Source organism: Bos taurus, chromosome X (assembly GCF_002263795.3).
Source record: "Bos taurus isolate L1 Dominette 01449 registration number 42190680 breed Hereford chromosome X, ARS-UCD2.0, whole genome shotgun sequence".
Taxonomy (NCBI): domain Eukaryota; kingdom Metazoa; phylum Chordata; class Mammalia; order Artiodactyla; family Bovidae; genus Bos; species Bos taurus.
Genome location: NC_037357.1, coordinates 10123021 through 10267199, shown reverse-complemented (window position 1 = coordinate 10267199; position 144179 = coordinate 10123021). Strand labels below are relative to the sequence as shown.

At 37.0% G+C, this 144179-nt stretch overlaps 1 non-coding gene across 1 annotated transcript; it reads left to right on the top strand.

Moving 5' to 3' along the window:
- Window positions 1-143800: 143800 nt before the first annotated feature.
- TRNAE-UUC (transfer RNA glutamic acid (anticodon UUC)) lies at window positions 143801-143873 on the top strand. Its single transcript has one exon. It is a non-coding gene; the product is annotated as a tRNA-Glu (tRNA).
- Window positions 143874-144179: the final 306 nt, after the last annotated feature.

The following is a 144179-nucleotide window of genomic DNA, read 5'->3' as shown; positions in this document are numbered from 1 at the left end:
GAAGTCTTGATAGAAGGTTCATCTCATGGATTTTCTTGGATAAAGAGCAGTTTCGAAATAACTGTCTTGCTGTCAGTAAAAGTTACTTGATATATTTACAATGATGCAATCGATGGGAAGGTTTAAGACTGATAAAAGTGACAACTGAAAGTTTTAAAAAGCGATTATCAGGTGTTAGGCCATGAAAATATTTTTTTAATTTATAAATCAATTCCCAAATAGATTTTTAAAACAGAGCCCTTATAGAGCATTTGGGTAAAAGCAATGAATGGGTAGTTCAGATCTTCAGTAGATAGGAGAAAATATTTCCTTGCTGCAGTACTGTAAACTATTACCTGAGAACCTGACAACAGTTTGAAAATCACTTTTTAAAGGTTTATATCTACCTAGAATTATATGTTTAGATTGTAAAGTTTAATTCTTATAATGAGGTAAAGTTATAATCAGTAGTTTGGCTATATATACAAGAAAAGAATTTTTTTAGCTCACTTGCTTAACACTATTATTTCTCATTTTTAAAATATTTTCTATTCCTTAGAGTCAGGAATCATATGCAACTTCTTCCTGATTGCTGACATCACCTATCACTGGTAAATTAGGTACAATTACATGCTAATATAGTAGGCAATTTTGAAAGCACTTTTATTTCTGTCACTCTGGCTGCTACTGCTAAGTCGCTTCAGTCATGTCCGACTCTGTGCGACCCCATAGACGGCAGCCCACGAGGCTCCCCCGTCCCTGGGATTCTCCAGGCGAGAACACTGGAGTGGGTTGCCATTGCCTTCTCCAATGCAGGAAAGTGAAAAGTGAAAGTGAAGTCGCTGAGTCTTGTCCGACTCTTAGCGACCCCATGGACTGCGGCCCACCAGGCTCCTCCATCCATGGGATTTTCCAGGCAAGAGTACTGGAGTGGGGTGCCATTGCCTTCTCCTCTGTCACTCCAGGTATATGCAAATGTAAATGATTAGATTTTTATTGTGATATTAGCAAAGCTACAGTTTTTCCAGTAGTCATGTATGAATGTGAGAGCTGGACTATAAAGAAAGCTGAGCACCGAATAATTGACACTTTTAAACTGTGGTGTTGCAGAAGAATTTTGAGAGTCCCTTGGACTGCAAGGAGATCCAACCAGTCAATCCTAAAGGAGATCAGTCCTGAATATTCATTGGAAGGATTGATGCTAAAGCTGAAGCTCCAATACTTCGGCCACCTGATGTGAAGAACTGACTCACTGGAAAAGACCTTGATGCTGAGAAAGATTGAGGGTAGGAGGAGAAAGAGACAATAGAGGATGAGATAGTTGGATGGCATCACTGACTCTATGGACATGAGTTTGAGTAAACTCCGAGAGTTGGTGATGGACAGGGAAGCCTGGTGTGCTACAGTCCATGGGGTCACAAAAGTCGGACATGACTGAGTGACTGAACTGAATCGATTTGCTTTAAAGATATTATAATAGGGCTGCTCATTTAACACATATAATCTTTATCAAGCTGTTTTCTAAGCACTTGTTAACATTCAAAATCCTATGACTTTGGTATTAGTGCTATCTCCATTTTACTGATAAGGAGGTAAGGGATAGAGATCTTCAGTAACTTGCTCTGGGTCAGAGAGCTAATAAGTGATGGAGCTGATTCCAGACCCTCTGGCTTCACAGACAGTGTGCTTGTCCATTAGACAGCATTCCCTCGGGAGCAGTTAGTCCACAGTTCCCAGTCAGCCACAGCACACTCCAGAGCTTAGACTTACAATGCAGTTTAAGTATTTTCCTTCCACTCAGAAGTCTTCCTTTGCCTCCCTCAAACCACCTTCTGTTCTACTCCCATAAAATGAGTGTATCTCTGCCATTGCATATATCTTTCTGTATCTGAATTGCTTGTTTATGAGTTATTATAGACAGTGAGACCTTTGAAGACAAAAATCATGTCTTATTTATCTTTACGTTACCAGAGTTTTGTTTAGCATAGGGTCTGACACTCTGTAGGTATGTAATGTTTGGTGAACAAAGCTGACCTGAATAGTACTGTATATGTCATGAAAAATTACTATTACCACACCCAACATGTAAAACAGTGATCTATTAAATGCATATGATATGCAAGACACTACGCTATACATCTTACACATGTATTACTCCATTTTATTCTTACAACAGTACGTGTAAGGCAAATATAGCTATCGTCATTTTACTTATAAAGGGACTGAGGCTCAAAAAGATTAAGTGATTTGTTTGCCTAAGGTCATGGCTATTAAGTGGTAGACTCAGTTCCCCTAAACTCTAGTCAATAGGTCTCATAAAGCCTATACTCTTTACTTACCTAGTAAGCTGATTCCAAGAGGCAAATTTGATGGGAATTTTTCCCTGATTCCTGACTCTAAATTGCTGAAAATCCAAACTTATATCCAAACTTATGGATATTGTTTGGATACCTATGGATACTTATGGATACCTTAACAACTAAGAAATTGAGGCTAGGCAGAGAAATTGAGGCTACACTCAAATGGAGGAGTCAGTCCAGAGACACACATATTGAAGCCATTAGAGCATATTATGGACCTTCAGAGCTGTGAAATACACTTATGAGGAAATTGATAGCCCCCTTCTGCATCTAGTTTTTGTCCCTTTCTCTTCATTGCAATTATGGGTAAAGTGTACTCATTCCTGTTAAGGACAGGAAAACTTACATTTCATCTACAGTAAGTCAAGGGGAGATAAGTCATTTACCTAAGATACTGTTCGAATTGGAGAGATCAGGGAAACATATTTTGTGTTTGACATTCATCAGGAAACATGAGTATAATGACAGATTTGAACTAGCCATTTTCCATACTTAGAGCTAAGGAAAATGTTGTATTTAGAACCTTATAAAATATGATTATACATAAGTTTTCTGTGCATATATTTTACACAGAATAGACATGCATTAGTATCAAAATGGAAAAATAATACAAATCTCTTAAAAGTAAGCCTATGAAACTGAAGCTTACTTGATTAATCGTTGCCAAATACTTAACATAGCTTTAATTGAATTTTACATCACACAGAAGGAAATGAGTAAAGAAAAATCACATTCTTAGTAAAATTTCAAAAGTCAACAAACTTTCTCTAAACGCAACAGATTTGCAATGACAAATTTTATGAGGGGTCTTTTCAGCTCAAAGCTGAAGAACTGTTATGAAGTGTAGTTATTATAGCAAGATCTGAACATTTATTCACCCACTATAGGTTCACCAGGAGGATTGAACAAACACTTAGATATTTTACAATAACCTAGGAGAACTAGCAGTTGCAGGAAGAAAATGTTCAGTGAAATTTAATGACAAGAAATCCTTGATGGTTTGATATGGGTTCATCTACATCAGAAAAACCAACAACTGTATATTCCATTAGGGAATTCCTTACAAGCAATTATGATGAATAGAGAGAAAAAAAAAAAAAAAAAAGATAAGGCAATCTTTTTTGAAGACATTTCTGAGTCATTTTGACCTGCTTTCCTTTGGATAAAACCACATGCTAGTTTTCTTTATAAAACTTTTTAGACTTTGAACTTTTGATGAAGGAATGGTGACTTTATTCTATTCTTAGTTCTTCACTAAGTTCATGATTGATAGGAAGCTAAATTCAAACTGACAGAGGAAAAGCTCTATAATGCATGTTTCTCTTAAATTAAAAAACAAGATCCCAGAGTAATAGAAAATTATTTAGTTCTCTAATTTCATTATTCAGCCTACATGGATTGTCTGTGCATGTTAATACACTACAGCAGAAATTGTGTTCTTCTGGTATTTACCCCTATCATTGTACGGGAGGCAATGATCAAGACCATCCCCAAGAAAAGGAAATGCAAAAAGGCAAAATGGTTGTCTGCGGAGGCCTTACAAATAGATGAGAAAAGAGAAGCTAAAGGCAAAGGACAAAAGGATAGATATACTCATCTGAATGTGGCGTTCCAAGGAATAGCAAGGAGAGATAAGAAAGCCTTCCTCAGTAATCAGTGCAAAGAAATAGAGGAAAACAATAGAATGGGGAAGACTAGAGATCTCTTCAAGAAAATTAGAGATACCCAGGGAATATTTATGCAAAGATGAGCACCATAAAGGACAGAAATTGTATGGACCTAACAGAAGCAGAAGATATTAAGAAAAGGTGGCAAGAATACACAGAAGAACTATACAAAAAAGATCTTAATGACCCAGATAACTATGATGGTGTGATCACTCATCAAGAGTCAGACATACTGAAGTCCGAAGTCAAGTGGGCCTTAAAAGCATCACTATGAACAAAGTTAGTGGAGGTGATGGAATTCTAGCTGAGCTATTTCAAGTCCTAAAGATGATGCTGTGAAAGTGCTGCACTCAATATGACGGCAAATTTGGAAAACTCAGTAGTGGCCACAGGATTGGAAAAGGTCAGCTTTGATTCCAATCCCAAAGAAAGGCAATGCCAAAGAATGTTCAAATTACCGCACAGTTGCACTCATCTCACACACTAGCAAAGTACTGCTCAAAATTCTCCATGTGAGGCTTCAAAGTACATGACCCAAGAAATTCTAGATGTTCAAGTTGGATTTAGAAAAGGCAGAGGAACCAGAGATCAAATTGCCAATATCTGTTGGATCATAGAAAATGCAAAAGAGTTCCAGAAAAACATCTATTTCTGCTTTATTGAATATGCCAAAGCCTTTGACTGTGTGGATCACAACAAACTGTGGAAAATTCTTCAAGAGATGAGAATACCAGACCACCTGACCTGCCTCCTGAGAAATCTGTATGCAGGTCGAGAAGCAACAGTTAGAACTGGACATGGAACAATAGACTGGATCCAAATCGGGAAAGGAGTTTGTCAAAGCTGTATACTGTCACCCTGCTTATTTAACTTCTATGCAGAGAACATCATGCGAAATGCCAGATTGGATGGGGACAAGCTGACATGAAGATTTCCAGGAGAAATATCAATAACCTCAGATATGCAGATGACACCACCCTTATGGTAGAAAGTGAAGAGGAACTAAAGAGCCTCTTGATGAAAGTGAAAGAGGAGAGTGAAAAAGTTGGCTTAAAACTCAACGTTCCAAAAACTAAGACCATGGCATCCAGTCCCATCACTTCATGGCAAATAGGTGGGGAAACAATGTATACAGTGACAGACTTTATTTTTGGAGGCTCCAACTTCACTGTAGATGGTGACTGCAGACATGAAATTAAAAGACATTTACTCCTTGGAAGGAAAGTTATGACCAACCTAGACAGCATATTGAAAAGCAGAGACATTACTTTGCCAACAAAGATTCATCCAGTCAAATCTATGTTTTTTCTAGTAGTCATGTATGGATGTGAAAGTTGGAAAATAACTAAAGCTGAGCACCAAAGAATTGATGTTTTTGAACTGTGGTGTTGGAGAAGACTCTTGAGAATCCCTTGGACTGCAAGGAGATCCAACCAGTTCATCCTAAAGGAAATCAGTCCTGAATATTCATTAGAAAGACTGATGCTGAAGCTGAAGCTCCAATACTTTGACCACCTGATGCAAAGAACTGACTCACTGGAAAAGACCCTGATGCTGGGAAAGATTGATGGCAGGAGGAGATGGGGAAAGCAGAGGATGAGATGGTTCAATGGCATCACTGACACAATGGCCATGAGTTTGAGCAGGCTTTGGGAGTTGGTGATGGACAGGGAAGCCTGGCCTTTTGCAGCCCATGGGATGGCAAAGATTTGGACATGACTGAGTGAATGAACTTAATGAACAGATACATATGTATAAAATTGTTGTGGTTGTTTTTATATACATATGTATAAAATTGTTCTTTTAGTTGTGTCCAAATCTTTGCAACCCCATGGATTTTAGCTCACCAGGTTCCTCTGCCCATGGGATTTCCCAGGCAAGAATACTGGAGTGGTTTGTCATTTCCTTCTCCAAGGGATCCTCCCAACCTAGAAATTGGACCCACATCTCTTGCACGTGCAGGTGAATTCTTTAATTCTGAGCCATCCAGGAAGTACATGTATAAAATTATCATGTTGTAAACATTAAATATATATGATTTTTACTTTAAAGGTTTTATTTATTTATTTATTATTCTTTTTAATTTATTTTTTTACTTTACAATATTGGATTGGTTTTGCCATACATCAACATGCATCCACCATGGGTGTACACATGTTCCTATCCTGAACTCCCCCCCCTCCACCTCCCTCCCCATCCCATCCCTCTGGGTCATCCCAGTGCACCAGCCCCAAGCTTCCTGTATCATGCATTGAACCTGGACTGGCGATTTGTCTCTTATATAATATTATACATGTTTTAATGCCATTCTCCCAAATCATCCCTCCCCTCCCTCTCTGACAGAGTCCAAAATACTGTTCTACACACCTGTGTCTCTTTTGCTGTTTCGCATACAGGGTTGTCGTTACCATCTTTCTAAATTCCATATATATGCGTTAGTATACTGTATTGGTGTTTTTCTTTCTGGCTTACTTCACTCTGTATAATAGGCTCCAGTTTCATCCACCTCATTAGAACTGATTCAAATGTATTCTTTTTAATGGCTGAGTTATACTCCATTGTGTATATGTACCACAGCTTTCTTATCCATTCATCTGCTGATGGACATCTAGGTTAGTTCCATGTCCTGCCTATTATAAACAGTGCTGCAATGGACACTGGGGTACATGTGTCTCTTTCCCTTCTGGTTTCCTCAGTGTGTATGCCCAGCAGTGGGATTGCTGGGTCGTATGGCAGTTCTATTTCCAGTTTTTTAAGGAATCTGCACACCGTTCTCCATAGTGGCTGTACTAGTTTGCATTCCCACCAACAGTGTAAGAGGGATCCCTTTTCTCCACATCCTCTCCAGCATTTATTGCTTGTAGACTTTTGGATAGCAGCCATTCTGGCTGGTGTGAAATGGTACCTCATAGTGGTTTTGATTTGCATTTCTCTGATAATGAGTGATGTTGAGCATCTTTTCATGTGTTTGTTAGCCATCTGTATGTCTTCTTTGGAGAAATGTCTGTTTAGTTATTTGGCCCATTTTTTGACTGGGTCGTTTATTTTTCTGGAATTGAGCTGCAGGAGTTGCTTGTATATTTTTGAGATTAGTTGTTTGTCAGTTGCTTCATTTGCTATTATTTTCTCCCATTCTGAAGGCTGTCTTTTCACCTTGCTTATAGTTTCTTTTGTTGTGCAGAAACTTTCAATTTTAATTAGATCCCATTTGTTTATTTTTGCTTTTATTTCCAATATTCTGGGACATGGATCATAGAGTATCCTGCCATGATGCATGTCAGAGAGTGTTTTGCCTATGTTCTCCTCTAAGAGTTTTATAGTTTCTGGTCTTATGTTTAGATCTTTAGTCCATTTTGAGTTTATTTTTGTGTATGGTGTTAGAAAGTGCTCTAGTTTCATTCTTTTGCAAGTGGTTGACCAATTTCCCCAGAACCACTTGTTAAAGAGATTGTCTTTTCTCCATTGTATATTCTTGCCTCCTTTGTCAAAGATAAGGTGTCCATAGGTGTGTGGATTTATCTCTGGGCTTTCTATTTTGTTCCATTGATCTATATTTCTGTCTTTGTGCCAGTACCATACTGTCTTGATGACTGTGGCTTTGTAGTAGAGCCTGAAGTCAGGCAGGTTGATTCCTCCAGTTCCATTCTTCTTTCTCAAGATTGCTTTGGCTATTCGAGGTTTTTTGTATTTCCATACAAATTGTGAAATTATTTGTTCTAGCTAAAGGTTTTAAAATTAGAAAAGGTGTTTGAATTTTTTTTTAATTTTAAAACTATTTACAAAACAGAAATAGACTCAGAGATATAGAAAACAAACATGATTATCAAAGGGTAAGATGGGAGAGGGATAAATTGGAAGTTTGGGATTGACATATATACCCTACTATATATAAAATAGATAACCAACAAGGATCTATTTTATACCACAGGAGACTCTACTCAGTATTTGTAATAACCTATAATGAAAGAAAATGTTAAAAAGTGTGCACATATATAAATATAAATATATATATATATAACTGACTCATTTTACTCTATACCTGAAACTAACACAGCATGTAAATCAACTATATTTCAACAAAAAATTAAAACATAAATAAATATTAAATGATTTCTATAGTGTATTATAATTTATTACATCAAATGTATACACACAACAGTGCTAACATTTTAAAACATTAAGAACACTTTCAAGGGAATGTATTTGAATATATTATAGAGGTAGTCTGTGGGGGGAATGGGAATGGAGATCATGAATGAATAGGGGAAATAAAGAGAGTTGCCTTGTATAGATTGAAGATGATGGTGTGTTATGAATATCTCAGTTCTCTGTACTTGAAGTCCCAGGAAAAAGAACAAAAAAGAAAAAAAAACAAATGTGGAAGCTCTTTCTTGTTCCTTAACAATAGTTATAGACATATATTTTTCCTAATGCAAGTTTTGAAAACTGTTTTAGAGTCAAAAATTGACAAATATGTAGTCAAATATTAATGTTATAGCTCTAGCCATGTTGTGGCTACTTTTCATATTACTGTTAGATAATATTTCAATTTAACTTCATTCATGATTTTAAAATATTATGTAATATGACACTAACTGTAACTACAATGTCTAAGATATAGGAATAATTTATGTCTCTAATCTGCCAAAAGAAAAAGAAAGGGAGAAATATAAGAAGCATCCTAGACATGGATTAAAACAGAAACAATTTTTTTCTCTATTTTCAAGTCAAATGTGAAAATCTGGGCCAGGTTACTCAGTTTAGCAGTATCTTAAGCAAAACTTTATATAACAATAAAATGTTCTCTTCCTGGTCTTCTCACATATTTTGTGCAGAGCAATAGCTAAGGAATTTAGCATCTGATGGATACAATAAAAACAGGAGATTCCGTCCCGCCCTCCCCACACACAAAATAGAAGATTCCCCTTTGCTTATAAAAGCCTGCAACTGAAATGTCAGTTTCTCTGACCTTCAGTCTGTGATGAGGATAATATATAAATAAATGTCTTGAAGGATCTGAGTAGTCACAGCAGTAGGCGATCATCTCCTCTTGATGAAATTATGTAGGCTATGTGTTTCTGCGTGTATACATCTCTGTAGCTAAATCTAAAAATAATTTAATTTATAGTGTATTTTGTTAGAACTTATTTTGTTTCCTTTCTCATCATATTGCCTTACAACAGAGATGGGCCAATTCTCAATTGTACTGTGTTCTGTGGAAATTACAAAGGAGATAGAGGTCATAACCCAACCCTTATGGAGGTGCTTAATCTAATGGGGGGATTAGAAAAACACAAATAAACACAGGTAATGGAAACACAATCAGTGACAGTAATCCAAACATGTCCAAGAGAAACACTTCATAATTATATTTAGAGACAAGATCCTAGGTGTGTAATAGCTCTGCCCTTTGACTATTGCTATTGAAGACAAGGTCCTGGATTAAGAATCGGAAAATATAGACTTTATTTCCAACTCCAGTCAAGTGACTTTACGCAAATTACCATCTGAACCTGAGTTTCTTCAAAAATACAGTTTGGACATTGGCTCTTTCTCTGCTGGCTTCAAAAAATATTATGAGGATTAAGTGATAAAATATGTGTGAAAGTGCTTTGTAAACTGGAAAGCTATATTCATATCCAAGGAAATATTTTATTTGAGATTCTTACCGCTCATACAATCTCCCCATAGAGAGCCAACACCTTTCACTTTGTATCTTAAGTACTTTGTAACTTAAGTACCAACTCACCTCATGTTCTGTCTTCTCAGTGAAACCTAAATATGGTCTTTCCATCCTCTGAACTCCTAAGACTATTTCCTAGTCATTTCCTTTCCTGAAACTGCCTGGTATTATTATTTAGTTTTTTTGTGTACATTGTCTTTTCTACTTTACCAGACTATAAGCCACTGGAGATCATGGGTTTGTCTGATATATCTGAGTTTTTCCACAGTCAGTGCCTAGTATGGTTACTTTACATGAAGTGTTTCAATACGTATTTATTGATTGATTATAGGATGGTTCATTCATTCATTTGGCAAATATACTGAGTACATACTCTGTACCAGGTATTGTACTGTTCTAGGGATTGAGGACTATAATACCTACCCTCATGGAACTTATGTCTAACTGGGAAAGTCAGTGTATATAAATAACAGTATGTTTGTATTTTTCTCAGGTGGTTTTAGTACTTGAAGAAAATATTTACACTTGAGGAAAACTGAAACAAGGGAAGGGAATTTAGTATGACTGTTGATCACAGGGGTTGGGATGCTCTATTATACAAGATGATCAGAAATATCTTCCCTGAGAAGGAAACATTAGAGTAGAGACCTAAATGAAGGAGCAAGTAATGCAAAGACCTGAAAGAAATGTGTTTCAAGCAGAAATGTATACCCCATCAGGTTTCCTTACTGATGGTGAATCAAGTTGACATGGAGTGATATATTTTATGAGTGTACAACTTTATTTTTGTAGGAGCTATATATTCACTCTGTTAAAAATTATTATATCACTTTGCTAATTAAAGTTTTTTCTTTGTTTTTTGCTGTGCTAGGTCTTCATTGCTGTGTGGGTTTTTCTCTAGTTGCAGCAAGCTGGGGCTACTCTTTGTTGCCGTGTGTGGGCTTTTCACTGCGGTGGCTTCTCTTGTGTGTGCGAGCTTCAGTAGTTGCAGCATGTGGGTTCAACAGTTGCAGTGCAAGGGCTTAGTTGCTCCCCAGCAGGTGGGATTTTCCCTGACCAGGAAAATCCATGTCTCCATTCCCTAACCCATGTCTCCCACAGATGGATTGTTTACCACTGAGTTACCAGGGAAGCTCCATGCATTTTTTAAAATTCAACAAATATTTATGAGCTACTATTATGTATCAGAGAAGGCAATGGCACCCCACTCCGGTACTCTTGCCTGGAAAATCCCATGGATGGAGGAGCCTGGTAGGCTGCAGTCCATGGGGTCGCTAAGAGTCGGACATGACTGAGCGACTTCCCTTTCACTTTTTACTTTCATGCATTGGAGAAGGAAATGGCAACCCATTCTAGTATTCTTGCCTGGAGAATCCCAGGGACAGGGGAGCCTGGTGGGCTGCCGTCTATGGGGTCACACAGAGTCGGACAAGACTGAAGCGACTTAGCAGCAGCAGCAGCATTATGTATCAGGGCTTCCCTGGTGGCTCAACTGGTAAAGAACATACCTTCCAATGAAGGATAACAGGATACTCAGGTTCAATACCTGGGTCAGGAAGATCCCCTGGAGGAGGAAATGGCATCCCACTCCAGTATTCTTGCCTGGAGAATCCCACGGACAGAGGAGCCTGGCGGGCTACAGTCCATGGGGTCACGAAGAGTCAGACATGATTGAATGTGCATGCACATATGCATGCATTAAGTATCAGTCACTGGTCTATAATGGAGTGAAAAAAACAGATGCCATTCCTTCCCTTATAGAGCTTTTGTGATGTGATTTTCCCCTCTTTAGTTCTAAACATGCAAGTTGAGTATATTATTATTGATTGCAATGATATCTCACCACCTAGTCTTGTCTTAGTGATGGTGGTGTTGTTTAGTTGCTAAGTGGTGTCTGACTCTTTGGTGGCTCAGTGGTAAGGAATCCACCTGCAATGCAGGAGACACAGGTTCAATCCTTAGGTCAAGAATATCCTCTGGAGAAGATCTAGCCTAGAAGTGCCCCCTAAAGGAAGTGTAAACTGGTGCAACCATTATAGAGAAAAAGCTGGCAAATGGCATATTTTATGTATTCTTAGACAAATGAAATATTATATTCTATTTACCAGCAATCATTCTAATATGCCAAAAGTAGATAATATATGGCAGATGCACAATCATTGTGGAATATTATACAGTAGTTAAAATGAGATTAGATAAAATAGAACTTCCAGTAGTCATGTACAGGTATGAGAGTTGGACCATAAAGTAACCTGAGCACCGAGGAAGTGATGCTTTCAAACTGTGGTGCTGCAGAAGATTCTTGAAAGTCCCTCAGAGAGCAAGGAAGTCAAACTAGTCAATACAAAAGGAAATCAGCCCTGAATTTGAAGGCCTGATGCTGAAGCTGAAGCTCCAATACTTTGGCCACCTCATGCAAAGAGTCAACTCATTGGAAAAGACCCTGATGCTGGGAAAGATTGAGGACAAGAGCAGAAGAGGATGACAGAGGATGAGATGGTTGGATGGCATCAATGACTCAGTGGACATGAGTTTGAGCAAACTCCAGGAGATAGTGAAGGACAGGGAAGTCTGGTGTGCTGCAGTCCATGGGGTCACAAAGAGTCGGACATGATTGAGCGACTGAGAAACAACAAACTTACAAAACAGTCCTAGCATAAGTGTTCTAAGCCTGACATGGTACCTCCGTGTTTTTGTTTTTGTTTTGTTTTTTCAGAACATAGGATCATTCTATCATTTTGCTCTGCCATCCTGAAAATGTAACATAAGATGCCTACCCCACTCCTACCACTAGTCCAAATTCCAGTCACAGTTAAGAGCAAGAGATACAGAAAAAACATTTTCATTTCCTTTTAAAGGAATTGTACATGTCACTTTCACTTATATCTCATTGGCCAGAAAAAGGCTTCATGGAAACACTGAGCTGCAAAGGAAGCTAAGAAACATACTCTTGAGCAGAGCATTCAATGTCCAGCTAAGCTTTTATTACTGTAGAGAAAGTAGAGACTGGTAATTGAGTGAACAATTCTTACTACATGCCTAGCATGAAATGTTTTACTTTTTTTTTTTTTTTTTCGTATCTTAATTTGGACTAGCCACATTTCAAATGTCCTGTGCTCATATGTGTCTTGTGCTCATGCTCATTCAGTCATGTCTGATTCTCTGCCACTCTATGGAGTGTAGCCCACCAGGCTCCTCTAGTCCATGGGATTTTCCAGGCAAGAATACTGGAGTGGGTTGTCATTTCCTCCTTCAAGGGATCTTCCTGACTTAGGATCCAACTTGCAACTCCTGTGACTCCTGTATTGGTATGCAAATTCTTTACCGCTGAGCCATCTGTGCCCACATGTGTGTCTGCTAAGTCACTTCAGTCGTGTCCGACTCTGTGCGACCCCAGAGACGGCAGCCCACCAGGCTCCCCTGTCCCTGGGATTCTCCAGGCAAGAACACTGGAGTGGGTTGCCATTTCCTTCTCCAATGCATGAAAGTGAAAAGTGAAAGTGAAGTCGCTCAGTCGTGCCCGACTCTTAGTGACCCCATGGACTGCAGCCCACCAGGCTCCTCCGTCCATGGGATTTTCCAGGCAAGAGTACTGGAGTGGGGTGCCATTGCCTTCTCCAACAAGTGTGTCTAGTCCTTATCATAAAGGACAGCACACTGTTTTTTTTTTTTTAATTTTTGGCCACACTGCCCAGAATCCGGGATCTTAGTTCCCTGACCAGGGATCAAACCTGTGCCCCTGCACAGAGTCCTAACCACTGGACTGCCAGGGAAGTCCCAGGACAGCATACTTCTATGTAGCATCTGTCCATTTACTTCAAGGATCTTAATCCACTTCCCACAACTATTACTTCTCTGGTAGTTTCAGCTTCTTACTAAGCTGTCTAAAATATTCCTTTTTATGGTTAGTTATCAGACATTCATCTAGCCACAATAATTATGCAAGCACTTTCCTGCACCAAAAGCAAACTTCTAACTAATAACTTTTGTCTTCTGCAAAATGAAAACCAAAGACAAAACCAAAACAAATAGAAAACCATACTACTACTGCTAAAGAAAAACAAAGCAAGGAAAAAATCTTAGTGAGCATTTATCATTTTACACATAAAGTGTGACTTATAATTTGATTTTTTTCAGCAATATCTCATAAACAGCTTTTATAGATTTATTACTTCACATATGCTCACTTATCCAAGAAAATGTGTTTTACAAAAAATACTAAGGGCATGGAGTTTCTGCAATTTACACTTTTATGTTTGTTGTTGTTTTTGATCAATTAATCATAGGGAGAGGATCTGACAATATGGAGAGTATGTGGAATAGTTATGAGCTGAGGAGTCAAGAAAGTTGTAAGCCAACTGAGACTTGTTTGATAAAATCAATCATTTTGAAGAACATTATTTTTTAATTATTTCAGGTTCCTTGATAGGATAAAGATAAAATCTATGAAGACTGTGGGGATCACTCATGCTGTGATTCTTGCTGAAAATGCCAAATTTAGCTGTAAAGAATTATCAGTTAGAGTGAAATTGACACAAATCAAAGCAGCCACACATTTCTGAGAGTTTTTATGAGTGGAAGAATACTATTTTACTTCAAGGAAAGAATGTCTTGCCAATTCGAGCAGTGTTTTCACCCTCAAAAGCTGCATATTGCTGCTGATGCTAAGACTCATAATCAGTGCTCACATGGGCTGTAGTGACCTATCCAAAAACTTTTGTGTTTTCTATTATATTTCCTTCATGACTACTTTAAAAATAACTGACTCAGAGGACATAGATAGTGTGTGATCAAGAACCAATACAATATTGTAAAGTTTAAAAATAAAATAAAATTAAAAAAAAAGAGAAACAAAGAAATATTTTTACATAGTTAACTGGTCTGTTTGGTTATTTTCTTTTTTTAAATTTTATTTTATTTTTAAACTTTACAATATTGTATTAGTTTTGCCAAATGTCGAAATGAATCCGGTCTGTTTGGTTATTAAACCCTTCCAAAAACTTGTTTTCATTAGCATCTTGTCCTACTACTCGATCATCCAAGTTGTACACTATACAGGCACAGGGTTTTACTCCTGCGGTTAATAAGACTTTACAAACTCCAGCTTGTGTCCTTGATTATATATTGTTCATCCCACACATCTGTGGCCCTGAATTTAGTACTTCTACCATTTATGTACCATGGAAAGTATGTCATGAATCATGGCGGATGATAGTACAAAAATTGAGTGATATTTTCCATTAAAATATAATTATTAAATGCCATTTAGATCACTTATATTTTATTAATATAATCGATTTTTAATCAATGAAACATTACATTTTGATATTTCAGTCTTAAACTTTAAGTATGATTTCAATGCTTGCTAAAATAAATATTTTACCTAATAAAACAATATGTAAATGTCAATTTTAATGAAATTATTATCATTCTTGGAATAAAAAATTACTTCATTTCTAGTATATTTCAATTTTCTTTGCACTGGAATTAAGAATTTGTGGATTTCCTTGAAAACTGATATTTATTTTTCATAAGTGGCAAATTACAACAACATGATTTTTAGGACTGTTAATAAGATGTTTATGAAGCATTCATTGAGTCACTGTTTTATGCAGGCACATCAGACCGGACATTCCATGCTCACAGAACTCTTATAATCCTATCTGTGAAAATGCACACACAATTAAGAGGATCTCTAAGTTATGAACAAATAGTACAAAGTACACATAAGTCCCAAGAAAAATGAAGCAAAGGAAATCCTTATGCATTGGTTTTCATCAGAGAACGTTTTCTGGAAAGAAGGTTTAGGGATATACTGCACATGAATTGGTTTATATGAAAGATGCTACCATTTTGGCCTGGAGCTAAATAAAGTCAAGTGGAAGTTATATATGTCTATGCTCATCATATGAATGAATTTGTGTTTTGGGCATTTTTTTCCCTCTATTTATAGATGTTTCCCAAATTAAATATATATATAGTAAAAATTATTTGGTTTAGAAAGTGTAATAGGTAAGATTATTTAATTTATCCACCTATGTATCCATGCCATCATATATATATTTCAATCTGAAACTAAGACTACAGCATTCTTTCTGAAAATTATTATTGCTTCCAAATTTTTGAAAAATATTTTATCAATTTTGTTCAGTTTTAGGAAGAAAATAAGCAGTTTGGTCAGCTTTTATGGTAACAATTTGAATGTGACATGTATTTTCATGCTTTTAAATAATGCTTTTCTTTACAATGTAGATTTTTATTTTTGGTCAAAACTGACATTGCTGACGTTGCTTTTGGTGCTATCCATCAACTCCCAAGAAATAATGTTTGCAATTGTACACAGGTTTCATTTAAAGTAATGTAATAATTAACATACATTAAAAATATTACTGTTACTATATGCAGTATTTCTTCACCTAAATTATATTGGAGCACTATCATAGTATGCCTCCCTACTTTTATGCTATAGTTATGTCAAAGGCCATCTCTAAAGTGGTCATAATTTATCTTCATTAATTCTCCTGTTACACAGTTGCATAATTATTATGAATAGAAATGGAATTATTCATATCTGGAAAAAAAATACAGTAGTTTATTTATCAACCTAACTGGAGCACTGAAATTCTGTACTGGGATGTGAACAAACATAAATGATTATTTGAAAGAACAAATTTTAGAAAAAGCAAATAAAAACATTAGAATGATGTAATTTAGATTTGAGGCCTAACAATTAATTTTCAAATCTAGGTGATAGAATATCAGTTTGATTTACTTTACTGAGCCTCTGTGGCAGATTCATGTTGATATATGGCAAAACCAATACAATATTGTAACGTTAAAAAATAAAATAAAAATCAGATCAGATCAAATCATCGCTCAGTCGTGTCCGACTCTTTGTGACCCCATGAATCGCAGCACGCCAGGCCTCCCTGTCCATCACCAACTCCCGGAGTTCACTCAGACTCACGTCCATCGAGTCAGTGATGCCATCCAGCCATCTCATCCTCTGTCGTCCCCTTCTCCTCCTGCCCCCAATCCCTCCCAGCATCAGAGTCTTTTCCAATGAGTCCACTCTTCGCATGAGGTGGCCAAAGTACTGGAGTTTCAGCTTTAGCATCATTCCTTCCAAAGAAATCCCAGGGCTGATCTCCTTCAGAATGGACTGGTTGGATCTCCTTGCAGTCCAAGGGACTCTCGAGAGTCTTCTCCAACACCACAGTTCAAAAGCATCAATTCTTCGGTGCTCAGCCTTCTTCACAGTCCAACTCTCACATCCATACATGACCACTGAAAAAACTATAGCCTTGACAAGACGGACCTTTGTTGGCAAAGTAATGTCTCTGCTTTTGAATATGCTATCTAGGTTGGTCATAACTTTCCTTCCAAGGAGTAAGCGTCTTTTAATTTCATGGCTGCAGTCACCATCTGCAGTGATTTTGGAGCCCAGAAAAATAAAGTCTGACAGTGTTTCCACTGTTTTCCCATCTATTTCCCATGAAGTGATGGGACCGGATGCCATGATCTTCGTTTTCTGAATGTTGAGCTTTAAGCCAACTTTTTCACTCTCCTCTTTCACTTTCATCAAGAGGCTTTTGAGTTCCTCTTCACTTTCTGCCATAAGGGTGGTGTCATCTGCATATCTGAGGTTATTGATATTTCTCCCGGCAATCTTGATTCCAGCTTGTGTTTCTTCCAGTCCAGGGTTTCTCATGATGTACTCTGCATATAAGTTAAATAAACAGGGTGACAATATACAGCCTTGACGAACTCCTTTTCCTATTTGGAACCAGTCTGTTGTTCCATGTAGAAGATGATAAAAAATTCCCTTGTATGATTTTATTTTATATAAATTCACAGGTGTCTCATTTATGATAGACAATGAAGTTGATTAGTAAAACTGATAGGCACTGTACTTAGATATGTTTTCCAATTATAAGGGAAAATCAGCTATATTTATAACTTGTTCTTGGAACTATATAGAAAGAAAATGTATGAATCTATTTTCATGACATTCTGGCAGATTTAAAAGTCCCCCATATAGTAGAATCATCTTATTAGACATGTGCAATCTTGAAACTAATTATATGCATTTTCAGTCAGTTCAGTTCAGTTGCTCAGTCATGTCCAACCCTTTGTGACCCCATGGACTGCAGCACACCAGGCTTCTCTGTCTATCACCAACTCCCAGAGTTTACTCAAACTCATGTCCATTGAGTTTTTTACAGAATTGATGATGCCATCCAACCATCTCATCCTCTCACCCGCTTCTCCTCCTGCTTTCAATCTTTCCCAGCATCAGGGTCTCTTCCAGTGAGTCAGTTCTTCACATCAGGTGGCCAGAGTATTGGAGTTTCAGCTTCAGCATCAGTCCTTCCAATGAACACCCAGGACTGATCTCCTTTAGGATGGACTGGTTGGATCTCTTGCAGTCCAAGGGACTCTCAAGAGTCTTCTCCAACACCACAGTTAAAAAGCATCAATTCTTCAGTGCTCAGCTTTCTTTATAGTCCAACTTTCATATCCATACATGACTGGAAAAACCATAGCTTTGACTAGACGGACATTTGTCAGCAAAGTAATATCTCTGCTTTTCAATATGCTGTCGTGGTTGGTCATAGCTTTTCTTCCAAGGAGCAAGCATCCTCAACATTTTCTGAATGTTGAGTTTTAAGCCTACATTTTCACTCTCCTCATCATTATGCATTTTAATGATAGAGATAAAATTATTATTATTATGCTGCTGCTTGATGTATAGGTAATCAGATTTTTAATGGATTGCTGCTCTACTTTTATCTTTTATGATTGTGGAAACATACATGATTATAGGAACTTCAACACTCACCTTTATAAAAAAGGAAAATAAAATGACTGTCATTAGCAACTGAAAAGCCTCTTGATAAAAGTGAAAGAGGAGAGTGAAAAAGCTGGCTTAAAGCTCAACATGCAGAAAATGAAGATCATGCTATCTGGTCCCATCACTTCATGGAAAATAAATGGGGAAACAGTGGAAACACTGTCAGACTTTATTTTTCTGGGCTCCAAAATCACTGCAGATGGTGACTGCAGCCATGAAATTAAAAGATGCTTACTCCTTGGAAGGAAAGTTATGAGCAACCTAGATAGCATATTGAAAAGCAGAGACATTACTTTGCCAACAAAGGTCCGTCTAGTCAAGGCTATGGTTTTTTCAGTGGTCATGTATGGATGTGAGAGTTGGACTGTGAAGAAAGCTGAGCGCCGAAGAATTGATGCTTTTGAACTGTGGTGTTGGAGAAGACTCTCGAGAGTCCCTTGGACTGCAAGGAGATCCAACCAGTCCATTCTGAAGGAGATCAGCCCTGGGATTTCTTTGGAAGGAATGATGCTAAAGCTGAAACTCCAGTACTTTGGCCACCTCATGCGAAGAGTGGACTCATTGGAAAAGACTCTGATGCTGGGAGGGATTTGGGGCAGGAGGAGAAGGGGACGACAGAGGATGAGATGGCTGGATGGCATCACTGACTCGATGGATGTGAGTCTGAGTGAACTCCGGGAGTTGGTGATGGACAGGGAAGCCTGGCGTGCTGCGATTCACAGGGTCTCAAAGAGTCGGACACGACTGAGTGACCGAACTGAACTGAACTGAGCCAACCATTTATTCAACACATATTTGCTGAGTTCCTACTCTTCATAAGAAAGCCTATGACAAAGAAGTGATGAAAACATGACCTTTACCCACAAAGAGGTCGTGGTCTAGGAGTATAGAAAGCTAGGTACACTAATATTGCACAGTAATTATATTTACTATATGCATAATAATAGAGCATGGATAAAGACCTAGCAGTATAGTATATATTGCTAATGTTATTTTGATTTAAATGTATAATAAAATTAATTTTCAAAGCATCAGACTATCACATAGAATGAGATTATTTTACTCACATCGCAGTTTTTTTTTCTGGGAATGTTATAAATGAATTGAGAGTCTAGGTTATTGGCTCAGCTGGTAAAGAATCCACCTGCAATGCGGGAGACCTGGGTTCGATCCCTGGGTTGGGAAGATCACCTGGAGAAGGGAACAGCTATCCACTGCAGTATTCTGGCTTGGAGAATTCCATGGAATGTATAGTCCATAGGGTCACAAAGAGTAGGACACGACTGAGCGACTTTCACTTCACTTCATTTACATGCAAGGAAGTTAGACAGTTAATTTACATTTATCTAAAAAGTATGAACTTGTTTGAGGAAGCAAAAAGAAAGAAAAAGCCAGACAATGATAATTTTCCTGCATTTTCTTTATCCTTCTCTAGTAATCAAATCTATTTTCCTTCTTGGCTTCACAACTTCTATCTTGTGTACTTCCAAATGTTGAGAAGGTTTTTTAAAACACTGTTGATTTAAGTAACTTAATTGCAAACTGAGTGAAGAGAACAGTGTATACAACCTTGGGTAGGTCCTGTTTATAAATAATAATCATAGAAATAATAGCACTATTTATAATAAGATCCCTGAGCAATTTCTGAACAAGTCACCTCCTGTGGCAACTGATTATGACATTAAAAAATGAACATGAAACTGTTTCCTAAGAATCAGTTAAGAAATCAGTAAGGCAGACACAGCTGTCTTTATGAACACATCAACTATGATTGGTTTGCACTAAATATCTATCTTATATGCAGCTATCCTCCACTGAGTGAAATTCCCACCAAGAGCCATTAATCGATTGGGCAACACAAGAAAGTCTCAGGTAAAAACTGCTGCTGGTGAGGGTGCTTTTAAGGCTCTTGGCATAGATTATTTTTTTTTCATCACATTAGGTAGTTGACATCTAGAATGCGCGTATTTTGAGGAAAGAAGAAAAAAGGCAGCAGTTGTTGTTGTTCAGTCGCTCAGTCATGTCCGACTCTTTGTGACCCAGTGGGCTGCAGCCCTCCAGGCTCCTCTGTCCTCTACTATCTCCTGCAGTAATGCAGCAGTGCAATGATAGAAAAGAAGCTGTTTGGGGCACCTAACGTGGAGAATCTGTTTCTTTTGCCAAAACTTTCGATTTCCTGATATGAACACTACTGTGAGAGAATAATGTTCTTCAATAATCCAGGATGTCCAGAAAGTGCCATCAAGGCATTTTCCTAAAATAAAAGAACACCTCACTTGAAATAAAATATGCCATTTTGAAAGACAAAAGTGGATGTAACATTTTCTTCACAGCAGGAAACCTAACCAGCAACAAATGTCAAGTGTCATATACTGATGACAGTTTTTTCTGCATGGAGAATGTCTGCATCACATTAGTATAAGCCAGTGACTGTGTGCATGCTCAGTTGCTAAGTCGTGTCCAACTCTTTTGTGACCCCAAAGACGGTAGCTCATCAGGCTCCTCTGTCCATGCGATTTCCAGGCAAGAATATTGGAGTGGGTTGCTATTTCTCCCTCCAGGGTATCTTTCCAACCCAGGGATAGAACCCACGTCTCCTGTGTCTCCTTCATTGCAGGTGAATTCTTTACCTGCTGAGCCAACTTAGCAAATGAGCTATTATCCATCCCATTTCTAAGGCTAACACATATCATTAATCATGGCATTCATTTCCTCAGAGTCAAGATGAAGCCCTAGAATTCTTTTTAGTTCAACACTTCAAGCAGCAACTACCAGATGCTTAGAGGTGGTCTTTAATAAGAAACATTTTTCTCCCCAAGAGTAAGATAACTTCAAGAGAAAATAAGTGCACTGTCAAGGCAAAATTTAGTTACACCATGTAAAGATATGGAAAGCTAATGTAACTTCCTTATTTCTCCAGAAATTTGCAATCTAATTTTTCTCAAGCGTCTCATCCATTGGATCAGGGTCAGAGAGGGATGTAGCGACAAGAACTACTACATCATTTTCCAGCCTGATAAGGCTGAGATTGATTTAGTAATTCAAGAATTTCCTTTATATGACTCAGTTTGTGCTGGGTGGACTCAGATACATTGCTAGTCTTTCAGAGTTCCTCCACGCTTCTCCTACAAGATGGAATCTGACTATTTCAAGAAGAGGTATGCTCAAGCATCAGTGATGCTGAACTGCTTATCTTTTACCATGTGAAAATGGCTTCGTGTTGCTTTTAAAGACTTGCAGCCTTTCCCTTATCTTAGCTTGGGCTGTCACAACAGAATGTCACAAACTGGGTGGCCTAAACAATGGAAATTTATTTTCTCATACTCTTGGAGGTTGGCAAGTCTGAGATCAAGGTGCTAGCAGATTTGGTTTCTATGAAAGCTCTCTTCCTTCCCTGTATATGGCCGCATTACTGCTGTGTCCTCAAGTGAACTTTCTTCTTTGTGCATACATACAGAGAAGGAGAGAAAGAGAGAATGAGCGAGTAAGAAAGTGAGAGTAATGAGAGATGGGGAGAGAGAGAAAGAGAAGACAGAGACAGAAAGAGAGAGAGAAAATGTTCTTAAAAGGTCACAAGTCCTAGCTGATTAGGGTCTGACACTTTTGACCTCATTCAACCTTAACTGCCTCCTTAAGACCTTATCTCCAAATACTGTACAGTCACACTGAGGGTTAAGCTTCATCATATGAATTTGGGGGTGGAGACCCAATTCAGTCCATAGCACCCACTGTATTTGAGAAAATGGGGACTAGATCTGATACCTTCAATTTCCTGGGTACATACTTAGATATCTCTAAAGATCCTCCCAAAACACACACACAGATACATAGTGCAAAGTTCAGAATCAAATAGAGGAGGGAGTCAGGGGTGTGGAAAAGTAAACTGACATCTGACTTTATCTAGATGACTCTATCGTATTCTCTCTAGAATCTCCTATGATGTGAGAACAAGAATTTCACTTTTTTATCATGTACTTCTCTCTATTATGCCTGGGTCAAAGGAAACAAGCTTCAGATTTTCTCCCTACTTAATATGATATATTGCCTCTTTTAACCCAATCTCATAACTACAGCCTTAAGGCAAGGTGTGAGAGAGAGATTTGCTTTCCAATAAATAAACCTAATTTAGGAGGTATTCCAAAAATATATTACCCACTAACAAAGTGTATCATTCTTCCTTATTATATTTCTCCAGGGAAAGAAAAAAACAGAAATTATTATTGTTGTTTTTCTATACAAAATTTTAACACAGTGATGAGGATTATAATTGCCTCTTAGATAATCTAGTAGACTTAAACCAAATAAAATTTGTGGAGAGGCTTGAGTGACTATGACAAAATTTTGTTTTATGTTATGCCAATTTTCATAAGAAACATTAGCTGCCAAAATGCAACAAAAATAAATAATATTAGGTCTCATATAGAAAGCATGAATATATTAATATTATTTTCCAGATACCCACATACATTAAAACAAATCTATGTGCTGTACAGGTATACCCTGCTTTTTGAAAGTCTGCTTTACGCCACTTTGCTTTTACAAAACCTACATTAGTATCTGCTTTCTCTAACTGAAGGAAGCCCAAAAGGGATTGTCTCTTTTATGATAAAACACAAAAATAGCACCCAGCATTTGTTTTGCAGTGAGCTGTTACAGAGGCAGTGGGCACTCCAAGCAGAGACTGGCACCTCTAAGCTCCTTCCCCACTCAGCATCTCAGCATCAAGCTACCATAGCTTTGATTTGTGTTTGTATCTCCTGTTGTTGTTATGTAGTTGATAAGTCATGCCCAACCCTTTTCAACTCTTTGTGATTTCATGGACTTTAGCCTGCCAGGCTCCTCTGTCTATGAAATTTCCCAGGCAAGAATACTTTAGTAGGTTGCCATTTCATTCTTTAGGGGACTTTTCCAACTCAGGGATAGAGATCAAACCTGTGTCTCCTGCTTGGCAGCAGATTCTTTACCACTGAGCCCCAGGGAAGTGTCTATACCTGCACCTTATCTCAATTTGCTTTGTGTGTTTGTTAGCAAGATGTGCCCTAAGGTAATTGCTTCTTTGCTTTACACCATTTTGGCTTATGAAATGTTCTATAGGAACACTACTTTCAGATAACACAATAAAGCTGTATATTTTATTAACAATTGTGCCTAGGAAATACTTCCAACCTGCAAATGAGCCTTATTTATAGCTAATGTTTTTTAAGTGTTTACTCTGGTCCAGGCTTAAAGCTAAGGGAGTTCTATGCATTATATCATTAATACTCAAAATAAGGAAGGAGTTATTATGCTCATTTAATAGGTAAGGAAAGATGTTTAGAAAGTTTCCAAGACCATTCAATTATTCAGTGGACGGCCCAAGATTTTCCTTGGTGGCTCAGACGGTAGAGTCTGCCTGCAATGCAGGAGACCTGGGTTCAATCCCTGGGTCAGGAAGATCTCCTGGAGAAGGAAATGGCAACTCACTCCAGTATTCTTGCCTGGAAAATCCCATGGACGGAGGAGCCTGGCGGGCTGCACCCCATGGGGTTGCTAGAGTTAGACACGACTGAGTGACTAACACACACACAATACACACATCAGATTCAAAACTAGCCTTTTCCCCCAGTTTTACTGACATGCGATGGACCTAAAACATATTATGGTATTGGTTTAAGGTGTATAACAAAAAATATATATATATATATGTGTGTGTGTGTGTGTGTGCATATAAGTGTATATACTGCTACTATGCTGCTAAGTCACTTCAGACGTGTCCGACTCTGTGCGACCCCATAGACAGCAGCCCACCAGGCTTCCCCGTCCCTGGGATTCTCCAGGCAAGAACACTGGAGTGGGTTGCCATTTCCTTCTCCAATGCATGAAAGTGAAAAGTGAAAATAAAGTCGCTCAGTCGTGTCCGACTCTTAGCAACCCCATGGACTGCAGCCTACCAGGCTCCTCCGTCCATGGGATTTTCCAGGCAAGAGTACTGGAGTGGGGTGCCATTGCTTTCTCCAATAACTGTATATACATATATACACTTATATACATATAAGTGTATATATGTGTGTGTATATATATATATATATATATATGTATATGTGTGTGTGTGTATATATATATATATGTATATGTATATATATATTTGTCCATAGAGATTCCTCTTTTGTCCATTGGGATTCTCCAGGCAAGAAAATTGGAGTGGGTTACCATGCTCTCCTCCAGAGGATCTTCCCACCCCAGGGATCAAACCCAGGTCTGCACTGCAGGCAGATTCTTTACCAACTGAGTCACCAGGGAAGCCCATCATTCATTTATATGTTAGTGTAATTGGATTAATTAGTTTCTTTCTTGAGAATAGTTTTCCTGAGTCAAGTAAAGAAGGAAGACCCCACAAGGTCAATGAGTTACAAGAAGAGTTTGATTATGAGCTGGTATCATGAAGTGGTAAGAAGTCCTGAGGTAATTTTTCTTCCTTTTTTTTTTTTTTTTAATGTGGATGAGGCTTGGAAGACAAGGGCCAGCCCCAACCTCAGTAAATCAAAAGATCTGACATTTAACTGTTGTTCCATCTTCTTGGGCTGGGCTTAGTCACTGTCGTGTCTGACTCTTTGTGACCTCAGGGACTGTAGCCTGCCAGGCTTCTCTGTCCATAGGGACTCTTCAGTCAAGAATACTGGAGTGGGTTGCCATGCCTTCCTCCAGGGGATCTTCCCAACCCAGGGACTGAACCCAGGTCTCCTGCATTGCAGGCAGATTCTTTACTGTCTGAGCCACCAGGTCCATCTTCTTAGCACTATAAAATAAAGCTGTGGTACCTTTTATTTTGGTGGTCTATTTTTCAGAGGTGTGGGAGACATACAGTAGCACTATGTAATTACATCACTTTCTTTCTTTGCCTCAATATTTTACTTTCTTTCATTATCCCTCTGCATCCCTACTTCTCCTCCATCATATTAGTGGGTCTAGTTGGTGTAATAAATTACCTCCCTGTGAATCATCAAGTTTACTGCTTAGGTCCTGATCCCTGTCCTGCTTCCACTGATCATGGCATTGACTCCTGTGTCCCAGGAAAGCCTGTAAAGCTGGTCTGACAAGTGTCTCAGCAAAGGTTGTTTTAATTTAGAACAAGTTTAATTAAGACTCTCAGTAGAGGAGCCCCACAGGCCTGCCTAGAAACTTGCTAATGTACAATGCAATTATTGGGATATCATGGGAATCAGAAGCAAGCAAATGGACAAATTTGTCTGTCAGGAATTATAACATGCCACGTAACTAGTGACTACCTGATAAGACTGAGTGAGAAGGTTACTAAGGAAGAGTTATGACTTAACCTAAAGACCTGAAAATTGGAGAGAGGAAGTGGGGAATGATTTACAAAAAGACATACTTAGGGAAATGAACTCCAACATTTTTTGGAATACATAGTAAAATTATATGAAATAATTGTTCAACATGTTAATACTGTGCCTTGATATTATAGGGAATATATTTATATGGGGAGAATAAGCCCATAACAAAATATAGCTCTTTCATTTTCATAAGAAAGAATTATGTACTCTGTCAAAGACATGCAGAGGAGAAAACTTTACTCTGATCATTAATACACATGGTGGGAGGAGAAAGAACTTTCTTTCCAATCCTCATATGAAGTATTTCTTTATGCAAATTTGACAATTTAGTCTCAGTTCTAGAGAATGAAGAAACGGACCAATTAGATTTAAAGAATATTATTTTCTCCCCACTTGACAAGGGTAGGCTTAAGTTTTTGCTTCCTAATGTATGGTAGTTTATTTTTTCATTTGCCAAAGTGGGACATATGAAACAGCACATTCATTCCCCAAATAAAATATTAAAAGCCATTAACTAGATTATCTAAACTAATTTGCATTTATTATTTTCCAAGCCAGTGCCCCATGAATCTGTTTTCCCTTGTCTTCCTCACTTTCTGTCAGCATTCTCCTTCTCCTTACACATTTGCTTCCTTGAAGCAAAGCATTTGTAAGCTGCTTTCAGTATTTTTACAAAATAAGAACTGGCATTTCCAGTCCACCTTTTGTAGTTGTTTGACCTTGCTGGTTTTCTGAACATAAAAGTCTTATTCTCTGTAGAACTGCTGGCAGTATGAGAAACTATCAGTCAATTTTACAGACACTACAAACACTTCAATTCACTACAAAGTTAAGAGTATCATAGTAAATCTCACATTATGGGTTCTATTTCCAAATAATTTACTTAGGAGCAAGCATTATTTAGGCTCATCTCTTGCAAGCAGTTGGAATCATGGGTGAAAAGAAGAGAGAATATCAATGTGGGACATTAGTGACATCATAACAAGTGTCATAGGCCTGAATTTTTAGGATATAGTTTAGGAAGTACAAAATATTGCCCTTCAATACAGGGCATGTGTTTTAGGGGAGACATGGGCATAACGAGGCAAGGATTATTCTTCCTATCTGTGAAGCTCACCTACCATTGTCCATATAAGAAAAGATATTTTAAAATTTAAATATCCAACCCAAATCTCAGTACTTGGATGCAATCTCAAAAACAACAGAATGATCTCTGTTCGTTTCCAAGGCAAACCATTCAATATCACGGTAATCCAAGCCTATGTCCCAACCAGTAATACTAAAGAAGCTGAAGTTGAACGGTTCTGTGAAGACCTACAAGACCTTTTAGAACTAACGCTCAAAAGATATGTTCTTTTCATTATAGGGGACTGGAATGCAAAAGTAGGAAGTCAAGAAACACCTGGAGTAACAGGCAAATTTGGCCTTGGAATACAGAATGAAGCAGGGCAAAGGCTAATAGAGTTTTGCCAAGAGAATGCACTGGTCATAACAAACACTCTCTTCCAAAACACAAGAGAAGACTCTACACATGGATATCACCAGATGGTCAACACCAAAATCAGACTGATTATATTCTTTGCAGACGAAGATGGAGAAGCTCTATACAGTCAGAGAAAATAAGACCGCGTACTGACTGTGGCTCAGATGATGAACTCCTTATTGCCAAATTCAGACTTAAATTGAAGAAAGTGGGGAATACCACTAGACCATTCAGGTATGATCTAAATCAAATCCCTGATGATTACACAGTGGAAGTGAGAAATAGATTTAAGGGACTAGATCTGATAGAGTGCCTGATGAACTATGGACAGAGGTTTGTGACATTGTACAGGAGACAGGGATCAAGATCATCCCCATGGAAAAGAAATGCAAAAAAGCAAAATGGCTGTCTGAGGAGGCCTTACAAAGAGCTGTGAAAAGAAGAGAAAAGCAAAGGAGAAAAGGAAAGATATATGCATTCGAATGCAGAGTTCCAAAGAATAGCAAGGAGAGATAAGAAAGCCTTCCTCAGTGATCAATGCAAAGAAATATAGGAAAACAACAGAATGGGAAAGACTAGAGATCTCTTCAAGAAAATTAGAGATACCAAGGGAACATTTCATGAAAAGATGGGCTCAATAAAGGACAGAAATGGTATGGACCTAACAGAAGCAGAAGATATTAAGAAGAGGTGGCAAGAATACACAGAAGAACTGTACAAAAAAGAGCTTCATGACCCATATAATCACGATGGTGTGGTCACTCACCTAGAGCCAGACATCCTGGAATGTGAAGTCAAGTGGGCCTTAGAAAGCATCACTATGAACAAAGCTAGTGGAGGTGGTGGATTTCCAGCTGAGCTACTTAAAATCCTGAAAGATGATGCTGTGAAAGTGCTGCACTCAATATGCCAGCAATTGAGTTTGCTGGAAAACTCAGCAGTGGCCACAGGACTGGAAAAGGTCAGTTTTCATTCCAACCCCAAAGAAAGGCAATGCCAAAGAATGCTCAAACTACCGCACAATTGCACTCATCTCACACACTAGAAAAGTAATGCTCAAAATTCTCCAAGCCATGATTCAGCAATACATGAACCGTGAACTTCCAGATGTTCAAGCTGGTTTTAGAAAGGCAGAGGGACCAGAGATCAAATTGCCAACATCCACTGGATCATCGAAAAAGCAACAGAGTTCCAGAAAAAACATCTATTTCTGATTTATTGATTATGCCAAAGCCTCTGACTGTGTAGATCACAATAAACTGTGGAAAATTCTGAAAGAGATGGGAATACCAGACCACCTGACCTACCTCTTGAGAAATTTGTATGCAGGTCAGGAGGCAACAGTTAGAACTGGACATGGAACAACAGACTGGTTCCAAATAGGAAAAGGAGTACGTCAAGGCTGTATATTGTCACCCTGCTTATTTAACTTTTATGCAGAGTACATCATGAGAAACGCTGGGCTGGAAGAAGCACAAGCTGGGATCAAGATTGCCAGGAGAAATATCAATAACCTCAGATTTGCAGATGACACCACCCTTATGGCAGAAAGTGAAGAGGAACTAAAGAGCCTCTTGATGAAAGTGAAAGAGGAGAGTGAAAAAGTTAGCTTAAAGCTCAACATTCAGAAAACGAAGATCATGGCATCTGGTCCCATCACTTCATGGGAAATAGATGGGGAAACAGTGGAAACAGCATCAGACTATTTTTCTGGGCTCCAAAGTCACTGCAGATGGTAATTGCAGCCATGAAATTAAAAGACGCTTACTCCTTGGAAGGAAAGTTATGACCAACCCAGATAGCACATTGAAAAGCAGAGACATTACTTTGCCAACAAAGGTCCGTCTAGTCAAGGCTATGGTTTTTCCTGTGGTCATGTATGGATGTGAGAGTTGGACTGTGAAGAAAGCTGAGCACCGAAGAATTGATGCTTTTGAACTGTGGTATTGGAGAAGACTCTTGAGAGTCCCTTGGACCACAAGGAGATCCAACCAGTCCATCCTGAAGGAGATCAGTCCTGGGAGTTCATTGGAAGGAATGATGCTGAAGCTGAAACTCCAATACTTTGGCCACCTCATGTGAAGATTTGACTCATTGGAAAAGACCCTGATACCTGGAGGGATTGGGGGCAGGAGGAGAAGGGGACGACAGAGGATGAGATGGCTGGATGGCATCACCGACTTGATGGACATGAGTTTGAGTGAACTCCTGGAGTTGGTGATGGACAGGGAGGCCTGGCTTGCTGTGATTCATGGAGTCGCAAAGAGTCAGACATGACTGAGCGACTATACTGAACTGAACTGAACCCAAATCTCAGAGTTTTGTTAAAGATATGAATGTTAAATGCAGGAGAGGGTGTGGAGAAAAGGGAATCCTCCTACACTGTTGGTGGGAATGCAAACTAGTACAGCCACTATGGAGAACAGTGTGGAGATTCCTTAAAAAACTGGAAATAGAACTGCCTTATGATCCAGCAATCCCACTGCTGGGCATACACACTGAGGAAACCAGAATTGAAAGAGACACGTGTATCCCAATGTTCATCGCAGCAATGTTTATAATAGGTAGGACACAGAAGCACCCTGATGTCCATCAGCAGACAAGTGGATAAGAAAGCTGTGGTACATATACACAATGGAGTATTACTCAGCCATTAAAAAGAATGAATTTGAATCAATTCTAATGAGGTGGATAAAACGGGAGCCTGTTATACAGAGTGAAGTAAGTCAGAAAGAAAAACACCAATACAATATATTAATGCATATATATGGAATTTAGAAAGATGGTAACGATGACCCTGTATGCAAGACAGCAAAAGAGACATAGATGTAAAGAATAGACTTTTGGACTCTGTGGGAGAAGGCGAGGGTGGGATGATTTGAGAGAATAGCACTGAAGCATGTATATTACCATATGTGAAATAGATCACCAGTCCAGGTTCAGTGCATGAGACAGGGAGCTCAGAGCCACTGTACTGGGATGACCCTGAGGGATCAGATGGGGAAGGAAGTGGGAGGGGGTTCAGAATGTGGAACACATGTACATGCATGGCTGATTCATGTCAATGTATGGCAAAAATCACTACAATATTTTAAAGTAATTAGCCTCCAATTAAAATAAATAAATTAATACAATATGAATTATTTTTCACTTTTTCAACACTTTAGAAAATAATGAGTCATTAGGTTATTTTTAAAAGTAAATGACATCAATGTGAATGGTTTTCTATTATGTCCATTTATAAATAATCATTAGTCTATCTCTACAATATCTAAGAGGACCTTTGTTAACTGCTTCTCTTAACCTAAAAAGCAAGTACGTGTGATAGCGTTTCTTTCTTTATATGTGGATATAAATTCAGTATAAAAGAAAGAACTTGGATACTTCTATGACATAGAACATATCAAATAGGCTTATTACTACTTATTCACAAAGAGTCACAAATGCAGCATGCATGTGGATACACAAACACACACACACACACTTCAAGATTCAAATATTTGCTTGCACATTCCCTAAGAGAAATATTTCATGGTAGGTTCTTCCGGCAGCTTCCATTGTTAAGAGAGTTTTATTCCCTCTACTTGAAATAACTTTCATATCATTTTAAACTTATTTTTCAACATAGCAAGTGTATTTATTTTTTAATGCAGAGTTCATATAATTTGTCCTCTGAAGAATCTTCTCAATTCCCACCCATGGTAGCAGAAATAATCCTCTTTCTTTTATCACTTATCACATTGTTTTGTTATTATTTATTTTTGTTTCTGTCACTACAACTAGAATGTTATCATTATGAGTGTAGAGGCAGTTTTATTCATATTATTATTGGTGCAAAAGTAATTGTGGTTTTACATTGTTGAACTGCCATTTGATATTGGAATACATTCTTAAATAAATGTTATACATTATTATACAAATGTTCATGTCTCACTCTATGTTTTTTTGCTAATGAGAGTACTTGGTGTTTATTTTATATTTATTTTAGACTAGGGAAATGATGTTAGACAAAAAGCAAATTTGAGTTCAAAATGGGTAATAAAGCAGCAGAGACAACTTGCAATGTTAACAACACATTTAGCCCAGGAACTGCTAATGAAAAAACGAACAGTGCAGTGGTGGTTCAAGAAGTTTTGCAAAGGAGATGAGAGCCTTGAAGATGAGGAACACAGAGGCCGGCCATCAGAAGTTGACAACAACCAATCGAGAGCCATCATCCAAGCTAATTCTCTTACAACTAAATGAGAAGTTGCCAAAGAACTCAATGTCGACCATTCTATGGTCTTTTAGCAATTGAAGAAATTGAAAAGGTGAAAAAATTTAATAACTGGGTGCCTCATGAGCTGACTGCAAATCAAAAAAAAAATCATCATTTTGAAGTGTCGTCTTATTCTATGCAACAACAACAAACCGTTTCTCAATCGGATTGTGACATGCAACTAACAGTGGACTTTATATGACAATTGGTGATGACCAGCTCAGGGGTTGGACTGAGCAGATGCTCCAAAGCACTTCCCAAAGTCAAACTTGCACCAAAAATTGGTCATGGTCACTGTTTGGTGGTCTGCTGCTGGTCCAATTGACTACAGCTTCCTGAATCCCAGTGAAACCATTACATCTGAGAAGTATGCTCAGCAATTTGATGAGATGCACTGAAAACTGCAATGCCTGTAGCTGGCATTGGTCAGCAGAAAGGGCCCAATTCTTCTCCATGACAATGCCCAACTGCACGTCACACAACCAACCCAATGCTTCAACAGCTGAAAGAATTGGTCTACGAAGTTTTGCCTCATCCAGTATATTCACCTGATCTCCTGCCAACAGATTACCACTTCATCAAGCATCTTGACAACTTATTGCAGGGAAAATGCTTCCACAACCAGCAAGAGGCAGAAAATGCTTTCTAAGAGTTCCTCAAACCCTGAAGCAAGGATTTTTACACTATAGGAATAAACTTATTTCTCACTGGCAAAAATGTGTTGATTGCAATAGTTCATATTTTGATTAATAAAGATGTGCTTGAGCCTAGTTATAATGATTTTAAAATTCACAGTCTGAAACCACAATTACTTTTGCACCAACCTGTATTCTCACTACCTATTAAAGACCTTCACACAGAATAGGGGCCTAATAAAAGGTCAGTGAATTAATGAATGGGAAACCAAATGCTACTTTGTTCCAGTGAGTAAAATTAATAATCCCTTAAGCAAATCATAGCTTAGAAGGTAAAATCTATTGAAGAAGAAAACCCATGTCTATTTCAGTCAGCCAATCAGTTCAGTCTTTCAGTCATATCCGACTTTTTGTGACCTCATGGACTGCAGCACACACAGCAAACAGACTGCAGCAGTCTATTTCAGAGGCATATATGAGTAACGTTGCCATTTTCTCTACTTTAAATGGTATTTGTGGCCTTGTAATTACTAATGTAGCATATAGTATAACAAGCAGAGAAACTTCTCTTGGTATCAGTGCTCAGAAATATCTGGCACATTACTAGTGATTTTGAATAATTCAGACTTAGCAATAATATTGTGAATTTATTTTTGTCAAGTGCAGCTTTTTATCAACAGGTATTATTTACATGCATACTGTGTCAGTCAGCACTATTTAAACATCTTTATCATATGTTGAAATAAACTGGCTAATTTTCTGATTAAGTCTAATTTGAAATTAGGTTATAATCTATACAGTATACACTGAAGACATGTAGAATACACCCTGAACTGGGACACTGAAAGAGATTGAAATATAGGAGTTTTTTTAAAGTAGCAATGATAAACAGTAAGCAGGATCCTAAAAAATGAAGGGTCTTCTTCAAATTTTTCAGAAGGGAGTTGATATAGGAGAAGATTTCTAATGGAAAATGTGTTGTTTGATGAGTTGATGAAATAGACAAAAAGCATATCAGTGTTTGTTCAACAAGTTTTCCTTCAGCAGCCTAGTAGGGGCAGCCAAATGATTCCAAAACACAGAAAAGTCCTCTGCTTTGGGATCTGTGAGTATTTCTCTATTTCCAAAAACAAGTAGAGAAAAAAATGACAAGTACGGCTGATATTAAAAAAAAAAAAAAAAAAAAAGAATGTCTGATCTTAATACAGAACATTGGAGAAATTGTTCAAAACCAATTTATTCTTTGTAAAGATTAACCCCCAAGTGCTTGCCACTGTCAGGATCTGCTTGAATAATCTGCCTAAGGGCTGCTTCAGTGTTTTCATCCATCTTTTTTGAAAAAAGAAAAAAAAAAATAGTAAGACATTTTTGTCTGGCTGCTTCTTCATTTAGTCATGCTGGTGATGTTTCTTCCTTCTTGTTCTCTCTTAAAAATAAATAAGAGAAAAATCTTTCCATATAGCAACTTCTCACTCCCTATTGCACACCAAGGCTCTTGTTAATGAAAATTGATTTTTGTGTAGGTTACATAGGAGAATTGTGTACTTCCTGGCATATAGTAAGTCATTTCTGAATATAGCCTCAGAGAGAGATTCATACCTAGATGTGTGCATAGAATTACATGGAAATGCTAATCGAGACTGATGCCTGAAATGCTAGCAGGCCAACTTTGCCAATACTTTCCTGTATTATCATCTGCCCCTCCCTTCCAAACACACCTTGACTATGTTTGTGAAGAAAAAAAGTGAAGTCGCTCAGTCCTGCCTGACTCTTTGCGACCCCATGGATAGTAGCCTGCACCAAGCTCCTCCGTCCATGGGATTTTCAAGGCAAGAGTACTGGAGTGGGTTGCCATTTCCTTTTCCAGGGAATCTTCTCAACCCAGGGACTGAACCCAGGTCTCTCACACTGTAGACAGACACTTTACCATCTGAGCCACCAGGGAAGTCCTTGTGGAGAAAGGGAGTCTATAAAAATATACAAGCAACTCCTGCAGCTTAATTCCAGAAAAATAAATGACTCAATCAAAAAATGGGCCAAAGAACTAAACAGACATTTCTCCAAAGAAGACATACACATGGCTAACAAACACATGAAAAGATGCTCAACATCACTCATTATCAGAGAAATGCAAATCAAAACCACAGTGAGGTACCATTTCACGCCAGTCAGAATGGCTGCTATCCAAAAGTCTACAAGCAATAAATGCTGGAGAGGGTGTGGAGAAAAGGGAACCCTCCTACACTGTTGGTGGGAATGCAAACTGGTACAGTCACTATGGAGAACAGTGTGGAGATTCCTTAAAAAACTGGAAATAGATCTGCCATACGACCCAGGAATCCCACTACTCAGGGCATACACACTGAGGAAACCAGAATTGAAAGAGACACATGTACCCCAATGTTCATCACAGCACTGTTTATAATAGCTGGACATGGAAGCAACCTCGATGTCCATCAGCAGACGAATGGATAAGAAAGCTGTGGTACATATACACAATGGAGTATTACTCAGCCATTAAAAAGAATACATTTGAATCAGTTCTAATGAGGTGGATGAAACTGGAGCCTTTTACACAGAGTGAAGTAAGCCAGAAAGAAAAACAGCAATACAATATACTAACATATATATATGGAATTTAGAAAGATGGTAATGATAACCCTGTATGTGAGACAGCAAAAGAGACACAGATGTATAGAACAATCTTTTGGACTCTGTGGGAGAGGGAGAGGGTGGGATGATTTGGGAGAATGGCATTGAAACATGTATAATATCATATGTGAAACGAATCGCCAGTGCAGGTTTGATGCAGGATACAGGATGCTTGGGGCTGGTGCACTGGGATGACCCAGAGGGATGGTACGGGGAGGGAAGTGGGAAGGGGGTTCAAGATGGGGAACACATGTACACCCATGGTGGATGCATGTTGGTGTATGGCAAAACCAATACAATATTGTAAAGTAATTAGCCTCCAATTAAAATAAATAAATTTATATTAAAAAAGTAAATTAACTGTATTCAGTTCCACTATTTATGAAAGTCTATTTCACCAAGCCAAAGATGTGAGGAGAATTAAAATAAATAATGTCTGTGTGTTTTGACATCTCTGACATCATGTTGTTTTCTTTGTTTTGACATGAAAAAGTGGATCATATTTGTAGTGTTCATTATCCCAATTAGCAGCAGATAATCTTGGTGAAAGAGTATTCCTTGTTTTGCACACAATGCAAAGCATTAAGACCCAGTGTTCTAAGGCAAGCCCCATGTGTGGCATCTTGTATTAAAATCTCTTTTCATTGATGCTATCCACCAACAAGGGCCAATGTATTATATGAAATGCCATGGGACAGTTATATGCTTGTTACCTACAATGGGGACTTCCCTGGTGGCTCAAATGGTAAAGCGTCTGCCTAGAATGCAGGAGATCCAGGTTCAATACCTGAGTCAGGAAGACATCCTGGAGAAGGAAATGGCAACCCACTCCAGTATTTTGCCTGGAAAATCCCATGGATGGAGGAGCCTGGTGGGCTATAGTCCATGGGGTGGCAAAGAGTCAGACATGACTGAGCAACTTCACTTTCACTTTCACTTTCCTACAATGATGAAAAATCCAATGTACCGTGCATTTTATATACACAAAACTAAAATTTTAATATATATTTTAATATATTTAATTGTATATTAAATACATCTTAATTATAAATTTGCTAGACCATAAATACACGGGCAGGAATTTCTCTGTCTTGTTGATTCCTACAAACCTAGTGTCTTCAAGAATACTTTGCAGACAGTGGTTTGTCATAATAAACATTTTTGAATGAATGACTTCATAAAAAATGTATTCATTTGCTTTAAATCAGTCAGTTCAGTCGCTCAGTCGTGTTCAACTCTTTGCGACCCCATGAATTGCAGCACGCCAGGCCTCCCTGTCCATCACAAACTCCCAGAGTTCACTCAGACTCACGTCCATTGAGTCAGTGATGCCATCCAGCCATCTCATCCTCTGTGGTCCTCTTCTCCCCCTGCCCCCAATCCCTCCCAGCATCAGAGTCTTTTCCAATGAGTCAAACTCTTCACATGAGGTGGCCAAAGTACTGGAGTTTCAGCTTTAGCATCATTCCTTCCAAAGAAATCCCAGGGCTGATCTCCTTCAGAATGGACTTGTTGGATCTCCTTGCAGTCCAAGGGACTCTCAAGAGTCTTCTCCAACACCACAGTTCAAAAGCATCAATTCTTCAGCACCCAGCCTTCTTCACAGTCCAACTCTCACATCCATACATGACCACAGGAAAAAACATAGCCTTGGCTAGACGGACCTTTGTTGGCAAAGTAATGTCTCTGCTTTTCAATATGCTATCTAGGTTGCTCATAACTTTCCTTCCAAGGAGTAAGCGTCTTTTAATTTCATGGCTGCAGTCACCATCTGCAGTGATTTTGGAGCCCCAAAAAATAAAGTCTGACACTGTTTCCACTGTTTCCCCATCTATTTCCCATGAAGTGATGGGACCAGATGCCATGATCTTTGTTTTCTGAATGTTGAGCTTTAAGCCAACTTTTTCACTCTCCACTTTCACTTTCCTCAAGAGGCTTTTGAGTTCCTCTTCACTTTCTGCCATAAGGGTGGTGTCATCTGCATATCTGAGGTTATTGATATTTCACCTGGCAATCTTGATTCCAGCTTGTGTTTCTTCCAGCCCAGCGTTTCTCATGGTGTACTCTGCATAGAAGTTAAACAAGCAGGGTGACAATATACAGCCTTGACGTACTCCTTTTCCTATTTGGAACCAGTCTGTTGTTCCATGTCCAGTTCTAACTGTTGCTTCCTGAGCTACATATAGATTTCTCAAGAGGCAGGTCAGGTGGTCTGGTATTCCCATCTCTTTCAGAATTTTCCACAGTTTATTGTGATCCACACAGTCAAAGGCTTTGGCATAGTCAATAAAGCAGAAATAGATGTTTTTCTGGAACTCTGTTGTTTTTCCATGATCCAGCAAAAGAGTCCGAAATCTCAGAAACGACAGAATGATCTCTGCTTGAAATCAGTACCATTCAAATCATAAGACCCAGTTTTTTCACCCTTAGGACTCACAGCAACTTCATATATCAGATGTGAAAGCAGAAGCATTCTTTTATCCTATACTGGTATTTTATTATTCCTCCAGTACATTTTATTTAGTCTTAACTTTGTACGTTCCATTCACCACTTGGATTTCCTTCACTCTTCATCTGTACCAACCTATGGGCCTTTTTTACTTAAAGATCTGGCCCAATATTCTAGTCGTTTGGTCATTCTTCCTTATGTCTCCTTGTGTATGCTCTCAGTCTTTCCACACTGTAAATAAAAAGTGAAAAGTAGTTTGGTAAATATTCAACAATTATTAATCAATCTAAATTAAATATTACCAACTAAATAAAAATGCCCTTAAAAGGAAGGATCAGTTTTCTTTGCATAACACCACTATAGTTCTAAACCTGGTAGCACTAGCTCCTCTGAATTCACATCCTTTTATATAATTTTTTTTTTTTAACCTCTCTCTCCTTTGCTAAGATCCACCCTTTCTTACTTTTCTCACTTTTTTGGTATCTTTTTTCTTTTCTTTTTGTAACTTTTTTTGCATCTTTCTTTTGTCTCTTTTTTATGTCTTTTTCTCACCCTCACACTTCCTTCTCAAAACATGAGCTATGCTGAAGCATGTCAAAATGTGTTTAAAATGTACTTAAAAAACAAAATTTATTTAACTTTTTCCACTAAAGACATAATGCACATTTGTTTTATAAATTTAAGCATGTAAAAGATATATATTACTAACAACTTTACCATTGTCAATAACAAGGATTATTTCTTCCATATTTTTACCATGATGTTAAAAATAAAACAGTTGAAGTCATATTCTGTCTATATGAATTTTGCCTGGAATTGTGAAATTTTTTCAAATTAAAAATTGTCATTATCACTTCCTAACCATTTAAGTGTACATGTCCAAAGCCTTTCTATATCTTAAAACATTAACTTGAGGGCAGTATTTTTTCATCTTAAATAAATTCTATATATAAATTAATAAAAATGCGTGTACTGTGTTCGTATGGTATTGGGGGAAGAAAAGAAATGGTAGCCTGTGTGCTACTTAATGATGATTACTGATAATGAATTGTTCCATATATTTCCTAAATGAGTTTACATTTTATACTAACATCATACTGCAATGTTTTCTTTAGAATTAATAGATCTATCTTAATAAAAAGTAAAATAGTCTTATTATTCTTCACATATACAAAAACTTTTTCTGTGTGAGAAAATCTTTTGATATATAGATAATTTATTGTCAAGGTATGTATGGAAAGAATTTAATAATAGCTATAGGGTGTTTAGAGTATGGTTATTCACTGAGGTATGACAAATAAGGTCACTAAGCTAAGTTTCAGAGAAGGCAATGGCACCCCACTCCAGTACTCTTGCCTGGAAAATCCCATGGACAGAGGAGCCTGGTAGGCTGCAGTCCATGGGGTCGCTAAGAGTCGGACACGACTGAGTGACTTCACTTTCACTTTTCACTTTCATGCATTGGAGAAGGAAATGGCAGCCCACTCCAGTGTTCTTACCTGGAGAATCCCAGGGACGGGGGAGCCTCGTGGGCTGCCACCTATGGGGTCGTACAGAGTCGGACATGACTGAAGTGACTTAGCATAGCATAGCAAGGTAAGTTTGAGACATCATTATATTTCATTTGGTAGAGCTGACCTAGAAGACTTTTAAAAGCAGAGTATGCACCTGTACCTGCAGCTAGGTGATTCATTAAAGGAAAACTTATCTGTCATCTCAGTTTAATGTCATATTCTGGAGGGTTGTCCCTTATTTGACCCCCATATCAGAACTCTTCTATCCAAAGGCCTATCAAATAGAGTTTGCAACACAATGATGGGCTCTTCATTTCAGCCACCAGTTACCAATACCTCTTTCTCTTTTGACTTTAATCCTGTCTCTCAGCTTCTTCTATGTTTGGCTCAATGGGTTGTTGAGCTTCATGCTCTCTTGTTCATATCCTTTTACAGGCTTTTCTTTTCCTAAACAAAGCAACTAGGAGTTCTGAGATTTTTTGTGAGACATTACTTCTAACTTCCATATCAATCAGAATATATCTTTACATATACCATGTCTTAGTATTTGAACTTAGATTGCAATTTTGAATGTCTGCAGGGCACTTAAAGCTTACTTTCATAGACTGAGGATGCTTGGAAGCAGATCTTCTGCTGCTTCTGAATAAAAGTTGTAGCTACAGGCCCCAGTCCACTAGAGGAATAGCTTGTTTGAAGCCTTACCAAAACCATAGACAAGGGCCAACGTCTTTTATAACTTCTTTCACCAGAACCCCAGGACCAGGTGAGAGTTTTAGGTTAGACATTTTTAAACAGGTCTTTCTTTCTAAGAGTTTCTTCAGAAAAAGCCTTCCAAATGAATATTTTCCACTCCACAATAAAAGATTAAAAAAAAAAAAACTCCCCCCGTCCCAGTTCTAAATAACCTATTAGTTTCAATTTTATCTTGCTTTCTAATAACACATTTCAGCCAACTATCACATGGTCTTCCAATATATGTGTATAAATTATGAAAGAATAAAAACTAAAAGCACTAATAAAATCTCCTAAATCTAGATATCATCCCTGTCTATCATATTGATGGGAACTTTGAAGGAAATACTCTCATGTGAACTGTAGAGTACTGGTCATGCTCCAGACAGCATTTAACTACAAATACACTTATGCAACCGTCTTAGCAGCAGTGAGGTAGATGGTGTGATTGAAGTTTGTAATGTCAAATTACCCCAAAACATTAAAAAAAATCAGAAGTAGATGACATTTGCTTTTGTTATTTTCTATGGAGATGCCAGATTTTACTTATGCTACTAAGTACTTTTTAAAAAGTATGTTCCTTCACAAACTTGCTAAAAACCAATCAAAACAGTTCTTCCTCTGAAATATCTGCACTTACCATGTGAATTTTTTCTGATACTATAAGACATGCATCACTGCTTTCAGTTCCCATCAGCAGGGTGAGTCAGGGTGAGTTTGCTATTTGTGCCACTAAGTAAAGGGAACGGTTACACCAAGGAGTTTATTTATTTATAATCAGTCTGTGCTCTTTACAGGCAGTGAACAGTCCATTGAAAACCTCTGTAACTGGTGCATTATTCAGTAACTAGTGCCCTTTTCATTTTGAAGTTATTGTCTATTTATAATGCCATTGGATTTTTAGCTCCATTTTTTAAAAAATAATAACACTTTGAAAATTTAATAATGACTAGTACAATGTCCTGACATTACCCAGATTGCATTATATACAGTGAAAAATATATTTCATGTAAACACTCCATTCAATGGAACATTTGTCTTAATATTCTGTATATATGTCCTAAGCAATTTTCCCTCTACCCAGAAATGAATGTCCATTCTATTGTATACAGGATTTTCTTTCCAGACTCAAGTGTATTTTAATCTTGTCTGAATTTTTGCTCGAAAGAGAAACCTATGAAATGATCATATAAAAATTAACATGAGTCTTATGAATATGCTTCTGACATTTAGAAGTATTATATTCAATCCATTCATCTTTTCATAATTTGCCTAATATACGAATATGTTATGCACAAAGTAGATGCATTTAAGTTATAATTAACACACTTTGAGTATGGAGGATGCAAACAACTATTGTCAGTTTTAATTAGCTAGAAGCAGATTGTTAGTCCGTGCCTCATACTGCCCTTGCAGATAGTCTGAGGAAACAATGAGAATTTCTAAATTGGCTAGTTTCCTAAATTCATATATTCTCTACACAAAGATTCATTTATAATGGTTAAATCAAGAGGGCCATACATCAAGTTGATGCACAATGCTCTTATAGACACACACATACATGTACACAAACACACACACAGATGCATATTTATTCTCTGCTCCCCAAACTCACAAAACTGACAATTATTGAGTTAAAATCATTTTGAATATTTCAAATTACAGTAAGACTTGTATGTTTTGTTAAGATGGGCAAGTTGTGGCATCTAAGGGGCATTGCATAAAATACTGGAGGAAGGAAAGGAAAAGGAGGCAAAAGAGATAATTTTTGTTTATTTTATAATTTTTTTCTAGGATCAGACCTTGTAGATGGGGTACAAATGGCAATATTTTCAAGTCATTGCTTTTTTTGCTTTGTGTATGATCTTTCAGCTGGCAAGACCATTTCTGAAACCCAGAGTATGCACTAAAATATGATACTTGAAAGCTGTGGTTCATATACACAATGGAGTATTACTCAGCCATTAAAAAGAATACATTTGAATCAGTTCTAATGAGGTGGATGAAACTGTGGAGCCTATTATACAGAGTGAAGTAAGCCAGAAAGAAAAACACCAATACAATATACTAACACATATATATGGAATTTAGAAAGATGGTAACGATAACCCTGTATGCGAGACAGCAAAAGAGACACAGATGTATAGAACAGTCTTTTGGACTCTGTGGGAGAGGGAGAGGGTGGGATGATTTGGGAGAATGGCATTGAAATAAGTATAATATCATGTATGAAACGAGTCGCCAGTCCAGGTTCGATGCACGATACTGGATGCTTGGGGCTGGTGCACTGGGATGACCCAGAGGGATGGTACGGGGAGGGAGGTGGGAGGGGAGTTCGGGATGGGGAACACATGTACACCCGTGGCGGATTCATGTTGATGTATGGCAAAACCAATACAATATTGTAAAGTAATTAGCCTCCAAGTAAAATAAATAAATTTAAATTTAAAAAAAGATAATAATAATAAACTAAATTCATGCCACACAAAAAAAGGAACCTTGATGAGTTAATTTGTTTTCTTTTATATCTGAAGATAGCAGATGGCATTCCACCATTTACTTCTTTTTATGTTTAGGGAAAAAGACTTTCTGACCTAATTGGAGATTTCTAGCTCTAATGCCTCCATGAGTTAAGCTTCAGCTCATATAGTTAAAGAATGAAATATTAGCTTCATTTTTGAGTTTCTTTGCTTTCATTGATTTGTTACTACTATAATATCCTTTTAAATGTACTTTTAGTATGTTAATCATCATTAAGATAACCAACTGGCTGTTAAAAATTAGAGCAGTGTGGAATAAAAAATTTTGATGTATGATTATGTCAAGCTTATTTATAATTCAGTCATTAAGAACTCAGTAATGACATATTTTTCAGCAAAACTAAATATTGTTCCTAGTTTCAGGTCTCACTGTATTTTGCTATTTTTGGTGAAAAGTATAATTTTATTTCTCATAAGGACTAGATTGTGTCCATGAAAAAACTGTCCCTAGATGTTTAATTCAATCCTTCAAATAACAGAAGGTTAGAAAATAGCATCTGCTTAGAGAAAGACTAGCATCTCATGGCGGGGGTCGGGGGGTGTTACAGGGCATTTGGAGAAGATATAGGACTTTCACTACCCTGACATTTCTCCTGCTGAATCAGACAGTCTTGTGTTTCGATCAACAAACTTAAACATCACAGAATTTCAGGATATGTATATATATATATATATATATATATATATATATAAGCTTCCCTGGTGGCGGTAGTGGTAAAGAACCCGCCTGCCAATGCACAAAACCAAGAGATGTGGGTTCGATCCCTGGATGGGGGAGACCCCCTGGAGGAGGGCATGGTAACCCACTCCAGTATTCTTGCCTGGTAAATCCCAAGGATGGAGGACCCTGGTGGGCTATGGTACATAGGGTCACAAAGAGTCGGACATGACTGAAGTGACTTAGCACAGCACAGTACACATATTATCCATATATCAAATATGTATATAATTATATTCACATATAAATGCTATATATCTCAAATACATTACTCTTTCACTAAAATTTTATAACTATGTAACATGCCTCAAACTCTCCCAAAGTCCTGTAGTCTGCAGAAACTCCCCTTAGAATTCAATCAAATGTCAGCAGATTTCATCATTTAGAAGAGCCATAGCATTTTCTTTCTGAAAGAGACAGAGAAATCATACAATCCCATCCTTTGAGTTGACCAGGGAGGAGGCTGAAAATCTCACAGGCTTTTCTCAGTTCAATAGCTTCTTTTTTATTAAATCTTTTTTTTTATTGGAATATAATTGGTTTACAATGCTATGTTAGTTTCTGCTGAACAACATGAATCAGCCATATGCATACATATATCCTCTCCCTCTTGAACGTCCCTCCCACCTACCCCATCCCACCCCTCTTGGTCATCACAGAGCACTGAGTTGAGCTCCCTGTGCTATACAGTAGCTTCCCACAAGTGATAGGGTGGTATCATGGCTCAACTCCTGCTATTTAGTCCACTATATCATGCTATCTCTCCCCATTTTTCCTGCATTTTTGCAAACTGTTCAGTTTCTTTCTTACATTTTATTCTTCTTCTAAGTAAAACAAACCAAACAAAGAATATTTTAGATCCAAGGATTGACTTTTAACATCTAGTACCATGATTTCCCAAATAACAAGGACTGAGAGGTTGCCTCTTTTCCTCTTTTCTGCCCTGCTTTTACCAACTGTAGTTTCTATCATGCAGCTTTTCTTGGTTGAAGATACATTACTTGGGAGGAGTAACACAAAGCTATTATCACCAATTAACATCCTAAATCAAATTATCTCTTCAGATTAGGTAAATATATTTATTTTCTATTACTGTATAACACTTTCTCATACATTTATTATTTTATGGTTCCCATAAGTCAGGTTCCTGGGTTAACTGAGTTAGCTGTGCTCAAGGTCTCAGCAGGTCAAAATCAAAGTGTTGGCCAAGGATTCCAGCCCCACCTGAAGCTTGAGGTCTTCTAAATTCACATGGCTTTTGGTAGAATTCATTTCTTGGGGCTGTCAAATTAAAATTTCCATTTTCTTCGGCCTATCAGGTGGGGGTCATTTCACTTCCTTGGGCCACCAGCGATTCCCTCCCACGTGGATCCCTGCACAATAAGGCAGTTTTTCTTTTTCTTTGAAACCAGAAGGAAAATCTCATTTGCTTCAAATTTATAATTTCAAGAAGGGCACAGTCCCTTTTTTGGCTCACCTGATTGAATCAGGCCTACCCACAATAATGTTCCTTTTGACTAACTCAAAAGTCAACTGATATGGGACATTAATTATGTCAGCATAATCCCCTCACTTGTATTATATGACATGACCAATTCAAGTGGAGGGGCTATACATGGCATATATACCAAGGAAAAAGAGTCTTAAGGGTCACCTCAGAATTTCTCAGAATTCTGGTAACCACAATAAATATTTACTTCACAATGAGGAGAAGATGAACAGTGGGAAAGAGGAATAGCTTATGCATGTTTCAGGAAGATGGCCTTGAGACAATACCTTACCTGTTGACACTGACAACTAGGGTCAACTCTGACTTAAATAATTTGAGCTCTTCTGTGAATCTTCTTTAAGTTCTTAGCCTAACTGCATTAAATGAATACTTATTAAAAGAAGAATATTTATAATTACCCATTATGTGCTTTCACAAATTTATTTTATTTAACCCCCACAAAGAAAGACCTGGAAGAAAACATGTTTTTACTATTTTAAGAGATTATGCTTATAATATGCTCAAAGTAACATATAACCATTTAACAAAAGTAGAGCTAGACTTGACCTTACATATTAGACTTATGAGTTGACTATATTTCTACTAAAAGAAAGGCCCTTATCTTACTTGCTCTGTACACTGGGCTTCGTTTAGCACAATTAGGATACTAACAGCATTTGGTGCAATCCTTGCCTTCATGGAACATAACATATACTTGGCCGTATAGCCATCTGACAAGAAAACATATGTAATATTCAAAATATTTAAGTGTGAAGTGAATATTAGTTAAGGAACAGATACGCCTGGTGTACCAGAGAATACCAAGCATATTTTTATTATAGCTTTCATTGTTCTCGTTCGCTTCTCTGTTTCCACACTAGACCATGAGCTACTTGAGGACAGGGACAGAACCAAATTCTACTACAGAATTTGGTATTCACAGAAGTTAGCACAGAACTTCATACTAGCACAGCCTATATAATAGGCTCCCAGCTTTTATGTTTGCTAAGAATTATTTTCCCTACATAGCAATTTGTAATTGTAGCAAGTTTGATTGCACATGTTCTTTTTTCCAGGAGAAATGCTAGGTTATACTGAAACACTAATGAGTTTTGTTTAGTATTTAGAAAAGAGGCTTTAAAATCTAGAATGAAGTTGTATTCAGAAAAGGAATACTAAAGTATAGATAAAAGAAATATATATGTATATAGTTTTATTTTAGATATTAATGAACCAAAGATCACTAATATATGAGTTCTCTGTCTTTGAGAGGCATATATTTCTCTCAATATATGATATACCATGAAAAGTATGGCAACAGAGTATCCAGTGTGGTAGCACTGAGGAAGAAGTGGCTAGCTCTGCTTGGAAAGGTATGAACAAACGTGTCTCCATCAATCCTGTGTCAGTATCTAATAAAACAGACATTGTCACTTTACACAAATTAGCAAGGTTTGAGATTTATTTGAGAGCAAAGAAAAACATGCTCTTTTTATATTTTAGTTTCTAAGGCAAGGGAAGCATAATTCGAAATTAAATGCTGGCTACACATAGGGAAGTATTCATTCAATTAGGTGAAACTTACTTGGAATGACTTAGTTTCATTACTGCAATGGAGAACAGAACAATCTAAGAATGATGAAGATCTCAAATATCAATCAATATATGCATAATTTAATGTATAATATATATTTGCATATAAATAAATCCATATACCAAAGGGTATTAACGTTTTTATCATCTAAACATTGATTAAATATTTTCCATGTTAAATGACAAAAATTTAAAACCGTTCGGTTCAGTCGCTCAGTCATGTCCAACTCTTTGCGACCCCATGGACTGAAGCACGCCAGGCCTCCCTGTCCATCACCAACTCCTGGAGTTTACTCAAACTCATGTCCATTGAGTCTGTGTGATCCTTGCTAATTGCAAGTTTCTCTAAGTCTGTTATATGAAAGGTCTTTAGTAATAGAAGGCCATATAAATAGTATAATAGGTCAAATCATATATTCCACTGTGACTATGACAGAAGAGAGATTATATGGAAAAAATGCACACATTGTTACTGATCCTAATGAGGCATCTCTATTTTCATTCTGAAAATGTTTTTAGGTTGCAATTAATCATTTTGTGAAATTATTTTTTTTCCAAAAACAAAAAGTAGCTGTTTCTTTTCCCCTCTTCTGGTCATTCATCAATTTCATCAGATCACTATGTGCCGAATAGTCAAAGACAAAGCAGCATGCTTCATACAATTCTAAGATGACTTTATTAATATCCCCGTTTGAAGCTTGAAGGAATTGTTGAAATAAATTTATTCTGAAAGCATAGTATCAGTTGGAATTCTGACCTAACTCAAAAAGGACTTAGGTATTTCTACTCCCCATTTAAGCTAACATCTCATGTACTACCTGAGAGTTCTCAATAAATATTTGGTTCAGTGAAGGAAAGAATAAATAAATGCATTCTTAACTAACAAGTTCATAGTGGTTTTTGGATTCGTTTGAAAGACCAGAGATAGCTTGGGCACATTTCTAAACTTAGGAGTTAAGTATATAGAGGATAATTACTTGTTCTATGACAAAATATCAGACCATTATATTGACAATTTCCATTGTTCATTTCCTATGTCCTTAAGTTCTCAAGATGATTCTGAAACTTAACAGCTGCAGAAGCATAGATATCAGAGTTAGAGCAGCCCATATGTCACAGAGCAAGGAACCAATGCAAGGGTAAAGTATGTCAATGCAACTCTAAAGTATTTCAAGTGTAAATATACATTTGGGGATCAGAATATGACCACCAGGCAAGTCTGTGTATCCACTAGACACACAATGCATGACTTAGGTATAGGAGGAAATTTTATTTATCTGTCCCTCATATGCCCCCTACCTAGACAGGGATCTTTGGGTACCAGTGTCAACTCATATTCTGGGTCCAACAGTCCTTGAAATGTTAAATAGTCCTTTTTCCCAATGTACAGCTACACAAGCAAATGGTCAAAGGTCCCTTTGGAGAAGGACTGGGGAATCAATACTAGACAGACTTGTCATGTTTCAGAGTTCTTCTTAATGGAGACCCAGCATCCCCTTCTATTAATGGGGATTGGCATGAGAATCAGCTTACTTTCCAAAACTAGGACCAAAATTTTTTACTGAAGCAGCTGGCCTCAGCTCATAATCAACCATACTCGATTGTTTTGTGGTGTATAGATTGGATAATCCCCTTTTTGATTGCCCATTTAGGTTGCTTCTGGGCATACTGTATTTTATTAACCATATCTATAGTCTAGTCAAGGCTATGGTTTTTCCAGTGGTCATGTATGGATGTGAGAGATGGACTGTGAAGAAAGCTGAGCACCAAAGAATTGATGCTTTTGAACTGTGGTGTTGGAGAAGACTCTTGAGAGTCCCTTGGACTGCAAGGAGATCCAAACAGTCCATTCTGAAGGAGATCAACCCTGGGCTTTCTTTGGAAGGAATGATGCTTAAGCTGAAACTCCAGTACTTTGGCCACCTCATGTGAAGAGTTGACTCATTGGAAAAGACTCTGATGCTGGGAGGGATTGGGGGCAGGAGGAGAAGGGGACGACAGAGGATGAGATGGCTGGATGGCATTACTGGCTTGATGGATGTGAGTTTGAGTGAACTCCGGGAGTTGGTGATGGACAGGGAGGCCTGGCGTGCTGTGATTCATGGGGTCGCAAAGAGTTGGACACGACTGAGCGACTGAATTGAACTGAACTGATAGCTCTCTGCAGTTCAGGTGCTACAGGCTACCATTTTGACCCTGCCTCTTATTACAGTATCATGCCTACCTTGCTTCTGATGATTATACGCTAGTTGCACACAGTGTGCTCAGTCATGTCTGACCCTTTGTGACTCTATGGACTGTAGCCCACCAGGCTCCTTTGTCCATGGGATTTCCCAGGCAAGAATACTGGAGTGGGTTGCCATTTCCTTCTCCAGCAAATCTTCCTGACCCAAGGATCAAACTACATCTCTTGGGTCTTCTGCATTGGCAGGCGGATTCTTTACCACTGGGCCACCTGGTAAGCCCCTATACACCACTACTTGGCATCTGTTTTTTGGGGATTCTATCACATCCATTGATATCAAGGTCAGTTCTGTAATAGTATCTCCTACTCTGAGCCCAGGAATTCAGAGGATAGTCTTGTCTGAGCATCTCAACAACACTTGTGCCACAGTACCAGCGCATTCCTTACCACTTTGGTCGGTTGAGTGTCTCCTAGGACTTTCTACAAAAAACAGCTACCTGGACATACACAGACTATCCATATCAGCATGCTCACTTCTCTGAGCCTTTGCTTCTTTCTTCCAATGTTTTCCAGTAAGTCCTGGCATGTCTACTTCACTTTGTGAGAGCTATCACTTTTTCAAAGCCTACGAGGGCCACCTAACAGTGTGTTAGCACCGTTACCTATGGTCCTTGTAATTAAACCTTGTATTACAAGAGAGTGACCTTATTCTGATACTCTTCCTTATCTAATTTTATATTTTCACATTTTATTCAATACCCTTAGGATCCAGTCTCATTAATATATTCTGAGTTCATTCTGGTACATAACATGTTGGCTAGATCTTGAGGTAATTTCAATATATAAACCCTTTTATTTTAGGATGCCTAGAACTCCTTTTATATTTGATTCTAACTTGATTCTAACTAATAGCTTGTTATCCAGGAGGCATGGAGGCAGATTCTGAAGGGACAAGGTATTACCTTTGGAGGGATGGTCCTCTTAGTTGTCTCTAAGCAAGGGGGCTGCCTTTAACATGAAAAAGCAGGCTATATATAGGGTTCAATCCTATATGAAAAGTTAAAGAAAGTGAAGTCACTCAGTCGTGTCTGACTGTTTACAACCCATGGACTATAGCCTACCAGGCTCCTCTGTCCAAGGGATTTTCCAGGCAAGAGTACTGGAGTGGGTTGCCATTTCCTTCTCCAGAGGATCTTCCTAACCCAGGGATTGAACCCAGGTCTCCTGTCTTGCAGGCAGATGCTTTACCCTCTGCACCACCAGGGAAGCCTTCAATCCTATATAGATCTACAAAAATCAGTCCTAAGTATTCATTGGAAGGACTGATGCTGAAGCTCCAATAGTTTGGCCACCTGATGTAAAGAACTGACTCATTGCAACAGACCCTGATGCTGGGAAAGATTGAAGGTGGGAGGAGAAGGGGACGACAGAGGATGAGATGGGTGGGTGGCATGAATGGACATGAGTTTGAGCACGCTCTGGGAGTTGGTGATGGACAGGAAAGCCTGGCGTGCTGCAGTCCATGGGGCTGCAAAGAGTCAGACACGACTGAGCAACTGAAATGGACTGAGAGAGTTCAAGGTGATACTGAGATGCACGGTTTTCAAGTGCACTGATGTACTCATCCCAAGTCTTGAAAATGCAACATTTCTCAATCAGGACCCTGACTTTGGCATATCAGACCTACCTGGGATGAGAATTCAACCTTCTGGAGTGCTGATACTTTTATAAATAAGTACTGGGTCTCATTCTCCCTATTTACTTCATGCCAGGTTGAGGAGATGAGAGCCTCTTTATATGCTGCCAAGGAAATTCTCTGGCTTTCATACTTCACCTTATATTGCTTATGAATCATTCTTTCATTGTCTTTGTCCAGTACATAGATGACCCGTAGCACAGCCATCATGTTGAAAAGCTCTTATAATTATACTCTCTCACCACTCTCCCTGCAAACTCTCAAATACCTTGGGTGTCATGCCTTCCAGGGCATTCCCTTCCTTTAGCATTTCATCCCAGTTTATCACCTATGAAAAGTTTGTGTTGTTCAACAACCATATGTCATGGGGTGTCAGTTATTTATCTACTCTCAATTATCCATCACATTTTAGAGTTCATTCCCCGGGAACTTCCTAATTTCAATTCTTTTATGTTAGGTTCCTCAGGAAAGAGATTCTGGGGCTTTCACAGTTGCTTGCTGGAGTTTTATTGGGTAACAACACTGGACTGAGCAGAGGGAGAAGTGGAACTGAGAGGCAGCTGCACCAGTGGCCTCCACTCTTCCTATCGGGAGCTCTAGTGCTGGAATGGCCCTTCAGAGTTCTTTGGCCATGAGACAAGGTCAGTTGTTTATACTCCATTTTTTGAAAAGTCGCTGCATGTGAACTGACCCCATGGAAGAGATAAGGCTTTCAGGGAGACAGCTATCTTTTGCTGAGGTCAATTCATAGAAAGAGATTAAAGTAAGAGACATTAGTCACCAACTCTCCAAATAGCTGGGGTCTTTACTGCCTCTTTCTGAAGGGGAGAGTTGAACAGATCACTACAGCACCCACTCCACATTCCCAGAGAAGATTTGCAATTTTACAGGGGGTTTCTGGAAGCCTTGGGCTTTAATCCTTTGGAATAACTTGTGACAGTGATTCTAAGAATTGAGGTAACTTGAAAGGAAAGAGAATTTTAGGACAGGTGGTATACTTGGTGGTATAGATCAGGGTGTCCTGCTGGGGTTTGAAGCATTCCTGCCAGCTTTTAACCTTATACAAACCCCAATATTGTGTAAAGTATAATGCAAACCTGTAGCTGCCTTTTGCAGGGTTTGTATCCGGTTTGACTTGGACTTATATGAAAGTCTCTGCTGGGAAAAAAAAAAAAAAAAAAAAGGTCCTGATCTTAATTACTGTGCTCCAAAGAGCTCCTCTGCCTAGCCATCCACAGCCAGATAAGTGTTTAAAGCCATGCTCACAGTCCTCCTTATAGCATTTCTTCTGCCCTTTCTTCTTGCCGTTGCCATATTTCAGTTCACCATACAATAGCTATTAGCTGCATGAAATGATTTTCTGAAAAGTGATTATTAAAATGCCCGAGAGAGGAGACTATATTTTTAAAAAGCAAAACTCAGAAAGATTGAGAAAATGGACAAACTATTCTTCTTCTGAGTTAAATATGTAATTAAGAAATTGAATTTGTCCTTTAAGAGAGCAAGATGGCTCACCATTTCTTAAGAATAAGTGGGAAGAGGGAAATAGAAGCTAATTTTAATATGTGAATAATAATTAGAATCCTAAATTGTTCCCATAAAATTTAAAAAACAATCCTCACTATTTGTCTTTATTTTTTCTTAGTTTAAATAATACCTCACAAATATTAAGTAATTTGAAAAATCCTCGCTATGGCAATATGGTTATTCAAGTGAAAAATTAGCACTTTAAGGGACTTCCAAACCCACAATGAAATGTTTCTTATAACAATCTCCTCACCGTTAAATTGGATTCACTTTCAAGTCGGTCTCCTTTCAAGCAAAATTACCACATGTAATTAGCTTACACAGAGACTTGCTCTAGCCAAATTAGGCTGTCACTTTATATACAAAGTATATTCTAACGTGAAGGGTCAAAGACCCTCATAATTATAACTGCGAAAGATTTCTCTAATGATAATAATACCCTTGCCTTTAATGGGACTGAGTTTTAGTTTTAACTAAGGTCTAGCAAACGCAGAATGTATGGTTGAGGAATGGGGTATATAGAATTGAGTACCTTTCTGAAACAAACTGTCCCTGACCTTCTTTTCTATGAATGATTTTAGTCAGGATGGCTTGTTACAGATTATTCTTTTTATCCTTCCTATGGCATGAAGAGTTTCCAAACTCAAAAAACAATGACTACTCAAAATCCCACAGCATTTTGACACACATTTCCTAAATCCTCAACTTAGAGAAAAATCCCCTAGAAATAATTGACAGAAAAAAGTTGAATATTTTGTGAGAAAAGCAATGCAAAGCACAGAAAAAGCTGTGGAGACACAGTTGAAGGGTAACTGTAAACAGTAATAATATTTCTGAAGCAGGTAATACATTAAGTGAGATGTGTGAGACATGAAGCTAAAACACCCTATCAAGGCTGTGGGACTCTTACTTTTTCACTCAACAAAGGGTAGCCCTTCTGAAAAATTTTTTTTTTGGTTTGTAGACCTGGAAATACTTGCCAAAAAAGAATACATATTTCACAGCAGGAAAGGAGGGAAAAGTGACCTCTGTAGTTTGAATGAAGAAAAACATGTAAAAATGAGTGTGACAGGATGCAGTAGGAGCATCATCTTTAGTAGAGAGAAGTCCTTAAAGAATGAGCTATTCACCAGAGGAAATAGCTTGGTGGCAAATGGATGGAAATAATAGTTTCTCACAATTTATCTCTGCTAGGTTGGCCCATGCTGCCAAATTTAAGCAATATGCTCATGTTCAGAATGTCTCTGCTTATTGAGAGAGCCACACAACTTCAGATCTTTCTGTATATCGCTCAGGCACATCTTCTTGATAGAAGCTAGTCATATGACTACACTCAGTTAAAAAAAAAAAAAAGGGATACTGAAAATTTATTTAAATTTCTGTGTGTGAAAGGCAACTTTACGAAACTACTAAAACAGAAAGGGGTTTGTCAAAAGATATTGGGCAACTACAAATTGCATAGTCCCTCTAGAGCAATGAAGATGATTTTCAGCTCAACCATGAAGACCCAAGACCTATGCAAGAGTCTGAGAAAACCAATAGTCCTTACTAAAACAGGAATACAGAGGACTCCAGGAAGAAAGTGTTCAGGAAACAATGGAATTAATAAATAAACTGATGAGCTGGATGATGGAAAAAGCAAGAGAGTTCCAGAAAAACATCTATTTCTGCTTTATTGACTATGCCAAAGCCTTTGACTGTGTGGATCACAATAAACTGTGGAAAATTCTGAAAGAGGTGGGAATACCAGACCACCTGACATGCCTCTTGAGAAATTTGTATGCAGGTCAGGAAGCAACAGTTAGAACTGGACATGGAACAACAGACTGGTTCCAAATAGGAAAAGGAGTACATCAAGGCTGTATATTGTCACCCTGTTTATTTAACTTATATGCAGAGTACATCATGAGAAATGCTGGACTGAAAGAAACACAAGCTGGAATCAAGATTGCCCGGAGAAATGTCAATAACCTCAGATATGCAGATGACACCACCCTTATGGCAGAAAGTGAAGAGGAACTCAAAAGCCTCTTGAGGAAAGTGAAAGTGGAGAGTGAAAAAGTTGGCTTAAAGCTCAACATTCAGAAAACGAAGATCATGGCATCCAGTCCCATCACTTCATGGGACATAGATGGGGAAACAGTAGAAACTGTCAGACTTTTTTGGGGGGGACTCCAAAATCACTGCAGATGGTGACTGCAGCCATGAAATTAAAAGACGCTTACTCCTTGGAAGGAAAGTTATGACCAACCTAGATAGCATATTCAAAAGCAGAGACATTACTTTGCCAACAAACGTTCGTCTAGTCAAGGCTATGGTTTTTCCTGTGGTCATGTATGGACATGAGTTGGACTGTGAAGAAGGCTGAGTGCCGAAGAATTGATGCTTTTGAACTGTGGTGTTGGAGAAGACTCTTGAGAGTCCCTTGGACTACAAGGAGATCCAAACAGTCCATTCTGAAGGAGATCAGCCCTGGGATTTCTTTGGAAGGAATGATGCTAAAGCTGAAACTCCAGTATTTTGGCCACCTCATGCGAAGAGTTGACTCATTGGAAAAGACTCTGATGCTGGGAGGGATTGGGGGCAGGAGGAGAAGGGGACGACAGAGGATGAGATGGCTGGATGGCATCACTGACTCGATGCACGTGAGTCTGAGTGAACTCCGGGAGTTGGTGATGGACAGGGAGGCCTGGCGTGCTGCTATTCATGGGGTCGCAAAGAATCGGACACGACTGAGCGACTGATCTGATCTTATCTGATGAGATGGATCATTCTTGAGTTATGACAGGGACTTAAAGTTTCTGTTGAAGGATTTTGGTAGACAGGTAGGCAGACAGTTTAGCAAATGGAGAAATGATGTGATGTTTATCTTCCAGGATATTCTTAAAGTTGTTCAAAAAGAAGGTAAGGCTATTATTATACACTATTTGGCTCAGTGATAGGAGTTCATATCTTTGTCTTATTCGAGATCTAAGGGAAAAGCTTCATAAACCATGGATATTATGTTAGCTGTGGGTTTATCATATATGCATTTTGTCAGGTTGGGAATTTTTCTTCTATTCCTAGTTTGCTGAATGCTTTTGTCACAGAACAATTTTGAATGTTATTAAATAGTGGACCTTTTTTGTCATCAATTAAGATGATTATGTTGTTGCTTTTCTTCATTTTATTAATACATGGATTACACGGACTGATTTTTTTTATGTTGACACATACTTGTATTCCTAGATAAATCTTACTTGGTCATGGTGTAGATTCTTAATTTTTATAATATTAACATGCTAATGAATTTGGTTGTGAAAATGTGCTAGTATTTGCTGAGGATTCTTGCATCAATATTCAAAAAGAATATTGGTCTTTAGATTTCTTTTCTTAAAAAGACTTTGTCTGCTTTTGTCATTGGGGTAATGCTTGCCTCATTAAATGTGTTGTTACATGTTCCTTCTTCATTTTGGGGGGATATGTTTTAGAAAATTGGTGTTTTTTTTTAAAAAAAGTTTATCTAATGTGTTGGTTTACAATTGTTCACAGTATTCTCATATATATATATATATTTTTTAATTTCAGTAACTGGTAGTAATCTCCCCACTTTCATTTCTGATTTTATTATTTGTGTCTTCTCTTTTTTCATAGCAATTTTAGCTAAAAGGTTTGTCAATTTTGTTGATCAAAGAACCAACTTTTGGGTTGTCTCTATTTTTTTAATTCTCTATTTTGTTAATCTCCATGTGAGTCTTGATTATTTTCTTATCTAGTACCTCAAGATGTAAAGTTAGGTTATTAAATTGAGATTTTTCTTCTTCGTAAATATAGATATTTACAGCAATAAATTTTCCTCTGAGCACTGCTTCTGCTATGTTCTATAAGTTTTGTTATTTTGTGCTTTCATTTTCATTTGTCTCTATTAATTTCCCTTGTGACTTCTTTGATCTATCGGTTGCTTAACAATGTGTTGTTTAATTTCCACTTATTTGTGATTTTTTCCAATTTCCTTTCCGATATTAATTTCTAGTCTCATTCCACTGTGGTCAGAGAAAATTGTTAGTATGGTTTCAATTTTTAATAATGTATTGAGACTTGTTTTATGACTGATCATGTGGTCTATCTTTCAGAATATTCCATATGTATTTGAGAGGAATATGTATTCTACTCACTTGGGGTGGAGTTTTCTCTATATGTCTATTAAGTCTAACTTGGTTTATACTGCTGTTCAAGTCCTTTACTTACTGATCATCTGTCTGGTTGTTATATTATTAAAATTGGGGAATTGAAATCTCCATCTATTATTCTAGAAGTATTTCTCCATTCAATTCTGTCAGTGTTTGCTTCATATATTTTGGAATTCTGCTCTTTGGTGTGTATATGCTAATAAATGTTCATATTGTTCATACATTGACCCTTTTGTCAATATATAATATCCTTCTTTGTCTCTTGTAACAATTCTTACTTAGAGTCTATTTTGTCTTATATTAGAATGAACACCACCAAAATTCTTTTGGTTACTGTTGCACGAGATATATTTTTCCAATCTTTTACTTTCAAGTTATTTGCATCTTTTTTTAGATTTTAAAGCAAGTATATTACAGACAGGGATCGAACCCAGGTCTCTTGCATTGCAGGCAGATCCTTTACTGTCTGTGCCACCAGGGAAGCCCAGACAGCATATAGATGGATGATTTTTAAAACTTCATTCTGCTAATCAATACCTTTTAATTTGAAATTTAATCAACATATTTAATAAATTACTAATAAGAAAGGACTTATTTCTGTCATTTTGCTATTTATCTTCTACATGCAAAATATTTTTGGTTCCTCAAATCTTCTATTGCTATCTTATTTTGTGTTTAATTGATTTTTCTTCTAGTGTACTGTTTTGATTCCCTTCTCATTTTACTTTCTGCATATTTTAGTTATTTTCCTAGTGGATATCCTAGGATTACAACTAATATCTTAAAAATTATATAAAAGATTTGAATTAATAACAACTTCATTCACATACAAAAATTCTATCTCATACCTCCCTTATGCTGTTATTGTCATAAATTACATCTTTCTACATCCTTCCAGTAGTTGTGTATGGATGTGAAAGTTGGACCATAAAGAAGGCTGAGAACTGAAGAATCGATGCTTTTGAACTGTGTTGTTGGAGAAGACTCTTGAGAGTCCCTTGGACTACAAGGAGATCCAACCAGTCAATTCTAAAGGAAATCAATCCTGAATATTCATTGGAGAGACTGATGCTGAGGCTGAAGCTCCAATACTTTGGCTACCTGACGCGAAGAGCCAACTCACTGGCAAAGACCCTGATGCTGGGAAAGACTGAAGGCAAGAGGAGAAGGGGATGACAAGGGGACGACCAAGGATGGCATGGTTGGATGGCATTACCGACTCAATGGACATGTGTTTGAGCAAGTTCTGGGAGATGGTGAAAGACAGGGAAGCCTGGCACGCTGCAGTCCATGGGGTTGCAAAGAGTCAGACACAACTGAGAGACTGAACATCTTTCTACACTGTGTGACCATTAGCATAACTTTCAATTTATACTTTTATGACCCTACCTTTTAAGTCACATTCAACAAAAAGAAAAGCTACAAACCAAAATTACAAGAATATCTGCTTTATATTTACCAATATTCTTTATTTCTTTGTATTGCTTTGAGTTACTCTCTTTTGTTCTTTCATTTAAGCCTGAAAGACTTCCTGGAGCGTTTCTTGTACAGCCATTCTACTGTGCCAAACACTCCACTTCTATTTATCCAAGAATGTCTTAATTTTTGAATATTCCCCCCTTCATTTCTGAAGGATAGTTTTCCCCAATATGGAATTCTCAGTTACAGGTTTCTTTCTTTCTTTCTTTCTTTTTCTTTTAGCAGTTTAAATATGTCATCTTGCTGCAGTCTGGACTTCATGATTTCTGATAAGAGATTAGCTGACAGTCTTATTGAGGCTCCCTTATATCTGACAGAAGACTTCTTTGTTTCTCCTTTCAAGGTTCTCTCTTTGATTTGGCTTTCAAAGTTTGATATTGATATGTCTCTGTGTGCATCATTTTACATTTATAATCCCTGGAATTCATTCAGTTTGTTGGATGTGTAGATTTTTGTCTCATCAAATTTGATAAGTTGTTGCCTGTTTCTCTCCTTTTCTTTGGTATCCTCATTATGTATATGTTGGTAAACTCAGTGGTATCCCACTTATTTCCAAGTCTCTGTTTGTTTTTCTTCTTCCTTTTTGTGTTCATAACATAGGGTGATTTTGCTTTACCTATATACAAATTTACTGCATCTTTCTTCTGCTGCTCAAAACTGCTATTGAAAGCCTGTAATAAACTTTTCATTTCACTTATTGTACTTTTAATTTTCAGAATTTATATTTGATTCTTTTTTACATAGTTTTGATCTCTTTATTGATCTACTCTATTTGTTGAAACATTGCTCTGACTTTCTTTATTTCTTTGTACACAGTTTCCTAAAATTATTTGTGTATTTTTACAGTTGATTTAAAGTATTTATCTGGTAAGTCAAATGTCTACTTTCTCAGGAAATGTTTCTGTTAATGTCTTATTTTCCTTTGAATGTTCCACAGTATTATGCTTCTTTGCATGCCTCATAATTTTTGTTGTAAACTGGAGTTTTAAATATGATTTGGTGGACTTTAATGATGCAAATGTTACACTGTCAGATCCTTACTTTGTGATACCTCAGAGTCTCTAAACCTCACCAGTTTTAGGAACCCTTGACCACTTGTTCCAATCCAGTTGCCACTGTAACAACAAACTCTCTGTGGACATCAGTTGATTTAATCCCAAGCAGTAGACACCTAAGTAACATATCTGCCTCATCCTCTTTTTCCTCACCCCTCCTTGCCTCAGATTGTATTCTTTAATAAAGTGGCAGCTCATAAAAATAAATATTATAACTTGGTATCTCTGGAAATCAGGATATATCCTGTCTTCAGGGTTTACTGTTGCTTGCTATGGGTTTTAGGTTTTTGTTTATTTAATGCCTTTCAAAATTTTAAAGGTTATATTTTTGGTGTGTTTGTTGTATGAAGTCTTGGTTCCTTTAGCTAGGTGTCAGCTAGTGATTTGACAGATATTCACTTAATGCAGAGAGTAAAGAAAAGAAAAGCAAGGAAACAAAAGGAAAGGGAGAGGGAAAAAAAGAAAAAAGAAGAAAAACTTTACAGTTTTGCAGAATGCCTCTGTTTGGGGGCACTCTTTCAAGGCTTAGCCATGCCATTTATAATTTTACCTTACCCTTCTTTTCCCACTTACAATGAGCTTAAAATTCAGCCCAAGGTGAAAGCTTAGGATCACCTCTGACTCTCTGACCATTCTTCCTGTGCTGGGTGTTCACTTGACTTTCTGGATTCCCTGTTACATTGGATTGGCCAAAACTTTCATTCAGGTTTTGCCATAAGAAAACCCTGAACAAACTTTTTTGCCAACTCAATACACAAGACCACTTCAGATCTTTTATTCCTAAAAGTAACTCTTTTCTCTGTTTCTACTAGGTTTTCATAAGGTCAGTTGTTCACACCTAGTGTAATCTTGTGCCCCAGGTGGCAGCAGATTGTTATCTGCCTTTCATTGCGTTCAGTGAATGCCCTCTGCTTAGCTAGTTTTCTACCCTCAAAGAATTTTGAGATAGGTGAAACAAAGGCAAGTGTCTTGAGTCAGTCTTTTAGGGAACCCCAGAGAACTTTTTCCAGTGGTCATGTATGGACGTGAGAGTTGGACTATAAAGAAAGCTGAGTGCCGAAGAATTGATGCTTTTGAACTGTGGTGTTGGAGAAGACTCTTGAGAGTCCCTTGGACTGCAAGGAGAACCAATCAGTCCATCCTAAAGGAAATCAGTCCTGAATATTCATTGGAAGGACTGATGCTGAAGCTGAAACTCCAATACTTTGGCCACATGATGCAAAGAATTGACTCATTGGAATAGACCCTGATTCTGGGAAAGATTGAAGGTGGGAGGACAAGGGGATGACAGAGGATGAGATGGTTGGGTGGCATCATAGACTCAATGGACATGAGTTTGAGTAAGCTCCGGGAGTTGGTGATGGACAGGGAAGCCTGGTGTGTGCAGTCCATGGGGTTGCAAAGAGTCGGGCACAACTGAGCAAATGAACTGAACTGAGATAACTTAAAACAGATGAACACAGTTCTTTGGGAACAAGAAGGAAAGCAGGTTTCACAACTAGAATGCTGGCTGCTCTCTTCAGAACTGCTGCTGCATCAGTATTATCTGCATTTTATAGATAGATATATAATCAGAGCTCTAGGCTGAAGTCTAGAAAGACTAATTAAATTTCCAAGATCTCACAAAGAAAGACAGTATTTGTGGCAAATAAAGACAGTATTTTATATCTGAGTCTTACTTCTGAGACTATGATTGCTACATGCTGTGTGTTGTCTTACAATGCTCATCACTTCTCCATACTGGGCTAAGCTGAACTAAGTATATGCTTTTTTCCTCCTCCCCGTGGACACATCCTCTGATTAAAGCTGCATTCTTAAGAATACTTTTCATATAATCTGCTGGTAAACTTTTACTATCTTCCTACTATCTACCTTTTCCCAAAGGTTTAGTTTCTCCTTGGTTCCCATATGGTCCTGTGGCCTTATCAAATTATGTTTCTCAATCATACTGGAAACACACATTCATACTATAGATTCCTATCCATAAATTTCACTTGCCTCATGTGTCTTAATATGCAATAGCAGTTTTCTTCTCTGATTATTTGGTTTTATCAATCTTTCTCTCATCTTTAGTAATACATATTATTTGCCAATTGAGCCTATATAATCTATCTTCTGTGCTCATTATCTTCTTGCCCCTTCCTTCCTTTATTTTCTCCTGTATTCTTATATTGGTTCAAAATTTTGTTCTTTGCATCACTGATTCACCTTTCTCCAATGTCAAGTCTATTGTTTATTGCTATCAAAGGAGATTTCCTGTAGCATGCATAGATTGTTGGCAGATAGCAGTGATTCAGCAAATGCTAGTTTCCCTCTCCAAGTGTGAGACCAAGCAACTCAAATGCACATTAGGATATGGCCCATTGGAAGCATCCTTGATAAGCAGACTCTTGTTTTAACTAAAAAAATGGTATGTCATTTGCCTAAAAAATTCTGAGGCAAATAATGTTTCATGGTGTGGCCTTTTGATGACCACTGAAGAACTATTAGTATCAGTGATAGAGTAACCCAGGGTAGCAACCTGAGTTACTTCAAGAGCTGGAAAAAAGGACTATGTAGGCTTCAGAAAATAAGCATATCCAAATTATCCATAAAAAAAAAAAGGCTATCAGTTTCTGCCAGGATCAGAAATAAGTTTCTATTTTTTTTCAATGCAATGGACTACACAGAATTTCTTTTCACATCAATTCTACAGGGAAGTCAAGAATGGGATTCTTAGCACCTGAACACACTCTACAATCTTTCCAATAGAGTACACAATTAATAAAATTAGAAAGTATTTAAATACACTTAACTCTGCAACTCATTGGAAAAGACTCTGATGCTGGGAGGGATTGGGGGCAGGAGGAGAAGGGGACGACAGAGGATGAGATGGCTGGATGGCATCACTGACTCAATGGACGTGAGTCTGAGTGAACTCTGGGAGTTGGTGATGGACAGGGAGGCCTGGCGTGCTGTGATTCATGGGGTCACAAAGAGTCAGACACGGCTGAGCGACTGAACTGAACTGAACTGAACTCTGCAACTAGACTATATATAAATTAAACCTTTTGAAATTCACAAGTCACTTCATTGTCTTGCAGTGCCTCATAGTACTCACTGTAATCCTAAGTTCTGATTGCACTATGCATGTGGAAGTTACAAGTAGTTCAATTTGAATGAGCAGTGATTTTATAGTCACCTAAGAGACCCTGAAAATTGGTATTAGCTATTCCTAGGTGGTGCTAGTGGTAAAGAACCTGACTGCCAATGCTGGAGAGGTAAGAGATGCAGGTTCAATCCCTCAGTCAGGAAGATCCCCTGGAGAAGGGCATGGCAACCCATTCCAGTATTCTGCCCTGGAGAATCCCATGGTCCATGGGTTTGCAAAGAGTTAGACACAACTGAGTGACTTTCAGTTCTTGGGGAGAAGGGTACAAGCACATTTTATCTTTAGTTATTAAAACAAACAAACAAAAAAGGGTATTTCTCCTTAAATCGGTAGGGCAAACTGTACATTTTCTTCATTTGAAAAAATCTAAATTTTACATAACAATTTGTTTTCCATTCATTTCCGTACCAAAAATTCAAAGTGATTTTCCCAGGAATTCTGATGTAAAACACGGCATATGCATCAACTTGCATAATACAAAACCTATGCATAATTTTACAAAAATTTCAACTTATATAGGAGGTCACATGTTCCCATGTATCACCTGTATTCAATCAAGACTATGAGTCAAAAATTAAAAGTACTACTGAGAGTATAATAAAATTAATTTAATGTAGAACAAATAAGAGAAGTGGAGTAGATTTTGTTAATTTGATCCAGTGTGAGTAAGAGTACAAAAATATATTTCTTCTAACCAATGACATTTTTGTTTTACATTTCCTCCTTTCAGATGTGCATTTATTCATTGGGCTGTTATTTTGCTGGTACAGGGTATTTCCATTTCATATTGGCAGAAGCCTGGGATAACACAGTAGATGGAATTTGGAACACTGTAGTTTAGGGAGGAGATCACTCAGGAGGATTCAATGGGTTTGGAATGCCAACTAATTAAACACCTGGAGATGAAAAGCACTCTCCCTGACTGAATTCTGGCAAATGTGTCATTTCAATATTCATAGAATCATAGCCAGGTCATGGATATATAGTTCTGGAGAAATAACAGTCCTGCCAACCTAGAGAGTCTTTTCCTCAAAATGTGGAAAAGACAGAAAGTTTTATTATTGAATAAGCACATCCAGATTACACTGCCTCATAAGTAAGCCAAAGAAATTCCCGCCTTATTCATACAGCCAAACAGTCACAACCCACTATGTGCATATGTTCTCAAGTCCCTCTAATAGGACTTAACACCATCATTTGCTGCAAATTTGTTCATAACATTTCGTCTACGTTTACTTAGGAATTTAGGTAACCATTAATTGCATTTCTCCAAAGGTATATTAAAACTTCTTATCTCTATGACAAGCAGATGGTTACAGCTCAGAGCAACTTGTGCCTCGCTGAAACTCCCACCATGACAGGTAGCAGAGATACTATCTTTGTAAATGTTTACATTTCAGAAGAATAACTCTCAGACACTAAAAAAAGAAAAAAAATCCTAGGTTGTAAACCTGACAATAGGGTTACTAAGCCTCTAAAATGGAGAAGGCAATGGCACCCCACTCCAGCACTCTTGCCTGGAAAATCCCATGGATGGAGGAGCCTGGTGGGCTGCTGTCTATGGGGTCGCACAGAGTCGGACACATCTGAAGCGACTTAGCAGCAAGCCTTTAAAAAGATGCATATGCATATCTAGAGGTTACTTTAGAGAAAGAATTTACAACTACTAGGTTTCTCATAGAAAAGCTGTAAAGGAGAGGGGGAAAAATGGTGAGGAAAACATTCTTTCCATTTCGGTAACACAGAAAATAAACTTCTATTTATCCTTAAAATGGGTAAATAGCAAAGTGCAGGCACAGGAAAGTACCTTCTGTCCTGATAGAGGCACTATCAAATTTGAGTGGGAGTTCCAGTGGCTCTGGATGAATGATGCAGGCCAGGTAACATTGCAAGGGTTCAGAAAACTAAATTATCATTGGAACTAAAGTCTACAAAAGTGGAAAGAATCTACAGACTAAACCAAAGGAGGGTCAGTGCCTGTTAAAGCAAAAGTTTTAAATAGGATCAAAAGTCTACTATAATAATCAGTATATTTAGGATACAATTAAAAATCACTCATTACACCAAGAACCAAGAAACTAGTAATTTGAATGAGAAAAAAACAATTAACTGGTGGTAATACTGAGATGAGTTGCATGTTAGAATTATCTGAAAAGAATTTTATTTTATGTTATTGGAGTTTAGCTGCTTTATAATGTTGTGTTAGTTTCCGCTGTACAGCAAAATGAATCAACAATGCATATACATATATTCCCTCTTTGTCACCACAGAGCATTAAGTAGAGTTCCCTTTGCTATACATTTAACTTCTCATTAGTTTAAAAGCATTTTAAAGCAGAAGTCATAAAAATGCCTCAACCATTAATTACAAAATCTCTTAAAAGATAAATAGATAATTTTAGCAAGAAACCAAAAATTGCAAAATATCTGAATAGAAATTATAGAATAAAAAAAATGCAATGACCAAAATTTTTAAAACTCTACTCAGTAGTAGAGTAGAGAGGACAGAAAATTGAATCGGTGAATAGTGAACTTGAAGATAGATCAATAGAATTTATTCAATATAAACAACAGAGGAAAAAACAGACTGAAAAAATGAGCAAAACAATGATTTTCCAAACATTTTTAAAAAATTGATTTAAAATTTTATCAGAATGAGAGGGGGAAGAGTGGAGCTGAAAGAGTACTTAAAGACACAATGGCAGAAAAACTCCCCAATTTAGCAACAAGATATAGATCTACAGATCTGAGAAGCTGAGGGAACTCTACATAGAATACACTGAAACAAAATCGTTCAGAGACCCATTATAGCTAAACTTCAGAAAAAGAAAGACAAAAAAAAAAAAAAAAAAAAAAAACCTTGGGAGTGTTGTCAACAAACATTGCAGAATGGGTAGCTCCAAGAGGCCATCTCTCCACAGAAACACTGGAAAACCCAGCAAAACAGAATCAACTTTGTTAGAACTCTGGGAAGCAGTCAAAGGTTTACAATGAGCAAGCAAATGAGGAATCAAGGAAAAGTCAACTTAAAAATGATAGGAAAGCTTTGTAATATTTTACTTGTTCTTACCCACTCTCATCTCCTGTATAGAAATAGTCTTAAGACAGCTGTCAAGTTTCCAGGATTGGACACTGCTCCTTAATTCCAGATGAAGCAGAGCATATTTTCTTTTCTAATCACTGTGTTTACATTTTCTTATCTTTCTGATGGCTACCTGAAAGACTTGACTTACTTTGCTTAACTTAGAATTTCTTAGGGCATAAAAGTGGGCACCCAGAAAGCATGCCTTAAAAACAGCAAAAGGCAAATGAATAATACACTGCCACCTGAGGCACAGATTACAGCTGAAGCAAACAATAAATACCCCAACAACCAGGGAAGAAAGCCCAGGGAGAGATATTCTTTGGAATATTAGAGCATTGAAGACATACCTAATATACCAGGAAATTTGGAAGGCCATGTGCATGTCCAGGTTAGGACGCATGCTCAGAAAAGACCAGAGAAGATCCTACAAATTCAACTGTGACTCATCATTAGGCTCAGTACAAGCAGGAAGTGAGAGCTAAGACAACATTGTAAATAACCACACTAATAACACAAAACCAATCTGAAAAGACTAGGAGATTTTTAAAAATTCTTTCCCCTTTTATTTGGCTATTGGCATTCAAGTAGGTCTCTGTCAAAACACAAATTACAATAACAGAGACTTTGTGACTACACATGACAAATAATTCAGATATTACAAAAATGATTTTAAAAATTCACTAAACAGCAACAAATCAGAGACTAAGGAAGAATCTTATTTCAGTCACAAAATAATAATATTCATAATATCTGGTTTTCAAGAAAACATTTCAAAGCATGTAAAGAAACAACAAATGATTCCCATTCAAAGAAAAACAAGAGAAACTGTCCCCGAGGAGATAAACACATTGGACTTAGAAGAAAAGGACTTTAAATTATCTGTTCAAATATACTCAAATAACTAAAGGAAAATATAAACAAAAGAATTAAGGGAAATCAATAGAAGAATGCATAAACAAGTAGAGAATATCAATAGATGTATATTACAAAGAAAGGAACTAAACAGATTCTGGATATGAAAAGTATAATAACTGAAATGAAATCACTCTAGAAGCTTTCAAAAGCATATCTGAGCAGGCAAAAGAAAGAATCAATGAACTTGAAAATATGTGAATTGAAACTATCCAGTGACTTGTCATGTACAAGGGATCCTTAATAAAATTAACATTGGATTTTGCAATAGAATTCACAGAGGACAGATGCAATGGGATGATATTTTTAAAGTGCTAAAAAAAGAAAACTGTCCATCAAGAATACTATATCTGGTAAAGCAATCATTGAAAAATAAAGGAGAAATTAATATATTCCCAGATGAAAAAAAGCTGAGAGAGTTTAATAGTAAATTTACCCTACAAGAAATGCTAAGGAAATCTATCAGGCTGAAATAAAAAGAAACTCAACAGTAGCTCAAAACTATATGAAGAAATAAAGGCCACTATATAGGAAAGAGTCAGTATTATTGTATTTTTAGTTCATAACTTCTGGTTGTATTTCCTACATGATATAAAACACAAATATATGAAACTATGTGTGTTTGTGCATGCTCAGTCACTTCAGTGATGTCTGACTCTTTGCAACACTCTTTGCCCCCAGGCTCCTCTGTGCAAGGGATTCTCCAGGCAAGAATACTGGAGTGGGTTGCCATGCATGCGCTCTTCCAGGTGATCTTCCCAACCCAGGGATCAAACCCATGTCTCCTTACATCTGCAGCACTGGCAAGTGGGTTCCTTACCAGTAATGGCCAAACAATAAAGACATACTTAATACAATAACAACAAAAGGGGGAGAAGTGGAACTATCTAGGAGCAGATATTTTGAAGGCTATTGAAATTTAGTTGATATCAATTCAAACTAGAATATTGCACTTTTCTTAAATTTAGGGTATTAAATGTACAAACTAAGAAAATATATGTAAAATACATATAAAAGGAAGAGTGGATTTAAAATATAGAAGCTAACTATTACTGTCTATAGGATAGTCACTTTAACTCCACAGATATAAGTAGCTTGAAAGTGAAAGGATGGAAAAAGATGCTCTATGCAAATAACCACAAAAGCTAAAGGGGCTGTATGAAAAAAATAGACTAATGGGGAGGGAGGAGGGAGGAGGGTTCAGGATGGGGAACACATGTATACCTGTGGCGGATTCATTTTGATATTTGGCAAAACTAATACAATTATGTAAAGTTTAAAAATAAAATAAAATTAAAAAAAGAAAAAAAAGAATTATTATAAGAGAAAAGAGGGATATAGCATATTGATACAGAGAAGGCAATGGCACCCCACTCCAGTACTCCTGCCTGGAAAATCCCATGGACCGAGGAGACTGGAAGGCTGCAGTTCATGGGGTCACTGAGGGTCGGACACGACTGAGCGACTTCACTTTCACTTTTCACTTTCATGCATTGGAGAAGGAAATGGCAACCCACTCCAGTGTTCTTCCTTGGAGAATCCCAGGGACGGAGAAGTCTGGTGGCCTGCCGTCTATGGGGTCGCACAGAGTCAGACACAACTGAAATGACTTAGCAGCAGCAGTAGCAACATATCAATAATAGTGTAAACTCATTGAGAAGTTTCAATAACTATAATACATCACATAAATTAAAGTTTCAAAATACATATGGCAAACATTGATAGAGTTAAAGGGAGAAACAATTCTATAATTTTGGTTGGAGATTTTATAACCCCACTTTCAATAACAAGTAGAAAATCTTGATAGAAAATCAGTAAGGAATTAGAGGAACTTAACAACACTTATAAGCCAACAAGAACTAACAGATATAAATAGGACACTCCACCCAACACCAACAGAATACACATTCTCCTCAAGTACATACAGACATTTTAAATGACAGATGCACTGTTAGGAAAAAAGACTCCACATCTCAATACATTTAAAGTGCTGAAATCATACCACATCACAATGGAGTGAAATTAGAAATAAAAAAAACAAGAGAGATAGAAAAAAACAAGACTCAACTAAATGTTGTCTACAAAAACCCACTTTATTTATTTAGTGTGCGTTTGTCTACGTGCGTGTGTGTGTGTGTGTGTACGTGCGTCCGCCTTTCCTGGTCACCATTTCCTCTCTCCCTATGTAGGTCACTACTCTCATCATTTCCCCCAGGCATTTAAAATGATAAACAAAATAGTTTACTTCTTTGTGAACTTTACATGAATTTCAAATAACATAATGATGTTTATATTCTTTTATGATTTTTTTCACCTTAGCATTGGTTCATCCTGATAAGTGTAGCTGTAATTCATTCAGTAATAATCACCCTATGACTATCGGATGATTTATTTACTTATTCTATTGTTGTTCCACCATATTTTATGACAATGACCTCCTCCAAATCCTTGACTTTTACCATTGTGCTTCCTAACCGCTGTACCACAGGGTGAATATCCATCTCCTTAAAGGCTTTGCACAGGCCATATTTTATTTTTGCCTTCTGGACTCAAGTGAATCTGGAGTTATTTATACATGCTCAAAGTTCTTGGAATGTGAAGAGTTGCTTGGTTACTAACGAATAATAGTTTTAAAGTCTTTTTTTTTCCACCTGCAATTGTAGCACTTGCCTCAGATAAGGCACATAGTGAGTGGTCAGCAAATTCTTCCAGGTGATAATACTAACTATGCCTGGTCAGTCATGAGAAACACTTTAAAGCAGAGTTTTGAATTAGATATTTTAAAAGCATATGTTTCTCTTCCACACTGAACTGAATTATTAATGTTAAAAAACTTATCTGCTGCTTTTTAACAACTGAAAAATCGTGAATGTAGTAGTGCCATGAGAGGTATAAAATCAAAGTCAAGCCCCAGATCCACTTGAAAATCAGTCTTTTGGTGATCCCTGCAGCTTCTCGTACCTCCTCCCACACAGCCTGACCAGCCTTGCATTATATTGACTGCTGAAGAGCAGTCAATTCCAAACCCACCATGGAGAACAAAAAGAAGAAATCTTAACACTGTTTGGTGGGAAGCTGAAAGGTTTCCAGCAAACCATCAGTTGGTCTTTACACAGTACTGTGTGACTGAATAATCTATAGCAGTTAAGTGCTTTAAACTCTTTTTGTTTCTTTTTAAACTGTGAATTATATAAATATCTAAAATATGTATACAGTTGAAGAGAGTAATAAAAATACATCCACATAACAACTCAAACCAATAAACAAAATACAGCCAGCACCACAAAAGTCCCAACCTCATACATTCCTGTCCCCAGTAGATACAATATCCATTTATCTTGACTTCTCTAAGAACCATTTTCTTACATTTCTTTGCAATTTTGGAATCTAGGAAAGCTTGCTTGGTTTTGAATTTTATATAACTGGAATTTTATTGTATGTATTATTTGGGGATCTGCTTCTTATTAAAGATTGTAGTAAAATACACACAACATAACATTTACCATCTTGATGATTTTAAGTATAAAGGTCAGTGGCATTAGGTACAATCACTTTATTTTTTAAATGTGTTAATCCATTTAAACTAACTTAAAAAAAATTTCTATTTCTCACACCCCCTGCCTCCTGTAGTCACCAATCTGTTCTTTGTATATATATGAACTTGATTTTTTTTAAGAAACCCACTTTAAATATAAACACATATAGATGGAAAGCAAGTGGATAGAGAAATATATAAAATGTTATCACTAATCAAATAAAGTTGTAGTAAAAATATTAATTTTAGACAGAGCAGACTTTAAGGCAAGGAAAGTTATCAAGACAAAGAGGAGCATTATAGAATGATAAAGGGGGTCAGTTCTCAAAAAAGATATAACAATTCTTATTATGTATGCACTTAGCATCATAACACATTAAAGAATTTAAAAGTGTAGAAATTAAACAATGTCTACTTAGAATACCATGGAATTAAACTAGAAATCAAAAACAGAAAGACAGATTAAACAACACCCTTCTAAATAACACACAGGCTAAAGAAGAAATCTAAAGATAAATTTTAAAATATTCCTGGTAGCTCAACTGGTTAAAAAAAAAAAATCTATCTGCAATGCAGGAGACCCCAGTTCTACTTCTGGGCCAGGAAGATCCCCTGGATATGGGATAGGCTACCCACTTCAGTATTCTTGGGCTTCCCTGGTAGCTCAGTTGGTAAAGAATCTGCCTGCAATGTGGGAGACCTGGGCTCCATCCCTGATTGGGAATATCCCCAGTAGGAGGGCATGGCAACCCACTCCAGTATTCTTTCCTGGAGAATCACCATGGACAGAGGAGCCTGGAGGGCTGCAGTTCATGGGGTTGCAAAGAGTTGGACATGACTGGGTGACTAAGCACAGCACATACAAAGGAGAGATCTCAAGATAAATTTTAAAATATTTTGAACTAAATGAAAATGGCTCATAGTTTCATTGAGTTAGAAACTAAAGAAAGTAGGGAAACCACTAGACCATTCAGTGGAAGAGGAGTGAAAGTGAAAGTCACTCAGTCGTGTCTGACTCTTTGCCACCCCATGGACTGAATAGTCCATGGAATTCTCCAGGCCAGAATACTGGAGTGGGTAGCCTTTCCTTTCTCCAAGGGATCTTCCTGACCCAGGGATCAAACTCAGGTCTCCCACATTGTGGGCAGATTCTTTACCAGCTGAGCCACAAGGGAAGCCCAAGAATATTGGAGTGGGTAGCCTATCCCATCTCCAGCAGATCTTTCCAACTCAGGAATTGAACCGGGGTCTCCTGCACTGCAGGCAGATTCTTTACCAACTGAGCTATGAGGGAAGCCTGAAACTATTCATTTACGACATAAATCAAATCCCTTATGATTATACAGTGGAAGTGACAAATAGATTCAAGGGATTAGATCTGATAGAGTGCCTGAAGACCTATGGATAGAGGCTTGTAACATTGTACAGGAAACAGGGATCAAGACCATTCCCACGGAAAAGAAACACAAAAAGGCAAAATGGTTGTCTGAGGAGGCCTTACAAACAGCTGTGAAAAGAAGGGAAGCGAATGGCAAAGGAGAAAAAGAAAGATACACCCATTTGAATGCAGAGTTTTAAAGAAAAGCAAGGAGAGATAAGAAAGCCTTCCTCAGTGATCAATGCAAAGAAATACAGGAAAACAACAGAATGGGAAAGACTAGCAATCTCTTCAAGAAAATTCGAGATACCAAGGGAACATTTCATGCAAAGATGGGCCCAATAAAGGACAGAAATGGTATGGAACTAACAGACACAGAAGATATTAAGAAGAGGTGACAAGAATACACAGAAGAACTATACAAAAAAGATCTTCACGACCCAGATAATCATGATGGTGTGATCACTCACCTACAGCCAGACATCCTAGAATGCGAAGTCAAGTGGGCCTTAGGAAGCATCTCTAGGAACAAAGCTAGTGGAGGTGACGGAATTCCAGTTGAGCTATTTCAAATCCTAAAAGATGATGCTGTGAAAATGCTGCACTCAATATGTAGGCAAATTTGAAAAACTCAGCAGTGGCCACAGGACTGGAAAAGGTCAGTTTTCAATCCAGTCTCAAAGAAGTGAAGTGAAGTGAAGTCGCTCAGTCGTGTCTGACTCTTAGCGACCCCATGGACTGCAGCCTACCAGGCTCCTCCATCCATGGGATTTTCCAGGCAAGAGTACTGGAGTGGGGTGCCATTGCCTTCTCCAATCTCAAAGAAAGTCAGTGCCAAAGAATCCTCAAATTACTGCACAACTGTGCTAATCTCACATGCTAGTTAAGTAATGCTCAAAATTCTCCAAGCAAGGCTTCAACAATATGTGAACTGTGAACTTCCAGATGTTCAAGCTGGATTTAGAAAAGGCAGAGGAACCAGAGATCAACTTGCCAACATCTGCTGGATCATCAAAAAAAAACAAACAAACAAGTGAGTTCCAGAAAAACATCTGCTTTATTGACTATGCCAAAGCCTTTGACTTTGTGGATCACAACAAACTGCAAAATTCTTCAAGAGATGGGAATACCAGACCACCTGACCTGCCTCTTGAAAAATCTGAATGCAGATCAGGAAGCAACAGTTATAACTGGACATGGAACAACAGACTGGTTCCAAATAGGGAAAGGCATACATCAAGACTGTATATTGTCACCCTGCTTATGTAACTTCTATGCAGAGAACATCATGTGAAATGCCAGATTGGATGAAGGACAAGCTGGAATGAAGATTGCAGGGAGAAATATCAATAACCTCAGATATTCAGATGACACCACCCTTATGGCAGAAAGTGAAGAAGAACTAAAGAGTCTCTTGATGAAAGTGAAAAAGGAGAGTGAAAAAGTTGGCTTAAAACTAAACATTCAGAAAACTAAGATCATGGCATCTGGTCCCATCACTTCATGGCAATTAGATGGGGAAAAAATGGAAACATTGAGAGACTTAATTTCTTTGGGCTCCAAAATCACTGCAGATGTTGACTGCAACCCTGAAATTAAAAGATGCTTGCTCCTTGGGAAAAAGTTATGACCAGCCTAGACCGCATATTAGAAAGCAGAGATGTTACTTTGCCAACAAAGGTCCATCTAGTCAAAGCTATGGTTTTTCCAGTAGTCATGTATGGATGCCAAAGTTGGACTGTAAAGAAAGCAGAGTGCTGAAGAATTGATGCTTCTCCAACTGTGGTGTTGGAGAAGACTCGAGTGTCCCTTGGACTGCAAGGAGATCCAGCCAGTCCATCCTAAAGGAAATCAGTCCTGGGTGTTCATTAGAAGTACTGATGCTGAAGCTGAAACTCCAATACTTTGGCCACCTGATGTGAAGAACTGACTCATTTGGAAAGACCCTGATCCTGGGAAAGATTGCGGGAGGGAGGAGAAGTGGACAACAGAGGATGAGATGGTTGGATGGCCTCACCGACTCAGTGGACATGCATTTGAGTAAACTCTGGGAGTTGGTGATGGACAGGGAGGCCTGGCGTGCTGCAATCAAAGGGGTCACAAAGAGTTAGACACGATCGAGCAACTGAACTGGAATGAAATGAAATGAAAATGGAAATATAATTTACCAAAATCTGTGGGATGAGCCAAAAAAAGAGCTTAGAAGGAAATTTATAGCACTGAATGCATAAATTATAAAAGATAAAAAGATCTAAAATCAGTAATATAAGCCTCTACCTTAGGAAACTAGAAAAGGAACAAATTAAATCCAAAGTAGATATAAGCGAAGAAATAAGATTTAGTTAAATATCAGTGTAGTTGCAAACAGAACATGAGTAGAGAAAATCAAGAAAGCCAAAGTTCATTTTCTGAATAGCTCTAAATTGAAAAGTAGCTAGAGAAGCTGACTAATAAAACAAGAAAGAAGACAAAAATTTCAAATATCAGCAATGAAAGAGGATATATCACCACAGATTCCATGGACATTAAAAGGATAATAAAGGAATACTACAAATAGTTGTATGTGCACAAATTTGATAAATTTAATGAAATGGACCAATTCCTTGAAATATACAATTTGATAAAGCTAGCACAAAAAGAAACAGAAAAATTTGAATAGACCTGTATCAGTGAAATCAAATCAAAAATTAACAAACTTCCTAAATAGAAAATACCAGGCCCAGATGGTTCACCAGTGAATTCTACTGTATATTTAAGGAAGAAATTATTTATATTAAATCTTGACAATCTCCTACAGAGGACAGAAGCAGAGGGAGTATTTTAATACTCATTCCATGAGGCCAGCATTACCCCAATACCAAAACCAGACAAAGACATTACAAAAAGTGAAAACAACAGATGAATATCTCTTATGAATACAGCTATAAAATCCCTTAATCAAATATTAGCAAATTACATCCAGCAATGTATACAAAGAATTGTATACCAACATGAAGTGAAATTTATTCTAGGTGTGTACAGCTGGTCCAACACTGGAAAATCAATTAATGTAACCCATCACTTCAATAAGCTAAAAAAGAAAAAGTACTTGATTATATCAACAGTTGCAGAAAAAGCATTTGAAAAAATTCAATATCCACTCAGGATAAAATATAAACTAGGAAGAGAGGGGAACTTGTTTCTTTGATAAAAACAAAAATCTACAAAAATCCTATGGTTAACATGATACTTAATGTTAGAAACAAAGTTTTCCCACTAAGATCAGGTACTCTCACCGTTACTTTTCAAGATCATACTGGCAGTTCTAGCTCATGCAATAAAACAAGAAAAGGAAATGAAATGTTTTCAGGTTAGGAAAAAAGAAATAAAACAGTCTTTGTTTGCAGATGGCATGATCATCCACAGAAATTCCAAAAGAATCAGTAAAAATACTCTTGGAACTAACAAGTAATCATAGCAAAGTTGCAGAATATAGGATAATATATAAAAGGCACTTGCTTTCCTATATGCCAGCAATGATCAAGTGGAATTTGAAATTAAAAAATACAACATCTACTTAGGAACTAACTTAACCAAATGGTTGAAAAACCTACACTATGAAAACTATAAAATATTGATGAAGAAAATTAAGATATCCTGTGTTCATGGATTGGAAGAATTAATATTGCTAAAATATCCATGCTACCCAAACAGATGTACAGACTGAATGTAATCCCTATCAAAATATGCATGACATTTTTAACAGGACTAGAACAAATAATCCTAAAAATTGTATGGAACCACAAAAGACCTTGCATACCCATAGCAATCTTGAGAAAAAAGAATAAAGCTGGAGACATTATACCCTCTGACTTGAGACTTTACTACAAATTATATTAACCTATACAACATGGCACTGGCAAAAAAATTAAAATAGACATATAGATCAATGGAAAAGAACAAAGAGCTGAAAAATAAACCCATGCACTTATGCTCAATTACTCTACAGTATGGGAGGCAAGAATATACAATAGAGAAAAGACAGTTTCTTCAACAAGTGGTACCATGAAAATCATAAAGCTATAGGTAAAAGAATTAAATTTGGACAGTTTTTCATATAATATACAAAAAAACTCAGAATGTATTAAAGACATAAATGTAAGACCTAAAAAGATAAATCTCTTGAAAGAAAGAATAGGATGAGCACTCTTTGATATAAATTGTAGCAATATTTCTTTGGATCTGTCTCCTAAAGCAAAGGAAACAAAAGCAAAAATAAAGAAATGGGACCTAATTAAACTTAAAAACTTGTATATCAAAGGAAACAATCTACAAAGTGAAAAGGCAATCTACTAAATGGGAGAAAATATTTTCAAATGATATGACTGATAATAGGTTAATATCTAAAATATATAAATATCTCATTCAACTCAATAAAAAATCAAAACCTGATTAAAACATGGGTAGAAGACCTGAATGGGCTTCCCTGGTAGCTCAGATGGTAAAGAATCTGACTGCAATGCAGAAGACCTGGGTTCGATTCCTGGGTTGGGAAGATCCTCCAGAGAAGGAAAGGGAAATCTTTCCTGCTCCAGTAGTCTTGCCTGGGAAATCCAATGGACAGAGGAATCTGGTGGTCTATAGTCCATGGGATCGCAAAAGAGTAGGATGTGACTGAACAGTTAATACTTTCACAAGCTAGAAGACCTGAATAGACGTTTTTCCTAAGAAGACATACAGATGGCCAACAAGCATGTGAAAAGATGCTAAATATCACTAATCATCAGAGAAACACAAATCAAAGCAACAATGAGATATCACCTCACACCTGTCAGACTGTTTATCATCAAAAAGGCCACAAATAATAAATGTTCACAAGCATATGGAGAAAATGGTACCTTAGGACACAGTTGATGGGAATGTAAATTGGTTCAGTCACTGTAGAGCACACTATGGAGGCTCTTCAAAAACTAAAAATAGAACTACTTCATGATCCAGAAATTCCACTCTTGGGTATATATCTGAAGAAAGCAAAACACTAACTCAAAAAGATACATACACCCCAGTGTTCATAGAAGCATTACTTACAACAGCCAAGATATGACTAGCAACCTAGGTGTCTGATAAGAGATGAATGGATAAAGATATGTTGTGTGTGTATAAATGTATGTGTGTGTGTCCACACATAGCACATATATGTGTGTATGTATACATATATATATATATATACATACACACATTAATTGGTGTGTTAGTCACTTAGTCATGTCTGACTCATTGCGACTCCATGGGCTGTAGCCTGTGTTCATGAAATTCTCTAGGCAAGAACACTGGAGTGGGTTGCCATTCCCTTCTCCAGGGGATCTTCCTGACCCAGGTATTGAACTCAGGTCTCCGGCTTTGCCAGAAGATTCTTTACAAGCCGAGCCACCAGGGAAGCCCTGTGGTATTAGCAAAAGAATACAGTGTGGCATTAACAAAAGAACAGAAAAAACAGATCAATGGGTTAGAACACAGAGAGCAGAAATATAACCATATTAATATAGTCAACCAATCTTTGACAAATGAGCAAAGGCAATTCAATGAAACAAGCATAGTCTTTTCAGTACATAGTGCTATAACGACAGATGATGCTGTGAAAGTGCTGCACTCTATATGCCAGCAAATTTGGAAAACTCAGCAGTGGCCACAGGACTGGAAAAGGCCAGTGTTCATTCCAACCCCAAAGAAAGGCAATGCCAAAGAATGCTCAGACTACCGCACAATTGCACTCATCTCACACGCTAGGAAAGTAATGTTCAAAATTCTTCAATCCAGGCTTCACCAATACGTACACTGTGAACTTTCAGATGTTCAAGCTGGTTTTAGAAAACGCAGAGGAACCAGAGACCAGATTGCCAACATCCTCTGGATCATCAAAAAAGCAAGAGAGTTTCAGAAAATCATTTTCTTCTGCTTTATTGACTATGCCAAAGCCTTTGACAGTGTGGATCACAATAAAGTGTGGAAAATTCTGAAAGAGGTGGGAATACCAGACCACCTGACCTGCCTCTTGAGAAATCTGTATGCAGGTCAGGAAGCAACAGTTAGAACTGGACATGGAACAACAGACTGGTTTCAAATAGGAAAAGGAGTACGTCAAGGCTGTATATTGTCACCCTGCTTATTTAACTTATATGCAGAGTACATCATGAGAAATGCTGGGCTGGAGGAAGCACAAGCTGGAATCAAGATTGCCGGGAGAAATATCAATAACCTCAGATATGCAGATGACACCACCCTTATGGCAGAAAGTGAAGAGGAACTAAAAAGCCTTCTGATGAAAGTAAAAGTGGAGAGTGAAAAAGTTGGCTTAAAGCTCAACATTCAAAAAACTAAGATCATGGCATCCAGGCCTATCATTTCATGGCAAATAGATAGGGAAACAGTGGAAACAGTGGCTGACTTTATTTTGGGGGGCTCCAAAATCACTGCAGATTGTGATTGCAGCCATGAAATTAAAAGACACTTATTCCTTGGAAGGAAATTTATGACCAACCTCAACAGCATATTAAAAAGCAGAGACATTACTTTGCCAACAAAGGTCCATCTAGTCAAGGCTATGGTTTTTCCAGTAGTCATGTATGAATGTGAGAATTGGACCATAAAGAAAGCAGAGCGCCAAAGAATTGATGCTTTTGAACTGTGGTGTTGGAGAAGACTGTTGAGAGTCCCTTGGACTGCAAGGAGATCCAACCAGTCCATCCTAAAGGAGATCAGTTCTGGGTGTTCATTGGAAGGACTGATGTTGAAGCTGAAACTCCAATACTTTGGGCACCTGATGCCAAGAGTGGACTCATATGAAAAGACCCTGATGCTGGGAAAGATTGAGGGCAGGAGGAGAAGGGGGTGACAGAGGGTGAGATGATTGGATAGCATCACTGACTCAATGGACATGAGTTTGTGTACACTCTGGGAGTTGGTGATGTGTGGGAGGCCAGGCGTACTGAGGATCATGGGGCGGCAAAGAGTTGGACACAACTGAGTGACTGAACTGAACTATAATGACTGGACACCCACATGTGTAAAAATGGATCATACTATAGACCTTACAGCCTTCACAGAAATTAACTCAAAATGGATACAGACCTAAATATAAAACTAAACTACGGAACTTCTAAAATATAAAACAGGAGAAGACCTAGAAAAAAACTATCAACAAGAAAATATAACATATCCTTAAAATATGAAGAGAAAATAAAGACATTCTTAAATGAAGGAATAATAAGAATGTGTTGCTATCATTTCTACCCTTAAAGAAGGATAAAGGAACCTCACCAAACAGAAGGATAATGATAATAAATTAAGACTTGATCCTTCACTAATGACAGAACAGTGGACTAAGTAAAAAGAGAAATGATAGACTATGAATTTCTTTAGCAATATTTTATGATTAAGGGAAACACAGTAACATCATCTTATGTGGTACTCAATGCATAAGGAAAAATTCTTAAGATACTTATATTTTAGAAGTGCAGAAGTTATAGGAACCTAATTGGAAGGTAAAGATTCTATATTTCATTAAAGAGTTAGGATACTGAATCCAATAATTCCAAATTATAATTTCACACACATAATGGCTAGAATAAAACTGAATTTCTATATTTTTGCCTTACTATCTCTTATTTCACCCCTTCTCAGAATCAGTCCCAGTGCATTAATTTTGAGACTTTGATCCAAAGATCTATAGGCACCTAGCGTATAAAGAATTAATATTACTGTTTTTAAATATCTATACTTAAAATGAGAATCTCTAATTACAGAATGATATGATTAAAAGTGTTTGACTAAGCAAGTCATCAGGAAAAATGTACTCATTATAAATTATTAAGACACAATGATGAAAAAAATCAGAAAAGTAACTAGAATAATTTTGATGCAATGTTGGTTGTTATTGCTGTATTTTGTGCATACACCAACCTTGATCTTGCTAATTCCATTTCTAAATTGAAATCCAAAAACAATGTTAAATGGCTTATATTTATCATTATTTTTCTCAAATCAAACTCTCTAGAAGAAAATCAACTAAGGGCAGTCATTTGTGCCTAAAAATATACACATAATTCTGTGGGGATACAATAAAGAAAGTGCAATATTCTTCCACGTAGATTCTTTTATATTAGATAAAACATGTGTTTCTTCTGAGCAACTACTACTGAGATACCTATTACATTGAAAATTATTTTTTTCAATTAGCTTATTTTTTTCTGTGCATGGAAATCTGCCTGGTCTGCCATTTTATCCAGGAAGTATCTGGAATGCATTTGACTAAACTCCTAAATCATTTACAGTATAGAATTTCTGACCCATTGAAATTAAAAATTTACTTGTCTTCCAAGGTCAAGTCAATTATTGATCTTTAGATTTATGGACAGACATCCCCCTAGTGGTTCCAGTAGGGGATTAAAACAACTGGACAGTCATGGCTACTGTCACTTTTGCTGGTTAATTACTCACTTTGCAAAGACTGATTTAATCTTACAGATACATGCATTACTTATCAAAGCTGTAGGTGTAGTAGATCCTAACTCATGAGCATGTGAAACCTAATACTCCAACTCAATCTTTGTGTCTCTATGTCTTTATTCAAATACTTGTTTATTGAAATATGTGTGTGTATATGTGCCTTTGTGTAAAATAGAAATGTCTTTCCAAATCAAAGAGGGTGTTGCTGTTCATGAAAATGACATTAGCAAAAAAATGTTGCAAAAATATTTGTGTTTCCCAAAGACCTAATCTTGTTTTACTTAAGGCTACTGAACAATGCTCAGTAGATTGAAGAAATTAAAAGAATTGAAACCAAGCTAAAACAAAACATGCTCTCTTGCACTAAATGTGTTTTAAAAAACTAAAGTTAAATAAACACTGTAGAGAACATTTAAATGATATTTATTGCATGGTTCAGGAAGTTAGTCTGGGTTTCATCTAAGTTTAGATATTGGTGTGTCTTGCTTAAGTTTTAATACTGAAAGGGAGAATAATAGTACAATATGTTTATTCAGTAAGTAGTACATATAAGTCTTATACTACAATTTTGTAAAATTAAAACACCTTTCTATAATGTGCACAATTAACTCCTAATATTTTATAAGCCCCCATTTTTTTTTGTATTGTCTCTTCTTAAAAGTGGATCTTGAATATATAGTGGAATTTAGTAGTTAAAACCTTTTGCTGGGCATGTGGTAGAAACAGTCAGCTTGTATTGAGGTTTCTGATCTTTCTGAAAATCATAGAATGTGATAATTTTCTTGACATATTCAGGAAATTCGGTTTTTAAAGTAGATTTCACTACAAATATGTTTTATAACAATTAGCATTTCATACCAAGATGAATAATTGTGCTAAATTTGAAAGATAAAATTAAATATTAGCACAGTTCAATGTTTGATAAAACTTGTTGAATGAATGATAGAGAACACAATTGATTAAATCCATAAAACTGCCTTCTTAATTGATCTCAGGAACAAATTAATTCCTTTAATAAAGAGGTTATCTTTTGAAAAGAAAACACAATATTTCTTTATTAGACAAATATCCCCAAAGGGAATACGATTACACACTCTAAAGCTCTCCTCTTACTCATTTTCCAGGTACATTTTATTCTCCAAGTATCTTCCTTTTCCTTGTTTAGACTCATTAATAAAATTACTTTGTCCTCATTGCATATAATGCCTTACAGTAGTAGGAATTAAGTATATGTTGATTGTTTGATCAAAGTGCCTCTCACGAAACTAAATTACTCAAGTAAAGAAACATGAGGAGGAGGGCGAAGTCAAGAAATTAAACATTTGCCAAATCTAAATAAGCTCAAAGTGGAATATTTTAGGGGTCTCATTTTAAATAAACCTACTGATGAATAACATTTATAGTTGAACCCACCATTGATGGGATTAAGAATTGATAAAATCATTTGATCTTGTGTATTCAAGATCATATTTTATACTAGTTTTCCCTTTTTACAGGTTACTGATATGTAAAATATATTTAATTAGTTTGCCTTTGAGGTTTGTTGGTTTAAAATAACTATCTTTAAGTATGTTGCTCAAATTGTGATCAATACAGTCTAAAGGAATTTAGTTGTGGTGGTTTGGAGCACAATAGTAAAGTACATCACCATTAGACCTTGATGCAGCTGAAACAAACAAAGCAAAAACAAAATTATACTCCAATATCCTTGAAATCTTTGTTGTTTTGTAGTAAATGTGGATTGTTTCTTTAGCTTTGTTTTCTGAACAGATGTATATTTGCATAATATGAAGATTTAGTTAGACTTCTGAAAGGAAAATCACACCTCTGTTTTACAATGGGACTAATATAGGTATAAAGGATTAGATAAAGCAATCCAAAAACAAGCATATGATTTACACTTTAGTTCTAACCCACTCTTTGTACTTGAGGAGTTACAAGACATATTATGAATGTATAACACTATGCCTAATTTTCAATAGAGTACATAAAGGTATGCTTCATCTGTAGAAAATTCTTCTCTTTGCATCCTTGGGAAATCAACTTGTACTATTGGAGTTTTTTATTTTTTTTGATGTGTATGCTTGGGTGCTTCCTTATGAATGCTAACTCTGAATCTTAGATAATATCCAAACCAATAGCAGATACTAAAAAATTTAATATAGTATATTATGACATTTCAAACAGTTGGGCTATTATTGTGTCCTGAATTATAATATCTCATTACATTGAGTCATTTAGTGCCACAAAGACTTCTATGCACCAATTTATCATCTTTCCTACCTTTTTCCCCTAGAATGGAAGGGTTGATTGTGTACACAGCATGCTCATATTAGATACTTTTTATCATGAGCACGAAAGGCAGGTTGCCTTGTATTAGTACTATATTCTTATAACAGGTAGTGTTTATTGGTTACAGTGGTAAAGAGAAATAGAAGCTTACTAACCTATTAACAGGAGGTAGGCTGATATGAGACACATATTACAAACTATTACAAATCATGTCCAGCACAATTTATGTTAATCTAGAGCAGAACAAAATATATTGCTTTGATTTTATATTCAACACATTTGAATTGAGCATAAAAATGAGGATCTAAGTTGAGGTCACAAATGTCTGAATTAAATTGGATATTTTCTCCTTTCCCTGTTTAGTTAAATAAAGACTCTTAGTGCTTAGTAGTGTCTGACCCTCAGTACTAAAAATCCTGAATCCTCTCAACTGATATGATGTGATAGAAGCAAAGAGCTTAAAGAAAAAACATTCAACCATATCACAACTGTAAATAAAAATAAACACATTCAACTACCTTACATTTTTGACCTGAACTAAATTCATCATTGTAACAAATTTCTTATATTTACAGTTTCAGGAGTCCAAAGGTCAAAAGCACTGACTTCGTAACTTGAGGTTATCCTTTTTTTTTTTTTTTTTAGTTTTCTGTTTTTTTTTTTTTTAATTTTATTTTATTTTTAAACTTTACAATATTGTATTAGTTTTGCCAAATATTGAAATGAATCCACCACAGGTATACATTTGTTCCCCATCCTGAACCCTCCTCCCTCCTCCCTCCCCATACCCTCCCTCTGGGTCGTCCCAGTGCACCAGCCCCAAGTATACAGTGTCGTGCATCGAACCTGGACTGGCAACTCGTTTCATACATGATGTTATACATGTTTCAATGCCATTCTCCCAAATCTTCCCACTCTCTCGCTCTCCAACAGAGTCCATAAGACTGTTCTATACATCAGTGTCTCTTTTGCTGTCTCGTACACAGGGTTATTGTTATCATCTTTCTAAATTTCATATATATGCATTAGTATACTGTATTGGTGTTTTTCTTTCTGGCTTACTTCACTCTGTATAATAGGCTCCAGTTTCATCCACCTCATTAGAACTGATTTAAATGTATTCTCTTTAATGGCTGAGTAATACTCCATTGTGTATATGTACCACAGCTTTCTTATACATTCATCTGCTGATGGACATCTAGGTTGCTTCCATGTCCTGGCCTCGAGAGGCTTTGTGGAAGACTTGGGGAAAGATTTTGCAAAAAAGGAAATAAGGTCACAAAGAAAAAAGTCAGATAGCTTCAAACTTTTAAATAATATATAGAAATTGAAATTCTCCCAAAGAAGGATTCTTTTCATTCCTTTTACTTTACAATGCTATACTATTAAACCAACTTCATGTGGTGTTCCTATTTTTAAAAATTACAAATAAGAGTACAAGAAAGCCAATTAATATTAATAAAAGTATTATCTTGATTTAATTCAAACCCTTACATAATAAAAGTTTGCAAAATAACTTGAAGATCAAATCATTCCTCTGATATTATCGATTCAAGAATCTACTGCAATCAGATCCATAAAATAGTATTCTATGATATCTAGAAAAATATAAAAGTAACATTAACATAAGAAATTTCATCCAATTCTTTAACTTTGACTCAAATGAGTTCATTGAATTTTGTGTCTAGCTACGAAAGCCTTAACAATATCTGGTTTATTTTTCTTGCAATATGGGAGAAATAAAATTCCTTATACCAGTTGGTAAAGAAGTAGAAGTTTTGAGGAAATAAATCATGACATGCATGAAAGGCATCTTGTTTTTAGATTTTATTTATATTATAGATTTATTATTCAGTTCATAAATTTTACCTACCGAGCATCATATTTTTAGATTTTATATTTCTTATTAAAACAATCAATATTCATATAGCACAATCTCATAAGCAGTGCTTCAATTTTCTAAGATACATATGGAACATTCAAAATAATTAATGAATATTAGAAACTATTGATATGCATGTTCTTTTTTATATTTCATTTTTTATAAACATTTCCCTTCTGAATAACTCCCATGAGCACAAAAATCTCAATGGAAACTACATTTTTTCTTAAATCCCTTCTTTTTTGTAGGAAAAACTTTAATGATATATTTCCAAACTGATGACAGCATTCTTAAATTATATTTCATAGTAAATTCTAAAATTTATGTTGCATTTTCTTATGTCCAGAGCCACATACTTTCAAAAAGCAAATAATAACTGTACTATGCATACTCAAGAGCATATTTAGGCTATCGTATCTCTGACAGAGATACAAGCTGAATAGCCTTACTTGTCTGGCTTCTTGCAACTGCATTTCATTGTCTCCTTTTCACATTTTGTCTTTTCCATGATAAAAAGGCATGAGGAATGATCTTGCTTGAGACTCATTTTTTGTTTATAGTCCACTGTGTCTTTCAGTGACTGTTCTTCATTTATTCTGGGTTTTTTATGGTTTTTAGTTTTTGATTCTTTCTTTTTGGTTTACGCACAAGTGTACGTTTTGAAATTATATTATTTCAGCACTGTAGCACTTTGCTAGGCCATTTCATTTCTTTGTAATTCAGGTGGCTTTGGGATGGTAGAACTTTTGCAGAGTGATATAAAACTAATCCATGAACTAACTTTTATTTGAAATCTCTGTAAATGCTATAATGCTCATCAAGATAATATACATCAAAAGCAAAAATAGTTTATTGGACTTAAAAAAGAAAAATCATTTCCTTTGTTTCATTCTATGTGATGCAAGTAATAAGGATTGTAAGCCACAATGCCAATATAGCATCAACAATGATAGCTAATTTTCATTGAGCACTTCCTTTGTATTAGGTGAAAGTCAAGCTTGTCATATGAATATTTCATTAATCTTCAAGCAATTTTATGAAGTCAGTGCTATTATTATGTTTATTTTGAAGATAAAGAAACTGGTATAGTGATAAGCAAGAGCTCTGGATCATATTGCCTAGAGTTGAACATCTATCACCTTTGCAACCTGGGGATAAGTAATCTAATCTCTCTAAACCTCACTTTCTTCATTTATTTGGAAATGGCAGATAGTATAGAGTGGCTTCATCAACAGGGTTTTGTATTAGAAGATTGCTGGACTTAAGGTTGGAACAGTGACTTGGGAGTGAATTTTGGAGAGCTTCTGATATTCAGCTAAAGATTTTGAATTTTTTAACACGCAGTGGTAAATGACATATTTAAAAATATTTTTTCACCAATAACTATACATAAATTGAACTATACTTCAGTTCAATTTATGACTCAGTAGTCTTAGATATGTAATTGAAATGTTCATGTTTCTACTATTTTTAAGTATATGATGTCTTAGTTATTTTTTATATTCTAGGCCTGTGCTGTCCAATAAATAACAATTAGCCAAGTGGGCTACTTAAATTTTGGGATTTTTTAAAAATTTTATTTAATTTTTTAAGTTTACAATATTGCATTGGTTCTGCCATACATCAACATGAATCTGCCACAGGTATACACGTGTTCCCCTCCCTGAACCTTCCTCCCCCTTCCCTTCCTGTACCATCCCTCAGGGTCGTCCCAGTGCACCAGCCCCAAGCATCCAGTATCGTGCAATGAACCTGGACTGGCGACTCATTTCATATATGATATTATACATGTTTCAATCCCATTCTCCCAAATCATCCCACCCTCTACCTCTCCCACAGAGTCCATAAGACTGTTCTATACATCAGTGTCTCTTTTGCTGTCTCATACACAGGGTTATTGTTACCATCTTTCTAAATTCCATATATATGTGTTAGTATACTGTATTGGTGTTTTTCTTTCTGGCTTACTTCACTCTCTATAATAGGCTCCAGTTTCATCCACCTCATTAGAACTGATTCAAATGTATTCTTTTTAATGGCCGAGTAATATTCCATAGTGTATATGCACCACAGCTTTCTTATCCATTCATCTGCTGATGGACATCTAGGTTGCTTCCATGTCCTGGCTATTATAAACAGTGCTGTGATGAATATTGGGGTACACGTGTCTCTTTCAATTCTTAAAATTAAGTCAAATTTTGAAATTGTTTTTTTTTTTTCTCAATCACACCAGACATATTTCAAGTGTTCAATAGCCACCAGTGTCTAGTGTTTACCAGATTGTATTGGACAGTATCAGATCAGATCAGATCAGTCACTCAGTCGTGTCTGACTCTTTGCGACCCCATGAATCGCAGCATGCCAGGCCTCCCTGTCCATCACCAACTCCCGGAGTTCACTCAGACTCACGTCCATTGAGTCAGTGATGCCATCCAGCCATCTCATCCTCTGTCGTCCCCTTCTCCTCCTGCCCCCAATCCCTCCCAGCATCAGAGTCTTTTCCAATGAGTCAACTCTTCGCATGAAGTGGCCAAAGTACTGGAGTTTCAGCTTTAGCATCATTCCTTCCAAAGAAATCCCAGGGCTGATCTCCTTCAGAATGGACTGGTTGGATCTCCTTGCAGTCCAAGGGACTCTCAAGAGTCTTCTCCAACACCACAGTTCAAAAGCATCAATTCTTCTGTGCTCAGCCTTCTTCACAGTCCAACTCTCACATCCATACATGACCACTGGAAAAACCATAGCCTTGACTAGACAGACCTTTGTTGGCAAAGTAATGTCTCTGCTTTTGAATATGCTATCTAGGTTGGTCATAACTTTCCTTCCAAGGAGTAAGCATCTTTTAATTTCATGGCTGGACAGTATAGATATAGTCTTTTCCATTATTTTTATCCATTCTACTATTCCAAATATAATCTCAGAAATATCAATAACCTCAGATATGCAGATGACATCACCCTTATGGCAGAAAGCAAAGAAGAACTAAAGAGCCTCTTGATGAAAGTGAAAAAGGAGAGTGAAAAAGTTGGTTTAAAGCTCAACGTTCAGAAAACTAAGATCATGGCACCTGGTCCCATCACTTCATGGCAAATAGATGTGGAAATAGTGGAAACAGTGAGAAACTTTATTTTTTGGGGCTCCAAAATCACTGCAGATGGTGACTGCAGCCATGAAATTAACATATGTTTACTCCTTGGAAGGAAAGTTATGGCCAACCTAGACAGCATATTAAAAAGCAGAGACATTACTTTGTCAACAAAGTTCCATCTAGTTAAAGCTATGGTTTTTCCAGTACATGTGTAGATGTGAGAGTTGGACTATAAAGAAAGCTGAGTGCTGATGCTTTGGAACTGTGGTGTTGGAGAAGACTCTTGAGAGTCCCTTGGATTGCAAGGAGATCCAACCTATCCATCCTAAAGGAGATCAGTCTTGGGTGTTCATTGGAAGGACTGATGCTGAGGCTGAAACTCCAATACTTTGGCCACCTGATATGAAGAGCAGACTCATTTGAAAAGACCCTGATGCTGGGAATGATTGAAGGTGGGAGGAGAAGGGGACGACAGAGTATGAGATGGTTGGATGGCATCACCAACTCAATGGACATGCATTTGAGTAAACTCCGGGAGTTGGTGATGGACAGAGAAGCCTGGTGTGCTGCAGTCCATGGGGTCACAAAGAGTTGGACACAACTGAGCGACTGAACTGAACTGAGCTGTTCCATTATTACCAAAAATCTCTTTTGAACAGCATATCTCTAAACTCTACCAGTGAACTCCTCGAGACTCATCCAAATCTCTTCACCTCCAGGATTTTACTCAGTTATTCATACATGTACTCAGAGGGGTGCTTTGTGTTACAGTCTACCTATTAGGAGGGTCTGCAATATATTTCCTCTCCAGTTCTAATTCCCCTCAGCCAATTTCTTCCTAACTTAAAGCCTCCTGCAAGGAGTCCCCATTGCAACTGCAGTGTCCATGTCACAGTGCTATTTCCCAGTACTCCCAAAGCACCATTATTTTCATAAATATAATCTGTTAAAACACTTTGCCATTTGTCTGCACCCAGGACATTATTTTCCCCACTTCCATCTCCCTTTCAAAAAGAAAGCTACATAATTCTGTGTAATCTCAGGCATGCACAACAATCTACATGACCAAAATGGAATACTTGGGATTATATTCAGGTTACCAGGACTTTACAATCTCTCTAAAGGCATTTGTAAGTGCACCTACTTTATATACTTATAAGACTCAGAAACTATCTTCTCTGAAGATTATTTAAGTTGCTGCCACTACTAGGTGAAACAGACAGACAGTAACGTTGAAAATGCCTCCTCCTTTTTGCTCATTCATATTTCAAAACCTTATGATGAATTTATAGACAGAGTGTACCAAAACCAACAAAATGCTAATGAATAGAATCTTATATTGATTTATAATCTGAGGTGATACTAATCTCAGTAGTTCTCAAGTACTCCAGATAAATAGATGGTAGGGAGAGAGCCATAGACAGGGGCTTCTTTGGTAGCTCAGCTGGTAAAGAATCCATCTGCAGTGCAGGAGAACCTGGTTTGATTCCTGGGTCAGGAAGATCCCCTGGAGAAGGGAGAGGCTACCGACTCCAGTATTCTTTCTTGGAGAATCCCCATGCAAGAGGAGCCTGGTGGGCTACAGTCCATGGAGTTCCAAAGGGTCGAACGTGACTAAGCACAGCACAGCGCAGCACAGCCATAGATAGAACACACTTGCATCAGCTATTCCTTTATAACACACTGAATTAAACAGAAATTTAAGTACTATAGTTGAATTTACTATACTTGGGTAATCTGCATCATAAAACCCCTACTCTCTCCTCTTTCAACAAACTAGAGGTAACACAAGCTAGGCAAAGATAATTATTTTCAAGAAATGTGATGTGATATAGCTATTTGCTTAAAATATTAGACAACTGGGTGCTGGGAATGAAATGAATTAGAGAAAGGAATGAAAATAAGAGGATAGAAGCAAAACTTAGTTTAAAATGAGATTATTGATGATAATTCCCAATCTGTGAAAATGAACTTTAAAATTTCATGAAAATGTGAAGTGTTAATAGAGGTGCTGAAAACTTTATTTAGGAACTATCAACTTCCCTCTAGAAGTCAGAAAATGTTGGAATTTGTGATGTTCTTTTCCTTCACATACAATTGCATATCTATGGCTATAAACATGCCCATTTAACATTTCATTGCCTGCCTATCCAGAAGTGATTCAGAACACTTTGTAAACAGAGGTCAACATTTATTTCCAGTTTCCAGGATACTCATGCCATAATGTTTGCTTTAATGAATATGGGGGGTGGAGGGAGAGAGTTGCCATTAAAAAGAAGTATTGTGAGCATTATAGAGTAGCAAGGAAAAAACAACCACTATGATGGTAATTGGAGAAGGCAATGGCACCCCACTCCAGTACTCTTGCCTGGAAAATCCCATGGATGGAGGAGCCTGCTGGGCTGCGGTCCATGGGGTCGCTGAGGGTCGGACACGACTGAGCGACTTCACTTTCACTTTTCACTTTCATGCTTTGGAGAAGGAAATGGCAACCCACTCCAGTGTTTTTGCCTGGAGAATCCCAGGGACGGGGGAGCCTGGTGGGCTGCCATCTATGGGGTTGCACAGAGTCAGACACGACTGAAGCGACTTAGCATTAGCATGATGGTAATAATAAAAAACAGCAGATAAAAAGTGTTGTTGAGTATGTGGAGAAATCAGAACCCTCATATACTGCTGGTGATAATGTAAAATGGTGCAGCCACTTTGAAAAACAGCCCGGCAGCTCTTCAAAAAGTTAAACATATGACATAGCAATTTTACTCCCAAGAGAACTGAAAACAAACATGCACAAAAAATTTGTCAATGAATGCTCACTGTAGCATTATTCATAATAGCCATAAAGTAAAACAATCCAAATGCCTATCAACTGATAAATGGAAAAATAATAGGTGGTACAGCCATATAATACATTATCATTCAGCCACAAAAAGGAATGAAGTGCTTATGCATGCTACAATAGAGATGACTGGTGTCCTTATAAAAGGAAATTTAAATATACGTACATAAAGAGGAGGATGATGTAAAGACAGTGGGAGAAGACTGCAATTTAAAGCCAAGAAGTGTCTCAGAAGAGTTTAATTCTGCCACGACACAGATCTCAGACCTTTAGCTTCGAAAGTTGTGATAAAATAAATCTCTGTTGTTCAAGCAACCCAATTTGTGACATTTCGTCACGGAATCCCTATCAAACTAAGACAAATTTTAATTGTGGATTCTCATCAGAAATCGTGCAAGTCAAAGGAAAGTGGTATAAAATTATCAATGTGCTGAAAGCCATCCTAGTTTCACAGAATACTGTGAGGTTGGCTGAGGCTTCTGTTCTAAGGGCAACTTTTGCAGCTCAACTGCTCCTTTTTTTAAAAAAATTGAGGTATAATTGACATGTATAAAAGCAATGCCAAAGAATGCTCAAACTACCACACAACTGCACTCATCTCACATGCTAGTAAAGTAATGCTCAAAATTCTCCAAGCCAGGCTTCAGCAATACATGAACTGTGAACTTCCAGATGTTCAAGCTGGTTTTAGAAAAGGCAGAGGAACCAGAGATCAAATTGCCAACATCTGCTGGATCATCAAAAAAGCAAGAGAGTTCCAGAAAATATCTATTTTTGCTTTATTGACTATGCCAAAGCCTTTAACAGTGTGGATCACAATAAATTGTGGAAAGTTCTGAAAGAGATGGGAATACCAGACCACCTGATATGCCTCTTGAGAAATCTGCATGCAGGTCAGGAAGCAACAGTTAGAACTGGACATGGAACAACAGACTGGTTCCAAATAGGAAAAGGAGTACATCAAGGCTGTATATTTTCACCCTGCTTATGTAACTTATATGCAGAATACATCATTAGAAATGCTGGGCTGGATGAAGCACAAGCTGGAATCAAGATTGCCGGGAGAAATATCAATAACCTCAGATACGCAGATGACACCACCCTTATGGCAGAAAGTGAAAAAGAACTAAAGAGCCTCTTGACGAAAGTGAAAGAGGAGAGTGAAAAAGTTGGCTTAAAGCTCAACATTCAAAAAACTAAGATCATGGCATCCAGTCCCATTACTTCATGGCAAATAGATGGGGAAACAGTGGAAACAGTGGCAGACTTTATTTTTAGGGGCTCCATAATCACTACAGATGGTAACTGCAGCCATGAAATTAAAAGACACTTTCTCCTTGGAAGGAAAGTTCTGACCAACCTAGACAGCATATTAAAAAACAGAGACATTACCAACAAAGTTCCATCTCGTCAAGGCTATGGTTTTTCCAGTAGTCATGTATGGATGTGTGAGTTGGACTATAAAGAAAGCTGAGTGCTGAAGAATTGATGCTTTTGAACTATGATGCTGGAGAAGACTCTTGAGAGTCCCTTGGACTGCAAGAAGATCCAACCAGTCTATCCTAAAGGAGATCAGTCCTGGGTATTCATTGGAAGGACTGATGTTGAAGCTGAAACTCCAATAATTTGGGCACTTGATGCTAAGAGTGGACTCATTTGAACAGACCCTGATGCTGGAAAAGATTGAGGGCAGGAGGAGAAGGGGACGACAGAGGATGAGATGGTTGGATGGCATCACCGACTTAAGGGAGATACATTTGAGTAGACTCCAGGAGTTGGTGATGGACAGGGGAGCCTGGCATGCTGTGGTCCATGGGGTCGGCAAGAGTCAGACATGACTGAGCAACTGAACTGAACTGACATGTAGCTTTACATTAGTTTCGTGTGTACAATATTAATGATTTGATATTTCTATATGTTACAAAATGATCAACACAATAAGTCTAGTTAATATCTCTGACTAATCTCGTTTTCTCACTTTTACCCAAAAGGTGTTAATTCTGAAAGAACTCCCTAATATAATCCCAGCATGCTTATCTTTGCCTCAGAGACTGTTTCCCAAGGAGACCAGCCTTCAACAAAGTGGAAGTAATATTTTCCTTCTCTGGGGATTTTATTCTTACCTCTGTCTTGGTGGTGCTTGCATTCCATAGTATAATACACTTATGGCAATTTTTATGCAGCTTTTTCTTTCCCACTAATTTGCAACTACTTGAAATCGAGGGAAATGCATTGTTAAATTTTTTTTTTTGTAGTAGCCAACCTTGACTCATTCATTTCAGTTCAGTCATTCAGTCGTGTACAACTCTTTTACACCCCATGGACTAGAGCACGACAGGTTTCCCTGTCCATCACCAACCCCCAGAGCCTGCTCAAACTCATATTCATCAAGTCAGTGATGCCATCCAAGCATCTCATCCTCTGTCATCCCCTCCTCTTCCTACCCTTAATTTTCCCCAGCATCAGGGTCTTTTCAAATGAGTCAGCCCTTCACAACAGATGGCCAAAGTATTGGAGCTTCAGCTTCAGCATCAGTCCTTCCAATGAATATCCAAGACTTCATTTTTTTTTTGAGAGACCTGTGATATTTTATTTGTTAAAAATGAACAGCTTTGGATCTAAAGGTAACTTTTCCAAAAAACACCAAAAAGTACAGTGTAAAGCATCTCCTCATTAAATACAAATGTTAATTTTGTGATGCATTGCATCAATGTTTTTTACACACCTTGATGCAAAGGTAAATTTAAGTTGCATCTTGTTTAAAAAAAAAAAAAACTTTTAATAACTGAAAAAGGAGGACTACAACCACATTCTAAGAAAGGAAAAATTTCCTCCAAAAGAGCATATTCCTTTGTTTTTATACAACATGTTAGCACCCAAGACTTCATTTTGGATTGACTGGTTTGATCATGCAGTCTAAGGGACTCTTAAAAGTCTTCTCCAACACCACTATTCAAAAGAATTGATTCTTCTGTGCTCAGCTTTCTTTATGATTCAACTCTCAAATCAATACACGACTACTGGAAAAACCATAGCTTTGACTATACAGAACTTTGTTGGCAAGGTAATGTCTCTGCTTTTTAATATGCTGTCTATGTTGGTCATAGCTTTTTTTCGAGGAGCAAGTGTCTTAATTTCATGGCTGCAGTCACCATCTGCAATGATTATGGAGCCCAAGAAAATAAAGTCTGTCACTGTTTCCATTGTTTCCCCATCTACTTGCCATGAAGGGATGGGACTGGATGCCATGGTCATTGTTTTTGAATATTGAGTTTTAAGCCAGCTTTTTCACTCTCCTCTTTCACCTTCATCAAGAGGCTCTTTAATTTCTCTTCACTTTCTGCCATAAGGGTAGTGGCATCTGCATATCTGAGGTTATTGATATTTCTCCAGACAATCTTGATTCCAGCTTGTTCTAAACCCAGGTCGGCATTTCTCAGGATGTACTTTGCATAGAAGGTAAATAAGCAGGGTGACAATATACAGCCTTGATGTACCCCTTTCCAAATTTGAAATCAGTCTGTTGCTGCTCCACGTCTGGCTCTAACTGTTTCTTCTTGACCTGCACACAGATTTCTCAGGAGGCATGTCAGGTGGTCTGGTATTCCCATCTCTTGAAGAATTTTCCACAGTTTGTTGTGATCCACACTGTCAAAAGCTATGGAGTAGTCAATAAAGCAGAAGTAGATGTTTTTCTTGAACTCTCTTGCTTTTTTGATGATCCAACAGATGTTGACAACTTGATCTCTGGTTCCTCTGCCTTTTCTAAAACCAGCTTGAACATCTGGAGGTTTTCAGTTCGTGTACTGCTGAAGCCTACCTTGGAGAATTTTGAGCATTACTTTGCTAGCGTTTGAGATGAGTGCAATTGTGCAGCAGTTTGAGTATTCTTTGGCATTGCCTTTCTTTGGGATTGGAATGAAAACTGACCTTTCTAGTCCTGTGGCCACTCCTGATTTTTCCAAATTTGATGGCATATTGAGTGCAGCACTTTCACAGCATCATCTTTTAAGATTTAAATAGCTTATCTGGAATTCCATCACCTCCACTAGCTTTGTTCATAGTAGTGCTTCCTAAGGTCTACTTGACTTCACATTCCAGGATGTACAGCTCTAGGTGGGTGATCACACCATCATGATTATCTGAGTCATGAATATCATTTTTGCATAGTTCTTCTGTGTATTCTTGCCACCTCTTCTTAACATCCTCTGCTTCTGTTAGGTCCATACCATTTCTATCCTTTATTGAGCCCATCTTTGCATGAAATATTCCCTTGGTATCTCTAATTTTCTTGAAGAGATCTCTAGTCTTTCCCATTCTATTGTTTTCCTTTATTACTTTGCATTGTTTACTGAGGTAGGCTTTCTTATCTCTCCTCGCTATTCTTTGAAACTCTGCATTTAGCTGGATATATCTTTCTTTTCCTCCTTTGCCTTTTGTTTCCCTTCTTTGCTCAGCTATTTGTAATTCTTCCTCAGGTAACCATTTTGCCTTTTTGCATTTCTTTTACTTGGGGATGATTTCTTGATTTATTACTTGGTTGGTTAAGTAAACGTATAAATTAAATGATATTGAAATAATGAAAAAATTTCCTATTTGATCTCTTTAGAAATGTCAAAATTTAGTTTTGATAATTTTTTCTATGTGTAATAGAGGTTTTCTTTTTCCTATTCCTATGAACTTTGAGTTGTACTCATAACATTTGTATGCTTCTTTTAGTTCTGTGGCATCTTTACAATCATGTGATACTTAGGTTTTATTGCTTACTATGGATGTATTAAATACTTGATCCCATGATGGGTTTTCTAATTGATTTGTCAATATTAAATTAGAGAATTTGAACTCTGTTAGAATAAATGAAGAAAAAAGTATGATATATCAAAGCGTTAAAGACAAATTTCTTTGCTTTGGGTTATATATGTAAGGCCAGTTGGTGATTTTTATTATTTTTTTAGTATTGAGGTTTCATTTTTAATCATTCATGGTTGGAATAGAAGTTCATTCAAATGTTACACAGTGATATTACTATTCTTAAAAGTGAAATCCACAGGTATAATCAGTTGCTATTCATTTGGAAGCCACAGATAAGAATACCATATCATTTGTAATCATGCATTCAATTTTATTCTTTGTCCCAGCTTTCATTTCTAAAGAGTGTTCCATTTAGTGGGAGTTTTTAGAATAATGTAAGAGACTGACCATGTACTATACAGCATTCACGTTGTATTAGCCCTTTTCCAAAGCTTTTCCTTCTGTTTTCCAAATTATATTCCTGTAATTCATGAACTTACAAGCTCTCTGCAATTTGAATTTCATGTTCAATCTCAGATGCTCTTTCAGTAAATCATGCCATTATTCAGTATTACCCTCTTTCAAAAAAAAGGTAAAGCCTCCACATTGATGATCCATTCATACCATTCCATTTTTATATCATTGAAACTCTTCACACTCTTCAAATAATTATCTTTGGGATTTTAGTTTCAGGTAATAAACAGCGACTTCTATCTGGCAGACAGTTATTTGAGAAAACAGCATAGAATATGAGTATTTCTACATTGCCACACCAAAATTGCCAGTGACAGGCCAAAAATCACCTTAAGCATCTGTTGCTATTAGATGCATTTCTCAACACTGGTAGCAAACTCAGCAACTACTTTGTCAATGTCAAAACTACCACTCCTCCCCCCCCAAATAATCCCATGAAGACACTTCTAAGGGAACATAATATTAAAAAGGCACAGTATGTTCATTCTTTGGATTTAGCTATATCTGTAAGAAGTTACCCAAAGTGATATCCTGGACGTCTTGAGTAAAAAAAAAAATTCATAAAAAATATTAATGTTCTGATTGTATTACAAATACATAGAAAATGTATGGATATAGATATGAAATTACAGAATTGTCTTCCCTTGTGGCTCAGAGGTGGTTCAGATGGTAAGAATCTGCCTGCAATGCAGGAGACCAGGGTTCCATCCCTGGGTTGGGAAGATTCCAGTGGAAAAGGGAATGGCTACCCACTCCAGTATTCTTGCCTGGAGAATTCCATGGACAGAGGAGCCTGGCAGGCTACAGTCCATGGGATCACAGAGTCAGACAGGAATGAGTGACTAACACTTTCACTTTCATAGATAAGCAATTATAAGACAGGTTATATTCAATACAATACCCATAACTTATACAGGTTATATTAAAAAATATTATCACTGGTTCCCTTGGAGGGAATAGTTGGAGTAACAGGAAATCATTAAGATTTTCTATATATATATGGTATGTGGTTTTTTATTTATTTAATTGGAGGCTAATTACTTTACAATATTATAGTGGTTTTTGCCATGCATCGACATGAATCAGCCATGAGTGTATGTGTGTTCCCCATCCTGAACCCCCCTTCCACCTCCCTCCCCATCCCATCCCTCAGGGTCATCCCAGTGCACCAGCCCTGAGCACCCTGGCTATACGGTTTTAATCACTAAATGGAATATGAATGGCTTATGTAGTTAAAACGAAAGAAAGTATTTAAAGGGTAAGTAGCAAATGTTACCCTGTTTTAGCATCCATATGCTTTTCCAGTTCCAGTTCAGTCGCTCAGTCATGTCTGACTCTTTGCAACCCCATGAATTGCAGCACGGCAGGCCTCCCTGTCCATCACCAACTCCTGGAGTTCATTCAGACTCAAGTCCATCGAGTCAGTGATGCCATCCAGCCATCTCATCCTCTGTCGTCCCCTTCTCCTCCTGCCCCCAATCCCTCCCAGCATCAGGGTCTTTTCCAATGAGTCAACTCTTCACATAAGGTGACCAAAGTATTGGAGTTTCAGCTTTAGCATCATTCCATCCAGAGAAATCCCAGGGCTGATCTCCTTCAGAATGGACTGGTTGGATCTCCTTGCAGTCCAAGGGACTCTCGAGAGTCTTCTCCAACACCACAGTTCAGAAGCATCAATTCTTCGGTGCTCAGCCTTCTTCACAGTCCAACTCTCACATCCATACATGACCACAAGAAAAACCATGGCCTTGACTAGACGGACCTTTGTTGGCAAAGTCTGCTTTTGAATATGCTATCTAGGTTGGTCATAACTTTCCTTCCAAGGAGTAAGCGTCTTTTAATTTCATGGCTGCAGTCACCATCTGCAGTGATTTTGGAGCTCAAAAAAATAAAGTCAGCCACCATTCCCACTGTTTCCCCATCTATTTGCCATGAAGTGGTAAATATGCTTTTACATCCATATGCTTTTACTCTCTTTTAAAAACACAACCACTTTCCTTCTCTGGCATATTACAAATGGACTCCCCATCTGACATTTTTACTAATCTAGAATAGTATCTCTTTTTTCATAGCAGCCTCCTATGTTTCTTTTTTGTTTTAAAACAAAAAAGTATTTATTCATTGAAGTGAATCTCTTCATGAAGTCTTATACTATTATCAAGCCCATCAGTTAGGGCCCTGTTTACATCTTCACTATCAACTTAAATCATTTATTGTTTGAACATCTCCTTTTACTACAGTCAGCAGACTTTTAGTGAATGATAATCTGTTTGAATTTCACAACTTATGTTAGAATTTCACAATTTGCATTTCTTAGCAAAGCCTTAGCCAATATTTTCACAAACCAGTACCTATTATAAATATACAATAGGTCTTACATAAGCTTATAAATGTCATTTCTTAAATTGCCTTTTATTGGTATTTTAGCAGAGATTTTGATTAGTTGATTATATGTGGTATTTCCTGGGAATATTTTAATCTTAACTTAGTTTCACATGTAATCCATGTATACATCAATTACTGGGTCAGGAAGATCCCCTGGAGAAGGGATAGGCTACCCACTCCAGGATTCTTGGGCTTCCCTGGTGGCTCAGTCAGTAAAGAATCTGCCTGCAATACGGGAGACCTGGGTTCAATCCCTGGGTTGGGAAGATCCCCTGGAGGAGGGCATGGCAACCCATTCCAATATTCTTGAGTGGAGAATTCCCATGGACAGAGGTGCCTGGCGGGCTACAGTCCATGGGGTTGCAGAGTGAGATACAACTGAGTGACTAAGCCTAGCGTGCATCTCTGCAGCCAATACTCCTAGGTGTATTTTTTATCTTTGTTATTTCTGGTTTTGCGTGTGTGTGTGTGTGTATTTCTTTGTGGCTGTATGTTTTGTGCCTTCCTCATTGAATCGCAAACTTCCCAATATATCAGATTTTTATTGTAATACATTATAGTTTTTATTAACTCTTTCCAAAATCTGATTGACCTGTTCTATATATGGCATGAAAACAGAATATCAGAATTAATAATGTGTCATGAAGAGGTGTTAAAGCAGTGTTGCGGGGAAGAAAGGAAATTTGTTTTTTTCTTGTTTGAGTATAAATGTTAATCATGCTCTGTGCATTAGCTCTTTCTGGGTATATTAAGATAGATGTTGAATATATGGGATAATAAATCCTAATTCATTCTTCATATCTTTGTCATGACAAGCAACAAGCAAAATTTAAGATGGGCATTTTCTGTTTAATTCATTGTGATAAAAGATGATATATCCATGTCCTAAAATTGAACCTCTGGCTATTGTATGCAAACAGTTTGACAGATATGTCAGAATGAAATTATATCAAGCGGAAACAAAATTATCTTTCTCTATTTTAACCTCAGGCAGAGACCAACCTTAGGTAGTTAGGATGATTTTCATAAGAGCGATCTCAGAAAAATGTAGAAAAGACCATACTTTATTTTTGAGTGTTTCTCTAAAAAAAGTAAAGAGCCTGCAATGTGGAACATCTTAACCAAAAGAATTCTCTTCAGATCTAATGGATTTAATATGGAGACATGCTTAGCAGAGCCTCTGAATCACTCTTTGGATAGAAACCTAAAGTATTTTGTTCAAAATCCCCAGGAGGGTCACATAAGAATAAAATCAAGGTTCTCTGCCTCCCAGTGCTTTTTCCATACTATTGAGTTGCAGAAGAAATGATAATATGAGTGGACTCCTTACCTATAGGTCCCACATTAGAAAATTCAGTGTATACTCTGAATCAAACTCTATGTTTAGTGAAGAGGATAATTTAAGTCTTATTAGTCTAATTAGTTTTCTACAATCGGAGAACGCGATGGCGCCCCATGCAGTACTCTTGCCTGGAGAATCCCATGGACGGAGGAGCCTGGTGGGCTGCAGTCCATGGGGTCGCGAAGAGTCTGACACAACTGAGCGACTTCCCTTTCACTCTTCACTTTCATGCATTAGAGAAGGAAATGGCAACCCACTCCAGTGTTCTTGCCTGGAGAATCCCAGGGATGGGAGAGCCTGGTGGGCTGCCCTCTATGGGGTCGCACAGAGTCGGACATGACTGAAGTGACTTAGCAGCAGCAGCAGCAGCAGCAGAAGCAGCAGAAGTTTTCTACAATAATTGGAGCCACTAGGTTACCAGCTGGCATATGAACAATTTTGAATTTTATGATTTTATATAATTTTTAATCACAAAAAAGAAATTTACCTCTAAAAAATAATTTATAGAATTTATTTTAAAACAACTGGTTCTCCCAAAAGTGAGTGAAATGCAGACCCATAGTCACAGAAGTCATTAAGCAAATACTTTTGACTGTAATCCTAAATTCCATAGTTATACTTGTCACTGACTATAGTGATACTCTTGTTTTGAGATGATTGTATGTTAAAGTCTAACCTTGAAGGAGCTACCTGCTTCGGTCTTTTTCCTCCAAGTTTGAAGAGTAATGCCAACTTCTTGTGCTGTGCTTAGTTGCTCAGTCATGTACGACTCTTTGTAACCCATGGACTGTAGCCTGCCAGGCTCCTCTGTCCATGGGGATTCTCCAGGCAAGAATACTGCAGTGGGTTGCCATGTCCTCGTCCAGGGGATCTTCCCAACCCAGGGATCAAACCCAGGTCTCCTGCACTGCAGATGAATTCTTTACCATCTGAGCCACCAGGGAAGCCCAATGTCAACTTCTTACTCTGAAATGAATTTGTTGGTGGGGATGATGGCAAAGATAGTTCTTATAAATTATTGAGCAGTAACTACAGCATTCTGCTTTGAAACATCTACCATCTGGAGTTCAGTAATTTTGGGGTTTTTACTTCTGACCCAATAGACCCTATTATTTTCAAAGATTTCATAAGTCTACCTATAGCATTGTAGTATTTTAAACATAATTTTAAAATTTCCTAACGCATGCATTGTAGTGTTCTTTCTCATACTGTTTTTGCACTTATATGGCACCCTTATAGCTATTATAAAGCAGGCCAATGTGCCTGATTGGTTGGCATTTCATAACAAAAAAACATTTAATTGAACAGAAAATACAGATGCCAGAAGTAAAAATAGAACTGGGTTCTGTTACTCATATAAGACATTCATATATTATATCTATATAGATATCTGAGGACATTCAAATAACTTTTATGCAATTATAAATAGATCAAAAGAAACTTGCCAATTTTTGTCTAATGAAAATCTATTTTTTCATTGATAAAATAAAAATAATTTTTAATATTTTTCAAATATATTTCATGTAAGTTTATACACTGGCAGAGACTTATAAGCTGCTGGTGTTTTGTGCTGATTTGTCAGCAAAACTGCCATTGACTTTGACAGTGTAACAAAACCAGCTATTACTCTTCTTTAGAATATGAGCCTCAGAAGATCTAAATTGGGCAGTGCATCACTTCATATTTATTACCCCCTTAGGTACAGTAGGTTGCAGTGCAGACAGAACATCTGGCTGGGATCAGCTGCATCAGAACGCCTGAGGGAAAATTCCACTACTCAGTTCTCCACCTGCCAGTGTTCCAGGTAGAAAATTTAAAACACTCTTGTGTGTGTGTGTGTGTGTGTGTGTGTGTGTGTGTGAGTATATGTGTATAGGTATATGTGTACATAGGCATATAATTGCATATCTCAAATAAGGTTTATAATTGAAATATAATTGGTAATTTTGAGTCTTCCTAATTGCATCAAGGGTAAAAACTCAGTTAAAAAAGCAGGTATTTGAAATACTCATTAAATTTTATAAATATTTTAAACAATTTCATGAATATTTTATAATTTTTTAAAGATATTATATTATTTAAAATATTAAAATGCATACAGAGATCAGCTAAGACGGTGGAGTAGAAAGACAACAAGCTCACTGTCTCTCTCAGACACATCAAAATTACAGTGATTTACAGAACACTTGGTGCTAGAGAAGATACTTGAAAGTTCCTTGGACAGCAAGGAGATCAAACCAGTCAGTCCTTATGGAAATCAGCCCTGAATATTCACTGGAAGGACTGATGCTGAAGCTGAAGCTCCAATACTTTGGCCTCATGAAGCAAAGAGCTGACTCATTGGAAAAGACCCTGATGCTGGGAAAGACTGAAGGCAGGAGGAGAAGGGGTTGGCAGAGGAAGAGATGATTAGATAGCATCACTGACTCAATGGACATGAATTTGAGCAAACTCCAGGAGATGGTCGGAGAAGGCAATGGCACCCCACTCCAGTACTCTTGCCTGGAAAATCCCATGGATGGAGGGCCTGGTAGGCTGTAGTCCATGGGGTCGCTAAGAGTCGGACACGACTGAGCAACTTCACTTTCACTTTTCACTTTCAAGCATTGGAGAAGGAAATGGCAACCCACTCCAGTGTTCTTGCCTGGAGAATCCCAGGGATGGGGGAGCCTCGTGGGCTGCCGTCTATGGGGTCGCACAGAGTCAGACATGACTGAAGCGACTTAGCAGCCAGGAGATGGTCGAGGACAGAAGAGCCTGGCATGCTGCAGTCCATGGGGTCACAAAGAGTCAGACATGACTTAGCAACTGAACAGCAACAACCAAACCCAAAGCATATTTCTATAGCAGATACACACAAAAAAAGACAGAAGGGTATCCAAACACTGAAGACAGTCATCAAATCACAACAGAAGGGAGCAAAAGAAGAGGAAAGGAAGAAAAGGGCTACAAAAATAACCACAAAACAATTAACAAAATGGCAATAACTTGCATACATGTCAACAACTGCTTTAAATATAAATGGATTGTTATTACCATTAAAAGTCATAAAGTGGTTGAATAGATACAAAAACAACACCTGCATGCATGCTGCCTATAAGAGACAACTCCATCTTACACATACTGAAAGAGAGGATGGAAAATGATATTCCATGCAAATGGGAATCAAAATAAAGCCAGTAGAATAATATTTATATCAGAAAAAATAGACTTCAAAAAAACAGTTATAATAAACAAAGGACATTACATTATGATTAAGAGATTGAGCCAAGAAGAAAACATGATAATTATAAATATATATGTACCCAACATAAGAGCATCTAAATATACAAGGCAAATATTAATGGACATAAAAGAAGAAATTGACAGTATACAACAATAATAGGGGATTCTAACACCCCACTTACATCAATGGACACGTCTTCCAGACAGAAAATCAATTAAGGAAGTAAGCAGGCAAACTTAATAGAAATAGAATATTCCATCCGAAAGCTGCAGAATATACATTCTTTTCAAGTATACATGGAACATTCTCCAGGATACATCATGAGTGAGGTCACAAAACAAGACTTCATAAATTTAAGAACATTGAAATCATATCAAAAGCTTTCCCAATCACAATGCTATGAGACTAGAAATCAACTACAAGAAAAAAATTGCAAAAATCAAAAACACATGGAGGCTAAACAGTGTGTCACTAAATAATCAATGATTCCCTGAAAGTCAAAGAAGAAATTAAAAAATACATGGAGACAAATGAAAATGAAAATATGATTGATCCAAAATCTATAGGAAACATCAAAAGCAGTTCTAAGAGGGAAGTTTATAGCAACATAAGCTTACCTCAGGAAATTATATATATATATATATATATATATATATATACACACACACACACACACACACACACACACACACACACATATATATATATCAAATAAACAATCTAACTATACTCTTAAAGGAACTGGAAAAAGAAGAACAAACAAAACCCAAAGTTGGTAGAAGGGAAGAAATCATAAAGGCCAAAGCAGAAATAAATAAAATAGAGACTCAAAAAACAATAGGAAAAAAATCAATGAAACTAGGAGCTTATTCTATGAAAAGATAAACAGGGTTGATAAACTTCAGTCAGATTCAACAAGAAAAACAAAGGGCCCAAATCAAGAAAATCAAAGATGAAAATGGAGAAGTTATAACCAACACCACAGAAATACAAAGGATTATGAGATCAATACAACCAGATATATGTCAATAAAATAGACAACCTAAAAGAAATGGACAAATTCCTAGAAATGTACCATCACTCAAGACTAAACCAGAAAGAAATAAAATATATAAACAGACTAATTACCATTAATGAAATTGAATCATTAATTTAAATAAAATTACCAACAAATAAAAGTCCAAGACCAGATGACTTCATAAGTGAATCCTACCAAATATTTAGAGAAGAGTTAACATCTATCCTTCTCAAACTATTCCCCCAAATTGTGGAGGAATAAATTCTTCTCAACTAATTCTATGAGGCCAATATCAGCAAGATAGTAAAAATCAGACAAACATATCACAAAAAAGAAAATTATAAGCTAATATCACTGATGAACATAGATGCAAAAATCCTCAACAAATATTAACTGAATCCAACAATACATTAGAAGGATCATACAACATGATCCAGTGGGATTTATCTCAGGGGTGTGAGGATGGTTCAGTGTCTGAAAATCCATCATTGTGATATACCATATTAGAAATTTGAAAATATCTCTGGGCTTTCTATTTTATTCCATTGATCAATATTTCTGTCTTTGTGCCAGTACCATACTGTCTTGATAACTGTGGCTTTGTAGTAGAGCCTGAAGTCAGGTAGGTTGATTCCTCCAGTTCCATTCTTCTTTCTCAAGATCGCTTTGGCTATTCGAGGTTTTTTGTATTTCCATACAAATTGTGAAATTATTTTTTCTAGCTCTGTGAAGAATACTGTTGGTAGCTTGATAGGGATTGCATTGAATCTATAAATTGCTTTGGGTAGTATACTCATTTTCACTATATTGATTCTTCCAATCCATGAACATGGTATATTTCTCCATCTATTAGTGTCCTCTTTGATTTCTTTCAAAAGTGTTTTATAGTTTTCTATATATAGGTCTTTAGTTTCTTTAGGTAGATATATTCCTAAGTATTTTATTCTTTCTGTTGCAATGGTGAATGGAATTGTTTCCTTAATTTCTCTCTCTGTTTTCTCATTATTAGTGTATAGGAATGCAAGGGAGATCCAGCAACCCCACTGCTGGGCATACACACTGAGGAAACCAGAAGGGAAAGAGACACGTGTACCCCAATGTTCATCGCAGCACTGTTTATAATAGCCAAGACATGGAAGCAACCTAGATGTCCATCAGCAGATGAATGGATAAGAAAGCTGTGGTACATATACACAATGGAGTATTACTCAGCCATTAAAAAGAATACATTTGAATCAGTTCTAATGAGGTGGATGAAACTGGAGCCTATTATACAGAGTGAAGTAAGCCAGAAGGAAAAACATAAATACAGTATTCTAACGCATATATATGGAATTTAGAAAGATGGTAACAATAACCCTGTGTATGAGACAGCAAAAGAGACACTGATGTATAGAACAGTCTTGTGGACTCTGTGGGAGAGGGAGAGGGTGGGAAGATTTGGGAGAATGACATTGTAACATGTAAAATATCATGTAAGAAACGAGTTGCCAGTCCAGGTTCGATGCACGATACTGGATGCTTGGGGCTGGTGCACTGGGACGACCCAGAGGGATGGTATGGGGAGGGAGGAGGGAGGAGGGTTCAGGATGGGGAACACATGTATACCTGTGGTGGATTCATTTTGATGTTTGGCAAAACTGATACAATTATGTAAAGTTTAAAAATAAAATAAAATTAAAACCAAAAAAAAAAAAAAAAAAAGAAATTTGAAAATAAAAACCACATGATTGTCTCAATAAATGCATCAAAAAGTTTTTGACAAAATTCAATATTCATTTGTGATTAAAAACTCTCCAAAAAGTGTACATAGAGGGAACATACCTCGACATAAGAAAGGCCATATATAATAAGCCTACAGCTAACATTATATTGTTAAAAACTGAAAATAATTCCTCTTAGATCAGGAACAAGACAGGGATGTTCATACCATCACTTTTATTCAGCATAGTATTGGAAATTGTCATTGCAATAATCATATACAAAAAAGAAATAAAAGGAATTCAAATTGGAAAGCAAGAACTAAAACTGTCACTGTTTGCAGATGACATACTACTATATACAGAAAACCCTACAGACACTAGTAAAAAACTATTAGAGCTCATCTATGAACTTGGTAAAGTTTCAGAATACAAAAGTAATATATAGAAAACTGTTTCATTTATACACTAACAACAAACTATCAGAAAGAGAAATTAATGAAACAATCTCATTTAAAATAGTGTCAAAAAGAATAAAATACCTTAAACTTACCTAAGAAGCTAAAAGATCATACTCAGAAAACTATAAGACATTGAACAAAGAATTTGAAGATGACACAGATAGAAAGATAAGCCATGTTCACAGATTGGAAGAATTAATAGTGCTAAAATAACCACAATACCCATGGCAAATTCCAGATTCAGTGCAATTTCTATCGAAATACCAATGACGGTTTTTCACAGAAGTAGAACAAATAATTTTAAAGTTTGTATGGCAACACATGAGACTGCAAATAACCAAACAATACGGAGGGAAAAGAAAAAGTGCCCAAGGTTTCATACATCATGATTTCAGACTATACTACAAAGCTACAATAATCAAAATAATATAGTATTGACACAAAAACAGACACATAGATTAATGCAACAGAATAAAGAGCTGAAAAATAAACCAATGTACTTATGGTCAATTAATCTATGACAAAAGGGGGAAAATATACAATGGAGAAAAGACAGTCCCTTCAATAAGTAGTGCTGGGGAAATTGGACAGTTACATGTAAAAGAGTAAAATTCAAACATTTTCTCACACCATAGACAAGAATAAACTCAAAATGGAATAAAGATCTAAGTGTAAGAAGTGAAACCATAAAACTTCTGGAAGAAAACACAGGTGGAATGCTCTATGACATAAAGTATACAAATATATTTGGGGATCTGTCTCAAAAGACAAAAGAAATAAAAGCAAAAATAAACAAATTGGACATAATCAAACTTAAACGCTTTTACACACCAAAGGAAACCATCAACAAAACGAAGAAAAAGTAAACCTACTGAATGGGAGAAAATATTTGCAAATGATATGACTGATAAGAGGTTAATTTCTAAACTATATAAACAGTTTCTATAGCTCAATGTATTAAAACAAACAACTCAAAACATTGCCAGAAGACCAGGACAGACATTTTTCCTAAGAAGACATACAAATGGTCAACAGACACATGAAAAGATGTTCAACATTACTAATCATCAGAGAAATGCAAATCAAAGCCACAATGAAATATTAAATATCACCTCACACCTGTCAAAATGGCTAGCATCAAAAGATCACAAATAACAAATGTTGGTGAAGATATGGATAAAAGAGACCCTTGTACACTGTTGGTGGCAATATAAATTGGTGCAGCCACTGTGGAAAACAGTTTAAAGGTTCCTCAAAAAACTAAAAATAGAACTACTGAACTACCATCTGATTCAACAATTCCACTCCTGGCTGTATATACAAAGGAAACAAAAGCACTAACTCAAAAAGATATATGCAGCCCAAGGTTCACAAAAGCATTATTTGCAATAGCTAGGATATGGAAGAAACTTAAGTGTACATCAGCAGATGGATGGATTGCAACAAGGATAGTCCTGGAGGGCACCATGTTTGTGAAATAAATCAGAAAGAGAAAGACAAATACTGTATGATATCACTTTCATGTGGAATCTAAAAATTAAAACAATGTAGTGAGCATAACAAAAAAGAAATAGATTCACTTATGCAGAAAACAAATTAGTGATTACCAGTGGGGAAAGGGGAAAGGTAGGAGTAGCACATTAAGAAGTACAAAGTACTATGTATAAAATAAATAAGCTACAAGGATATATTGTACAGTACAGGGAATGTAACCAATATTTTATAACAACTTTAAATGAAGTATAACCTTTAAATTTTTTTAATCACTCTGCTGTACACCTGAAATTAATATAATATTGTAAATCAACTATCTTAATAAAAAATAATGGCATATATTAAAAAATGCAAATTAAAAAATAAAATTCATAGAATTTATTAAGTATTGATAAGGTATATCTGTTTTAAAAAATATTAACAGCCAAACAGAAGACCAGAGGATGCTTTGGTCACCTAATGACCATAAATTGAACCAATTAGTGCAACTCTTTATGCCACAGTGCCAAAGAAACCCAATATTCTGTATTTGTTTCCTATGTGAGCTAGTTTGTTTACACATTAAAAGAAAAAAGAAAATAATCCCTGCTCCAGGACTACAGATTGCACTCTTCATACAAGCCAGCTTGTTCAAAACCATGTGTTACTATTCACAAGGGAGGATTTGGTATAGGCATATCTCCTTACCTGCAAAATAATTCAAAGTGCATGCCTTAGTAATGAGGGGTTGCATAATACCATGTTTATATGTGAAGGACAAGATATACAACTTGATTAGTAAATATTACATGCAGTTCTCACTGTCTTTAATTTTACTGGTATCTGTTTTTTAGTGTAACATGACCTCTGTCCTGTCTACACTGGGGCATCCAATAGGTTTAAGAAAAAATAATTGCATTAGCTAGGTATATAATGTAACCCACAATATATTCTCACAACTGAGTCTACAAAGATGGGGAAGTGTGTCTGATTTATTTTTTGTAAAACTCTTGAAAAATTATTATTCAAAGACAGAACTCTGGATCTTACCACATAAGCACTAAGTCAGTTACCACGGAGTTGTAGAAGCACTACAGGCCTTTAACTGTCAGAGGAAGGAGACATGTTTACAGTCCTTAAAATGAATTTTTCCCCCCTGAGAAATGGTAGTGTTTCTGCACCAGAGGTTGGTTATAGAAATTAAAAATCACCCATTTTTCCTACTTTAAAGTGGTCACTATAAATCTAAGTCACCAGTCTTGATAAAAACCTGTTCTGAATGCACAATAGGAGTCACATTGTGTATATGTATGATTTACCTATACCGAAAAAACTGTTTTAGAAGAACCACAAAAGTCAGGTCAGAAAAAGTGTTTTCCAGGAAAAAGCAGGGGCTTCCCAGGTGGCTCAGCAGTTAAGAATCTGCCTGCCAGCAGGAAACGTGGGTTCAATCCCTGAGTAAGGAAGATTCCCTGGAGGAGGAAATGGCAACCCACTCCAGTATTCTTGTCTGAAAAATACCATGGACAAAGGAGCTTGGCGGGCAACAGTCTGTGGCTTCACAGTCAGACACAACTGAGCAGCTGAGAACGCACACACAGGAAAAAGCCAAAATGTAATTCTACAAGTTTCATCAATCTCTTCCTTTCTTGGTCTACCTGTGTAAAAGTAACATTTCTCTGTAGTGAACATCAAAATATACTTAGTGTAGTTGGAAATGTTCAATACATAAAGAGGCTATTGGTCTTTTTATGTAGGGAATTTTTGAGACTTGGTTTGCAAGAATAGCACTGCAGTTTTTGAGGTCCCTGGAACAATATAAGGTGTTTTATTTAAGAGACTTATTTAAGAGACTAATGTGCTTCACAATGGAATGAAATAAAATAGCCTAAAAAATAAGTTTGTTTTTTTTTTTTGGAGAGAAAGTGAAAGAGGAAAGTGAAAAAGTTGGCTTAAAGCTCAACATTCAGAAAACTAAGATCATGGCATCTGGTCCCATCACTTCATGGCAAATAGATGGGGAAACAGTGTCAGAATTTATTATTTTGGGGCTCCAAAATCACTGCAGATGGTGACTGCAGCCATGAAATTAAAAGATGCTTACTCCTTGGAAGGAAAGTTATGACCAACCTAGATAGCATATTCAAAAGCAGAGACATTACTTTGCCAACAAAGGTCCGTCTAGTCAAGGCCATGGTTTTTCCTGTGGTCATGTATGGATGTGGGAGTTGGACTGTGAAGAAAGCTGAGCGCCGAAGAATTGATGCTTTTGAACTGTGGTGTTGGAGAAGACTCTTGAGAGTCCCTTGGACTGCAAGGAGATCCAACCAGTCCGTTCTAAAGGAGATCAGTCCTGAGTTTTCTTTGGAAGGACTGATGCTAAAGCTGAAACTCCAATACTTGGGCCACCTCATGCGAAGAGTTGACTCATTGGAAAAGCCTCTGATGCTGGCAGGGATTGGGGGCAGGAAGAGAAGGGGACGACAGAGGATGACATGGCTGGATGGCATTACCGACTCAATGGACATGAGTTTGGATGAACTCTGTGAGTTGGTGATGGACAGGAACGCCTGGCGTGCTGCAGTTCATGGGGTTGCAAAGAGTCAGACACGACTGAGCCACTGAACTGAACTGAACTGAACTATCCACTTAGATGACCCACATTCATATAATTTACTTTTTCTTTATATTCAACAAACCCGATTTCATTCAGCTTCAAATTTCTGTATGTATTCCTATTGAAATTCAGCTCTTCCCGCATTTTGACCTTTTCAAGAAAGCCAGTTTCATACTGAATTGTGGTGCATTAGGAAGGTAAACACTTTTAGTGCTTGTTATTCAATGGGTTTGGATTTAGAAAGTCATTGTCAATAGGTTAATCCTTTTGTAGAGACAGTCTCTTTGGCTAAGAAGCATCTTAAACAAATAAAGGATTTTACCAAAATGCTAATTTCTGAGTATTTCTGTCAACTGTCAAAGAATAAATCTCAGCAGAGGCCTTGAAATTGGTAATTCTAGTTTATATTCATTTCCCATCAGCAGAATTTCAAAAAGAACTTTAGTGTACAAAAGTCTAGTCAGACGTTATTTGCAACCCAGCTCAAAAAATCATTAGAACTATTGACTTTCATGCAGTCATCCACTTTTAAGCAATTGTGTCTAATCAATAATGGAGCTGCCTACTTTGGAAGCACATTCAGGGATCACCAAAAAATGGACAAACCAGGATAATAATCCTGCCATTAATTTGGAATTCACAAGTTTTTATGTGCTACATGATATTGGCAAATAAAAAAAAAAACATATGTGGACTTAGGTAAGGAGAGATTTTACTCAAGAAGATTATTGCAATAGGGCAGAGGGACTATTGCAATATGGAAAATTCTCTAATCATAAGATCTGTAAACTTCTCAAAGGTCAGGCAGAAAAGGACTTTTCTTTTACAGGGAGGAGAAAACAAGGCTAGAAAGAATCAAGTATCACAATTAATCAAGGAATGCCTCTCTTTATGGTCAACTTCCAGGAGATGTCCCTAAGGAGATGGCTGATGGTTAGTTTTAAGTGTCAAATCAGCTGTGCTATAGTGCCAAAAATTATAGACAAATGCTCTGGCTATCTTTATGGGCATGTTTTCAGATGGGATTAACATTTAAATTGATGGGCCTTGAATAAAGCAGTGCCTTCCATAATGGGAGTGTGCCTTATCCAATAAGATGAAGACCTAATTAGAACAAAGATTGACCTCCTCTAAGAAATAGGGAATTCTGCCAGCAGAACACCTTTGGTTTTGAACTGTAAAACAGCCTCTTTCCTGGGTCTCCAGCACGTTGGTCCACCCTAAAAATTTTAGACTTAGCCTCCATAGTTGCAAGAGCCAATTCCTTAAAATTTATAAACAAATACACACACACACACACACACACACACACACATACACATATGTATACACACACACATTCTATTGGCTCTTTTTTCTGGAGAGCCCTAATATAAGGAGGTAGTCCACTTTCCAATGCTAGTTCAGGTTAAGAGTGAGTCAAAGTTAAGGTCCCTAAGGGAAGGAGAGAAGCTTAAGTTTTGGTCAAGTTCACAAGCATTTTCTTCTCATTTTTCAGTCGATACAAACAATTTGGCTATCATTTATGAGGAAAAGCCAGGGAATTTGAAAGATCTGTCAGGCCTTGTCCTCAGTAAAGAGGGGAATTATCCAAAAGTCTTATCTAAGTAAGTCACACTGTGCAATGTGGGTCTTTGTTCAAATCCCTTCCTGAATGACAAAGAATGAGAAAATTTATTTGACTATCAACGTTTATTAAGAGCACAGAACTTCGTATATTCAAAATTATCATGATTATTTGAAATAAGTGTACATAAATAACTATTTTATAACTTTTATGCATAATTAGGCACTGTAAGCCTACTGAGAAGTATAGTACTTTCAGTAATTTTATTTATTATTAATATCATTGTTCTTTTTAAAAATTTCTATTCAAGAGTGTTCAATGAATATTGCATGTATTCCAAGAAACCTGGGTTTGAAACCTTCATTTATATGCTGTGAAAATCTGGGCATAGTTTATACAGATGGAGATTTTCTTAGTACCTATCTCAGAGTTTTTATGGCATTAAATATAATCACATATATGCAAGTCCTGAGCAATAATAGGTCTTCAATAAATGTTTTTTTTTTCCATTTCAATGTGTTCAATAAGTGGTTTTTTTTTTCTGTTTAATTTCTATCCCTTCCTTCCATGAGCTAACTTTACTCCATGACCAAGACATTATGTAGATTGAGCATGAAGAAACATATTTTAATGGTTTGAGGAGAAAGTCAATTAAGTCCATGTAGGATTCTACTGGGACTATGAAATAGGTTTGACCCCCAAATAACAGTGTTAATAACAGATTAACAATTAGTCTCTTCACCAACATTCTTCAGCACTAAAACATGGATGGAACTTGAATGCATTATGCTAAGTAAAAAAAGCTAGCAGAAAAGGCCATATGAAATATTCAGAACAGGCTAATCCATAGAGACAGAAAGTAGGTTAGTAGTTTCCCAGGGATAAAGGGAAAGAGAAATGGGGAGAGCTGCTAATAAGGAGTGACTGCTAATGGGTGCATGTTTCTATTCCGGGTGATGAAAATGTTCTGGAACTAGATAAATGGTTATGATTGCACAATTTTGCTAATATATTAAAAGCCACTGAATCATACCCTTTAAAAATGATGAACTTTTATGGTATATGAATTCTATCAGAAAAAAGATGTTATTTAAAATAAAAGAGAAGCACAGAATTTCTAAAAACAAACAAACAAAAAACAAAAGAGAGGACCTTCTCTGGTGATCCAGCGGTTAAGAATCCACCTTCCAATGCAGGGTGTGATCCTTGGATGGGGAACTAAGACCCCACCTGCTGTGGGGCAATGAAACCCGTGCACCGCAACTACTGCGGCCTCACGCCACAACCAGGCAGCCCACAAGTAAGACATGATGCAGCCAGAAGCAAACAACATAAATAAATACTGAAAAACAAAACATCACCAGCAGACCTGAACCACAAGAAGCTTAAAAGGGATTTGTTTAGGACAAAGAAATATGATATTAGATAGAAAACTGGACCTACATGAAGAAATAAGGATCTCTGAAAAGGAATAAATGAAGATAGAAAGAAAATTAATATTTCCTGCATTAATTACTCTAACACATAACTGTTTGTTTAAGACAAAAGTAGTATCAATACTTTCTGTGTTCATAGCATAAGTGAAAATGACACAGATAACACAAAATAGCACAAAGGATGGGAGGGAGGAATTGGGAACACAGTGTTGAAAGGTTCTTACACTACATGTGAAAATGTCTTACCTAAAGGCAGATACAGATTAATTAAAGGTGTATATTGTAACCCTAAGGCACCACTAAATTATTTCTTAATATATACAATCAATAAGTCAATAAAGAAGATAAAATAGAGCCTAGGAATGATAAATTAGATCAAGTGCAGGCAGAACAGGGGGAAAATATAGCAATCCACAGAACAAACAGAAAATAGCCAACAAGATGGTAGATTTTTATTCAGGCATACAAAAATTATATTAAATGTCAATGTTCAAAAACTAGTTTAAAAATGGTTGCCATATTGGATTCAAAAAGCAAGATCCAACTAAATATTGTCTAAAAGCACCCCCTTTACCTATGAAGACATAGATATACAAATATATCATGAAAGCATTAACCAAAAGAAAATGAGAGAGGCTATATTTCTATCAGGCATAGTAAGCTTCAGAACAAGCGATATTATGAAGGAATAGAGAGAGGCATCACACAAGGATAAAGAGATCAATTCTCCAAAAAGATATAATGATCCTACCTATGTATGTACACAACAGTGGAGCTTCAAAATACCCAAAGCAAAAACTTATAGAACTGAAATAAAGATTAGAAAAATTCATAATTATACTTTTAGACATCAACATAATTTTCTCAGTAATAGAAAAATACACAGAAAACCAAGTAAGGATACAGAAGAACCAAATAATAGTATCAATCAACCTGACCTAATTGATATATATCAAAAATTCAATGACAAAAAAACCCCAGCAAAATCCACATTATTTTCCAGCACATGGAAAATTCATTATGATAAATCTTATTTGGGCTAACAAAATAAACTTTAGAAAATTTAAAACAATAGCAGTCATGTTCTGTTTAGTTTTCAGACTATAAGAGAAACTAGAAATCAATAAATATATTCTGGAAATCCTCAAATATTGGGAAAGTAAATAACATGTCTATATAACCTAAAGGTCAAAAAGTGACTATCAAAGGAAAATTTTTAAATGTTTCAATTAAATGAAAATAAAATACAATATGCCAAAATTTGGATACTATAATATTCAAATAGTTCTTAGAAGACAATTTATAGCATTAAGTGCTTATATTGCAAAAGAAAAATATATCTCAAATAGATATTCTAGTTTTTACCACAATAAATTTTAATATAAGAGCAACACCATTTCTATGCAATCTTTTCAAAATATAGAAGGAAGCACTTCCCAAATCATTTTGTGATGTCACCATTACCTTAAAACAGAAACAAGCAAATGGAATTGAAGGGGGAAAAAATCTCAAATTTTCAGATCTATACCTCTTATTAACATAGATGCACACATCCTCCACAGAGTATTAGTAAACTGAAACTAGCAATGTAAAATAAAATAATGCATCACAGTGAAATGGAGTTTGTCTCAAAATGCAAGATTCTTTTAACATTCAAAAATCAATGTAATTCACCATATTAACATATCATACGATCATCTCAATACAATAAAAGCAGTAAACAAAATCCTACAGCCATTCTTTATAAAAATTCTCAAACAACTAGAAATAAACATAAGTTAAAAAAATCTAGTAGAGGGTAATATGGAAAAACACTCAGGCATTTTCCTTAATACTCACCCTCAGTACTTCACTTCTGCACTTTTGGTCACCAAATGTGTTGGGTTTTTTCCCAAATCGAGCAATTCTCTAACTTTCCAACAGATATCAGCCATGTTCCCTACATTTTAAGTCAATTCTCACATCGTTTATTTGGAGAGAGCACCAGATCTCACAGGCTAAGATTTGAGCTTCAGAAGACTGTCTCCACCTCAGGTGCTAATTTTAAATACAGATTATCACCTGTTCTGATTGCTGCTGCTGCTGCTGCTAAGTCATTTCAGTCGTGTCCGACTCTGTGCGACGCCATAGATGGCAGCCCACCAGGCTCCCCTGTCCCTGGGATTCTACAGGCAAGAACATTGGAGTGAGTTGCCATTTCCTTCTCCAATGCATGAAAGTGAAAAGTGAAAGTGAAGTCGCTCAGTAGTGTCCAACTCTTAGTGACCCCATGGACTGCAGCCTACCAGGCTCCTCCGTCCATGGGATTTTCCAGGCAAGAGTACTGGAGTGGGTTGCCATTGCCTTCTTCGGTTCTTCTGATCGACTGACTATAAATCAGAGGGTCCCAACAGCCTGCACTTCAGGTTCAATTAATTTGCTGCTGCTGCTGCTAAGTCGCTTCAGTCGAGTCCGACCCTGTGCGATCCCATAGACGGCAGCCCACCAGGCTCCCCCATCCCCGGGATTCTCCAGGCAAGAACACTGGAATAGGTTGCCATTTCCTTCTCCAATGCATGAAAGTGGAAAGTGAAAGTGAAGCTGCTCAGTCTTGTCCGACTCCTAGCGACTTCATGGACTGCAGCCTACCAGGCTCCTCCGTCCATGGGATTTTCCAGGCAAGAATACTGGAGTGGGGTGCCATTGCCTTCTCCTAGAATAGCTCAAAGAACTCAGGAAAACTTTATTTACTAAATTACTTACTGGTTTGTCACAAAGGATATTAAAGGATACAAATAAACAACCAGATGAAGTGATATATAGAGTAAGATCTGGAAGGATCCAGAGAACAGAGGTTTTTTCCCAAGGAGTGTGGGGTACATGGGTTCGTGTTCACTAACCTGAAAGGTCTCCAAACCTAGACATGGTTGGTTAAATCATTAGCTACTGGAGATTAAGTCAATATCTATGCCCTCCACCCCTCAACTCCCTGGAGCTTGGAATTGAAACTTCCAACCCTCTAACCAACTGAACAACTAGCACTCATCTTAGAAAGAGTATTAGGAGCTCCGTACCAGGATGTAGAGAAAAATCAACATGTATGTTTATTATACATCACAGTATTACACAAGGTGACTACAAAAAGCTCCACCTAACATTCTACTTAATGGTGAAAGACTAATTGTTTTCTTACCAAGATTGGTAAAATGGCAAAAATGTTCCTTCACCTCTACTAGTAAACACTGCGGTAGAAATCCTAGCCAGTGTAACAAGGCTAAATAGATGAATCAATAGTATAGAAATTAGAAAAAAATGTAACCTTTTGCTAATAGCACAGTATTCCATATGGAAAAAAAAATTCAAAGAATCTACCAAAAACCACTAGAACTGGGAGGTCAGTTACAGGACACATGGTCAATATATAAAAACATTTTATTTTTTACTTTAATGGTGAACATTTGGAATTCAAAATTTTTTCAATACCACTTGCAATAACACCAAAAAATAAAATCCTTAGTTACATATCTGGCTAAATCTTCTCTTATTCTAGCCTAAGAATAGAATATGAGTGCTTAAAATTACAAATGATGAATTAAAGAATCAAAGATCTAAATGAATGAAGATATATTCAATGTTCATATGTTTTGTGACAATATTATTTAGGTGCTAATTTGCCCCAAGTTGATCTGCAGATACAATGTGATCTCAGTCAAAATCCCAGAAGTTTTGGTAGATTTTAATAAGCTGATATAAAGTTTATACAGAAATTAAGAGAAATAGGGTAACCAAAACAGTTTGGAGGACTCACACTAACTGATTTCAATTGTGATTTTAAGATTTACATACATACATACATATATATATATATATATGTATGTATGTATGTAAATATATATCATATATACAGGCTTTCCTGGTGGTGCAGTGGTAAAGGATCTGCCAGCAATGCAGAAGACACAGGAGATGCAGGTTTGATCCCAGGGTGGGGAAGATCCCCTGGAGAAGGGAATGGCAACCCACTCCAGCATTCTTGCCTGGAGAATTCCATGGACAGAAGAGCCTGGTGGGCTGCAGTCCATGGAATCACAAAGAGTGGGACAAAACTGAAGCAACTTAGCATGCACACATACATATATAAAAAAATACACACACACACACACACACACACACAAACACAATAACAAAAGCAGTGTGATATTGGGAAAACAATAGATACATAGATCAATGAAAGTGAAGAGACCCCAGAAATAGGCACAAAAAATTTCATCCATGGCAATTCAATGACAATCATTTCAACAAACTGGATATCCACATGAGTCAAACGAACACTGACCTAAGCTTTAAATCCACACCTTAAAAAACTGACTCATAGTGGATCACAGATATAACTGTTATGTAGTTAGAATAGGAAAAAGGAGTCCAAAATGGCGGTGGCTAAAAGACAAAGAAAGGAAAAAGCCTGCAAAAATGGAACAAAAGGAAATCCAAGGACCAGAGTGAGAACCTCAGGTGAAACAAACAGCCTTCCTGGCTAGCCCAGTTTACAAAGGGCAGGCTCATGGGGAGGAGACAAGGCATATGAAAAGAGGAGCCAAGATTGAGCCTCTCTCTTCTTTTGGGTCAGCCCACCCTCACACCTCGAGGATGTATTTTCCTTTGCTTGCCAAATAAAATTGAGCTGTAACTGAGTTTTAACACTGGTCTGCCATTTCAAATCTTTTATATGGTGAGGCAGAACTGAGGAAATCACACACTCCCTCGACATAACTAAATATGTAAAACTATAAACCTTACAGAATAAATCATCGGAGAAAGTTTTATGAGCTTATGTTAGGTAAGCATTGTTTTTTTGACATGATACTATAAGCACAGTCCATGACAGAAAAATTATAAATTGTGATTTATAAAAATTAAAAGATATTTGTTTTATGAAAAAAAGAAAATGAGAAGACAATTAGTAGACTGAGAAGAAATATTTTCAAATTCCTATCCAACAAATGATTTTTATCTAAAATATTCAAAGAACTCTCAAAACTCAACAATAGTAAAATAGCCCAATTAAAAACATGCACACAAAAAAACACATTTATTCCTCTGAAAATTCTCAAATCCTCATAAACTTTCCTATTTCCCAAAGAGAAGGAGTACCCTATGGTTGACAGTGTTGGTTGCCACTTTTGCCCACTGTTTGAGTCTTCTGTTTTTAGGGGGGAGAGGGATCTCGTGTCATTTTTTTTTTTTTTTTCCTCCTGCCTTTTCCACAATTGGCTGCTGTTCTCCTCCCTGAGGCTTTCACAATGAGGAGTGCTTCTTTTGACACTTGCTATTCTAACCCAGTTAGGTTCATGGAAGAGTGGCCTTCAAATGAACCCACATTCCCCTTACTTGTGTATCCTTAAAAGATTCTATATTCCTTTGCTAACCCACACTTGGCTTTTGCAAGTTTGTTAGCAATTTTAGCTGAAATCTTCTTACAAGGGTCTATGTCTGTTCCAGGTAAGAAAAAAGAACTTGTGTTCTGTCTACTCTTGAAAATGTCTTGGTTTTCTTAGATAGTAGATTAATTGGTTGCCCTGTGACCCCAGCTTTATGATGAGATCAAGAAAATTGTGAATTCTGTTTTGTTCAGTTTTATTGTTGGTGTCATAGAGTATAAATCAGGTTTTTACATGCCAAATGGAGACCAGAATTTCCATATAGATTTTTAAATGTACTTTTTGCATGTAGTATGGTGGCTCAGATGGTAAAGAATCTGCCTGCAATGCAGGAGACCTGGGTTTGATCCCTGGGTGGGGAAGATCTCCTGGAGAAGGGAATGGCTACCCACTCCAGTATTCTTGCCTAGAGTATTCCATGGACAGAGGAGCCTGGAGAGTTAAAGTCCATAGGGTCTTAAAGAGTCAGACACGACTGAGCAACTAATACTTGCCTTCACTTTCATCTTTCATTTGTTGAATGCCAGGTACTGTGCAAGGTACTTTACATGTTATACCACTTAATCCACATAGCAGTCCAAAAACCAGTACCTGTCCCCAATTTACAGATGAGTTTATGAGGTTGAGGAAAATTATACTGTTTATTCTTGATGGTAGAGGCAGTAAATACAAGAGTCGGAAATCAAACCTATGTCTGCTTGGTTCATGTTTCCTTGTTATTTATCCTCCTTAATATATTATATTGTTTTTCCTCAGGAGTTCAGAGAATTTAATATCCAAACTCTTGTATTGCTATTTGGTAAGAAATCTAACATTTTTTTAGAAATGACAGGAGGCACAAAGGGGGTATGCAGAGAGCTAAGTAAAGACTCATCTGTGTTGGCAGTGCTGACTCTGGGGAGTTTGGAGTAGGAGTTTGACTTCTGACAGCTTTCTCTAAGTGAGCTGGCAGGGATAGGTCTTTGCAAATGAGAACTGTGTAACAGAAAATTGATATGACCAATCACTAAGTTCAAAGATAACTGGTTGCCCCAAGAACAGGAGGTAGCTTGGATTAGTCACAAACTGGAGAGTGACACAGCAATCATTCGTGTCTGAGTCCAGCTGGTAAGCCTGGAGAGGGTAAAAACCCATCAACATCCACCAAGGAAAGCTCCCCACTTGTAAATCAGTGTGATGATCTAGTCTTTTCCCTTCTCTTTAAATAAGGTATAAATATGCCATGACCAAAATTGAAAACATATTGCTGCCCTTAGAGTAAGCGTAGGTGTGCTTGTGTTTTTAATAATTTGGGTGGCTCTCATGATTTCCATTTATGGGCCCTTTCTTTATTGATGAAATCTTCCATTTGAATAGTCTTTCAAGGGGATATGCATTCAGTCCTGAAGAAATAAGATCCATGAGGTTGTGGGGGGAATAAATGTGGTAAGTGGTCAAAAGTGATAACAGAAGAGTTTGATAAAGCAGCAAAATTTACTGATTGATTTTGAAATCTTAGCAAGTTACTTAACTTCTCTGTTATTCTGCTGCTGCTGCTGCTGCTGCTAAGTCGCTTCAGTCGTGTCCGACTCTGTGAGACCCATAGATGGCAGCCAACCAGGCTTCCCCGTCCCTTGGATTCTCCAGGCAAGAACACTGGAGTGGGTTGCCATTTCCTTTTCCAATGCATGAAAGTGAAAAGTGAAAGTGAAGTCGCTCAGTCGTGTCCGACTCTTAGTGACCCCATGGACTGCAGCCTACCAGGCTCCTTCATCCATGGGATTTTCTAGGCAAAAGTGCTGGAGTGGGGTGCCATTGCCTTCTCTGCTCTGTTCCTCTAGTTTCTTTTAAATTGAAAATAATAATAGTAACCTATTTGTCGTTATTGAAAATTAATGGAATCATTACATATAAAGCACTTAAGATGCCCTAGAAAATTATGTATCATGCCAATGCTGGCTGCTGTAGTTATTATTAAATTTTATATTCAGAATAATGAAAACAAAGTGTGTTGATATAAATTTAATTTTCCAAAGATGCTTTTCACAATTATGTAACATACATTGGAGTGAAGAGATGCTAGAGATGACTCAACTGCTAGAAGGACCAGAAAAAGTGAAGTGAAAGTGTTAGTCACTCAGTTGTGTCCCACTCTTTGTGACCCCATGAGCTGTAGCCCACCAGGCTCCTCTGTCCATGGAATCCTCCAGGCAAGAATACTGGAGTGGGTAGCCATTCCCTTCTGAAGGGGATCTTGCCAACTCAGGGATTGAACCCAAGTCTCCTCCACTGCAGGCAGATTCTTTACCATCTGAGTTACCAAGGAAGCCCATTGGTACCAGAATGATGGCATAAGTGTAGAATGGAAGCACAGAAGTCAAAATATATTTCAGGGGAGGAAATGGGCTGATCTTGCTAGTGTGAAAAGATGAAGGACAGTAGAATTTGGGAAGCTGGGAGATTTAGTGCAGCCAATTGTTTTACTGAGAAAATTATTAACGGATTGACTGTTGGCAGGAGATTGGGGGGTATAGTAAACTTGATGTATCATTTAGATTCCAAAGAGAAATGTCATGGGGTTGACTGAGGGTGTGGGACAAACAGAGCAAGAGAGGCTAGCACTGGAGATGTGCATCTAGTAATTATCTATATTTACGTAGTTCCTAAAATCATGTATGTATCTCAACTGCCTTCTAAAAGCTTGCAAAAGCTGTACTTGTGCCAAAATATAGACTTAGCCTGGAAAATGAGAATTGGAGGATGAATAAAGAATGATGATTTACATAAAATTATTCAAACAACTGAAGAGAAAATGAGATGCATAACATAGGCATAATAAAATCAACAAGAACAACTGACTGATAGTGTATTCTGATCCCTGCAACAATTGCCCAAATTATACTCCAATCTAGATATTGCCTCTACTTGTAAAAAAAAAAAAAAAAAAAAACAATAAAGTGCTCATTTTAAATACTGTGTCACTCAACTAAAGTAAAACTATACTTGAAAAGTTAGAGTTGCAATATAGTGTAAAATAATATTTCTTCATTCCTTAGAAAATTGGTCAGTAATGCACCCTCTGTAGGTCTCTAAAGATGTACTTTGTTTTGTACATGTAGGTGAATTCCTGAAAATTGTAGGCAAATACATTATACCTTAAATTTATTGGGATAGCCACAAATTTATAAGAAAACTTTTATGTAATTAATCATAACCTAGTTTATCTGTGTAGTTAATTTGGAACTATGTCTAATTACTTTTTTAATAGGGGCCAGATGAAGTTGCATATCAAGTAAAGCCTTGAAGGCCATTTTGAAAGTTTGGATTTTATTCTAAATGCAATGGAAAACTATTGAAAGGTTGTTAAGCAAAATGTTTACAGAACTAATTTATAATGAGACAAAAGTAGAAATAAGCTGATGAGGGATACCTATGGATACTCATTATTTTTAATCAAATTTTCATACTCTTTGCTTTCTGGAGAGACATGTATGTAACATAAAGTTAGTGTTGTCACATATTAGCAGTGTAGCCTTAGGCAAGTTACTTAACATCTCTGAATATCAGCAACTTCATTGATTCTGAAGCACTGGAAATAATCACACTGACCTCACAGTGGTTGGGGGTTAAATTTCATACTTTATTTATTCATTCAACAGTGAGTTATTACTTCTTGAGTCCTTACTGTGTTGTGTGCCAGCTATGGTTCTGGGAGGTAAGGATATAGCAGTGACTGTTAGGAAGCCCTGGTTTCATGGAGCTGGGTGAGAGAATGAAGAGGAAGCAAGGAAAGTTCCTCTGTCAAGGTGACAGATCTCTTAGGCAGAGATCTGAATGAGAAGAGGCTTTGAGTCATGCAAATATCTGCGAAAGAGATTACTAGACAAAGAGAACTACAATTTCAAAACCCTGAGATAGAATCCTTCTTGTTTAGTGTACTTAAAAGCCATCAAGGCCTTCACAGTTTGAGGTCAGAGAACAAAAGTAAGAGTGGTGTAGGAGATGAGAGCAGAAAGATAACCTGGGGGCAAGATCATGCAGAACCATGTAGGCCAATGTAAGAACTTTGGGGAGTGACATGGTCTGAATTATATTTTCACAGGAACACTGGCTATAGAGTAGAGAATAGATTTCATACTTTAGCAAGAAGAGGATCTCTAAATTCAATACCTGGACTCTTTGGTCTCTGAAGCTATAACCAGAAAGAGAAGGCACAGAGCTCAACTCCTGAAATGGAAGCCTCCCCAGGCTGACTGGTGTATCTGGAAGCTGGGTATCTGGGTACCTGTCTACAAAATTCTGGGGTCACTGCCACTGGTTGTACCCATTGTCGATGTGTTTCCAGAAGAGGTAGGAGGGAGCAAGTCACCTTCTGCTCTAGAATAAGCTTTGTAAGTTTCTTCCAGGGTGAGAGATCTCCAGCCAAGAAATTGAAACCTGGTTTTAATCCAGGAGAAGCCTAATGGCCTTGGTGGAGGCAAATGTAAAATCCCTAGACATGAAGAGGACAGAAAACGAAGATAAACTCATTCAAGACAGCAAAAGAGACACTGATGTATAGAACAGTCTTTTGGACTTTGTGGGAGAGGGAGAGGGTGGGATAATTTGGGAGAATGGCATTGAAACATGTATAATATCCTGTATGAAACGAGTCGCCAGTCCAGGTTCGATGCACGATACTGGATGCTTGGGGCTGGTGCACTGGGATGACCCAGAGGGATGGTACGGGGAGGGAGGAGGGCTCAGGATGGGGAACACGTGTATACCTGTGGCGGATTCATGTTGATATATGGCAAAACCAATACAATATTGTAAAGTTTAAAAAATAAATTAATTAAAAAATTTTTTTTTCAAAGAAAAAAAGAAAGCCCCACCCAAGATGAGCCTGTAACATAAAAGTTCACAGCAGGGAGAAAAACACTGTTATGAAAAACAGCTAACAAGTCGGACAATTCACTTGTAAGCTTCATGTCTCTCAGCAAGTGGTGTTAGTTGTTCACTCATGTCTAACTCATTGGGACCATATGGACTGTAGCCTGCCAGGCTCTTCTGTCCATAGAATCCTCCAGGCACGAATACTGGAGTGGGTTGCCATTTCCTTCTCCAGGGGATCTTCTTGACCCAGGGATTGAACCCGTGTCTTCAGCATTCTCTTTCATTGGCAGGAGGATTCTTTACCACTGAGCCACCTGGGAAGCCCCCCAAACGTAAGAGTATGCTCACAGACATCAGAATACGACAAGGATTCCTGCTAACATACTTACTAAATAAAGTTTGAGTAGATAGTCTAGCCTCTACATGAGAGAAGAAGAAGACATAAGATTTGTAAGAATTAGGGAAAACCTAATTGTTATTTGCAGTGGAAGTCATTTTCTATATTGCAAATCTAAGAATCTACAGATATATTTTATAACTAATAAAAAGCTTGATCAAATTTGCTGAATGCAAAATCAATAATCACAGCAATATATATCACCAATGATGAATTAAGCAATGTAATAGTTAAAACATTCCATTTTATAATAGCAAAGGAAAAAAGTATGAAATATACTTTGAAATAAATTTGGAAAGATTCTATATTATAAAGATGGTATTTTTTTCCCCCAAATGGGTTTATTTAACAGTTTAATGCAGTTCCACTCAGTATCCTAATAGTGCTTTTCACAGAACAGGACTTACTAATTCTAAATTGAATCATATGGAAGAGTGAAGATCCAAAATGTCAATAACAATTTTGAAAAGGAACTACATGCATGGAAGACTGACTCTACCATATATCAAGATTTATTATGTCTTTAAATTCACTCAGCATTACTTTATAATTTTTAGTATAAACTTTGTACATATTTTATATTTATTCCAATATATTTGATTATTTTGATACTATTATGAATATTTTAAGTTGATTTTCTTGACACCCATTGTAAGTAAATATTGATCTTGCAATCTGTGACTTTGTTAAATTTGCTTATTTGTTCAAGTAGATTTTAACTTCTTGTGGGTAGATATATAATCACACAAGCAATAAATACCAAAAATTTTTTAAAATTTTACTACTTAGTCTACTAAATATGCTTAAAAAAAGATTTATTATGAAGCTATAGTAATTTAAAATATAGTATTGGCACAAGAATGGGCAAATAAACCAATGGAACAGAATGAAGAACTGGAAATTTATAAACATATGGAAGAAAGTATATGAACATATGAGAGAAGTGGTGTCACAAATCAAAAGGGAAGCATAAACCGTTTAATAAACTGTATTATGGAAATTGGTTCCCCATCTAAAAAAAATATTCCTTTCTCAAACTATACCCCAAAATAAATTACGGGGGCTTCAAAGATTTACACACAAAAAATAATTAAAACTATTGGAATAAATGTTTGAAGAATATTGTTATAATCAATGACAAAGGTTCACAAACTTTCTGTAAAGTGCTAGATAATAAATATTTTGGGTTTATACACCACACACAGGTTGTGTTTTATATATATATATATATATATATATATATATATCAACCTTTAAAAATGAAAAAAAAAATTCATCATGGGCCATTCTAAATAGACTGTTGCCTGATTTTGACCCAGTCAGACATATTTGGCTAACTTCTGATTTTTGGGTAAAGGACAATTAAAATAAGGTGAATATACAATTTAAAAATTAAAAGACAAGTCAGACACTGGGAGAAAATATTTATAACCTATTTAACAAAGTTTTAGTATCTGGAAGATATGAAGAGCTCCTACAGACCAATAAGAAAACAAAAACCCAATAGGGAAATGGAAAATGGCAATTCAAGTTAAAAAAAAAAAAAAGGATTATTCTTAGGAATTAGGAAAATAGAAGCTAAAATAAAAATAATATACTATTTTTCCCCTGAGATTGGCAAAAATTATAAAGTCTGACAGATCCAAGTATTGAGGAATATGTAGAAAAAATTTCATACACTGCTGGTTAGAGTATAAACTGGTGCACCAACTCCAAAGCCTGGTGATGAATCCCACATAACCAAGTATGTCATGAGTTTGAAAAAATGCTAATAAAAATTTAAGATTAAGCTAATAAAGGCACACTGTCTAGATCACAGGATTTAATAGCATCAATTTCCTCTGACCTTATATATCTATGTCTTTTATATTCAGATGCCGCATTTTAAGAGCAAAACTGATTAATTAGAATGCTTTGAGAATGCTGATGAAGTATCTGCTGAAACTATGAACTATAACAGTTGATTGACGTGGGAATATTTAGCCCTTGGAAGAAAAAGACAGTGCAAATAAAAGAATATAAATGTGGGAGCAGCTAGGCTTAGTTTGCAATCGGTTGCTATACATTTACCTATTGGTATGCTGTACATACCAATCAGATGCTGTTCCAGGGCTACCATGTTGCACAACTGGGCTTTGAAAGTGAATGGGTTATGTAGAAGCCTAAACTGGATGACTTTAAGCAAGTTACTTAGAAGTCTTCATTTTCTTATCTAAAAAATTGAGCTAATAATTCAAAGTTTTTGTAGATTTAAAGATGATATAAGAAAACCCCCTACCAAATAGTATGCATTGAAGCAGTCATAATATTGAAATTTTAACAGTGGTTAAGAAAATGAATTTTAGATTCAAGCAGACAGACTCTTCAGCTCAAATCACATCTCTAATGTTTCCTGAGTGTGTTAAAGTTGATAAATTAACCTCTCTGGTACTGAGTTTCCTCATTTGTAAAATGTGAAGTAATAGCTCCTCTTTAGTAAGAGTCAGAAATTATTCTGAGAACTGTATATACATTAAACTATTTGCTAACTACAGAAACTTTGGTGTGAGTACTGTTAATACCCCCCTCCTTCAAACAGAGGCATACAGAGTTTGAACAAACTGCCTCAAATCATAAAACTGAGGAAGAGAGAGTTGAGATTTTAATCCAAAGGGTCTCAAGTCCAGGATACAAGCTACACTAAATTGCCTTTCTAAGTCACTCAAAGGATTAAATGAGGTCATAGATATGAAGAATTTAGCATGGTGTATACAAGGTAGTAAGCACTTAGTGGATTTTAGCCTTGTAGTGCTCAAGATTCTTTTGGTAACAAATTAGTTTAAGCTCATCTGCCCACTCAAATACTCAGAGAGGAATATATTGATTTACATGACTAAAAACTGGGTCAAATGAGGTCAGCAGGACTCAATCTCTCTCTCCATCCCTTACTCTGCTTTTCTTCCTGTTGGCTATATTCTTAGGCTGCTGCCATATAGTAACAAAGAGAGTTACCAGAAGCCTTCAGTATGCATTATCTTTATACTTAGCAATTCTTAGAACCTTGTTTTCTAGTCGTGTCTTTCATTGGCCTAGCATAGGCACAGGTTCTATTTAAAAATGATGACAACAACCAGAAAGAGGAGCAATTTCTACATCTAGGTCATGTCTCACCCTGAGATTAGGGGATGAGATCAGCCCCATCCAATCATATCACTAAAACTGAAAGGGGGTGTTTGACCCAAATGTATCATTCACAGTGTGGTTAAGAAACTTGCCTCTTCACGTCTAGGAACCCCAAAACAGAAAAGCATTAGAAAGAAAGACAAGCTCTTTCCAAAGAAAACCTGAATAAGGTGGCACCTGATTGATCATCCTCAAATGATCAATATATCCAGATATGATCAACTATCCAGATATGTTTATTCTCCATGCTTTGCTGATCACCTGCTGCTGCTGCTGCTAAGTTGCTTCAGTCGTGTCTGACTCTGTGCGACCCCATAGACGGCAGCCCACCAGGCTTCCCCGTCCCAGGGATTCTCCAGGCAAGAACACTGGAGTGGGTTGCCATTTCCTTCTCCAATGCATGAAAGTGAAAAGTGAAAGTGAAGTCACTCAGTCGTGTCCGACTCTAGCGACCCCATGGACTGCAGCCTACCAGGCTCCTTCATTCATGGGATTTTCTAGGCGAAAGTACTGGAGTGGGGTGCCATTGCCTTCTCCATTGCTGATCACCTAGTCACTCTAAATTTACTCTTCAATATTCTTAGTTCTCCCAAGTAGAGGCAGGTTTGCCATAATATTCTAACCTTGACCTAAAGGCCTCCGAAACTCATGGGCATAGGGCATAAGAGTGGGGGATTTAAGGGAGAGTTTCAAAGTAAGAAAAACCATCAGTTCACTTTCTCTTTGGTTGCAAATTTCCAAATAATTGCATTATAAATTAGATCAAGGTGTACAGATATGAACAAAATATTAAAATCTATTTTCAGGAAACTTTTAGTGTAAAATTTGTTTTCAGAAAACACTATGAAAACATGTTATTTAAAGCAATAGATCCAACTGATGCCTACCACTATATTAAGATTTAAAAATTAATTCCTCTCTCGTAGTAATTTTAGGAGAAGAAATGCAAATAGATCTTATATTGTTTAATGTATTTTTTTCTTTTTTAAATTCACGTTTAGTTTTCAGTTGAGGTACATGAATTTTCTTTACTACCATACTCAAACTTCCAGTTTAGAAAATATTTTTTGAAAGTACAATATATCCAAACAGATTAGTCATTTTTCTTTAATGTAGCTTTGCCAAATGCTACAACATTAAAACAAGACATTCGTGAGATATGATTCAGTTAGCCCAGCCTTAGAAAAGTAACATAGCCACATGACAAGTACAGGGTATTAGCTGTACCTCATAGTATTTTGTTCTATGTGTATTCTTTGATCTGTTCGTCAAAGTCCTTAATTTTTAATATGCCAATATGATTCAATAAAATTTAAGAAAAATTTATCTTCAGAACATTAATTGAATTATATGAAATGCAAAATATCAGTGGTATTGTAGGTACAAGGAAAAAAAAAACTGCTGTCTATCAAAAATGTTGGGAAAAATCCTTATCAAGAAGATGCCCTAAGCAGTATAAAATCCTTAGGTAAATATTTTTATATCTATGATACATTGTCCTAGATCTTGAAGATTCTCACCTGGTTAAAGGCAGGGTACTGGATATTATGGTCTCCGGCGACATTTTTCTAGGTCTGATCCTCTCTTCCTAATCTCATATTGATTTTAATATTAGGTCAGAAATGTCAAAAGTAAATTTTCTAGCTCTTCTTTGCTGATATTTTTCTCTCACACCACTCTGTCCTGTGCCTGATTGGGGTCATCCTGAACAACATACCTGGACTATTTCAGTGCATCTCTTTCACCTATCTTGTCATTTGTAACTCAAAAGAAAAGTCTTTCTGATGATTACAATTTTTTAATTTCTTCTTGCTGAATAAAGTTATGTAAAAGTAGCAATACTTTTGGTTCTTGTTGTATGACTAGTACTATGCTTGGCTACTGAAACGAAATGGTGTATTACTTATGGTCCAGTGTAATTTATTCAGTCATTTCAAATTGGTTACATATAAATGTTAAATGATTTTGTGGGGTTTTTCTCCAATCTCTGCATGCACCTGAGTTATATCTCCCTTTCCTTTTCTTTAAAGACACCTAAAGTAGGTTACAAAACTCCCATTCAAGAGTGGCTATTAAAAGCTCAGTTTAGACCAGCTTATAACTGATGTACATCTCCTGTTGCTAACCAGTACAGTAGACATACAGGAACATAAAGCGGAGAGTAATGCACAGTCTGATATTGTCTCTTCCTACCTCTTGTTCCCCTTGAGGTGGTCAGCCTCTAGAAGATCTACTCCTTTCTCCCCTAGGCTCTGGTTCTTCAGGAGTGTTGAAGGTTAGGAAGATGTGAGATGGATAGATAGAGAGAGAGGAAGAACAGGTAGATATCTCTTACTTACGTGGCCACTGATTATAATCTTCTTTCTGTCATTGCTGCTCCTCTGGCTAAGCAAACAAGGGAAGACGGAGACAGAGATACAAAGAGGTGTATGTGTGTGTGTGTGTGTGTGTGTGTGTGTAGAGTGAGAGAGACAGAGAGAAAGAGATATGACCTCACAGACAAATACATATTGGGGTTCAGAGAAATACTCACATAGAAAGCCAGAGAGATATTTGGAGAACCAGAGATCACATAGAGATACACAGAGAGATGGACATACAGAGAAGCAAAGACACACAGAGACACTCAGAAACAATAGATACACATACAGAATGACATAAAGGGATACACAGACTTAAAGAAAGAGACAGAAACAGACAGCCTAAGAGACAGAGATAAATAAGAGAAAGACACAAAGGGAAAAGAAACAGAAATAGACAAAAGGGAGAGTCACAAAGTGAAACAGAAAAACAGAGACCTAGAGAAAAAGAGAGAGGAAGAAAAAACACATTCTCACAAAAATATACGGAGAGACTGACTATGTAGAATATGATAGACAAAAAGAAAGGGGATAAAGAAAGACACAGAAAGAGCCACAGACGAAAAAGAGACAAATGAAGACATGGAGACACGGATGCTGACTCTGAACCGATGCTGACTCTGAGAGATGAGATACCCTCTAAGAGACAGAGATGGAAATGGGAAGATCACCAGCTCTGGAGCTAACTTGATTCTTAGTCTTCCCGTCACCTGGCCAGTTCTCTTTTCCTGATTACCATGGAAACTTCCTGGGTACTCTCCTCACCTCTCCCCAGCCTGGACTTGCACCAGGTTGAGTTTACTGTTTCTAGAACCCAGAGAGCCCTTAACAGCATCACAGGCACGGGGCCTGATTTAATACCGGCGCCCACTAGTACTGCATTAATATTAGTCCCATGCTCGATGTGACCACATTGTTTCATGAAATGCCCAATAGACAAAGCAGCCAGTAGTGAATGGATAGTGCAATGAATTATTTGAACTAGGATTTTTTTCTTAGTTGAGGATAGTCACTTTCGCAGAAACTACTGAACGCTAAAAACAGAAACTAACAAAACCATTTTTATCTCGAAGTGAGTAACTAAACAAACAAGTGTAAGGCATTCTCATTCTCCTTTTAATAAATTTAACCTCAGTCTCCATTTTATGGTTGAGTACTGCTGCTGCTGCTGCTTCATCGCTCAGCGGTAGGATTTCCTCCACACTCTCTCCAGCACCTGTTTGTGGATTTTTGATGATGGCCATTCTGACCGGCGTGAGGTGATATCTCATTGTAGTCGATTTGCATTTCTCTAATAATGAGTGATGTTGAATATCTCTTCATGTGTGCCCTTATCAAAGTCTACTGCTTCAGAGAAGTCTTCTCTGAACTTCAGGCTTCCCCTCATTTCCAGTCTGAGTTAAGCATGCTCTCCCTTGTGAACTTACTAAATGGCACAAATATGTCTGTTTCCTCTACTACAATTATGAGTTTCCCCAAGGGGGTTGGCAGTATCTTGTTCTTCTCCAATTTATCCCATATTATTGGCACCATGGGCTTCCCTCCTGGCTCAGCAATAAAGACTCTGCCTGCAATGCGGGAGATCCAGGTTCAATCCCTGGGACAGGAAGATCCCCTGGAGGAGGGTATGGCAACCCACTTCAGTATTCTTGCCTGGAGAATTCCATGGACAGAGAAGATTGGCAGGCTACAGTCCATAGGGTCACAAAGAGTTAGATGTGACTCAAGAGACCTAGCATGCATGCATATGGCACAATGTCTGAAACATTGTAGAAATTTAATAAATGCTTGAAAAATAGATATGATGACTTCTCCAAATAAATTAATTTGTACTGCTTTTAACTCCAGGAAAATTTTATTTTAAGCAATGTATATATTCAATGAAACTCTATTAAAATGTATTATGCTCCCCTTCTTAAAAATTAATCAAAATACTGAGTGCAAGAAACAGTAAATTCTACTGGTCTTGTTGGATAAAAATCATGTGTTGTGGGAGCAGCCAAACTGAGCTTGGAGCCTTATCCTCTCACATACTGTTCATAGAATCTTGTGAAAGTTACTTAACTCCCTTAGGATTCATTTTCTTCATCTGTAAAATGGACACAATAGGAGTACAGATTTAATAAGAGGTACTGTGAAGGCAATATGAGTCAAAAAATGAGAAAGACTTAGAAAAGTTCTTGGCACATAGTAAGTATTCAATAAATGTGAGCTGTTAATGTCTTCACTTTTTCCTTAATGGTTCAGAAACTTCAATATGTGTCACTTTTATGCTGTGGTTTAATCAGATCAGATCAGTCGCTCAGTCATGTCCGACTCTTTGCAGCCCCATGAATCGCAGCACGCCAGGCCTCCCTGTCCATCACCAACTCCCGGAGTTCACTCAGACTCACGTCCATTGAGTCAGTGATGCCATCCAGCCCTCTCATTCTCTGTCATCCCCTTCTCCTCCTGCCCCCAATTCCTCCCAGCATTAGAGTCGTTTCCAATGAGTCAACTCTTCGCATGAGGTGGCCAAAGTACTGGAGTTTCAGCTTTAGCATCATTCCTTCCAAAGAAATCCCAGGGCTGATCTCCTTCAGAATGGACTGGTTGGATCTCCTTGCAGTCCAAGGGACTCTCAAGAGTCTTCTCCAGCACCACAGTTTAAAAGCATCAATTTTTCGGTGCTCAGCCTTCTTCACAGTCCAACTCTCACATCCATACATGACCACAGGAAAAACCATAGCCTTGACTAGATGAACCTTTGTTGGCAAAGTAATGTCTCTGCTTTTCAATATGTTATCTAGGTTGGTCATAACTTTCCTTTCAAGGAGTAAGCGTCTTTTAATTTCATGGCTGCAGTCACCATCTGTAGTGATTTTGGAGCCCAGAAAAATAAAGTCTGACACTGTTTCCACTGTTTCTCCATCTATTTCCCATGAAGTGGTGGGACCAGATGCCATGATCTTTGTTTTCTGAATGTTGAGCTTTAAACCAACTTTTTCACTCTCCTACCAAGATATCTAAGGAAGTTTGTCTTTCTAGTAAATGAACTCAGACTGCTGGGTTTTTAAAATCCTTATGGCTATCATTTTCTTATTTTCTTGCTTGCTATCAGCTGACATTTATTGCTAAAACCATGTGTCTCTCCGTGGCTTTGCCACTCCAATTTTTACTATATCATACTTAACATTCTATGAACTAGGAAAACATACTACTAAGTTTCTTAAAATAATCTGGAAAGTAATAGATAAGACTATGAACTAAATCCTAATCATAAGGAATTCTCATGTCCAGAAAATAAAAAGTATGTTATTATATGGAAACATTTATTTCCTAGATGCATTTTGTGCTTTCTTCCTGTCAACAGAAAATGCTGTATGTTTCTGAGTAATAAACTTCTGGGATAATTAAAGTGGTATCTCACTTGCATGCCATCTGTAGAAGGATAATATGGCACAGTGGAAATAGCAAAGACAACAGAGATCTGAGACCAAATTTTAATTCTACTTGCTCATGTGAACTTGAGCAATTTGTTTAGTATTTCTGAGCTTGACTTTCTTCACATTAAGATAAAAACACTTCTGGAATAATAAGACCTATAGGATTAGAAATTGTTGATGTAAATAACCAGTGTGCCAGTAAACAATAGGGCTCAAAATATAAGAATCATTAAAGTTATCATCTGTTCATCCATAATTGTCTTTAGTGTGCAATCCAAATATTTAAATATTTTAACTTTTCACAGATTTATATTTTACTCTCTGAAATACCTTTTTTGGTTTTATAACAAATCTTAATATTTTACTGGATCAATAATGCCTTGATAAAATGAATTATCTCTGTCTGCTTTTCTTTTTTAACCTCCATTTAAAAATAAGGTTGAATATTAAAATTTTAATTCAATATGTCTAAATTATTAACAGATAGTTTTGGTAAAGGAAGAATTAAAACTTTTATCCCTTTTGTTCCCTGCCTTGATTTGAATAATTTGAACGGTCCTGGCTTGCTCATTCTCCACTATGTATTCTGCTGATGTTTCCTTTGAACAGTTCTGTCTCCATCTGTCTCCAAATCTGTCTTGCATTTTTCAAATAAATATTAATAAATTATAGATGTTTTTGTTAAACAGACTGAATCTTAATAATAAAAGGAAACAAGACAGGAGTATAGAACTCTATAAACTGAATACACCCCAATGATGGTTAATATGACATCAGTGGTTTATCTAATTTTTAGGGGACCAATAAGCACACAGTTTATATAATGTGCTTTGCCTATTGCTTGATCTAGCCATTTTTCAATATTCATGTATAAATGGTGATATCTAATGTATATAGCAGGCTATAAATTCTAATTAGATCACAACTTCCCATTCTTGGAACAATAAACACAGTATTAATCATTTTGTCACATTCAAGACATACTGAACTACCTTATTTGATCCACTTCCAAATCTAGTCTAAACTGAAGTAGAATTGTCTCTCATTCCCCTAAAAGATAGCTGAGAAATAAGAGGTCGGTAAAGGAGGAACTGATTTATTATGACTGGATGGCTATCTCTGTCTGATTAATTACTCTTTACTTTAAGATGCCTACATTTTAAACTTCTCATTATTTGCCCTCTCAAATAAAATATATCTTTCAGATCTCTGGAGCATGTTTAAAATTAAATTTTAGTCCTTTAACATTTGAAAGCAGAGTTTCTACTAGCTCAGATTCATTACTGATTTTGCTGTGTCGCCTAAAATTTAATTATAAAGATGACACTTTAATCCCAGTGAAACTGGTTGGTTTATTATAAGTGAGGGACAAAAATGCCAACAGACAGATCAGAGCTCCAGAAATATTTTTTTTTATTTTTTCCAACAGAATGAGTTATATTAACATGGAAATGTATGCGCAAGTAAACTTCAAATGTTATTCTTTTAGCAGCGTACATTCATAAGGGCAATGATACCTGACATTGTGGTTCCTTTTTAGGCACTTAATGACTTATTGGATCATTAAACACCATTCGCTCCCTGCTTTTCATGGACCCTGGAGCTAGTCATTAACTCCATAGTGAGGAATGTGAACAATGGAGTTACTGTCTAATTGTAGTTACAATCTTCTCTCCCCTGTTATCATGTATCTATATAACTAATATCAGAAGCTTTATTATTTCTATCACCTCTGTAGTGACTGATGCCTTCATTGAATGATTTTTAAATCTGTTTTATAAGAGAAAACTGTTATATGCATTTGATACATAGAATGGCATTTTTCAATTTGGGGGAAAATAAAAGTTAACAATAAAATAATCCATATAAAATGGTAATTCAAAACAAACTTGGACAGTACTAAAAAAACAATACTGAAAAATAACTCAAGTATAAAACTATATTTTTAGAAATATAAGCCATATTTATAAAATAAACCTGTCTTTCTGATTATTAGTTAGCTTAATTTATATTTAGATTTTGAATGCTTTTCTCCCAATGTATAAATCATGGTACAAAAGTGCACATTCTATGATTTTAGTTGTTAAATATTTTAAGGTATATTCTAAAAGTAAAAACATGTACTGTTTTAAAAGTACTTGCTTTTGAGGTCATTATTTGATTGCCCTAGGAAAGAGAGTTGTTGGATTCTTTTCCCTATTGATGGCTTCCAGATTAAACCATAGACTAAAGGTTACAAAATACAGCCCATAAGCCACATTCAGCTCAAAGATTCATATGCTTCCATAAAAATTCAATTAAATCAAAACACTTAAAATTGACTTCTAAGAGAAAGCTTAGAGAAAACTTTTTGACTTTGGCTTAGGCAAATATTTCTCAGATATAACACCAAAGCTCAATCCTTAAAAAAAAAAAAAAAGAATGATAAATTAGACTTTACCAAAATTAGAAATATATGCTATTTGAAAGTCATGTTAGAAGAATGAAGACAGGCAACAGACTAAGAGAAAATATTTTCCAAATCATAAATCTGATAAAGGACTTGTACCCAAAATTTATAAAGGTCACTCAAAATTCAGAAAAAGAAAAATCAACAACACAATTTAAAAAGAGAAGAGATGTGAACAATTACTTCACTAAAGATATATGGATGGGAAATAAGCGTATATAATCATGCTCAACATCATTAATGGTTAAGGAAATTGCCAGGTAGTGCTAGTGATAAAGAACCTGCTTGCCAATGCAGGAGACTACTTAAGAGACACAGGTTCCATCTCTGGGTCAGGAAGATCCCCTGGAGGAGGGCACAGCAACCCACTCCGGTATTCTTACCTGGAGAATCCCATGGAGAGCAGAGCCTGGCAGTCCATAGGGTCACAGCTTTAAAAAAAACTGACAATACCAAATGAAAGGATATGAAGTAACTATAACTCCTATTCATTGGATGGACTGCAAATATTTTTCCAAGTGGAAACTTCATATGCACTTAAACATAAACTTACCACATAACCCATAAACCCCACTCTTAAGTGTTCACACAAATGAAATAAAAACTTAAATTTGCACAAAAATCCACACATGAGTGTTTATTAGTAATCAACAAAATATGAAAACAGCACAAATAGTTTTCAGCTGGGAAATGGATAAACAAATTGTGGCTCATCTGTCCAACAGAATGGAATACCACTCATCAATAAAAAGAACAAATTACTAATAAATGAAATAACTGAGATGTATCTCTAATTAGGCTAAATGAAAGAAACCAGAGTCTAAAAGCTACATACATCATGATTCTATTTATGAGATTGTTGGAAAAACAAAACCATAGATATAAAATAGAAACAAAAACACTAGTCACCATGTGTTGGGGATATGGAGGAAGAATACACTGCAAAAGGACACAGGGAAAATTTGGAGATAATACTACTGTTCTATCTTGATTGTGGTGGTGGTTACACAACTTACATGTCTGTGAATTCTCAGAACTTCACAATTAACAGGGAAATTTTTACTATATGTAAATTGAACTCTTTTAAGAAGATACAGGTGAAAATGGTACAATAATTCAGAAATTTTACATGTTACTACTGATTATTTTCCCTGGAGTAGGAAATGGCAACCCACTTCGGTATTCTTGCCTGGAGAATCCCATGGACAGAGGATCCGGGTGGGCTACAGTCCATGGGGTTGCAAAGAGTCAGACACAACTGAGCAACTAACATGCTGATTACTTTATCCTGGGGAAAAAAGAGGAAAACCAGGTAACACTAGGACAATATTTTGTTATTCAACAAGTATTTAAGAAGCACCAACTGTCTTTTCCAATGAGTCAGCTCTTTGAGAAAGATGGAGGGCAGGAGGAGAAGGGGGTGACAGAGGATGAGATGGTTGGATGGCTTCACTAACTCAATGAACAAACTCTAGAAGACAATGAAGGACAGGGAAACATGGCATGCTTCTATGGGGTCACAAAGAGTCTGACAGGACTTTGCAACTGAACGACAACTGTAAGTTAGGTATTATTCTAAACAATGAAAATGCAGCTAGGAATAAAGCAAACAAGAATCTTCAAGCTTCTGGACTTATATTCCAGAAGAAGAAGACACAATTACCACATACACATGTGAAATAGACAGTTGCTGCTGCTGCTGCTGCTGCTAAGTTGCTTCAGTCGTGTCTGACTCTGTGCGACCCCATAGACGGCAGCCCACCAGACTTCCCCACCCTTGGAATTCTCCAGGCAAGAACACTGGAGTGGGTTGCCATTTCCTCCTCCAATGCATGAAAGTGAAAGGTGAAAGTGAAGTCGTTCAGTCGTGTCCGACTCTTAGCGACCCCATGGACTGCAGCCTACCAGGCTCCTCTGCCCATGGATTTTCCAGGCAAGAGTACTGGAGTGGGGTGCCATTGCCTTCTCTGAAAATAGACAGTCAGATGCTAATGAGTGCTAGAGAGAATAATAAAGCAAAGAGTTGACAGAGTCAAAAGTTGAAGATTGAAATGTAAAATAACATAGATAAGGAAAGCTTCACTGAGAAGGTGCATTTGAACAAAAAGCTGAAGGAGATAAGAGCACTAGGTATGCATTTTTCTGTATTCAGGAAGAGGGAAACACAAGGGCAAAGGCCTTGTGACAGGAGTGTGCCAGGTATGCCTAAGGAGACATATATTGGCCCATGTGCCTGAATTAGAATGAGGGGAGAGGAAGAATAACAGGAGATGTCAGAAAATTAAAAGGAGCCAGGTTGGGCATGGCTTTGTTTTCATCGTTATGAAAAGCTATTAAATGTGTTCAGAATAGAAATGGCATTATTTGACTACCATAATAACATTAGATTATAGTGGAAAAGGTAGAAGTAGCAAGGTTAAGATGCTAATACAGAAATCAAGATGAGAAATAATGATGACTTGGATAAGAGTGTGCACAGTAGAGATAGTGAGATGTTCAATTATATTATCTTTGGAAGGCAAAACCAACAGGATATGCAAATATTTGTAAGATATGGGCTGAAAGTGAAGAAGAACTAAAAAGCCTCATGATGAAAGTGAAAGAGGAGAGTGAAAAAGTTGGCTTAAAGCTCAACATTCAGAAAACCAAGATCATGGCATCTGGTCCCATCACTTCATGGGAAATAGATGGGGAAACAGTGGAAACAGTGGCAAACTTTATTTTGGGGGGCTCCAAAATCACTGCAGATGGTGACTGCAGCCATGAAATTAAAAGACGCTTACTCCTTGGAAGGAAAGTTATGACCAACCTAGATAGCATATTGAAAAACAGAGACATTACTTTGCCAACAAAGGTCCGTCTAGTCAAGGCTATGCTTTTTCCAGTGGTCATGTATGGATGTGAGAGTTGGACTGTGAAGAAAGCTGAGCACCAAAGATTTGATGCTTTTGAACTGCTGTGTTGGAGAAGACTCTTGAGAGTCCCTTGGACTGCAAGGAGATCCAACCAATCCATTCTGAAGGAGATCAGCCCTGGGATTTCTTTGGAAGGAATGATGCTAATGCTGAAACTCCAGTACTTTGGCCACCTCATGCAAAGAGTTGACTCATTGGAAATGACTCTGATGCTGGGAGGGATTGGGGGCAGGAGGAGAAGGGGATGACAGAGGATGAGATGGCTGGATGGCATCACTGACTCGATGGACATGAGTCTGAGTGAACTCCGGGAGTTGGTGATGGACAGGGAGGCCTGGCGTGCTGTGATTCATGGGGTCGCAAAGATTCGGACATGACTGAGCGACTGAACTGAACTGATGGGCTGAAAAAGAAAGTGAGAAATCAAAGATGACTATAAAGTTTTTTACTTAAGTAACCATAGAACTGAAAAGAAAGAAAGTGAAAGTGAAGTCGCTCAGTTATGTCTGACTCTTTCCGACCCCATGGACTGTAGCCTACCATGTTCCTCCATCCATGGGATTTTCCAGGCAAGAGTACTGGAGTGGGTTTCCATTTCCTTCTCCAGAGGATCTTCCCGACCCAGGGATCAAACCAGAGTCTCCCGCATTGTTGGCAGACGCATTACAGTCTGAGCCACCAGGGAAGTCTTATAAAACTGAAGATGTCATTTACTGAGAAGAAGTAGATTTGGGAATAGAGAAAATCAATTGTGTCAAATACTGTGGTTATGTCAAGACAGATAAGGATTAAGAATCAAGGAATGAATTTAACAAAATGGAGGTAATAAGTGACCTTGATAAGAGAAATAACTGTGGTGGTGTAAAGGCAAATGCCTCATTGGATTGGGATCCAGAATCAAATGAGAGAAACTTAAGATAGTAAATAAATGCCATTCTTTTGAAAAGAGTTTTGTTGTGAAGAAAAGTAGCAAAATATGATGGCAGCTGAAGGAGTGTCAAAGAATGTGGTGTCAAAGAGGTTTTTAATTTTTGTTTTTTTCCAAGAGGAAAGGATATCTAGTTTCAAGCAGGTGATATTGTTCAAAGGAGAATTTAATAATATGGGACAACTAGGAAAAACTGCTGAAAACCTGTTGTTGAACAAGATAGAGGGAATAGGGTCTAGCAGACAAGTTGAGAATTTATTCCTTTCTAGAAACCCAGTTCATTTACAGAAGTGAAGGCATCTGGGTAGAGATGCTTGTATAGGTCCACAGATAGATGTAGTAATTGAAGCCTGTGGAAATTAATTTCTGATTGATTCTGTTTTCTCAGTGAGATAGTAAGGATGAGAGTGAGACCAGGAGAAAAGGTGACCGAAGTTTGTAAAGGATAGAGGAGTTGTGAAATAGTCATTTTGATGAGTGAGAAGGTGGATGAATCCAGCCATCTGGTCAAATAAAAAGGAAAAACTGGAGAACTTTGTCCTTCATTGCCACATAGCAATCTTATTTTTCACTGTACCCTTTTATGTCTGGGAAGGCAGCTGAACAAACATTTATATGAGAGAACTAAGAGTCAATCAGTTCAGTTTAGTTCCGTTGTTCAGTCCTCTCCAACTCTTTGTGACCCCATGGACTGCAGCACGCCAGGCCTACCTATCCATCACCAACTGCCGGAGTTTACCCAAACTCATGTCCATTGAGTCGGTGATGCCATCCAACCATCTCATCCTCTGTCATTCCCTTCTCCTCCCACCTTCAATCTTTGCCAGCATCAGGGTCTTTTCAAATGAGTCAGCTCTTCGCATCAGGTGGCCAAAGTATTGGAGTTTCAGTTTCAACATCAGTCTTTCCAATGAACACTCAGGACTGATCTCCTTTAGGATGGACTGGTTGGATCTCCTTGCAGTCCAAGGGACTCTCAAGAGTCTTCTCCAACACCATAGTTCAAAAGCTTCAATTCTGCAGTGCTCAGCTTTCTTTATAGTCCAACTCTCACATCCATACATGACTACTGGAAAAACCACAGCTTTGACTAGATGGACCTTTGTTGGCAAAGTAATGTCTCTGCTTTTTAATATGCTGTCTAGTTTGGTCAACACTTTTCTTCCAAGGAGTAAACATCTTTTAATTTCATGGCTGCAGTCACTGTCTGCAGTGATTTTGGAGGCCAAAAAAATAAGGTCTGACACTGTTTCCACTGTTTCTCCATCTATTTGCCATGAAGTGATTGGACCAGATGCCATGATCTTTGTTTTATGAATGTTGAGCTTTAAGTCAACTTTTTCACTCTACTCTTTCACTTTCATCAAGAGATTCTTTAGTTCTTCTCACTTTCTGTCATAAGGGTGGTGTCATCTGCATATCTGAGGTTATTGATATTTCTCCCGGCAATCTTGATTCCAGCTTGTGCTTCCTCCAGCCCAGCTTTTCTCATGATGTACTCTGAATATAAGTTAAATAAGCAGGGTGACAATATACATTCTTGACATACTCCTTTTCCTATTTGGAACCAGTCTGTTGTTCATGTCCAGTTCTAGCTGTTGCTTATTGACCTGCATTCAGATTTCTCAAGAAGCAGGTCAGGTGTTCTGGTATTCCCATCTCTTTCAGAATTTTCCACAGTTTGGTGGGATCCACACTGTCAAAGTTTTGGCATAGTCAATAAAGCAGAAATAGATGTTTTTCTGGAACTCTCTTGCTTTTTTGATGATCCAGCGGATGTTGGCAGTTTGATCTCTGGTTCCTCTGCCTTTTCTAAAACCAGCTTGAACATCTGGAAGTTCACAGTTCACATCTTATTGAAGCCTGACTTAGAGAATTTTGAGCATTACTTTACTAGTGTGTGAGTTGAGTACAATTGTGTGGTAGTTTCAGCATTCTTTGGCAATGCCTTTTTTCAGGATTAAAATGAAAACTGACCTTTTCCAGTCCTGTGGCCACTGCTGAGTTTTCCAAATTTGATGACGTATAGAGTGCAGCACTTTCACAGCATCATCTTTTAGGATTTGAAATAGCTCAGCTGGAAAGCCATCACCTCTACTAGCTTTGTTCGTAGCGATGCTTCCTAAGGCCCACTTGACTTCACATTCCAGGATGTCTGGCTCTAGGTGAGTGATCATACCATTGTGATTATCTGCATCATGAGGATCATTTTTGTACAGTTCTTCTGTGTATTCTTGCCATCTCTTCTTAGTATCTTCTGCTTCTGTTAGGTCCCTACCATTTAATCCTTTATTGAGCCCATCTTTGCATGAAATGTTCCCTTGGTATCTCTAATTTTCTTTAAGACATCTCTAGTCTTTCCCATTCTTTTTTTCCCCCTCTATTTCTTTGCACTGATTGCTGAGGAAAGCTTTCTTATCTCTCCTTGCTATTCTTTGGAACTCTGCATTCGAATGCATATATCTTTCCTTTTCTCCTTTGCTTTTCACTTTTCTTCTTTCCACAGCTATTTGTAAGGCCTCCTCAGACAGCCATTTTGCTTTTTTGCATTTCTTTTTCATGGGGATGGTCTTGATCCCTGTCTCCTATACAGTGTCATGAACCTCCATCCATAGTTCCTCAAGCACTCTATCAGATCTAGTCCCTTGAATGTATTTCTCACTTCTACTATATAATTGTTAGGGATTTGATTTAGGTCATACTTGGTCTAGTGGTTTTCCCCCACTTTCTTCAATTTAAGTCTGAATTTGGCAATAAGGACTTCATGATCTGAGCCATAGTCAGCTCCCAGCCTTGTTTTTGCTGACTCTATAAGGCTTCTCCATCTTTGGCTGCAAAGAATATAATCAATCTGATTTTGGTGTTGGCCATCTGGTGATGTCCATGCATAGAGACCTCTCTTGTGTTGTTGGAAGAGGGTGTTTGCTATGACCAGTGCATTCTCTGGCAAAACTCTGTTAACCTTTTCCCTGCTTCTTTTGTACTCCAAGGCCAAATTTGCCTGTTACTCCAGGTATCTCTTGACTTCCTACTTTTGCATTCCAGTCCCCTATAATGAAAAGGACATCTTTTTGGGGTGTTAGTTCTAGAAGGTCTTGTAGATCTCCATAGAACCGTTCGACTTCAGCTTCTTAAGCATTACTGGTTGGGGCATAGACTTGGATTACTGTGATATTGAATGATTTTCCTTGGAAACGAACAGATATCGTTCTGTCATTTTTGAGATTGCATCCAAGTACTGTATTTTGGACTCTTTTGTTGACTATGACAGCTACTCCATTTCTTCTAAGAGTCAATAGATGGTGATAATACTGATAGGAGCTACTATTATTGAACATTTAGTATATGCAAAACATTCTATATAAGTAACCTTTAACTCTCATGATATCCTTGCAAAGTAAGTAAGTATTGTTACCCTGCATTCACGGAAAAGAAAATCAAACTGTGGAGAAGGTAATGTAGTTGAGATTTCACAACTAGGAGTGTCACAATTATCACTTGAACAGGTCTTTTCCTTTCAACAGGGCATTTGGAAGTGATCACCCTTGTTAAGTCTTTCTTTCTGTTCTGTCATACCTGAGAGATAGATAAATTCCCATAATTAATAGTAGGACTGTGTTCCCATCTGTAACAAGGAGAGGAGTATATGTCCAACTCTCCAAAAGAAGCATAGTTTGAAAAAAGGAGATAATTTGGGAATGATTGGGAACCTCTTAGAACCAGAAAAACACACTGCCCAGCTTTGCATTCAGCCTCCTTTGTTGAGGGTGGCTCTCCTTAACGGTCAAAATGAATATAAATCTACCTGGTATTTTTAAAATATTTACATAAATTACAGAGGCTGAATAGACCTCCATCAGTGACTGTTGAGGACTAGAGGAAAAAGGGGAATGATGCTACCAGATTCAGAATGTCACTTTATCAAAAATTTAAGAATGTCTGGAAAGACTGACCTCAATCTTTAGCACTATTCTATATTATTAATATAAGGATTCACGATCACTTAGAAAAATAAATGGAGACCCCTAGAAGCCAACACTGGTACACTAAAAGTCTGTCAGATTATTTTTCTGATTGGTTGTTCAAAGTAAATCTCTTCAAAAGGAATTTGATGAGACTTTTCAGGTCATCTTTGTGAAAAAGACCATTAAGTATTCACTTCATGATAGTGCAAATAGTTTTTTAAAAAAATGACCATCATTATTAGGTATAAAATAAGCTATAAAGATATATTGTACAATGTGGGGAATATAGCAAATATTTTATAATAACTATAAATGAAGCATAAATATTAAAAATGGTAAACCACTTTACTATACACCTGTAACTTATTATTTATCAACTATACTTCAATAAAAATTTTTAAAACAGACCATATGCTAAACCAGCAAATCTAAATAAATCTAAATTCGTATTATATAGTATATGTTTGCTGAAAACAGAAATATCAAATTAGAAATTAACACTAAAAAGATATCTGAAAATATTTGAAATGCCTACAAACTAAAAAACATACTTTGAAATAAATCATCAGCCAAAGAAAAATTTACAAGGGAATTAGAAAAAGCTTTGAGTTGAATAAAAATGAAATCACAACATATCAGAATTTGTAGAATGCAGAGAGCACAATACTTAGCAAGAAATTTATAGCATTAAACGCTTTTTTTCAAAAGTCTAAAATATGCTGTCTAAACTGCCATCTCATGAAGCTAAAAATAAAGAAATAAAACAGCGAGTTAAACCAGAGTAAAAAGAAAAAAGGAAATAAATTTAAGAATTGCAATCAGTGAATTAGAAAACAGAAAATAGAGAAAATTTAATGAAAACAAACGCAGGTTCTTTGAAAATATGCATAAACTGGTGAACCTCTAGTTAATTGAAAGAAAACCTCTAGTCAATGAAAGAAAACAAATTAGAAATATGAGCAATAAAAGAGAGAGTACCATTATCAATCATATGGAATTTAAAATAATGATGAGATTATTAAAAATTTATAACAATAATTTTGACAACTTAGATGAAATAAACACACTTCTAGAAATCACTTAAATAACTAAATCTGACATAAAAATTAGAAAATTTAGATAGTCATATCTATCAATGAAACTGAATTCATAATTTATAACATTCTTACAAACAAAACTCCATAACCAAGTTGCTTCACAGGTAAATTATTTAAAATACTTAAGGAAGAAATGAAAACTGGAAAAGGTCAGTTTTCATTTCAATCCCAAAGAAAGGCAATGCGAATGAATGTTCAAACTACTGCACAATTGCACTCATCTCACACTCTACCAAAGCAATGCTCAAAATTCTCCAAGCCAGGCTTCAACAATACGTGAACCATGAACTTCCAGATGTCCAAACTGGATTGAGAAAAGGCAGAGGAACCAGAGATCAAATTGCCAACATCCACTGGATCATCAAAAAAGCAAGAATTCCAGAAAAACATCTACTTCTGCTTTATTGACTATGCCAAAGCCTTTGACTGTGTGCATCACAACAAACTGTGGAAAGTTCTGAAAGAGATGGGAATACCAGACCACCTGACCTGCCTCTTGAAAAATCTGTGTGCAGGTCCAGAAGCAGATAGAACTGGACATGGAACAACAGACTGGTTCCATATCAGGAAAGGAGTACATCAAGGCTGCATATTGTCACCTTGATTATTTAACTTATATGCAGAGTACATTATTACAAAATGCTGGGCTACATAAAGCAAAAGCTGGAATCAAGATTGTTGAGAGAAATATCAATAACCTCAGATATGCAGATGACACCACCCTTATGGCAGAAAGCAAAAAAGAACTAAAGAGCCTCTTGATGAAAGTGAAAGAGCAGAGTGAAAAAGTTAGCTTAAAACTCAACATTCCGAAAACTAAGATCATGGCATCTGGTTTTATCACACAGTAAATAGATGGGGAAACAACAGAAACAGTGAGAGATTTTATTTTTGGGGCTCCAAAATCACTGCAGATGGTGACTGCAGCCATGAAATTAAAAGGGGCTTGCTCCTTGAACAAAAAGCTATGATCAACCTAGACAGCATATTAAAAAGCAGAGACATTACTTTGCCAACAAAGGTCCATCTAGTTAAAGCTGTGGTTTTTCCAGTAGTCATGGATGGATATAAGAGTTGGACTGTGAAGAAAGCTGAGTGCCGGAGAATTGATGCTTTTGAACTATGGTGTTGGAGAATACTCTTGAAAGTCCTCTGGACTCTAAGGAGATCTAACCAGTCCAACCTAAAGGAAATCAGTTCTGGATATTCATTGGAAGGACTTATCCTGAAGCTGAAAGTCCAATACTTTGGCTAGTTAATGGGAAGAACTGACTCACTTGAAAAGACCCAGATGCTGGAAAAGATTGAAGGCAGGAGGAGAAAGGGATTACAGAGGATGAGATGGTTAGATGGCATCACTGACTCTATGGACATGAGTTTGAGTAAACTCCAGGAGGTGATGGACAGGGAAGCCTGGTGTGCTGTAGTCCATAGGGTCCCAAAAAGTCAGACACAACTGAGCGACTGAACTGAACTGAACTGAAGGAAGAAATAATGCCAAGCCTATCATTTTTTCACAGAAAATAAGGGCATTTTTTTCACAGAAAATAAGGGATGTGAGTTACAGCTTTCAACTCATTCTAGGAGCTCAATATTACCTTTATATCAAAGCCAGACAACAACATTAAAAGAAAAGAAAACTACAGGGACTTCCCTGGTGGTCCAGTGTTTAGGACTCAGCACTTTCACTGCTGTGGCCCCAGGTTCAGTCCCTGGTCAGGGATCTAAGACACCACAAGCTGCATGGCACAGCTGAAAAAGCGAAAAAAAGAAAACTATAGACCAACATTCTTCTTGAGCACAGCCTTAAAAATCATTAATAAAATATTAGCAAATCAAATACAGAAAATAATATTAAATAGACAATATATCCTCAAACTGGATTTATCCTAGAGATGAAAGTTTCATTAATATTTGAATATTGAATGATATAGTTTTCCATATTAATAAATAATAATGAAAACCCAGAAGGTTATTTCAATTTAACAAAAGATGTGCAGATTCAAGATCATTGGTACACTGAAAACTAA